The following is a 126997-nucleotide window of genomic DNA, read 5'->3' as shown; positions in this document are numbered from 1 at the left end:
AGTGGCTGATATTTTCATACCAAAGGACAGCAAAGGGAACAGAACGTCAAAACATCTATTTATAAAACTCCCAGTCAGCCCTCCTTATCACATATCACATTTGCAAAAAGGACACAGTGTCTTTATCAGTGGGAATAAGACTTTTGCAGCCTCAGTTTTTGCCTCATGTGATATCTGAAGGTGTTTCCGTTCTGATAAAGTATATTTAAAGCTGCATTAATCAATATTTTTATACTTACAATGGATTAAATGTGACAGGTGTTTCTCATGTAACAAACCTACAGATAATTATCGCCAACTGCATTTTCCCCTCAGCCCTGCAGAGCTTTTTTAGCATCTTTCAGCTCATTGTTTTGATTTATGTTCTGGTGCTGCGCTGTTTAGCTTCCATTTCTCATCAACATTTTTTTAAAATACAGCCATTTTCTGCACAAAAGCTCTCAACAGTACGCTTTACACCCAGAACCAAGCAGCAGACACAGTTTGCAACAAGCATTTAACATCCAAAAGGCCAGATATTTGCCTCAGGGGTTGGTGGAAAGTCAAACTGAACTGAAAGCGGAGCGAATATTAAACTTGTTCTGTCTCTTCTGGATGTGTGCATAGGCAAAGAGCTAATACCTCAACTTTACAAGGAAAAAATGTGTCAGTGTTGTGTTTACAGCTTGTTGTGTTGACCCCGAATAGCCCAAAAATATTTTGTTTTAAGTCACTCCTGATGAATCATATGTGGCAGATGATCCTGAGCCCACGCTTCAAACTATTACATGCAGGTACCTCTCTGGTGTCCTTTCTCAAGGTGCACCTCTGGCCTAGCATCAGAAAAAGCAAGAAAAGTCAATGCCAAGATGAGGTTGGGGTGGTTGGATGGGTCAGACATGGGACTCTCATCCAGGAAACCAGGGTTCAGATCCTGTGTGTGGAAAAAAGTCAACATAGACTTGTTTTTTACTCAAGTTATGTAATGTAATTTAAGTACATAACATACTCATTTGAATCCAAACCATGAACCTAACCAAGTGACTTCGGTGCCTAATCCTAACCGAACTGCAACCACATCACAACATTAACAGTCCAAAAAGTCATAATTTATTAAATATGTCATAGCAAGCCTTATTTTGAAAGTCTTACCAGATGTTGCATTTGTGCAAAACTGATGCTAGAGGGATACTTATAGTATCATAATTTGAAATTTAGGGGCCACTGACCAAACTGCCACGAATTGACAGTCAAAACATGTTGCAGTTTAAAGTATAATTTTCCAGTTTGAGACACTTTGAGCTGCGGCTGTTGTCATATTGTCATAAAGCTGCACCACTTTTAGCTCTAGCCGCTTGTCACTGTCCCCTAGCGTGCAGTTTCTCAAGCTATAACTGTAAATAACCCACAGGCCTGTGTGCTCATGTCTGCATTGCAAGGATAACACTGTATTTTCACAAGTCTGTGTGGCTTCCAGGGTGAAAAAAGTCCTCAAATCTCCACTCTCCAACACTCTGTTTACACTCTCCTACAAGTACTTGTTAACCTACTTACTTATAGTTTAGCCTTGTGGTTTAAATGCTGACCTTAAAACAGAGAATTATATCTTAGCTGTGAGCTGGCTGATACTCAAGGGTGATTTGTGTTAACAGTTTCCTGAACTGCTTTCCCATCCTGCAGACATCTCTGATTACAGCACAAATTGATTTATTCACTGCTAACAAAGGAGAAAGTAAAAGGGAGGCTTTCATCAACCTCCGCCTCAAATATGTTTTGCTTCATCCTGTGAGAACAAGTTAAATACCATCCTGGTTTGCTCACCTCAAATCATCTCCTATACGTGTAGGAGACTGTTTGCACAGAGGAATGTAACCAGGAGGGGAAAATGCAGGAAGAACAAACTATGGTGACCTTGTGTAACGCAACAGACGTCATAACCTCCAACAGAGTCACCGTTGGTGGGAATGAAGAATGAGGGATGGAGGTAAGGATGGAGGAAGGCAGGGAGGTAATTGAGGAATGGATGTGTGTCTCCTAGGTGGCCGTGTTGATGCTCTGGGAGGATGTGGGCACCGGTCAGACCACACACACATACACACAAACAGAGACACACACATGCACGCTCGTAGCAAGGCCACGGCGAGCTTCAGCCGCAGTTATTGTTATGCAGAGGCTTCACCATGGTGGGACCATAGGAATTAGAGTCTGGGTTTGTACGCTGGTAGGTATTTGATTTTCGGTTTCTATAATGGAGGGTAATAAATTGTGGGTGTTTGTCATGGTGGGACTGCAGGAATTTGGCTCCGGCTTCGATGTTCCTGTTGAACTACAGTTAGGACTTGAAGGATCTGGACGAAGGAGGAAAAACATGCTTTGCAGAGTAGATGGTTTCCCATCCATACTGCATATTTTAGATAATTAGGGAACCAAATCTACATCATTTTCTATGTTTGTTGTTCTTCCATGGTGATAGCTAAGAGCAGTTTTCAATGCATTTGGCTATTTAGACCGATGGTAGACTATAAAATGTAAGTGTGATGGGAAAAGCAGAGAATAAAGTAACTTGCTGGACAGTCACTTATGCACCAATAGTTGTTGCAGACATGTCGAGTCATACGTATTTGTAGATAACATTACATTTTCACGACTAAATGAGCATTAATCAAACTTAAACTTAGGAAAAACATTGTATTGACTACTGTGTGGGTGTGGTGTGACCAGATTTAATAACAGTGATGGCTACAGAGGAAACAACCCCACAACTGTCAGCACATTTCAATTCATGTTGCTGAATCACAATTGGTGCATAGAAATACAGTACACGGCATCATATTTTTTCAACTGGGCTCCTCCTACTTCGAAATAGTAAGGAAAGCAGGGGAAAAAAACACAAAAACCCCTGAGAAGAATGAAAGTTCTTGCGTTCATGAAGTATACTTTCATAATGGAAGTCCATTTCCACCAGTTAAAAAAAAGTAATGACATTTAAATTAAAATTCATGATTATGAGATAAAACCTTTGACTTTAATGATAATTATGACTTTTTGTCTCTTTATCTCATAACTTCAACTTTTCTCACAATTCCAACTTTTTTTCTCACAATTCCAACTTTTTGTTCTCACAATTCCGACTTTTTTTTCCTTACAATTCCGACTTTTTGTTCTCACAATTCCAACTTTTTTCCTCACAATTCCAACTTTTTTCCCCCATATTTCCAACTTTTTTTTCCTCACAATTCCAACTTTTTTTCTCACAATTCCAACTTTATTTTCCCACAGTTCAAACTTTTTTCCTCACAATTCCAACTTTTTTTCCTCACAATTCCAACTTTTTTCCTCACAATTCCAACTTTTTTTCCTCACAATTCCAACTTTTTTTCTCACAATTCCAACTTTTTTTTCCTCACAATTCCAACTTTTTTTTCCTCACAATTCCAACTTTTTATCTCACAATTACAACTTTTTTCCTCACAATTCTAACTTTTTATCTCAAAATTCTAATTTTTTTCCCTCACAATTCCAACTTTTTTCCCCCCACAATTCCAACTTTTTTCTCAGAATTCCAATTTTTTATCTCACAATTCCAACTTTTTTCCTCACAATTCCAACTTTTTATCTCATAATTCCAACTTTTTTCCCACAATTACAACTTTTTTCTCACAATTACAACTTTTTTTCCTCACAATTACAACTTTTTTCCTCACAATTACAACTTTTTTCCCACAATTCCAACTTTTTTCTCAGAATTCCAATTTTTTATCTCACAATTCCAACTTTTTTCCTCACAATTCCAACTTTTTTCCTCACAATTCCAACTTTTTTCCCACAATTCCAACTTTTTTCTCACAATTCCAACTTTTTATCTCACAATTCCAACTTTTTTCCTCACAATTCCAACTTTTTTTCTCACAATTCCAACTTTTTTCCTCGCAATTACAACTTTTTTCCCACAATTCCAATTTCTTTCTCAGAATTCCAAATTTTTATCTCACAATTCCAACTTTTTCCCTCACAATTCCAACTGTTTTCCCACAATTCCAACTGTTTTCCCACAATTCCAACTTTTTTGCTCACAATTCCAACTTTTTTCTCAGAATTCCAATTTTTTTCTCTCAATTCCAACTTTTTTTCCCACAATTCCAACTTTTTTCCTCACAATTCCAACTTTTTTTTCTCACAATTCCAACTTTATTTTCCCACAGTTCAAACTTTTTTCCTCACAATTCCAACTTTTTTTCTCACAATTCCAACTTTTTTTTCCTCACAATTCCAACTTTTTTTTCTCACAATTACAACTTTTTATCTCACAATTACAACTTTTTTCCTCACAATTCTAACTTTTTATCTCAAAATTCTAATTTTTTTCCCTCACAATTCCAACTTTTTTCCTCACAATTCCAACTTTTTTTCCCTCACAATTCCAACTTTTTTCCCACAATTCCAACTTTTTTTCTCACAATTCCAACTTTTTTTTCCTCACAATTCCAACTTTTTTTCTCACAATTACAACTTTTTATCTCACAATTCCAACTTTTTTCCTCACAATTCCAACTTTTTATCTCACAATTCCAACTTTTTTCCCACAATTCCAACTTTTTTTCTCACAATTACAACTTTTTTTCTTCACAATTACAACTTTTTTCCTCACAATTACAACTTTTTTCCCACAATTACAACTTTTTTCTCAGAATTCCAATTTTTTATCTCACAATTCCAACTTTTTTTCTCACAATTCCAACTTTTTTCCTCACAATTACAACTTTTTATCTCACAATTCCACCTTTTTTCCTCACAATTACAACTTTTTTCTCACAATTCCAACTTTTTTTCTCACAATTCCAATTTTTTTCTCACAATTCCAACTTTTTTCCTCACAATTCCAACTTTTTTCTCACAATTCCAACTTTTTTTCTCACAATTCCAATTTTTTTCTCAGAATTCCAAATTTTTATCTCACAATTCCAACTTTTTCCCTCACAATTCCAACTTTTTTCCCACAATTCCAACTTTTTTGCTCACAATTCTAACTTTTTTCTCAGAATTCCAATTTTTTCTCTCAATTCCAACTTTTTTTCTCACAATTCCAACTTTTTTTCTCACAATTCCAACTTTATTTTCCCACAGTTCAAACTTTTTTCCTCACAATTCCAACTTTTTTTCCTCACAATTCCAACTTTTTTTCCTCACAATTCCAACTTTTTTTCCCACAATTCAAACTTTTTTTCCCCACAATTCCAACTTTCCTTTCTCACAATTCCAACTTTTTTTTCTCACAATTCCAACTTTTTATCTCACAATTCCAACTTTTTTCCTCACAATTCTAACTTTTTAGCTCAAAAAAAGTTGGAATTGTGAGAAAAAAATTGGAATTATTAGATAAAAAGTTGGAATTGTGAGGAAAAAACTTGGAATTGTGAGAAAAAAAGTTGGAATTGTGAGGAAAAAAGTTGGAATTGTGAGATAAAAAGTTAGAATTGTGAGGAAAAAAGTTGGAATTGTGATAAAATGTTGGAATTGTGAGAAAAAAAGTTGGAATTATTAGATAAAACGTTGGAATTGTGAGATAAAATGTTAGAATTGTGAGGAAAAAAGTTGGAATTGTGAGATAAAACGTTGGAATAGTGAGAAAAAAGTTGGAATTAATAGATAAAACGTTGGAATTATGAGAAAAAAAGTTGGAATTGTGAGAAAAAAATTGGAATTATGAGGAAAAAAGTTGGAAGTGTGAGAAAAAAAGTTGGAATTGTGAGAAAAAAATTGGAATTATTAGATAAAAAGTTGGAATTGTGAGGAAAAAAGTTGGAATTGTGAGAAATAAAGTTGGAATTGTGAGGAAAAAAGTTGGAATTGTGAGATAAAAAGTTAGAATTGTGAGGAAAAAAGTTGGAATTGTGAGATAAAATGTTGGAATTGTGAGAAAAAAAGTTGGAATTATTAGATAAAACGTTGGAATTATGAGAAAAAAGTTGGAATTATTAGATAAAAAATTGGAATTCTGAGAAAAAAGTTGGAATTGTGGGGGAAAAAAAGTTGGAATTGTGAGATAAAAAATTGGAATTCTGAGAAAAAAGTTGTAATTGTGGGAAAAAAGTTGGAATTGTGAGGAAAAAAGTTGTAATTGTGAGGAAAAAAAGTTGTAATTGTGAGGAAAAAAGTTGGAATTGTGAGATAAAAAGTTGGAATTGTGAGGAAAAGAGTTGGAATTGTGAGATAAAATGTTGGAATTGTGAGAAAAAAATTGGAATTATTAGATAAAACGTTGGAATTATGAGAAAAAAGTTGGAATTGTGGGAAAAAAGTTGGAATTATGAGGAAAAAAGTTGGAATTATTAGATAAAACGTTGGAATTATGAGAAAAAAGTTGGAATTATTAGATAAAAAATTGGAATTCTGAGAAAAAGTTGGAATTGTGGGGGAAAAAAAGTTGGAATTGTGAGATAAAAAATTGGAATTCTGAGAAAAAAGTTGGAATTGTGGGAAAAAAGTTGGAATTGTGAGGAAAAAAGTTGTAATTGTGAGGAAAAAAAGTTGGAATTGTGAGGAAAAAAGTTGGAATTGTGAGATAAAAAGTTAGAATTGTGAGGAAAAAAGTTGGAATTGTGAGATAAAATGTTGGAATTGTGAGAAAAAAAGTTGGAATTATTAGATAAAACGTTGGAATTGTGAGATAAAAAGTTAGAATTGTGAGGAAAAAAGTTGGAATTGTGAGATAAAACGTTGGAATAGTGAGAAAAAAGTTGGAATTATTAGATAAAACGTTGGAATTATGAGAAAAAAAGTTGGAATTGTGAGAAAAAAATTGGAATTATGAGGAAAAAAGTTGGAAGTGTGAGAAAAAAAGTTGGAATTGTGAGAAAAAAATTGGAATTATTAGATAAAAAGTTGGAATTGTGAGGAAAAAAGTTGGAATTGTGAGAAAAAAAGTTGGAATTGTGAGGAAAAAAGTTGGAATTGTGAGATAAAATGTTGGAATTGTGAGAAAAAAAGTTGGAATTATTAGATAAAACATTGGAATTATGAGAAAAAAGTTGGAATTATTAGATAAAAAATTGGAATTCTGAGAAAAAAGTTGGAATTGTGGGGGAAAAAAAGTTGGAATTGTGAGATAAAAAATTGGAATTCTGAGAAAAAAGTTGTAATTGTGGGAAAAAAGTTGGAATTGTGAGGAAAAAAGTTGTAATTGTGAGGAAAAAAAGTTGTAATTATTAGATAAAACGTTGGAATTATGAGAAAAAAGTTGGAATTATTAGATAAAAAATTGGAATTCTGAGAAAAAAGTTGGAATTGTGGGGGAAAAAAAGTTGGAATTGTGAGATAAAAAATTGGAATTCTGAGAAAAAAGTTGTAATTGTGGGAAAAAAGTTGGAATTGTGAGGAAAAAAGTTGGAATTGTGAGGAAAAAAAGTTGGAATTGTGAGGAAAAAAAAGTTGGAATTGTGAGATAAAAAGTTAGAATTGTGAGGAAAAAAGTTGGAATTGTGAGATAAAATGTTGGAATTGTGAGAAAAAATTGGAATTATTAGATAAAACGTTGGAATTATGAGTAAAAAGTTGGAATTGTGGGAAAAAAGTTGGAATTATGAGGAAAAAAGTTGGAATTATTAGATAAAAAGTTGGAATTATGAGAAAAAAAGTTGGAATTGTGGGAAAAAAGTTGGAATTATGAGGAAAAAAGTTGGAATTGTGAAATAAAAAATTGGAATTCTGAGAAAAAAGTTGGAATTGTGGGAAAAAAGTTGGAATTGTGAGGAAAAAAGTTGGAATTGTGAGATAAAAAGTTAGAATTGTGAGGAAAAAAGTTGGAATTGTGAGATAAAATGTTGGAATTGTGAGAAAAAAGTTGGAATTATTAGATAAAACGTTGGAATTGTGAGATAAAATGTTGGAATTGTGAGAAAAAAAAGTTGGAATTATTAGATAAAAGTTGGAATTATGAGATAAAATGTTGGAATTGTGAGAAAAAAAAGTTGGAATTATTAGATAAAAGTTGGAATTATGAGAAAAAAGTTGGAATTATTAGATAAAAAATTGGAATTCTGAGAAAAAAGTTGGAATTGTGGGGGAAAAAAAGTTGGAATTGTGAGATAAAAAATTTGAATTCTGAGAAAAAAGTTGTAATTGTGGGAAAAAAGTTGGAATTGTGAGGAAAAAAGTTGTAATTGTGAGGAAAAAAAGTTGTAATTGTGAGAAAAAAAGTTGTAATTGTGGGAAAAAAGTTGGAATTGTGAGGAAAAAAGTTGGAATTGTGAGATAAAAAGTTAGAATTGTGAGGAAAAAAGTTGGAATTGTGAGATAAAATGTTGGAATTGTGAGAAAAAAGTTGGAATTATTAGATAAAACGTTGGAATTATGAGAAAAAAGTTGGAATTATTAGATAAAAAATTGGAATTCTGAGAAAAAAGTTGGAATTGTGGGGGAAAAAAAGTTGGAATTGTGAGATAAAAAATTGGAATTCTGAGAAAAAAGTTGGAATTGTGGGAAAAAAGTTGGAATTGTGAGGAAAAAAGTTGTAATTGTGAGGAAAAAAAGTTGGAATTGTGAGATAAAAAGTTAGAATTGTGAGGAAAAAAGTTGGAATTGTGAGATAAAATGTTGGAATTGTGAGAAAAAAAAGTTGGAATTATTAGATAAAAGTTGGAATTGTGAGATAAAATGTTGGAATTGTGAGAAAAAAAAGTTGGAATTATTAGATAAAAGTTGGAATTATGAGAAAAAAGTTGGAATTATTAGATAAAAAATTGGAATTCTGAGAAAAAAGTTGGAATTGTGGGGGAAAAAAAGTTGGAATTGTGAGATAAAAAATTGGAATTCTGAGAAAAAAGTTGTAATTGTGGGAAAAAAGTTGGAATTGTGAGGAAAAAAGTTGTAATTGTGAGGAAAAAAAGTTGTAATTGTGAGAAAAAAAGTTGGAATTGTGGGAAAAAAGTTGGAATTGTGAGATAAAAAGTTAGAATTGTGAGGAAAAAAGTTGGAATTGTGAGATAAAATGTTGGAATTGTGAGAAAAAAAGTTGGAATTATTAGATAAAACGTTGGAATTATGAGAAAAAAGTTGGAATTGTGGGAAAAAAGTTGGAATTATGAGGAAAAAAGTTGGAATTGTGAGAAAAAAGTTGGAATTGTGAGGAAAAAAGTTGGAATTGTGAGAAAAAAAGTTGGAATTGTGAGAAAAAATTGGAATTATTAGATAAAAAGTTGGAATTGTGAGGAAAAAAGTTGGAATTGTGAGAAAAAAGTTGGAATTATGAGGAAAAAAGTTGGAATTATGAGAAAAAAAGTTTAAATTATGAGGAAAAAGTTGGAAGTGTGAGAAAAAAAAAGTTGGAATTGGTTTCTCATAATTCCAACTTTTTATCATAGAAAGAAGTAGAGTGAGAGGACAGGTTTCAGGGCCTTTAAATTTGTCTGTGGAGGTTTAGGAGTATTTACAGTATGTTTGAGTGTCTGCGTGTATCATTAGTGAGTACTTTTAGGTTATTAAATATCACTTTGCTGAGAGTATGTCAGCATTGCAGACTTTGCTAAATTATGAATTCCTCAGAAATGTGACATGTTGATAGATTTCAGAGATAAGTGTTCTTTGTTTGCACAAAGGAAAGTTGGAAGTTGAGATTTAAAACACTTGATACAGATTATGTTTCAATTACTCGTCTCAATGAGGTCGACTTACCGGACAACACCAGACAAGCAGGAATGCACGCCCATTATTTACAGATCCTGGCCATGAAACCCCGAGTGAATTATACCTGTTAATCAGCTGCACTGAAAGGCGTTTGACGTCAGAGGTTGGACAAAGCTAACAGAACAAGAGGTGTGAAGAGTGTGTGCGTGAGTTTGTTTGTGTGGGGCAGGTGGGGCTGTCGAGGTTAAAGGTTAAGAGGGGTTGATGGGTGGGGCAGTGGTGGTTGTCCGGCGAAAGCTGCTCAGCAAACACAGCTTGCTGTCACAAACACACCAGATATATGAACAGCCACAAGTCTGTGAGAGACACAGAGGACGGATGAGTGTGTGAGGGCGGGAGAGGAAGGCAGGGAGGCAGATCGAGAGCTCACGAGAGGGAAAGAGCGAAGGAGGGAGGCCCTCGGTTTACTCACAGTGTTGTGATATGTTCGTCATGTTTTCACACCGGGGGGATTCTCAGACGGCTTGTTTCCATTTCACTGTCTGGCATTTAGCTACAACTAGGGTGACCAGATGTCCTGAAAAATTCATCACAGTCCCGACTTACTAGAATTTGTCCCAAATCTCGAATCCTGTCGCATTTATGGTGAAAACTTTTAATAAACCAGAGTTCTGATTAGTTATAACCTACTAAAACATTGCTGTAGCTCTCTGTTGGCTCCATCAGGGATTGAAGGGGTTACCTTTGAAAATTTTAAAGTCCATAACCTGTGGCTGTAGACTGATGGTAGATGTAGTTCTTTTAGCCTTGTACAGCCGTGTAAGGAGAGATCAGACGCGCATAGCAATGAAAGATGAGATAGGCACTGAACTGATTAAATGAATAAAAAAATAATAATTGTATGTAACAGATAATGATTTACACACTTGCACACAACACAGTTCATTGTTTTTATTTTCCTAACAAAAGTTCTGGATGGGACATGAAATGATATAATATGAGATGAGTCCAGATGAGAAGAGGTGAGTTTGAAACAAAATGAGCCATCCTGAGATGAGATGATCTTCAATGACGACCTGAGAAATTAGGAATGGCATGTATGAGATTATGATGATGACTTCATGAGATGTAATGAGATATACTTAAAGTGAATTAACACAAACTTTACTGAGGAGGTGAGATCGCAAGAGACCAAGATTTTACATTTAGGAGACACTTTTGTCCAAAGCAACTTACAGTAATTCATACATTGATGGCATACGAGGTGCTGACCAGCATGCCAAAGGACACTTCAACATGCAGACCAGGGGAATCGAACCAGCGACCTTTTGATAACAAGACGGTGGCTTTACTCCTGAGCCACAGCCACCCCAAGATGAGGTGAGGTGAGCGGAGATGAGATCAAAAAAGTTGTAATTGGGAGAAAAAAAGTTATAATTCCAAAAAGCAAGTTAACATGAACTTTACTGAGGAGGCAAGATGAGATCATGTCAGACCAAAGTATTACATTTAGGAGACGCTTTTGTCCAAAGTGACTTACAGCAATTCATACACTGCTGGCATACAAGGTGCCGACCAGCATCTTTCCCAAGTACACTTCAACATGCAGACCAGGGGAATCGAACCAGCGACCTTTTGATAACAAGACGGTGGCTCTACCCCTGAGCCACAGCCACTCCAAGATGAAATGAGGTGAGCAAAGATGAAATTAAAATGTAATGAAATCAGATAAAACTAGATGATATGTTTTGTTGATGAGATGAGATCAACTTTACTGATTTGTAGAAAAAACCTGAGATGAAACGAGACAACAAACTTTACAAACTAAATGACAAAAGTGACAACACGATTCTTACTGAGCAGTTACAATGAGATTTGTTTCGGATGAGACAATATAGGAAGAGGTAAGATTAGATTGAATTAATTTACGACATGAGATGAACTTTATAGGTGAGATGAAAAGAGACCAAACCAGATGAGAAAGACCAAACAGGCTCGGGTAAGACTTCAGCTAACTCCATCTCCGCGTTTCAGTCCTGTGACCGGTTCAATCCGACCCTCAAAGCACAAATCTGCCACCACATCAGAGGTTTTCTTTTTAGCTCTCAGTATAGACTCTTGCCTTTTTTGCCTTAATTTATCCTGGGAATATTTGCCAAGCACACATACTCTCTTTCATCAACACCCTGCTTCACACGTACAAAGTTACACACATCCATAGCTGGCAGCTGCCCAGTGCGACCACAGTCTTCTAGTGTTGGTCCACTGGGCAGCTCCACCAGAGCAATTTGGACGTTAAGAAATGTGCTCAAGGACATTTCTATGGTATTAGCTGAAGGAGAAGGAGAGCCGGTCACATTCACTTCCCTGATCCTCATTTTTCTTGGCAAATCAGACATCCAAAACATCAATCTTCTCACCAGACCACTTGTCTAAACATAAGGCCTGCACATATTGGAACTAGACGCTTTTTGTAATGAAAGACATTTGGAAGATACAATCCGGCATTCAATGAAAAGATCTTGGAAGTCTTTGGCCTCAGGTCAACAAACACTACCTGTCTGTCCGAAGCAGAGATTCTCAAAGTTTGATGACAAAATGCCAATTTAAGGATCCAGCATAGGATTGAGGGCACACAGGAAACGCCATGAACTTAGTCGGCTTTGTGATCGATCTCATGATCGCATTTAACTTTATTTTCCTTGAGCGCTGAATTTACCTGTTTTCAGATAAGGCTGATCCCTTTTTTGTCCCACAATTTGGTCCGTTTTTCATCTTTTCTCCTCAACCATACAGCATTTTTTTCTATGGTGGCTTGTTCATCTCACTTTCACATTAACCTGTCGAGTCATCCGCCAAAATCTCTAGCTTCGGCTAACAGCACTAGCACTGATTACAAAACGTAATTCCTGTGACGGTTGTGACGTACCTTTCAACAAGTTTTCATTTCTAACCCGACAGATGCTTGTAATGAGGGTTTCACCAACTGATGTGAAAAGCGCATCTGCGATCGCATCCGCCATCTTGGATTCCTAGGCGTACCAATATATGTCTTGGCCTAACCAATAGAAGTTGGGTCAGGAAGTCGTAGTATGCAGAGGATGATGGGAAAAGTTTTTTTTCTTTATTGGCCTTTTTAATGATAGGACAGCTTCAGAGATGACAGGAAACAGGGTGGTGACACGCAGTAAAGGGCCCCTGGTGGGGACTCGAACCCAGGGTTGCTGCAGCAAGGACAAAGCCTCTGTACATGGGACAGCTGCTCTACCAACTGAGCTAATCAGCAGCATGCAAGTTTAGACTTTTGACCTGATGATGGCGTTTAGTGAAACGTTAAGGCATCACCAAAGTTAACAGAGTTCATTCAGAGGGAAATCTATTGTTGAGGCCTTGCACTCAAAACCATAATGCCAGTCAAGTCAGTAGCTGTTGAGATTTTTTTTCAGTTTTGACCGAAGACTGAATGCTAGCAGCTAGCATGTCTAAATGAACTCATCTCCTCTTTGTGAAGTCAGTCCGTTCTGTTAAAAAAAGTTTGGCCCACTGTCTCACATGACTTATGTCTTACAGCAGAATCGCTATTATATAATGACCGAGTCAGGTGCCAGACAGCACGGATGGTCTTCCTCAGTGATTCATCTGTGGCTCAGTCTTCCTGGCAAACGGCTCGCGCGCTCACCTCACTCTGAGAGCCCTCTCGCTTCCAACGCGGCAACACGCTGCTCTGCTCAGACCAGTCTGAACTGCCTCTCGCTCGGACGCGGCCGCTCCGGCATCAAACGATATTTTTAATCAAGTGGTCAGAAGCTATTGCACAAACATTCTAAAGTAGCTTAGGTCAACAGTGTCCCAGAGCCTGTTCTGTTAGCTGGAATGCTCCTGTGCGCCGCGAACAGGCCTCTCTTTGTGCTTCAGTCCAGCAGCCTCACGCCACACCGCACCGCTCTGGAATCCTGTTTGTTTTCTTTCAAATTTCTCAACCTAGTTCGCTCCGATGTAGAAGCCTTAGTGTATCATGTGTGTGTGCGTGTGTGTGCATGCTGTTTGTGAAGGTGCGCGCTAAGTGTGCATCTGTGTTTGTACCCCATACGGCAGCAACAGTATGGCTCATTGAGCATGTGCTCATTTTAAGCCGGTGCCAAAGTTCACAAGCTTTAAAGTGGAACATACTGCAGGGTTAAAAATTATTAAGCTTTGAGCCTGTGTAAATCCAGCCAGCCCCCCAGTTTAGGTTGTTAATGTGAGGAGTAACAGATAGATGCCTATTGGACCAAACTCTGCTTTTGGTAGCCAACAGGCCTGGTTTTTTAATTCACTTTAATCCAATCAATGCTGGATTTCTTTAACAGCGTTTGCTCTGGTATTTTAATGTGTGTCTGATTGAAATACCAGGATTACTGAAGGCTTGTTCATGTTGAATTTCTTCTACATTGAGACAAAACGACGAGACAAAACCTTCAACTTGAATCTGTTGTTTTGCATTCTTGGACTCCCCCACATTCATTTCTAGTCAATCCACTTATCTAACCAGTAATCTGCAATTATCCACAATACAGAGGGCTTGTTAACGCCCTACGTGCTGACTGGACAAACACCTCAGGCCTTCCCTCTCATACTTCCAGTCCTCCTCCCCCTTTCTCCTCATTTCTACTGTTGGCTGACCAAACCAGAGGAATTCATTATCCCAGAAACCTTTTGCAGAACAGAGTGAGCCAAGCAGGGGAGGGCTATTCTTCTTTCCTGGACTTCCTGACAATGAAACCATGGCATACAGTCAGCTTATTATTATTGCCACTGATGACCACTGATCCTTTGCCATGTGAACTGTCACCCCGGCCACCTGGAAGCCTTGTTTTTTACCCTGAACAACCTGGTTCTGTCTGCAAAGAATGGATTTAATTTATGTTGGAAAGAGGACTTTTTCATAGGAATTTTGGCATGGTGAAAGGGACTAAATCATGTGAAAATATTCCAGTCATCTCAACAATTGAGTGGTCAGTTGAGTTCCAGTGAGACAAACATTATATCTTGAAATAAAAAAAGACAGTTTTACTAGTTTTCTATCCATACCTATTCATGCTTTGCAGGGTTGTGCAGTGCTGGAGCTTATCCCAGGAGGTGTCTGTGATAAGGCCGGCACAAAGTACTGTATAGCCCGGCAACCATTCACACTCACGTTCACACCTATGGGCAGTTCAGAGTTGCTAATTCACTTATTGGGACTGTGGGAGGAAACATGTGCAGACATGAGGCGAACTTCACACATAAGCCGGTCAAGCCTCAGTGAACAACAACCTCCGAGCTACTAGCCTATGTCCTGAAAATAGCCTCACCTGAAGACTAACCTGGTCGCTAATGGAAAGATAATGAGTGCAGCCAGACCTGTCTCATTACTGTGGAGATACATGACACTAGCCTACATATGACAAACTTCAAAACATATAAGCCTCATAAGGATGGAATATTACACAACCATTTGCCCTGGAGTTTGTACATTTCTGCAATCTGTTACTATTTGTGGTTGATTGTTTTTGGTATTTCTTCTCTCAGGAAACTCAGCAGCTGGTTCAGTTTAGTTGGTGAGGTTGTTCTCTTTGTGCAGCTTCTCCTGAAGTTTTACAACAGCCTACCTCTGATAAGCCAGCTTGAAGAGTGACAGGTAAAGGGGATGAGAAAAAAGAGGGCTGACATTCAGCAAAGGGTGACAATGTTGTGCTCATGATCTGGTTAGGTTAAGGAATAAAACCCACTTGGTTAGTGTTAGCAAAAGATCAAGTTTTGGGATACAATACCTGTTTTTGTTGCCACAAACACGACTGGAAATTGTTCTTACAAATGCTGAAAAGCAGCACCACCGCCCCCTTCATCTTGCGACAAGAAAGTGAGGTCATAAACTTGTAACCTGAACGTGATATGACACGTATTGTAGAGATATCGATGTGGTACGTGGACATGTACAAATGTGAACATATGAGTAAACTGCCAACATTTTATCCTGGCGACTTTGTCCTTTTGACTTATAAATGACATAATAGTTGTTATGCAGATGATAAACAACTTTATGCCTAAATACTGACTGTACTGTCTTGCTTTGCTGTTTTCTCTTATTGCATATCCAAACATTTCCTGCTGTTGAATGACTCCAAGGCAGACATGATATTCATACAACTTTGTTGTTATCTCACAATGTTTCTCGAAATATCCATCGGCTGCCTTTCCTTAAAACATTTCTCTTACTGATGCATTTGACTTTGCTTCAAACCCTTTTCTGCTCCATTTCCAGTAACCTGAGGAAATGCCATTTCTGGGCTGTCCCACTAAATGCCACATATAGGCGGCCCCTTCTAATACTGCAGGGGTAAGCTGCTCTGAAAAAGCCCCTCCAAAATACTCTGCAGGGCGGTGTGTCCTCAATGTCCTGCACCTGCATAAACACACCGAGCCAGAGGAGCTGCCTGCCGCCCTGCCAGGCACGCTAAACCACATGTCCAAAAGGCTGGAGAAAAACATACCTGGGAACAGTTACCGTGAGAAGCAGAGGTAAAGTAGAATACAGTTAACCACAAAAGGTTGCAGTCAGGAGGCACGGTGAGAAAGGTGCAACGTTCAGTTTATGCACGCTAAGTGAAAGTCAGAGTCAAAGTACACACAAAACACAGAACGTTAAACGTGTGATATAAAACAAAGAAATAGTCAAAAGTCACAAGGACAGAAAAAAGAGAAACCGGATGGGTGGAGGCGACAAAGAAAAGGAAAAAACATCACGACTGAAATCAGATTGGGTGAGAAAAAACAATTTGGAAACTTCAGGGATAATTAAGTGAAATAAGCGTATAAAGGGTATAACGTGTTGGGAGCAGAGAGAGTGAGAAACGGGCCTCCGAGACAGGCCGCGTATTGACACGCCGCGACAGAACACCTACCTGTCAGACGTGCCCCGTAAAGGCTCTCCGCAGTGGGACAAGGCTTCATATTCACACAGCATCACATGACACCTCGCAGTTACGTAACTGTCGCAACCTTCAATCATTGTATTGTAAGTGAAACCTCACAAGGGGCCCCCGGCCATACATGCTGCCCCGCTTTATAGCACAGGAGGCTCCATTTTAGGTGGCGGGGGCCTCCATATTTCATCCTGGAGGGATCTAAGCAGTAAAAATGTCCTCAGGTCAGCTTCTAAATCTTGTTTACTCAGTTTAACCAATGAAAATACTGAACATTTTTATACATTACGGTCATATGAGGTTATTGTGTGGTCACAGGTCACAGTTACAAAATGCATTACATGAATTGTAAAAAATGCAACTTTGTTCCCACTGATTCGACAGACACCAGAGTGATGGTTCCTTCCTGCGTCATCGCCTCCCCCTACTCCTCCTCTGCTGCTGTTGGATTTATATGCTGAGCAGGACTGGATACAGCTGGAAAAATAGCAGTGAACTCACAGTCGATGATGCATGAGACATATTTGTTGTAACATGTGGATGATAATACTTTTAACTGGATTAAGATCTGTAAAAATGACAAACTAATAATCCTTCAAGCAGACATTACAGTAAGCTGCCCTGCTGCATTTTGGCTCTTGATAAAAAACAGCTGTCACTGCTTCAAATAGAGACGTACTGAAGGGTAACGGAGTTTTAGTTGAACTCAGGTCATACGTTGACATGCTTATTTGAAAGCTGACAGTATGAAGTCAATTTGGAGAAACTTATAAGGAATAAGTCAACATTTTAGGAAATACACAAATTCACATAAATAGAGTGAGAGTTAGACGAGAAGATTGATACCTTTCTCATTATGAAGCAGGAGCCAGGAGACGGTTAGCTAAGCTTAGCATATACTGGTCTGGCCATAATGGGGGAATAATGGTGAGCTTAAAAAAAACAAAAAAAACATATTTGCTTATTTATTGTTGCTCAAAGGTGCAGTATTTAAAAGTTGGCGTCGAAGTCATACTCAAAACGAATGCGGGGCAGCGTATCCCCAGAATCTCCGTTAACTGCTGCCTACTGTAGCTACCGCTCGCTAGCTAGCCCAGTTAGCCATGCAGCTAGTGGTCATAACTGAGAAATTGTAGCACCAGGGGAGTGTTGGTGATTTATATGTTGGCGTATGGATAGCACAAGAGCTGTGAACTGAGATCTCCGGGGCTAGCTGGTTAGCACATTAACTTAAGATAGACGTCATAATGCCAAAAAAAATTATTTATTCAGTCTGTTAATAATTTTAGTACATTTTTTGACGTTTTCAACTAAAATTTGTACATATTGCACCTTTAAGTATTACTAGCATTACTAGCCAAGAGGTAGGCCTAGCTAGTGTGAGTGAAGGAGCCACTACCACCTGTGAAAAAGAGGACGATGTTGATAATTGCAAAAAAGTAAGAAAATCTGCCTCCTAGCAATCTAAGACTAAGTTTATTACACCGTATTTGTTTGATATGTAAAAACACGGTTGTGGTTGAGTTTCCTGGCTCGACACAGTGACTGTCTGACGTCTTGTCTTGCTAAGCTATGTTAAGGTAGCGTCTACTGCTTTTATATTTTCCATGAAGACGTGAGAGTAGTTTCCACTCAAACCTATTATTAGTTATGTAACTTTTTAAGGAAAGAAACTTTTTTGTGTTGAGGAACCAGTTGAGCTTGCTTTCACTGGCTGTTGTCCACATATTTTCCAAACGGACAGCATGGTTTACTCACCAGTCATTTATCATTACACTATTTTAAAACTTTTGCGTGTCGGCCCTGAATCACTGCTGGTGAGAGTGGAAAACATACATCTTCCTGTCCGTGCTGAGGTAGGATACACATGTGAAACTCTGGTTGTCTGCTGTCGGTTTGACAGCTACCTGCGTCATCACTTCCTCCTCACTTTGCTGAGGAATCCACCTTCCACTGTTGCAGCTGGGGAATATTCCATGTTGTTGTGAAGAGGATGCTGGGAGCATAATATTTTCCACTGTCAGTTCGGAGTGGGCAGGTATGCAGAAAGTAAAGAACACTCTGTCAACATATGGCACACTTGGATGCGGAGATATTGCAGTTTGTGCATTAAGTTGAACTTACTCTACTCATGTTTTAACCTGCATCTTATACAACAAATCTTTCCTTGCCCTGTCCGTTCTTTACCTGATTACTGAATGCATGCAAAATGCATCACTCCATCTCCCTTCGTTGTGTTCGCTTCAGAAAAAGCAGCAGCCGTTTAACTTGGGAACCACGGACAACATAATACTTTGAGAACTACTTTTAACAAAGGAGAGAGAAAACGGTGAGTAACAACAGGCCAGCTGTGACCTTCCAGCTAACAGAGTCGAGCACAGAAGGGTCAGATTGCCATCAGACAGACAGGCAAACAGACAGACAAACAGACACGGGGCGAGGGTGTAGGCTGCAGTCTGGCCTTGCAGCTCTCGCAGACAGATGGGGAGAGGCCTTTCGTTCCAGACACACAGACAGACAGGGAGGGGTCCTGTTAGCCACTCTGCAGAAAAACTGCATATCTGGAAACAATTAGAGCCGATGGGAACCCTGGCCCGGCTGTTCCTATAGCACCAGCACAGTTCTATCAAGAAGGAACAGTTTGCTCTCCTAATGAGTATTTCTTCACCGAAACCCACCAGTCACAGAAGCAGAGTTTATTATTCCGCCCAAATCTTCTGAAGCAGCAGCTAACCGTATTGTGTTTTAATCCTTTATTGAGTTAAGAACACATTTGTGTTTACACTGACAGCCTTGCAAAAAGGGAAAGTCCTTGAGGAGTAATATTTTCACAGCCGTTTATGAAAGGGAACACACCTGATCGCGCTAATCGTTAGCCTCTCGTTCATTTCGTTTAGTCATCTGAAAACGGCCTTCCCTTTTTGCAGCGTTCAGCACTAACGACTCCGTCAGAGGACCGATGTGTTGTTGACTTTGAATGTTCCTGCGTTGGTTTTTCGTCGTCGAGGCCAAAAGGTCCCACCAGGTTTTTCACGGCGGAGCCAAAACTCCAGCAGTGATGAAAGGGGACTCATTGCACACTTTCCTAATAAGAGCGTTTGTGGCTCGAACATTGTCCTTAAGGATCAATGTTTTTTTTCTTGGTGTTGATGTCGGTGCCAATATGGAAAGCCGAATCCGTGAGCTGGTTTTATGTTCAAACCGCATAGAAAGCACTTTGAAGTTCATGAATTTATGCCATTAATCAGACGATTGCTGGAGAGTTATACAGCGCTGTAACTATTTCACCACGTTAGGACAGTGGACACTGTACAGACACACTTAGAAACCTTTTATTTTATGGATCATCCATGAGTATTGTGACTATTGTGACAGATTAAAGTGTCCTGTTCCTCTGCTAGCATTATCATCAATATTGTCATGATTGGGACTTTTGGTGTGGCTGTTGTTGAGTGTTGTGTTTTCAGAGGTGCTCTGCAGAGGTTGGACGTGGCATCCCTGATGGGTCCTCTCACACACCTGCAGCGAATTCGATCATCAGCGCCAGCTCAAATACTCTCCTCTCTACTTGCTGCCAGATTATTTTGTCTCCCTGATGTGGTACATTGTCTCTCAGGCAGCACGGCTACCTGCGATTCTCGTCTCTTGTATCATTGTGTTTGCAATTACGCTAACTTTGTCTCTCCGCGACCTCTCCAGTGATCGACCAACCTTTAAGTTCCAGCTGCACTGCCATTCTGCCAGCCAGCCTCCAGCACCTCACTCACATGGGGTATCACCTGACTCTTCAGTTTCCCTCAGGTCTGCAGAGCTTTTCAGTGTCTTTCAACATATTCACTGCTGTCACTTGCACTGCTCTCATCAGTGTTATTTTCAACAATAGAGCCCTGATAAACCCACTGAGTCCGCCCCTGCACAAATCATTATCAATATCATTACAGTCATCGTTATAATTCTCGGTGCAGACGGCCCTTTCCTGCAAATTTTTGAGGCTTTTCCTCTCTGTAGAGAGCTTGTAGGTATGATATTATATAAATAATATAAGTAAATAAGCAGCTTGTAAATAATTGGTATGTGTGACTGAGGTATAGTAAATTGGAGTTTGTGTTCCTGGCAGGCAGCTGCTAAATAATCCGAAACTAGTCAACAAGCTCTGTAGCGGGAACACTCTGTATCTGACAGTAAACAAACAGGCTGTAAACGTAAACCACTAAGCTTTATATGAAACTGTGTGAGAGTACAGTTCTCCTGCTGACAGCCAGTAAATAACCATCCAGTAAAACTGACGGTAAACACACACACTTTCAAGACCAGCTTGACATCTCAGGCAACCTCAGTAAGAGCACATGAATTAAAATGAAAGCCTTTAAAAAGTCTAATGATAGAAAAACAGTGTGAGTTTATTTGATGTTGAGGAATGTTAAGGTGAAGTCTTGACCTGGATCGCTGCACATCACGGACTCAAACACCTGTCTTGGAAGCAGCAACCCACAAAGCAAAATGTCTGTTTTTTTCTCTCCTTGAAGTAACATTTACCTTGGCAGCGAATGAGACAAAGCAGCAGCGTGTGATTAAAGCCGATGTTTTTATTCAAGGCTTTTACAGGAAGCTAATTAGCTGAGGTATGCAGTCGTGTGCCAAGCTAATAGGGGGAAGCTGACATTCCTGCAGGGAAGCGGCGGCCTCAGAAAGCTACAGAATATGTATTTACATTCACGGCCCACGCTGTGTGAGACACAAGACGTTCGATTCAAACAGCTCACATCATAGATTTTTTTTTTTTTATTCAAACATTGAAAAAAGCTAGGATGTGGTCTTACTCAGTGAACCACAAGGTGAGTAAATCCAAGAACCCGGACAACCTTCGCAGGTCATTTGTCCTGTTGTAACAGTCACTTTGACGTTAAAAAAACAACACTGACTGATTGGTGCTTCAGAGCCTCACTGCTACACTGAAAAACATGGCTTGGGTGAAATGCACCTGATACCACAAAGCATGTCATAAGAGAGAAGCACATGCAGAAAATGTACCTTTTTGAAAAACAGTGGTTTGCATGTGTTTTCAGCGATGTGGCCTTTAAGGTTGCAGAAATTTGGATGACTTTTAGCTCCAGTTTCCTGTTGAGGTTTAATGCACTTATTGTAAGCCGCATTATACAATTGCACATGCTATGAATGTAATGTTATGTAATCTCCGTAAGCTTTTCAATTTGGCATATTCACACAGGCAAAATAACTGCAACATGACCAAAAAGACAGCATTTTAATTAAGCTGCTACACACTGGACCTAGTCAGTTTCTTTTCTTCCACTGGTTTATATCAATTTTAGCGTAGTTCCCCTTTAATTGCCAGCCCTATCTTTTTCATGGCATCTTGCAAGTTTAAGTATTAAGACAAAAAAATTCAAGCGTAAAGAAACAGCTTGCCCGCCCTTATAAAACTCGCTATTTAAAGCTCTGTATGTTGTTTGTTTAATTCATACACGAATAGAAATGTAAAAAGTCAATTTGTGGTTTTGTGGCGTCACATGCTGTAACTATTTCCAGTTGATCCAACTATAGCTCTGCTCTATTCAAGAGTCCCAGTGAGCTGTGACAGTGTGACAGTGAGCCAGCATGCATGACAACAGGACCCTGAAACCTGAAAACATCATTCATTTTGTTATTTACACCTGTGATTCTGCTACTGCGGCATGTCAAAATGTCTTCCACCATGTACAACCAAAACTTTTCACTTGTATTTGAGTATCGAATAAAAAAATAAACGGGATATAACGTGTTATTTAGTGAATTTTAGATGTATTTTTTAAATGTTGCCCTTAACAAAGGTAGCTGTTTCCCCATACTTCCAGTTTTTATGCTAAGCTAGGCTAATCACCTCCTTGCTCTTGCTCAGCCCAGCCACCAGAATAAAATGTTGGCAGAAATTAAGCCTCAACAAACTGACAAGCTTAGTCATTTTTAATGTGCTCCACTGAAATGCCTCCATCGAAGTTGTAGCTCTGTGTGTGGCAGGACCTGTGCTATATTTAGACACCATCACCTGCAGAGGGCAGAGCATCTTCAGGGTCACAGACACTTCATGACCCTCAGAGTTCACCCTTTGATTCAGCACAAGGCGTCTTTTAAATTGCGGTGGATTTCACTGGCGATCGCTTCAAAAGCTGGAGAGACTCATCTGACCATCACGGTTCAATATGACTTCCTGAGGAGGAAGCTCTCAGTGTGTCGGACACAACGTCTAAGATTAGAAACCTTCTCCGACCTCCGGCTGACAGGTCACCGAAACAGAACAGAGGCCATCCGGGACCCACATGGAGTTGTGTTTAAGTAAAGACCACCTGACTTCCACATCCATGTGTGTGGTACTGAATCTACAGCTGAGCTGAGTTTCTGCTGTTTGTTGAAAGAGTTACAGCCCAAATTCTCATCAGTGTGTCTAGTCTAAACACTTTCCAGGACACAGGTTTTAAAAAGGCGGTTTCCAGTCTCTTGCTCTGCCTCCCCGGCCCCTTGTTATATCTGTACAAATGTTCCCATACACTCCACCTGTGAGCTCCAGCCAGTCAGAAATGCTTTGTCCAAGGCACATGAAAGCAATATCTTCTCCCTTGTTAACACAGACTGGTAAATACATTCCCCCAGATGACCCTAACTAAATGATTTATGAGAAAAATCGACCAAAAAATGCGATCCACCTTCCAACAATGCCCCTCTGGCACGAAACGGTCAATATATTATCCCTCGGCCCATTACCCCGAGTAATCCTAAACCCAACTATTTGGTGCGGGCTGTGCCTGAAAAAGATTGGGTCTCATGCATGTTTCCAGTCTGAACATTTTCCACCACTCTGGGCTTTAAATAGACACACTTTCCATCTTGACAGTTCATCTGCCCACCAACCCCCATTGTTAAATCTCAACAAATCATCCCAGGCTCCGGATCCATTATTAGTTTCCAATGCCTGTCTCTTCATGGTCAGACTTAAAAAAAAAAAAAAGTTTCCATCAGTTTCCAGCTCTTTCATCTCTCAGTAACAGACCTGTCCATTCTCCATTGTTAAATGTCAACAGATTACCATCCCATCCCGTCCACTTAAACATTTCTCCGTGAGCGTTTCTGCAGACGGCCTCCAAAATGTAAAAGACAGCGGCGATTTACTTTCCCAGCACGTCTTTATTAGCCTGTTTGCCTCGCTGATGAAATGCATATTGCAGATGACAAAGTAATGTTGTGCACTTTTTTTTCTACTGGCAGCGTTGTTCCCTTGTTGCACATTCCTTATTTGTGTCTAAAATATGCGCTTTATTTTCCCACCGCGCTCGACTAAAATGCCTAAAATGTCAATAAATTACAGAAATAACAGCCTTTTCTCTCCTGTTTGCAGCCATGTTGTTTTTCACTTTTCCACCCTCTCTGCAGGCGGCCCCGGGAGTTCAAAGAGGCAGAAATATGCGGGCAGGAAAATCATTTTGAGATCTTGGTTTCATGTTCAGTTTACACAGTGGTATATGATGGTTGGTTTGAAGGCTGAAGCCAGGGAACATTCCTCAAATAGCCTGCCAGCTACCACTAATGGAATTTAGTTAAATGGACAGCTGAGTGCAGATAACACAACCAGAGCTTCAAAATATGGGACCCAGCTTGGGGAAGAGCCCTCATACAGTGCATATACATGTACATACAGTATACACATATACACGTAGCTTCCAGTTTAAAGTACAGCCTTTAAAATGACCCTAAATATGATTGAACCTATTTTTTTTATGATTATGGGGTTTCATTACAGGGAATGTGTTTAGCTAATAAAGTAAGTACACATGTGAAGTCCATTAAATACTGCATCCAATGAACCTCACACTTTATTTTCTTTCTTTTTTTTTTTTTTTACAAACTGGCATCAAATGGAAAGTACACAAATTAAAAACAGATGATTTTAGAAGCAGTTCATGTACTAAAAATGTGCTCTGTGAAATTAAAGTCTATATCTGGCCTGGCGTGGAACAAAATTGCACCCTCAGAGTACAGAGTGTTCGTTTTTTAAAATTTTGATGTTTATCTTCCTATTCAGCTTTGAAAACTGCTGGGAAGGTATGACTGCATGTCAGCCGCACTGAATACGAGCAGTGTGTGGGGAAACATGGAAAGAGCAAAAAAGATGTCCCGCAGGACACAGAGGCCTCCTCTGTGACGTCACCGTCGAGTATGACATCATCCACCGTGGTGTTATGGAACGGCACACACACGAGGTGTTGAGGAACACCGGGAATAATATCCACTTCCCGCGCCTGAAGGAGAGACTAAACGAGGACGGTGTCGTCACCCCCGAGCCTGATGTGGGCATATAAAAATGCAGCCTGGTCAGACACTGAGTCTGTCATCTCCACTGATCCTAAAGCTGGAAACTTCCCAGCTGACACAGTTATGTAGGCTTGTGATGTCACACAGTAGCTATGAGACAAGCAGTGAGCTATGCGGCTAAATGTAGCAGGAAGCGATGTGCGTAAAGTCAGACCAGTATAGACGGCGGGCCTTGACCTGGAATTACTACACGAGTCACATGACCTTAAATGAGTATGACTTCAGAGCTAAATGAGGAACATCACTGCATCAGCTCATTCTCCTGGTGAGGGAGGAGCTGCTGAGGACACATTTTCATTTGGAAAGATAAACTGTGAAACAATACATCAGCATGATGTTGTCATTGTTTAATAAACTGAAGTCAGCTGTCACTGATTCCACTGTTCACTGTTATATACAGTACGTCAACTCTTGGCACTGTTAATAGAATATAAGCATGACTAATGCCAGAGAGTTATTATTTGTGTAACAGTTTAATATTGTCCATATCTGTCACCTAGTTTGCCTAGCATCAAATGACAGACAAAGCTAGCTGAACATGGCATAGCATTCAGCTAAAGAAGCAGCTATTTCATTCTGCTGGAGAAATTGATGGACACGAAGGAATTTTTCATTTTGTGCTTGACGTGCCGTTGACCTGGAGAGACCTCAGTGGCCTTCACACTGGGTGTGTTTTAAGTTGGCAGGCTCAAGCCCGTCCGGTGTCACAGATAAGATGGAGATTGGGGAGATTCCAGACTACCTTGATAATAATCACCGATAATGAAACGAGATTGACTGAGAGTACCCCTGTTTGCCTCCTACCAGCTGGTTATAAGACCGTGTGTTATGTAACGTAATCCTGCCGACAAACTAACCACCTGATTAACAAATGGACACAGACAAAAAGAGGAAGATGCACGGAGAAACACGCCAAAACCCAACATATCTACGTCGTATGATGAACAAAAAAATGAAAGAACTCACTTCAGAGAGTAAGTTAATGCCTTTTTTTTTTGTTTTATCGGCATGTTGTTCATCCCTCCCTGTCAATCATTTGGGATAAAAACAAAAATCAGTGGTTAACCGACTCTCTGAAGTTTGGTCTTTCATTCCTTATTTCTTTTTAAGGTTCCTTGGGCAGAGGTAAAGAGAGTCGACTTACATTCATCAACTCTTACACAACTCAAAAAATGCTGATGTTGCTCCATATCTGCTGGACGTGCAAATGAGCAACTGTTAATTAACAAGTTCGCCTAATCTACTTAATAAGGTGTTAATATGCCATTGTTCTGTGTGCGGCTTGTTTCCAACACTCCCCAAAAATCTGAGATTTAAATGGAAATGGAGGCCATTTTATTTTGTACGCCAGCTGGCGGGACTTAACTTTGGATGGTTTAGTTGGAGTTTTTGAACAAATGTAGTCAGACTTTGCTATACACTACATCCAAAGCTGCACATGTTTTGGCTTTTACACTTTAAATCTGATTTAAAGTCAGACAGCTCGCGTCTCAGGTATGCTCAACAGCTCCGATGCCAAAAAGCACAAAGCTGAACAGACTCCCCCGACACTGTATCACCGCCGCTGTTCCATTACTGATTTGAACCCACAGCTCCTCTCTTAGACAAATAGCTCTTGTCTATACTTAGCCTCGACATATCTGGGCCTACCACACACAGAGCCATATGTTTCCTTTGGCCCCTGCAGTCGGCCCCGTCCACACATCCAGGTCTGCAGAACAGTGAGCACGTGGCCGGCTAGCCTACTGATACTCAGCACAGGAAATCCTGAGACTCAGCAAAACAACCAGCATCATAACAGCGTCTAGAATAATATCAGTTATGTAACTTGTAGTTACGATATTGCAGCGATAAGTCTTTAAAAGGCATTAAAATGAGTCAAATCGACCGTAGTCATGAAAATCAAAACCGGATTTCACTTTATTTTCGAAAACATTCCTCCCAGCGAGCCAAATTGCCCCCGGTGTAAGATTAATTGACTTCATAAACAGCCTGACAGAAGCCGCATTACTCCGCACGTAAGATAAAAATGCCAATGCCAAGTTTGAGTTGTTGTTTTGCAGCGTGGCCGGAGTGCGTTCCTCCATCAAGCTGTTTCCTTCAGATATCATGGGGTTGATGTTCGGGGGCCCTGAGGCAGTAATGACTGACAGCACACAAACACACACACACACGCACACACACTTTCTCTGGTCTGTTTTGACAGGCAGAATACTTCACACACACACAGCACACTTTCGCTCCCGGCTGTGTTTTTCCTCGCTCAGATGGTCTAACAGGAGTCCCTACTGTACTGAGCCAGCATAGAGAAAGAACATATCCATATATGGGAAAGAGCAGACGTCCTTATATGGGGAGGCTTCCTCTGTAGTAACAGCCCTGTCTGCTGGCTTCTCGCTCACATTCCTCCAGCTCCAGGTTTCTCTGGGAGTTTTTCATTTCCGATTCGCTGGCTGGAGAAGGAGCAGGGCCGCCTTTCATAAGAGTCTGGCCTGGTGTGTGATCCCCTTTTTCAGAAAAAAAAAAAAAAAAAAAATACACAAACCTCCGTCTAGCCCCTTTCCTGCAATCCTCCACTCTGGGGTTTGATGTAGTAAAATAAGCCTGGCCAGGGACGGGGCACACCTGGCCTTTTTAAGTTCGTCATAGACTAAACCTCATTAGGCAGGTGAGAAGCCAGAGAACATGTAGCCTTTGTTCCCGTAATATCCTTCATGGGCCGGGCCGCGCTCTCACTGAAGTCGACTCAGGGTTTTTAATCACGGTTTGTCCTGACTAAGACCCGGCGGAGTCAAAACCTCGCGCCTTTGTTTTCGACAGAATCCTCTAAAAAATGTCACGTTTTCGGGAAGTAAGTAAAAGCCTAATGCTCAGACCCACAAACATCCATTTCGGGAAGAGCCATTAGCTCAAAACATTAGTCTTTGTCCCCTTAATGCCTGACCTGCATACCTTGGCGGGGCAACACATTCAGCTCAGGTAACTCAGGAAACAGACCATCGGGATCATCTTGTCGTATCCAACAGCAGAAATAAATGACAGAAACAGACACAGCACTTATTCTTTGAACCATTTTCCAAGTAGGTTGAATATTAACTAGACTAGAAAGTCACATGGATGGAGTGGGTATCGAATGATGCTGGAGTTATTTGCAGACAAGTAGTCTGCAATATTGTGATCATGAAAGTTTGATAGGTCTGTCTTATGCAGGAAAGTAGCAACATCATTTCACCAGACTACAGAGCAGTTTGTTTTTTTCTTTCTTTTATGAGTTATCCAACCTGGATAAGTTGGAATCTGACCCACTGACAGGCATTAAGGGTCACCGTACAGAAATAGCCAATCCTCTTGCTGATGGTCTTGCTTGCTTATATAGGTCATACAGAGGCATCGGTATCAAAGTGAGACTGTTTCATAACCTGTGAAAATTCACGGCCGTACATTTACATCTTATACGTAAATACAAGCCTATAACATGCAGGACATTGTGGTTCAGGATGGTGTCATTGATGTAATAATAGCACAAGGTACAGTTATGCAATATTTCACAATAAGGCAAATAATTAGAGAAAAAATTCCTAAAGATTAATACAAATTTGTGCAGCAGAACTTTGCTTTTTCCTCCTTTCATTCCTCATTAATCATCTAACCATCCTTCAGATCCATCTTGTGACCCTTTGTTGAGAACTTGACCCATAAGTGAGGAAACCCTGTGTACACAAGAGTTACAACGAGCCCCTCGACGGCAGGAGCTGAATAGCAAGTGCTGATATGTATATACAGTATATTACCACAATTTTGGTGTACTTGGACTTTACTTTTACCATTTTCCACTACTTTATAAAGTACTTTGTACTTTTTACTTCATTTCTCACTTTAGTTACTAGTCACTTTGCAGATTACATGCTGCATCAGAGCCAAAGTAGTACATTTAAGGGAAAAAAAGTTATGTATTTTATTGGCAAAAAAAACCCCAAACAGATTCCTGATCATTTGAAAAATACTTACTCTCTTCAGAATAATTAGTCGGCCCATAGTATACAGTATATTTATACATGTGAAATATGTATTATTTACTTTTACTTATACTTTTGACACATTTATTCCTATAGTATTCTTAATATGTACTATTTGTGCTATTTGTATGGGTGACTTTCACTTTCACCAAAGTAATATTTTAATATTTCTTTACTTTTACTCAAACTTGGCTTTTAAGTTACTTTTACCAACACTTAATATAATTCCACTGAAGTAGGGTCTGTGTCTCGTGTACAGTCATCGCAAGACAACAATCTGCACATCATCATCAGGACTGGAGGAAGTATTTGTGATCAGACTGTTTCATTCATGCATAAGAGATCAAAATGTGTTCATAATGTGTTTTTTTTATGATTATAGCTGCAGTTCAGCCGCTGATGTCAGTGCACAAAAATGCCTGTGCACTGTCCCAGATGTAACCGCACGAGTACAGAAGACTGCAGCACTTGCCAAGTGTCTGCACCGGAAGGAGCACCTTGATAGATAACAACGGCTCAAGTTAATGAGTCAAACAAGTTTCCTTTTCCTAGCAGCTTGCTGTTAATTTACTAAAGTACAGGCTGTCTGTGCGCCTTTGAAGCAGAAGCTGCAGGAATGCTGTTGTGGGTTTAAAGTCCTAACCACCAGTCACACTTCAATCAGTTTATTTAATCACTGCACGCTGATGCATTTTTATAAGTTTCTACCTGTTATCTAACCGTTCCTCTTTCATGTGAAGCTCTTTGTTGTGCCTCCACTTGTGAACTCTGCGACTTTTTTTTCTCCCTTTCTTCTTTTTTTAAAATTAATATTTATAGGTACCGGCTGTCTGTTTGTGAAGTCAGTCTTCAGGAATTCCCAGTGTGGGGTCCCAGGCCTCTAACCAGACTTAACCTCCCATTCCAGATGAAAGCCGCTCTGAGAGAGACAGTGTTGTTTGGCCGAGCAGCAGAGCCTTGCCTTCAGACAGCAGGAATGTGGGATGTCTGGAGTGGGGGTCAGGAAGCGAGGAAAGAATGCCAAGTATGTCCATGTTTGTCCAGGGCTGGCTCTCCATTCAGCTCTCAGTGACGTGCTCCGAGTGCCAGCGAGTATAAAGGGAGCTCGACTCTGCAGTCAGAACTCAGATCAACTCCTCTACCGAAGCTAAACTCTAGCTTTCACCAAGAAAACGAACGAAAGGAAGGAAGGAAGGAAGGAAGGAAGAAAGACTGTGACCGGAGCAGCAGAGAAACGCTACGTGACGAACGAGACAAGAGATCAACTTGATCAGAAAAGGTTTCTCAAGCTCAAACTCTGAGACTTAAAGGAAGACTTTCTCAACGAGACTTAAGGAAAAACTAGAATCTATTTCTACGAGGAAGAAAAGATGTCTGCTGGAATGAAGAAAATGATTTTGCTGCCTTTCCTGTGCATCATGCTCTCATACATGGTAAGTCAGAAAAACATGCTCCCTCAGTCTTTAACTATATGGACAAAGCTTTGAGTCTAAGATATGACATAAGCTCTAACCTTAAGAGACGTTGTGTTCTCCACGTGCTGTACCATGCACTTTTGTGGAGATATTTAACCAAGCATGTGTCTGTGTGTGTCCTGTGCTCAGGCTGCGGGTCAGGAGTGCAGCAACCAGTGCTCGTGCCCCTCCACTCCCCCTCAGTGCCCCCCAGGAGTGAGCCTGGTGCTGGACGGCTGCGGCTGCTGCAGGGTGTGTGCCAAACAGATGGGGGAGCTCTGCACTGAGAAAGACCTCTGCGACCCACACAAAGGCCTCTACTGTGACTTCGGAGCCCCCATCAACAGACGCATAGGAGTGTGTACAGGTGAGCCACTGACAGTTGATGCTTTTTTCTTTACTGTGCACCATTACTGACTTAAACGCCCTGAACATACGAACTGGATCGTGACCTTTCCCTCGTTTCCTCCACAGCTCGAGATGGAGCCACCTGTGTGTTCGGAGGCATGGTGTACAAGAGCGGAGAGACCTTCCAGAGCAGCTGCAAGTACCAGTGTACCTGCCTGGATGGAGCTGTTGGCTGCGTCCCTCTCTGCTCAATGGATGTGCGTCTGCCCAGCCCCGACTGCCCCATGCCGAGACGGGTGAAGGTGCCAGGGAAGTGCTGCGAGGAGTGGGAGTGCGATTCTCCCTACAGACACAGCTTCATGGGCTCTGCTTTGGCCGGTAAGTTAACCCCCCTCATCTGTGTCACGATTTTAAGCACAAGAGACTGTAATTTCTTCATTTCTTCAGGATGGTTTCTAACCCAGTGTTTCCCTCTTGTGTTTACAGCCTACAGAGAGGAGGAGACCTATGGCCCAGATCCCTCCATGATGAGGGAGAACTGCCTGGTTCAGACTACTGAATGGAGTGCTTGCTCTAAGACTTGCGGCCTTGGGATTTCCACCAGGGTCACCAATGATAACCGCGAATGCCGCCTGGAGAAACAGACCCGGTTGTGTATGGTGCGACCATGCGAGTCACAGCTGGAGCAGAGCATCAGGGTGAGTTTTGGCTCTACTGCATTGCTTTCATGAACTCCACAAGCACAAAATCAGCCTTGAAACAAACAAAGAATGCTTATTAAAGTCGTCTGTATCTCTATTCTCTTCCTGCAGAAAGGAAAAAAGTGCATCCGTACTCCCCGACTCTCCAAGCCCATGAAATTTGAGATCTCCGGCTGCACCACCACCAAGTCCTACAGGCCAAAGTTCTGCGGCGTCTGCCTGGACGGCCGTTGCTGCACCCCCCACAGAACCACCACCCTGCCCATGGAGTTCAAATGCCCCGACGGACAGGTCATGAAGAAGCACATGATGTTCATCAAGTCCTGCGCCTGCCACCACAACTGCCCCGGGGAGAACGACATCTTCGAGTCCATGTATTACAAGAAGATGATGGGAGACATGGCGTGAGCCACTGAAGGACTTTCGCAGCTTATGACTTGAAAACAAACAGAACTCCATCTCATTTTGCAGCTCAGTATATATGTTTATGTTTTATTTCGTTAATTTCTCATTGTTAAAGTAGTCCAGACACTTGTCTAAGTGTCTGTGTGTGTTTTTACGGCTGGTGTACATCAGCCACATAGACTCAGACAGAGGGTTGCATAGCAGCTCCAAGAGATTCCTGCACTATAACTTCTATTTTTGACGAACCTACTGTCAGGTTTCCGCCCATTTCCCCCCCCTGAAATCCCTTTTACAGACCCGTCCATTTTACTGTACGCATTTCTATACTTATCTAAACCATGACCTCCTCTTTAATGAGGTGTCTAATGACTCCCCCCTCCCACCCTCCGAGCCCAGACCAGACCTGCAAACTCTAAGCAGCTGTAGATGGAGCACGCAGACCACAGCATGCCAGTGTTCCCCTGTCCAAACAGGTCTGAATGTGTCCTTGTGTGTGTGCGCGAGTGAGTGTGTGTGTGTGTGTGTGTGTGTCTGAATGTCGGCCTTGTCTACGCTGTTCGCTCTGCTCCCAGAGTAGTGGAAAGGTCAGAGTTTCCGCCCAGCATGTGGATGAGAAAGCAAGCAGCGTGCTGAGTTTAGGGTTAGATATGGAACACAGTGGGCTTTGCCACGGCACTGAGAAGAAAAAAAAAGAAAGTTGACTATTACTGATTCAGGTCAGAAGGAAGAAACCAAGTGTCTATAGGAACAAAGTGTCTATTTTGTACAAAAATAGAAGAAAAGACTGGAAGAATTGTAATTTCATTCCTTTTTTTATTGTTGATCTGTATATTGTGTATATATTTGTACAGTTTAAGTTAATTTAAAAGCCAAATTTGTTCTGTGCTTTGAAATGTATCCATAGTGTATTTTTTGTCGACAGTATTTTTTACTATTTTATTGAGAAGTGTGACAAAAATGTTACATGTTTCACTTTGTAGCTGGAAAATAAAATGTTATATTTTTTTATACAAACACGAGTTTCTCCAAGTTTCCTGTTTCTCTTGACCTCCGGTTACATTCAACACCTTGAGCAAAGCATATTTAACGAACACATGGACTCACGTGTTTGTTATCTGCATAACTAGATCATCATTTATTCATGTTCTGACGCCTCAGACAGTGCAGGTATTAATTAATTATGAACACAAATATCACTCTCAGCCAGAAATCAATCAATCGCTACGTCAGCTGAAGTGGATAAAATGAGGAAATGAGTCGATCGTGTAGTTGATCTGCAGTTGTGGATGTGAATATTGGCAGTGATACTTTACTTTTACTTCCCACGCAGCTTTATGTACTGTAACATCATTTAGTGTAATGGCTTCTTAAGTAAATGAAGATGTTTAAAAATGTATGAGTTAATATAACAACCATTATAAAGTACAGAACTGGTGGCTGTTTACCAAACGACTACAGCTCCCTATTGAATTATTAGCTCCGCTGAGAGATGATATTTCAAATACACATTATGCATTGTTGCAAAGCATTCTTACTTGTTTTTCTTTCGTTTTACTTCACATGAGATGGGAAAAGATAAGAACAAATGGTAATCGTCCTCCTGTGACTGTGTTGCCCTTTAAAAATCTCTCCTGCAGACAGCACTCACCTTTGGAAAGGGAAGGCTGAGGCAGTCTAATGTCGCCACCTGGTGCCCTTCTCCTCTTATCATGAATATTTTATAACATTTGCAGCTTGTTTTGACGTCCATATGCATAAATCTTAAAATGAGGAGATCTTCATCCATAGTTGGAATATCTGTAATATTGATATTAATATATTTCTAAATATAAAACATCTAATAAGTATTGTGACCACTGTTTTGCAGAATTGTCAAATAGTGAACAAGAATTAAAACCTGGATGTGATTTCTTCTTCTTCTTCTTTGTCAAAATGTCCTTTAACCATTTTTATGTATTTTATCTTTTCTGTTTATAGTTAACGTTTTAAAAAAAAGACACTTTAAAATAATAGTGACTTTTAGCAATGCTTACCTTTTCATGCAGAGAAAAACTTCATACATTTTTAAATCTTCTGCTGGTATCCAGGCGTTTTAAGTCTCTCTGTATTTGCATATATTGGTAATACATCTCCAGACACAGATCCTCTTAAGCAGATTCAGCTTCCAGCTGTGTCTACAGCTGCTGTATTGATTTAAGCTGCCAGAGAAAGCAGAACTTTTTTTGCATTTTCAGTTTCTTCTCTGCACATTTTCTTTTTTCATCTCCTTTCAAAACACCACATTGTATTATTCAAATCCACGCTGGCTCTTTCCTCTTAATAGTAGCAACTAAGGAATAAAGTAATACTGATGCCAGCGCTAAGGGTTAAAATGTTCTCGTCTTGGTATTGAGTACACTGTATAAACAGCTTGTGTGTCAGAGGGATGATTCATGTTCTCAGCTCCTTCGCCCACAAACGCAACCAAGTTGAGACTGCATCTACAGTACAGTGTGAATTAATGTCAGTTTACAGTGTGAAGCAGGGAAACTTATGGACTGTGAGAGTAGAGATACAGTGCATGAATGCATCACACAGCAGTGAATGAATCTTCACCGGTTTGGGTAAATCAGCTACTCATTTTCATCTAGTGAGATGCTATGTGATGAAAAGTGATGCGAAAATCATTTGTACCAGTTAAACATTATGTTTGTTAGTAGGCCGAGTTTATTGCATTAATTCTCTTATGCAAGTATTCAGTTCATTTTAGAGGCATCAAAAGGATTTACTAAAACAGAGATTTCCAGATAAACTCAATTCAATTTATTGATTTGGTGTAATTTTTTTTACATAAATTAAGTACAGTTGAAGATAACAATCCAGACATTAATCTGCTAAAAATGTTCAATTATTGCCTTGGCTTGACTGAATCTAGAATAAGTAAGCGCCTGTCTTCTTCTTCAGTATCGCAGAAAGAGCTTTTGTACATGTTTACATGCCGTAACTGCACAACCTCACCTTGACGGTGTGTGTGTGTACCTGCCTCGACCTTTCACGTAAATCAGTGTTAAAATAATTAGAAAAGCAGGCGAGATACATTTGCAGAAAGAGAGAGATGATTGTCAGAGAAAAATTTAGGAAAACAAAGCTGTCAGCCTTCACTGACAGAAAGACTTTTTCATTCAGAGCCTGTTTGTGTGTTCTGACTATCATATGCATGTGACTGAATGCACAGAGCTTTGTGCATTTTGTATGTTAGCTGCATCTACTGTATGCTATTCTATGTGAGGGACAGGATGTCACAAGGGAGGCTGCAGCAGTGTGGTGCAAAGGGGGCAATCCTCCGGAGAAAAGGTAGCAAAAGATTAAATCTTGTCACATATTCACACGCTCTATCTGTGGAAACCAGGCAGCTGGTAAAGCGGAGGAGTACGAGGAGGAAGAGGAGGTTGCCGTGTCAACTTTTTTACCGACGTCTCTCTCTCTCTCTTTCTCTCTCTCTCTCTCTCTCTCTCAGCCTCGCCGCAGCTCGTGGAGTTTCTGGGCAACGTTTTCCAGCTCTGACTCGATGGCTGCCAGGCTTTCAATCTCTGGCTCCTGCAGATATAATGAGATGACAGCATGATACTTACTGTAGAGTGCAAACAATCATTTGTACGCGCAAGCTTTTCATGCATAACAGCTCTAAAATATGCTGACACAATTTGCCCTCATGCGTTGCAAGGGCACATTACATCCAGAATCACCTACTTTAGCCTCGCTGATAGAAAACAAGCTACAGTTTTTTGGCCATCATGGCTATCACAGTGTGAACGGTCTCCTTTGAAAATGTTGCCAAGCAGCAGCTGCACCATTTTGTATCTTGATGGGATTTGGAGCAGTAGGAAGGAATCCTTTTTCATTATTTGACACAGTGAGACACAGAAAGATAACTCAGCTGGAGAGCTTAGCACTACAAGTAAAAGTTAGGCTTGCTGAGTAGAAAATGACATCATGCTTGAAGTCATTATTTAAAGGAACAGTTTAACATCTTGGGAAATACATCGTTTGCTTTCTTGTCATCTTGTATGTGTAGACTATGCTATATATGACGCCAGGGCCAGCAGCCGGTTAGCCTAGCAGCCAGTTAGCTTTGCCTAGTATAAAGACTTGAAACAGGGGTAAACAGCTAGCCTAGCTCTGTCTGAAATCCCCCTTTTAGCACAGCTAATTTGAAAATCTGTGACGTCATTACATTGTTAACTCTACGGGCCAGTGGGAGTGCATATTCAGCGGGCCACATAACCCGGAGGTAAACCTAGAGGCTATAAAATAGGTGCCATCTTTCTGTCCTGTATGTAGTTCTATAATAAATCTATGAAATAAACTTATTCCCCAAACTACTATATTATCCTCAGCTGCTCGACGATGGTACAACACTTGCTGGGAGATGAAAGGATTGACAGCACACCTCTGACTTCCTGCTGGCGCTCCCCTCTTCCTCCAACGCCCTCCTCTCCTCCGGTACCCTCTTAGCGATCATCTGCAGCTCCTTCTCCTCGGGACTCCTCTGCACGTCTCTTTTCTTCTCCCCCTCCTCTTCCTCTGACACTTCCTTCGAGTGATGTGGCACTTCCTGCTGGCTGTCGAGCTCCTGCGCCTCCTTTCCGACTGCTTTCCTCTTCAATGGCAGCGCCTTGCCCCTCTTGGTCCATCGCTTTAGGCCCTCCCTGCTCCCTCTCTTGGTCTCCCCTTCATCCTCCTCTTCCTCCGGTTTCTCCTCTTGTTTATGTGAGAAAAATGCAGATCTCTTGTCTTTCACCTCTTTGTCTTCTTCATCCAGCTTCTTCTCTTTCGGTTTGTTTCTGGGAGCATCTCTCGTTTCAACAGATCCAGACGCTGGGGATAAGAAAAATAAAGAATGAGACGCATTTTTCTTTTTTCTGTTTTGAAACCAAGACACCTCTACAAGACTATGGGCAGAGTACTCTCCACATCAGCAAGACCCCACTTCTTATAATGAAATATTTCGTGCCAGCTGGCAGCTTTGCCAGTGGTACTGCTAGCTGTGCTTTATGGGACTTAACAGCATGACTGGAGCAATGAGAGGACTTGGCTGAAGCTCCCTTTTGTAGAATCGGTATGCATATTTTATTATATTTGTAGGGGGAAAAAAAAATCTCTGTTAAAGATGTGGAGACGGAAAAAGCTCAATCTTGATTGCAGTCTTGATCTGAAGACGGAGAACATGGCGGATGAGTCCAGCTGTTCCCATGCGCCGCAGCTCATTTGAATTCTAGGACATGGGGACGTTTAATCATTTCTTTGGGCTTGCTGTCGATATGCCAGCCATGTTGGCCCCGCTCCCCTGTGGGGGGGCTGAATTTCATCATGTAGATGGAGGCACTTCCATCAATCACTCCAGTCCTGTGGTGGCAGGAGGTTGCATCTAAAAGGCGGTTGATTTTTTGCACTCTGCCTATCTAAAGATTGCATAAGCTTTAATTCTCAAATGAAATATACATATAGAGCTTTATATCTGAATACGCATGTTTTTTTCCCTTTTTGCATTTTTTATTGTAACTCAAATTAATTGAAAACAAAAGACAGGCATACGTAAAGAAAGTAAAATGTCTTACCTTTCTTTTTCTCCACATTTTCCTCTGAATTCCCTCTCTTCTTCTCCTCCTCCTCCTTCTCTTCCTCCCTCTTCTCAGCCTTGCTCCACTTATCCACAGACTCAGAGACGTGACTCCCAGGCCTCTCTTCGCTTTCCCTCTTCACCTCTTCAGCGATGTTATTGTCCTCCTGCGACTCTTCATCTCCTGGGTTCTCATCCTTTTCTTCCTCCCCGTCTACATTTCCTGGCGTCCTCTTCTGGGAAAGGATGGATCTTTCACCGGGGCCTCCTAAAGCCTCCAACATGGATCGATCTGACAGAAGGGAGGGGCAGGAATTTAATTTACTAGAAGACATTGATTTTCGCGTGATGTTAAGAGCGGGCGCTTACACAAAAGCAGGACAGTTTATTACCAGGGTCACTTTGTGTCAGATTATGATTATGCTTGATGGAGTGAGTAAGTATATGTCAGATTTTTACGTGACAACAATAAAATTGTGCATCACATGATGCTTAACTATGTCCAACTTCATAGGGACTTGTCAGGACCCATATTTTTCTAGTAGGTAAAGGTGGTACTGACATTAGATCTGAAATAATTGGACAGTTCTTCATCAAATTTATATTCTGATTTGAAAAAATAACAAATAATTGATTGTTCCAGCTGTTTTCTCTGCTTCGTATCAGAGGAGTATTTGGACAAATAAAGCGATTTGAAGACCTCAGCTTTGGCCCCTTTTTTTCTGACATTTTTAGACTGAACAATTAAAACAGAAAATATTCGATAGATAATCAATAATGGAAATACCCATACTAATAGAAGGTGAAGGCGACCGCCACTGGCCGCAGTTCAAGACTGTGTTTCAACATTTGTAAGTGTGACACCACCGGCTAATTTTAAGGAGACCTTGGGATAAATTCCAGCCATGTTTGTCTCAACAACATACAGATATTTTTGACAGGAAGTCGGGAAATCTCCAGCTGTGTTTGTGGCAACCAAAACAGGTATTTAAAGCCAAAACATGATGTTTTCCGAACCCTTACCGAGTGGATTTTGTGCCCAAACCTAACCCGACCACAAGCACAGTGCTGTTTTGCAGAAAGCTACATTGCCAACAACTCTTCTGGCCATTCAGGCCGGCAGTCAGAGAACATACACTGGGTCAAGGTTGGTGGATACGACTTATCTAATAGAATTTTTTGTCATCACTTTACTCGCTCTTGCGTTGCTACTCGCCCTCTGTGCGCTCTGCAGGGAGTCTGGCACTGACTCTTTAAAGGCCAGGTGAGGAACGACCACAGAGAGCATCAGCAGAGTTTAAAAATCACCTCAGCATATCTCCTCTGTTTGCTGACAACATGAAATGAGAAATAATGGAAGTGATACATCATTTTGACAGCTGGCGCATAAAAAATACGGCGATCAGATATTCCTCAAACTGGAACCGACTTAAAAGTTGTCGAACTGAGATAAGAGATAAGCAGCACAAATATGCAGAACTCACCAGGAACATCGGCTGCAGTGTGAGGAGTTTGTGTCGTCGGGTCGGGTGTACCAGCGTCTCGCTGCAGCTGAGCTCTTTCCTCACCACCTAAAGTAAAATGAGTATACACAGCTTTTTGTCTTTGCCATCTTTCTTTTGCCTTCATGTAAATGTCAAAATCTCATCGCTGTGTTTGTGTTTCTGGAACATCGCCGTTAATGTTGCTCCGGGACCGTCACTGAAACTGAACAATCGTGTTTTTAATGTCATAGCTTAGCAACCCGGGGGGAAATGACCAGAAAAATATGCAGATGGGAGAAGTTATCCTTTCAAACACATGTTTAATGTTGTGAAAGGGTCTATTTTAATCCAAACCAGGTACCTAACCCCTAACCCTAACCCAAACCAAACCAAAGTACCATTTGTCTCCTGAACCTAACAAAGTAGTTTTGTTGCCTAAACAGAAAAAAATAAGTGTTAACATAGTAAGTCAACATCATGAGCCCCTGTCTCCTGAGTGAGAATCTTCATCTCAGCCACAACAGCTTGCTCCAGATACAGTTCACATCGCTGTTTTGTAATTTAAAATGACAGACCTGCAGCAACAATAATTATGCCGTTCTAGGAACAACACCAACAACAACAGCGATATCAGATACAGCACATAAACGTTAAGAGGCACCCCGACAGACAACTGTGTTTGATCTGTGACTCACCTTGTACAGCAATCTCCTGCAGCTCCTTCAGAAAGTTGTGATGGCGAAGGATAGAAACAAGCCTGTCATCTGCGTAACACACACACACACACACACACACACACACACACACACACACACACATAAATATGCATGGGAAAACTGGTTAAATACCTCGCTCAAGACAAGAAAAGAAAAGAAAAGGCGATGGCATTAATGAGATCCTGCAGGAGGTAAAACACAGGTATATGTCTTTCCCCTTCACTTTTCCACAGGGCTCAGCAGTTTGTTTCAGTGGTTCGTCAGAGTTAATTGCCCCGAAATTTACTGCTTTCAAAGCAAGAGCACAATTAATCATTTGGCCCACGGAGACTCCCCCGGTGAATTACAGCAGCAGTGAGCACTGGACTTTCTGCTGACCCACAAATGGCACTGCATACTGTACGCAGCAAGCACAAAAAAAAAAAAAAGACAGCTGCTGTACAGAGCTCTCATATCAGTCTGTGATCTTTTCTCTATTCTTGCCTTCTCTCTTCATGACTTTGACTCCCCCTTGCTCTCCCCCCTCCTCCCCTCTGGTGGTGTTCAGTTTCTCTCTCGGTAACAAACACTCGGTGAGTAGTGCTCCCATTGATTTTTTTTTTTTAACAACGAGGACAGCATCAAGGTAATACACCGGCTATGTAACTGAATAGTCTTCCACCGGGTGATAGTGACCCGGCTGTATATAACCCATCAGGATTCTACCCAGCAGCCATTGCAGCAATCCATTAACCTCATGATGTTGGCATCAGAGAGCACGTATTTGTACCCTGAGAGAGGCAGCGTTTTCCCAGCGAGGGTTAGGTTTTAAGAGCATGATGATGATGAATATGGAGCAAAGCTGAGGCTGCAGAAAATAATTGCACTTTTAGAGTCCGTGTTACATTAAAAGGATCGCTTTATTGAATCTTTATATGCTTTGCCGGGTCTTTACTATACAAACGAAAAAAAAACATTACACTTAGATTAAACCTACGAGGGGTTATATAAGAAGGATTGAGGAGTCAAAACGTGGAGCACTTTCCTCCTGCAGGAAACTCAGAGTGTTTCAGCAGTTTAGTTAAGATGTTATTAAGGGAAATAAATCAGAGAGGATGACATCATTGAGTCAAATATTCGCATTTAACATTATTTGAATGTAAGAACTGGAGGTGAAAGAGCGGGGTACTATCCATACATTACCAATGTTGTGATTAAAGATGAGTTTTGTTTATCTTATCACTGTGATATCGTTTATTTTCTTTTATTGGTCTCAAAGCGATACAATTTCATACTTCATACTGAGTCACATGGCCAAAAAGGGCCGTCGCGTCAGAAGTGAATAAGTTAAAGTGAAAGTTTATTAAACTTAGTGATAAGTGTCATTAATAAATGGTACATTTATAGTTAATTAAACTTTAGTTTATAGCTATTTCATCATAAACAAACAATGAAATGCTTCATAAACCATTTATCAAGCTGTTGTAAAGGTTTATAAACATTAGCAGCAACTTTATAATAACCACCCAAATAATATTTATAGATGAAATACACAGTATTTTTTAACCATTTACAAGATATTACAAACCTTAGCTGTTTAATACATTTTCTATGAAGCATTTCATTGGGCGTTAACAGTGAGTTAGCTATTAAATAAAGTTTTATTAACTATAAATCTACATTTATTGATGATGGTTATTAAAAAAAGTGCTACCAAAAGACTAATGGAAGAATAAATTGAAAAGGTTAATCTTTCTCTGATGTTAGATGCACGGAGCCATTTTATGTGGGTTTATCTTTCGGTTGTTTAACGTTAAAACAAGTCCCCATCTACTTCAGTCATTTAGGAGATTGCTGCAGCACTAACGTTTTGTGGACTATGAAACTTCACCTGACTTTTCATCAGCTCAAGGGTGGGTACATAATGACTGAATTGTCATTTTTTTGTGAACTTATCCTTTAAGATGGAAGTGGCACCTGTAGTTTTTGTATTTGTATAAAGGCTCATTTAGGAAGGCATTAACAGTCAAACCCACAATGATGCTAACATGATCACGTTTGAAACATCTGGTGAGATTTATCGCTCAGCTGATCTCCCTCAGGTGAAGGTCTTACCTGTCTTCAGTGTGACCAAACACTCCTGACTGACAGGCACCGGCTGGGGCCTCGATAGCACATCTGCCAACGCCTCCACAATGCATTTCATCACCTGCAGAGGCAGAAAAGTTCACGAGATGACTCAAAAAACCTTCTCGTATTAACCAGATCATCACAAATGAGTTGATGAGTCAGTAATTCTACTGTCAACTCATATCCTACCGGGATCGGACTGAATTAAGGGTGAAAAACACTTCTCTGCCTGCATGGGAGTAAATCCACACAGCTTTATTTTCTCTTTGACTGCAGCTCTTGCACTTAATTTCAAAGACGAAAAAGAAAACCCTCAGATGAGAGATCAAAATCATCCCAACTCCCATTGTGCTTTCGATGTCAAGCCAATCCCACATGCCTGATGATTTTTAAAATCGTTTTTTCTTTTTCCCATCAGCCTGCCAGATCTCTCCGAACGCTCGGCCCCCGTCCCTCATCCACGTCTTTACAGTCTCATCTCTCCGAACCCTATTCTAGAAACTACCTCTATCTCTCTGCCTCCTCCCCCCCCTCTCTCTCTACCTCTACATCAAGATGTGAAATGGATCCAGCAACACCAAATCATGGAGGTCAGGGCTCTCCATTGCTCTCAGAATGGTATCTATTGATTTGAACAAGGTCACAGTGAGATTGTCCCCCAGTGGAGGAGGCACTTGAGTGAGTTAAACTGCCTTGTGTTAAGCATTCAGAGTCTGCCAAGTAGAAGGAGTGGAAGCACCGCTGCTGGGATTTATCATGTGAAACAGTGCACACAATCAGTTGTATTGAATACAAATGATACTGGAAACAATGAGGCGATCTTTACCTTTACGTCCTCATTCTCCAGCTGACTCGGAGTCAGTGGCAATGACAGAACTGCAAGAAAAAAGCAATGGGGAAAAAAAGAAAAACATGAATCATCACATCATTATCTGCTATTTCTCTGTTCCCTGAAGCTCTCGTGTTATTCTCACAGTCGCCGGCACAGTAACAAGGGACTAAATGTGCCAAAGGTGCAGGTGAATTCACTCCAACCTTCCCTGCAATTAAAGGACGTGTGAGTGAGTGAGTCGCTGTCCTTGGTGCTGAACCTCCGGCAGTCCCATCTCTTAATGCAGCTTCTCTCTCTCTCCCACACCAAAAACCCATCTCGTCAGGTATAACTTCCCTGTCATCCCCCCCTCTTACCGCAGCTGGACAGTATCGTCAGCACGAGCAGTCCTCTCCCGATCATTTCGTTGGAGACGAGGCGCATTGAGCTCTCCAGGAATAGACAAAAAAAATAGCGAAGCTTCTATCAGAAGGTTTTGGGTTCACCTCTCTGGAGACAGTCGGTGGGGTTACGGACGCATTCTGAACAAAACTTGGCCGCCTTTTCTGTATTTCTGGAGAGCTGGATCTCCCCGCAGCGTCGGTAACCCCGCAGCCTGCGCGCTCTCCGGTCTCTCCACAGACACCTCACCGCGACAGCACCCGCTTTTATAGGTCGGTGTGCGAGGGAGGAAGTGACATCATCCTGGGACTAATTATTACTATACCTGATCATACCTCCGTGGTTGTCAGGGCGTGCACTATATGTTTGGAGTAGGTGATGGGAGAGGATTTTATTGTTATTTCACTGTACTTATATACAAGTTCTGACCTGGCAACCACTTCTATTAAAGGTCTATTCTGCAGCAACCTTGCTGATAAAACTCAATCACATATGTGTGAATGGAAAGTGTCTTAATCAGATGTCTTTGTCTCCATTATGTTGTGAACAAAGCAGCATCCTCAGGCTGTATTTGCTGATCATGTCTCTCCTGCCTCCCTGGATGTGTTGCTAGGTGACAGCTTATTGAAAATGACTGCTGTCATGGCCGCCACTGTGCCTCCTCTGATCATGTGAACAGGTGGCCCTTTTTCTCATTGCATAAGCCATGACAATGCAGCGTTTACCCTTCTTATCAGTGACATTTTCATTTCACGTGTGACATCATATACAGTGTTTGGTAGTAGAAATGTCAGACGTATAGATAAGTTTAGATTAAAGGATAAGTTCACCCAAAAATGAAAATTCAGTGGTTGTCTGCTCACCCCGATGCCGATCCCTCCCATGACAGCTATTTAACTGATGATACATGAAGTGTTAACTTATCATATAGTCGTTTGATCATTAATAAATGGTGAGCAACACAAATTCATGATACATCCTTCATTAATTTGTGTATTACTTCACCATGTTTTGTAGCCTAAGAATGAGTTTTAAAGGATAAGTTCACCCAAAAATGAAAACATGAAATTGCAGCATTCTCCTGAACAACTGAAGTAGATGGGGACTTGTTTTGAAAAGTAAAATAAATAAATAAATAAATAAATAAATAAAACAGCCAAAATGGCTCCATACAGCTCGTCCAGCGTAATCCAAGTCTCCTCTCCCTGAGATGTCGAATTGAATTGTCATGCTAATGCTCCTATAGGATACATAATAAAATGCTTCAATTAATTGATAATTATATCATTAAATGCTGAAATAAATGGGTAAATAAATAATTGTCATTTTATGTTTTATTGTCACCACAAATAAATAAATCACTAATAAATGAGAAAAACTATTTATTTATATATATATTTACACATTTGTATATTTATTTATTCATTCTTATATTAATTTATTTACTGTATTTACTCACACATATATTATTTATGTATATTGTTTATATTAATTAATTAATTAATTAATTAATATATACTTACATTTAGTGTACAGTGTAGTGTACATATGTTTGCATCAGAAATGCCCTTTCTGGATTCCAAAAAACAATTATTTTTTTTATCATTGTTAATATAAATCAAGAAACAAAACAACTAAGTTAGCAATAATTACTGGATGACACTACATAACATTATTTTATGATTATGTATTATTTAAGCATGTGTTTTAGAAACGTATAGTAGAGAGTTACAGAATTGCCTTGAGTTTTTTGATTAAAAGCCCTTGAACTAGATTTTATGTTTATAGTTTCATTGCATGAAGGCATTTCTATTCATTAGGATTCATTACATATATAACTAACCCCATATGGAAAACCCTAAAAGTGTTTGCTTTCACAGAGATGTACATGGATCCCTGAAGGTCGTGTTCTCTTTTGTTACTGACACATCCACTTAAAAAAACAACAGACAAAAATGTTTTCCGAGTGTGTGGCTCGGACTGTTTGCTGTTTCAAATTTCCTCCTGCACCGTCCGCTGCACTCCCAAAGATCTCATTAGGCTTTCAGAGAGACAATAAAGGCCCATTTACGTCATCCATATTCGTCCCACATAAACCGGCCACTGCTTTGTTTAAACATGACGAGGGGCTTTTCTTTGAATGCAATAATAAGGTCGTTATGAAATCCAGCAGCTACGAGGACTGACGGAAATTCAGCCCACAGAGAAAAAGTAGAGAATGGGGACACAGGAAGTATATAGTTTAGTTCCTAAAGTACATACTGGGTGATGGCAAATAGAAAATCTTCTTTGTATACTCACATTTTTATCATTGAAAATGTTTCACTGAGTAAACACACTATAATGGACCTCTCCTTTTCAATATCCAATGGGTTTTGCATGCATCATGTGCTGAAAGACATGTTTACCTAGAAACAAGATTTTTAAACCATCTGCTCTGTACAGCTCAACCCTACCATGCCGAGTACATTCTGTGTTTGTTAGTAAGTAACCTGAGCTGTGCTTAATATAGCCTTCACCTGCCCTCGTAATCATGCTAATCAAACAGAGTCAACACTCGCTGTAGTGTTCTTCACCTGAGATGAATGCGTCGAGAGTAGATGATCATATGCCATATTCAGTGAGTTTAATCTGTGTGCAGACACACAACGATAGCCCCTCTGCTCCACATCCAGTAGCATGTACAACACTGAGTGTTTTTCTCCACCGTGGTGAGAACATCTTCCTGTGCATTAAAATGCCAGTACTGGAGGACAGAGGAGTGAAAGTGGGCCAGCAGCAGCCTGGAGATCTGAGGAGCAGACGTGTGACAAACTGTCTCTGGTTTGTAAAGTCACAGTGGAGTAATGTGTTGTTTATCTGGAGAATTGTTTTTTTTTTTCATCGTCATTGCAACACATGCTTTGTTAACGATGGTACGGCCCGACGCAGGTGCCAGGTTTTGATGCGTGGAATAAAAAGGTTGTATCAGTTTTGATCGTGTGTTTGTAAACTGTCCATGATGAGTCCGACAGTGTTATAGGAGCGCAATGCTAGACCAGTGGACTGCTTTTCAAAACCTACATTACCCACAATGCAACTTCACCACTGAGTGACATCACTGGAGGCAATTTATCAGATTACATGCAGCTTCCTCTGGAGCCACGAAAAACATCATACTACTTTTTTCATCGTACTCCCCAAGACCTGCAAACACACTTTAATGTGTAAAATTGCTGGAGTGACCCTTTAATATCAGAAAAGTTTTATTTTTATTCTATAAATATAAACAGGCAAATAAAACAAAAGATTGAACACACACTCACAGGTTGTGGAGGAAGTCTAATTAGTTTAATGTCTTATGTATGAATGTATAAATGTCACATGAACAATTCAAAAGTTGTTACTTGATGTTTCCCTAGTTACAAAATCTGCAGTTAAGTCAAAGCAGCAAGACTTTTCCTTAAAAAAAAAAAAAAAAAAACACCTACAGTGTATTATTTTAATTACAAGTGTGAGAGAAACGCAGAAGATCGTCCCCGCGGTTGGTGTGTGTGGTCAAAGCAGGTCAAACATCTTGGTGCTGGATGAACTAAAATTTTAAAGGCAAAACAGAAAACTTTCTGCTCACCACCTCCAACTGCCTAAAAATGAAATACCCAGGATGCAGGATCCTCTGTCACGTTAACTCTGGGGTTTCAGATCTTTTAAAAAACACAGTAATGTCCTCTGTGCTGCTATTCAGGGGCCACGGACATGCAAAGTTGCAAAGAGTGGCTCACGAACTCTCTTCTGCAGGTGATCCACTGTATCGTCTCAACAGTAACCAATGTAGCAGTGACAGGCTTGTAAAATAGTCCAGCAAAGTGAAAGCTACACAAGTCCGAGACATCCCAAACCCACGAGGAGAGAGAGCAGGAGGAAGACAGCTGCCTGTGACAGAGCATCAGACTGCAGTGCAGGCTGGCTGGACTTGGCTGCGATCGGTCGGGTGAAGATATATGGGTGTTCCTTCAGAGGAGACGCAGAGAGGTTGAGTATGAGTGTTTCAGCTCGTTAATTGCACAGAACCGAGGACCATTTCGCAAAGCATTATCTCGTTTTAACATGCATTTACAATCATCCAGACAGACACTGGTTTCTCCTCCGTCACAGCTGTGTTTAAATCAAAGTGCAGACTTGCAAATTAGGATGAATATTTAATCTACTTATTTAATTACTTTCCTTTGGGTCTTATTCATATTATTGTTGCATGGTAAAGCAGCTGCATACAGGGACGGTCTGGACAAGTATCTGTGTGCTCAAGCAAAACAAACCCAGAACCCAGAGGACAAACAGTAAGTACGGTACACTGTGGAAACGGTGAAGTAGGTCAATTCCAGCATTAAAATGTTGCTGTTGAACAACTGACATGAAAGTCTCAGAGGACTGAGCTTCCCCTTAATGGACCAACACTAAATCTGCTGGAAACGGCATTAGCATAATATTCATAAATAAAAATGGCTGTAAAATGTAAACTGGGACTGATTATCCGTCTTAAGAAAGTTTCTGAACGATTATTTTAATCCTGTGCACCTTCAAAGGTACCGAATTACCATAAAAGCCAACATCCTTTGAAAAATACAGCTTGTCCTTTTTCCCCTCAATATAACACAAGAACACAGGTCATTTGAATCTTTGCTTTAGCTGTCTCATTAAAAATGCACGAAAGCTTTCAGGTTAAAGACACGGTCACTCGGTCAGATGCGCGATAACATTGTCCTACCATAGGTGGACAGATGAGACTGATGGGGTCGGAGAAGCTGCTCACAATCATTTTCCCTCCTTCGGGCTGAAACTGCGAGCAGAAGACAGAGAGACAAAAAAATAAGTCTTCTATTTTGAAATATGTGGAAACCCCTGTAAGTCCCTGAAATAAGCATTAGGTAATATGTAATAAGGCTTTAATAAGATGCCTTTTAAGGTAAGTGTTAATTAAATTATATAAGTGTTAATAATTACACATTTATGATTAGATTAGAAATTTATAAGCACTAAAAGGAAACACTGCAATCATTTATAGCCTGCTTAAAAGGTTCAATCTGTAAGAACTGGCCACCTGTTGAATTTATCCTCCAATCAAATAGGGGGCAGCATTTCACCAGAGTAACTGCTAACTGCTGCTAAATCAGTTTCTTGTAGGTACACTTGACCTGCAGCTTTTCTCTCTATAATTATTTTTTCCTCCTTTTGTGAGCACAGATATTACTCCACACATTAAATCCTCCCAGGTGTGAGCGGGTTGATTGTTGACCTTTAACCTTCCTGTGTGTCATGAAATACAAGCAGTGCCACTCATTGTTCACCATGTTGTTCCACAGCCCCTTGGCCAGCTCCTCGTGCCCCTTTATGGTGAAGTGGAAGCAGTCGTGAGTGAAGAAGGTCATATCGATCTTCCCGTTCTGCTCATGGAGACAAAACATATACACATATAAGTGTAGACGGACTGATGGAGTGTGTTGTCAGTGAAGCTCTCATTTTCAGCCTCAAGTTAACAAAGCCAAATGCTACAGCTTTCACACTCGGGATGATTCAATGTTTTCTGTGTGATGTTTCTCACTGATTCATCTGGTGACACATATTGTCGTGGTCGATGGAGTGAGGATAGATTACCGGGAGGCGGGGAGGGTCAGCGTGTTTCAGGAAGGGCTGAAGAACGACGGCAAAGTCGTCCCTGAAGAAACGGTCGCTGAACAGCAGCTCCTCAAGTCTTTTCTGTGGATGAAAGTGACATGAAAATCTATTTATCTGCTTTCTCATTGATTTATAATAACAGCAATCGTGCAAATTACTTACAGAGAGTTGTTTACATGAAATCAACACGCACTGTTTTCGGTGCATGCACCAGTTTGTACATTATGGTGTTTGATTAGAGAGTGAGTTATAATTATTAAAAATGACGTTTCCCATTATTGAGAGGTGTATAAACTGCACCTGGAACTCCAGATTAACTTCTATCAGCTCCTGCAGTTCAGGAGACTTGGCTTCTGGCTCTATCAGGCACGAGCAGAAAGACCTAAATTAGAGTAATAAAAGAAAAAAAAAGGTAATTCAGATGCAAAATTAACAAAAATGTTATATGATGTTAGTAATTCCTGTGATGAAAACTAAAAATTGCAAGATTAGGAGCAAGGAAAGGACCAGGACCACATGTCGTGCACGTATACAGGAGATTATGCTTCTGCTGCAGGATTCGGCTACTTTAAAGCCTCTACACATGTTTAACTTGTGAAAAGAAAATGAGTTCAATGTTCGTTTGTTCTGTCATTTTTAAAGAGGGAGAAGGAAGGGGTGCTGTTACATGCCAGGCGTGGCAATGTGCCTGTTGAGTTTTTTCTCTCCCCCGTCCCCTGCTATCTCTTCAGGTGCCAGCTACATGATTGATTTCCACCTGTGCAGTCTGGTCATGCTGCCCATTGATTCTCTCAGATGTTGAGCTGTCCAATCAACATTCAGAATAGGGATGCTCCGATCAGGGTTTTTTGCCCCCGATACGAGTCCGAGTCCTTTGATTTTTGAGTATCTGCCGATACCGAGTCCCGATCCGATACTCTTATAATACATTTAAAAAATTAAAAAGATCGAAGAAAACTATCCGAGGTGTCCCTTATTTTTTATTATATTTTACCACCCCTCGATATCCCAAATTTACATATCTGACAGTTTGCAACTGCATCGTTCTCGTCACTCACTTTAAAATACTTCCACACAGCAGACATGGTGCGCCACAACTCGCCACTCCGCTTCAAAACAAACTGGCGTGCTGGTCTTCTGCGCATGCGCATGTCGTAAACGGTGGTAGTAAATACTCATTTTGTTTTTTTTATTTTGAATCACCAATAGCCCATATATCAACAATCTAATACAAATAATGACTAAATAAATATATATAAAACCGATCTCTGATCGGGTCGTAACGTCCGAGTCCCGATCGAGTCTTCAGTGGCGTGATCGGCCCCGATTTCCGAGTCACGTGATCGGATCGGTACAACCCTAATTCAGAACATTCACTCTTTGTTTTTTCACCCAGAGCCCATCAGTAGAGAGAATCCCATCATCTCCATATTTTTCCCTGTGGACAATGGCAGACCGTGGAGTCTCTCAGCAGTTCCCAGATGTTAGCTGCAAATACTAGCCCAGTACGGTAAATCGATAAATCACTCAATCATGTATTAGCTAGGAACTGCCAAACATTATACTTCTGTCTCTCTGTATTCTCAACGATCTGCCTTTGAAATTCAGTTGTAGAGACTCTCTCCACTCGAGGGCTCTGGTTATACCCTGCTCTTTTCTCTTTGACCCTTTGATGCTGCGCTGCATTGTCTGAGCAGACTTGTGAAGAATAATAGAAAAAGGTCTGCGGTGGGAGGTGGAGGACTATCGGTAAGTTGGGTTACCCTTTACACTTTTCTTTCTGGAAGCTTTTTTTTTTTTAGATAAGTCAGTGATTAGTGAGTTTTTCTATTGCCAGAGGTAGGAATTAGTCAGGTCTAGTTTGGTTATATTCATCTCTGTTTGTTTGGCACCAGCTTCTCTCATCCTCCCCCACATGTTGAGAACCTTTGTGATGATTCAAACTATTATGTTGAGCAGAAAATAAACCACCTTTGTTTTCACTTCTTCTTTGACTCATTCAGTTTCTTTGGTTATCATGTTATCGTGTCTTTCTTTGTATTTTCACAAAATGAGAGTAAAAAGGTGCCATTTTAAGGATCCTTGTCTCCTGCAAAAACTACACATACATGACGTCTACTACTTAAAGAGCAGCTCACCTTTGGAGCAGGCACCCCGGGGTGGGCTTCTGCACCTCCCTCAGAGTCTGCATGGGCAGGATCTGAGCGACATTTACGATCATACGAGGAACCTGGAGCACAACAAGGAGAAGACGCCCTCACTGTAGTGAATTCCAGCACTGTACTGAAACCTCACTCTTTCAGACATGTCTTGTGTTTTTTACCTCATTCATAAGCATTTCCAAGGAGACGGTGATATAGTGAATGAAGTTATCCACTGAAAAGAGAGCCTAGAGAGAACACGGAGAATCTGCAGAGATTAATAACAAGAATTTGACAATCTCAGATCCCATAAAAAGCTACTTTTTTTATTGATTTCAAGAAGAAACAGACGGACCTTATCTTTGCAGTAATCACAGATGTCATTCATGCCCATGAGAATGGTCAAAAGCTTCCAGTCCTCATCGAAGTTCAGACCCTGACAGAAGGACAGCAGAGGGGTCATCAGAGAGTACATTTGGTCCATAAAAGACAGATTCAGGGACAGCAGGATATCTCAGATTCGAGCTGTTGAGCTTTGATAAACCAGCTCCATCATGTTTTAGAGGAAACAGAGCACCACTGTACCTCATAACCTCTCATAGTGTCAATCAGGTGTCTCGTCTGGCCGGGGAGGTTGCTAGAAAGAAGGAATAACAAGGATCTTTACAAATGGCTAAAGATATAAGTTACAGCTAAAGTTGCTTAACAACCCAAATAATGTCCACGTCACCCTAATGAGTCCTTACTAGGTGTTGTGTCCAGTCACAGCCAGGTTGAAGCCCGTGTCACTGATATGAGCCTGCATCCCATGAACTGTCTTGCCCGGAGCAGCACCAATCAGGTTGGGGTTGAAAAGCTTGATGATGTCTGGAGAGTATTTAGAAACGAAACGTGTAAAGACGACATACTGAGTCTGCAGTTTGTATGGCACATTATACAAAACAATAATGTTCTATACCACCAGTGATTTAAACATCTTACTTGCCAAAGTAATGGCATCCTGAAATGAGCCGTAGCCTCCGATACTGCAAGATAAAGACATGTCAAAGAAAGTGGTGATTATTAGTATTATTAAATCATAGGTTTGCCCTATTGTTGAAAAATGTTACGGACGGACGATGATTAATCATATTATGTGCCGTCTACATGCAGGACCTCTGCAGCAGGGTTAATATCTGCACAAGAGCTCCATTACAGGTGTCACACATGATTTCTGTCACCTCCACGACACATGACGATACTCGATGGGAATCCCGAGGACAGTGGTGGCGTTGGCGCCTATGCCCGTCTGAAAAAGAAGAGACACAGCGACTGAGAAACACGTGGAGATGATTTAGTCATTTAAATTGTACACAGTGCATTTAACATTGACAATGGATACCTGACATTCAACCATTCACACCTCTGCTCCTTTGAGCATTGTCAAGGTCATTCTATGGAAACGTCCTTTACAGAAAAATTATTAATTTTCAGATTTTATAATAAAACAACAGGTTATTTGAACAATTACTGCTTCTTGGGCCATCAATTTGGCATTATTTGTTTTTTAATCAGTTATTTAACATTCAAAGCAGCACAGAACTACCTGTCCCCACAGTCATGTATAGAAAGTGTTGAGTTCAAAACCATGTTTTTCTACCATAAAATGCAAAAATGTATACCTATCTATCAATTATATTATAGACATGACATAAAAAAAATAAAATTCCAATAAAATATATAATGAAAGTGATCCCTGGAGTCACATCACTGGTGTTACCGTGTGACAAAGGTCTATTATTTTGAAATAAAAATCACACTGATGACATCACTTTACTTCCTTTCACCCATTTCCTGAAGTTCATGGTTAAGTGCACTGTCTCTTTTCAGTTATAAGACATTTCCACATTTATCTCAAGATTTCATATCAAGCTTTTAATTTTAGTCACTGCATTTTTCATGAATATTGTCACTGGTGTTACCTTCGTTATGGGTACCAGACAGTCCAAAAGATCATAAAGCCTTCATTTATTTGTATTTATAGAGTAATAATGTGGTCTTAGTATAAATGTTATAAAAGGAAGTCAATTCTCAGACATTTTGCTCTTCCAAAAGTGGACGTTTCCAATTTGGCTTCAGTTCTGTCACTGCAACATTTAGCCATCATGACTGCAACAGCATACTAATAGTCCAACAGTAGTATCTTTGCCATAATCTGTATAACCACTGAGGCCTGAAGAAAAAACAACAAATAACACCTACCGTCAATGAATCCCCCAAGGCAGCGATGACTTTGATATCTGCCACCTTCACAAATTCAACTGGACCAGAGGGTGGAAGGAAAGACGGAGAAGAAATGAATGATTGATACTCAGCGTCAGGGAGCAGTGAACTACATGGAATAAAACTAGTAGTTTAAACACATTTTGCAGTAACTTGCTGCTAGAAGTGATTCAAGTAGTTTTTTTTTTGGTGTTACCTACTGAATCTCAAACAGTCTGGGCTTTTGAAGGTAATGAATGATTTTTTTTTATTTTACAGTTGCTTCTCTACTGTAACTCAAATCTGTCATTCCTTGCACTTTTCACTACGAATAGGGCGGCACTTAATCTGTTTTTGTTTATGTATGACCTGTGAAGAACTGGACACTTCCTACAATAATGTTTTTAAATAATATTGTTTGATGGCATATGGCTTTTTTGTATTTTGTTATAATTTTGGGTCAAGTTGAGCTTTTATTTTGAAAATCCATTTACAGACACTTCAGATTTTTACTCAACATTGTACTTAATCACAAATGTAGGATGTTTACTTCAGTATTTCATTTCATTGTCAGTTTGTTAATTTTCTTTTCACATATTAGTTTGAACTACATTATCGAAGCAGCTTGAGTCAACCAATCTTTGCTCTGCAGTCGTTCAATTTCTTCCAGTGTGAAGTGAGTGCTGCTTTCAAGTTGCCTCTCCAACACTGGGTAACAGATTGATTTAAGGAGGGTGGTGGGGGGCAATGATATAGACAGACCTGAGGACGGGACAGACGGAGAAGGACTCATGTCCGGACACTGAAACAACGGATGTTTGAAGCTCACCGGTCGAGTTTTCTCTGGAAACTCCTGAGAAAGAAACAAGAGAGAGGCCTCACTGTTCAGTCTAAACCTTTTTTAATCACCTAGTTTCAGGCAATATTCAAATATGTGTATATATATACAGCCTTGAGATGAAACCTTTCTTCTTCTTTATTTTAAATTTCTTCTTCATCTCTCTTTTCACTTGTTGCCTTTGAGCAACTGCATCATCTTTTCTTTAGTCTGACACAGCTCTGCTTGTTGTGCACATACTCAGGATGCCTGCTGGTCCATGTGGTCCGGTCAGGTGTGCCCCCCATGGTAACCTGCCTCTTATGTTTAAAAGTAGGTTATCCATTGTCACATGCTCATATTGTTTTTGTTGCTTTTATTTTGTTCAAATGTGTCTTTTTTTCAAATTAAATCTGTCAGTCGAGGCCTTCTGGTCAGTTACTGATTGAACAAAAATGTTAAAAATCCGCACGCAAAATAATGTTCAGCCACTACAATTAGATTTTCGACCTCATGCTGTATCCAATTCAGTGATAAAATCAGGTGTAACATTACCTTCTGGAGGGCCTCCTTGCTGTAGTGTCGTATCCCCTCCTCATACTCCGACCACCAGTCGTTGCCTTAAAGAGAAGATTTATTTCCAAAACGTCCATTGGAAACTTTTCAAAAAGGCCCAACAAGCCCCTTTTTAGCACGATTAAACAACTACTTTTCCTTTAACAAAGTCATTTACAGCATAAAAATACTCATAAGTAACTTTTAAAAAAGGTCTTTTCAGGCTTTACTTTACTTTCAAATGCTCTTCTATATAAACACTGTTTTGTTACCAGATTAAATGCAGCACATTCAGGTCTAAAAGAAGGCCCAGTTTCAGAGGCTGCTGTAACAATAAATATCGGCACGCAGCCTCACGTGTGCTCTGCCCTCCTGCTTGTTCCAGCACTTACCTTTGACAGAGTGGGACGTGAGCACACATGTTGCCACGGCGATCCAAAGCCACTCCATAGTAGTGCGTATGCGCCAGTCAATGGGTCACCCCCAGGGCTGTACAATGCGATGCTGAGCTTTACAGAGCTGTCACTTTGTCTCGCCCACCCTCTAAAGCTGAGTGACAACCTGCAGGTCCACTGAGAGCCGGTCTGAATCAATGTCAGCAGTGCAACACCTCGTAACAATTACATTTTAACATTTAGGCAATAAAGACAACATTCAGAATTAAATATCCATATATCATTTATTCATTTCTTTATAAACTTGTATTTGCGATGGTAAAAATGCAGTCTTCTCAACTGTCTCGACCAGTGTTTCATTTTTAGACAAATTGTGAGTTGTGTGGGCACCGATGTGTGAATGTTTCTGTGAGACAGTCTGGAACATTTTCTTATCTTCCCTTATGAATAACATTTTCACTGCCCTTTCCGACTTCCTACACTTCATGCAGATGTATTGGCAGATAAGCTCTCAATAATTCTAACAACAAGCACATATTGTGGGACTGAACAAATGGACCGCGTGTGACAAAATCTGAAATTTCAAATTTTTTTTTTACTTCTTTATAATAAAAACTGTCTGGCTTCTTTTCTTAGGTTAGAGGTCCATCTGAGCTGGAAAGTGTAGGCAGAGCACAAAGCTCCATCTTGGACTTTTGGTGAGGGGGTGGAAATTCTCACAACAGCTGAAGTTGTGTTACCAAACAAACACACACGCACACACACACACAAAAACTAATCCACTTCCTCTACTGTAGAAACCATCCAGAGTTTGAGGCGCTGCTATATTTAAGGCTGCTCCAGTTTCTGCCTTGGCTAACACAAGGCTTAATAAACAAAAAGAAAAAAAACAGGCATGTGGGCTGAGAAGAACTATTGAGCTACCTTCCAAAAAACCAGAATAAAATCAGAGCCAATGTACAGTAACACCTCCAAAAACTCTTCTCACTTTCTTTCACTGGACTCAGTTTTTGTGACATTTGTTCTGTGCACTCTGCTTTCACTGCGCTTGGAGAGTGAAAGACGTGTCTGGATGAATTATCAAACAGGACCTGCATCAAGGGTTTCTGTGACAGCTTGGATTTCACAGACTTCAGCAGCTTCTCACTCCTCATCTGTGTCTGCCATGGTGAAAATGTAACAGAGAGAAAGAACCTGTGCACTTAAAATTAAATATCTACCCAGTCCAGCCTTGCTATCACAGGCTTTCTTCCTCTTATACTAATGGCATAACATGGCTTGAGAACATTTTAGCACTGTCACTAAATGCTGAATGAACAAAAGCGTTCTTTCCCGGTGAAGTGCAGGTATGCACACCTGACATGTCCACTAAAACAAATACCTAACGAATGCAAAATTGCAATGCAAAAATTGATGCAACATTTGTTCACTCATTCAATACCTGAAAATAAGGTGCCTAAAAAATAAAGTCTGGAGGATGATGAGAGAAAACATGCAGAAACATGACTTTCTTGAAGAACTCGACTGGGGCTAGCATATTAAATTATTCTACTTCAAACTTTCCTGCCTAATTTTTTTTTCTAAATACTGCTCAAAGTTAGGACTGAAGCAGTTCAACTGTCATTTTCTCAGAAAAGGGGAAAGTGAAAAGAAACTAATGCACATAAAGATTCCAACTATATTGATTAGTCAAGTCCAAAATGCCTTTGATGTGGCAACCACAAGGCAATTTCCACTGTGAGGACACTGGTGCTTCTGGCAGTATCCTGAGTCACAGACTAGCAAGTCCCAATCTGTGTTATCCTCTCTGTTCTACAGCACTGTCCATAAACACCCCCACTGCCTTCTTCAGCACAGGACCAGCATATTTTGAATGGAGAAAGGGAGTTGTGAGACTGCACTGTTAGCGTGTGGAGGGGAGCAGGCAGAGTGGGAGAGGTGCTCAGACTAGCTGGTATTCAGCTAGCGAGCAGCGGCTGCTCCATGGGGCGGGCTGGCAGAGCCTCACGTCTGTCTGTTACTGCCCTCGCTCCGTCTGGCTTCCTCTCACTGCTGCTGCTGCTGCTCCTCCTCCTCCTCCTCTTCCTCCTGGGCCGGGCCCTGGGCTTGTGTTTCTTCCTGTTCCTGGGGCTCGGCCTGGGCTTCAGACTGTTCCTGAGGTGGTCTAGGAGGGGGCGCTGGGGCGGGGGCGGGTGGGCGAGGGGGAACTATGATTTGGTGTTGGCGCTGTCTGTAGGCGATGACTGTGCCCAACAGCAGGGCGATGACTGTCATGAGGTAGAGGTCCCACTCCGGGCCTAGAAGCTGGTCCAGGTCCACCTGAGAAATCAGCTCCTTCAACTGGCAGGAGCCAAATGAGGAGAAGACAGAGGACAAAGACGCAAATGATTAATTCCAGTTCTCTCTAATGAAGCTTTTAACTTGAATTACAATTCTGAGTTTCTTTTTCAAAGCCAAATTGTCACAGCTCCAGCTGGAGAATACAAGAGGCAGTACTCACGTTAAGATCCTGCAGGTACTGCAGAGTGTAAATCAGGCCCAGCTTGCACAGAGCCAGGAAAACTGGGACCTGGGCGTCGGGACTGGCTTCAGCAGCCATGTCGTAGAAACGTTTGGCTAAATGAATGTCCTGCAGAACCACAGGAGACAGTTCTGAATCACACACCGGTCTGTGCATCTTCAAATTTGAGACCAATAAATAAATCGTCTACATTCACAAGTACATCTTTGTGCCCACCTGTTTGATGCCCAGGCCTTTCTCGTGCATGTAACCCAGGTTAAACATGGCCTGGGCGCTGTGCTGCTGCTCTGACGCCAGTCTGTAGTGGATAACCGCTGTCTCATAGTCCACATCTGTCCCGTAACCATAGAAGTGGTAGTCCCCGAGTTTTATCCTCGCCACTGTGTAGCCTTGAAATTACAGTCACATACGTCAACTCGGCAGCCAAATTCAACTAGCTCCCTTTATGTAAGAAGAAGAAATGCTGCAAATACTGTAACTCTAGTACAGACATTAAATAGAAAAGGGACTCACCTTGTGCTGCAGCTCTTGTCCAGTGGAGCAGAGCACGAGGGTAGGTCTCGTTCTCACTGAAGATTTTTGCTCCTTCTGCTTGTTTCAATCAATAAAAGACAAAAACATTCAAACACCAGGATCTTCTTTTTTCCCTATCACAATTCACAAAATTAATCATGTTATTGTTTACCAAGAAACTAATACCAAGCCAGCTTATATATTTAAGTATATAAGAGTGAGTACTACATAAAATATACATTGTTAGGTCACCAAGTGGTCACAAAGCAGAATAAGGAAACTAGACACAAACACAGGCAATTGTCTTCCTCTGGGTTAGACAATTCAATACTTGTGATGAAAAGACTGAACTTTAACTGTTTCACTGCTTGAATGATGTGCTTTCCATTTAAACACTTCTTTTTCTTACTTTGGTCCAGCACGAAGGCCACGTTGCTCTGGGCCACCTCGTAGCCCTGCTCAGCCAACAGCAGATACTGAACCAGGGCAGCGTCCGTCTCACCCTCCTTAAAGCTGCCGTAGGCTGTCATGAGACGCTCTGACCAGCGCCCGCGCTCACACACGTTCTTGAAAAGCTGCAACGAATGTACAGGCATGCAGTGTGACACTTTGCAACTTGTGATACAATACAAGAGTGTAAAGAAAGACTAGAATTAAAGACTGTTTATCTCAAGTGAGGCGCTACATAAGCAGCATAAGAGCTTCAATGAATGAGGATGTCTCACCTCCACAGCAGTGTGGCACGAGCGCATCACACCAGTACCAGTCGCATGCATCTGGGCCAAGTTGTAGAAGGCCAGGATGTGGCCTGCCTGGGAGGCCAGGTTAAAGAATTTCAGTGCCTGTTTGTAGTCACGCTTCACACCGATGCCATCTGTGGAACGAAAGCAAGAAGCAAGAGAGAAACTGTGAACCCACTGAAAGAGAAAATAATTATTACAGTCAAGAGAAATAAAAATGATTTAGGAGATTGTGTGAGATTGAGGGATAGTAAAAGAAAAGGGATATTCAAATCTTCTGATGAGTAACAAGATTTACCAGGAGAGACAAAATAAGGACAAAAGAAATATCTGTGACAGGAGGCCATGGTGATGCTGTGTACCACAAGCACACTATGCACAGGTGTACATACAGACTGTAATACACTCACTGTAATACATGGTGCCCAGCTGGAGCTGTCCGTCCACCCAGCCCTGCTCTGCCGCCTTCTGGAAGTATTTCAGTGCCAGCTCATAGTTCTGAAGACACAAACACGACTTTCAAATGGCTGCTCTGATTTCAGACAGACAATCTGGTGATTTACATTTCTCCTTATTTCATATTAGACATGATCTCAAAAAACCTGCAATGTGTAAAGATTTCTTACCACTGGGACACCTCTTCCATATAGGTAGGCCATACCCAGGCCGCTCTGTCCCACAGGATTACCCTGGATGAAAAAAAGAACAAAGTAAATAAAAAGGACAGTTAATCAGAACTGAATGAAACACTTCACAGAAGAGGTAAAAGTCTGCACAATAACAGAATCTTGTTCGTCTCCGGGGGTGAAAGGAGTGTTACGTTCTCTCAAATAATAACTGTAATGATAAATGCGGATGAGATAGAGATAAAGATGTTTGTCTACAGCTTTATTCTTACCAAGTCAGAGGCCTTCTTAAAGTACTGCAGGGCAGTCTCGTTGTTCTGAGGGAGAAACTCGCTGCCCTCTGAGTACATCTGAAGGACACAGGAGTCACATCACTTAGTTAGTAATCAAGAACTTGACGAGGTGCCTCTGCAACAGCGACGCCAAATCACTGGCTTTATTTATCTTGGACTCAATTTAGACCATCTCTGCTCTCTAGCATGCTGACTGCTTTTTCCAAGTTCTCACACAGTGTGGGCTACATAGTTATAATGTTTACAAACACAGAAGTGAAATACATGGGCAACAAATAAAACTGAATCTGAATATACTGAAGTACTTGTTTTTATAGGCAACAGACAATGTTCGTTAATAAAACTCATTTCAAATTAATCAGTTCCACCACCTTTCCCCACGAAGGGCATCTCTCTCACCTTGCCGAGGAAAGCCATAGCGTGTGTGTTCCCTGCGTTTGCAGCCTGGGTGAAGTAGTCGTACGCCCTCTGATGGATGACGAACATGAGAAATGCATTAACCAGTGCAAGACAGTCACAAGAACACAATAATTTAATGACATTTTGAACATAAAAAATAATCTCACCTGATGATTCTGTTCTACTCCACGTCCTCCATGCAGGTGTAACTGACCCAATCCCACCTATCAGGAGAAACAGAAGGGCCAAGTTAACTTTAATGACACACAATTACTATTAGAAATATTCATTCACATAATTAGAGCTACAACAATTAGACAATTAATTGATTAGTAGTTGGAAAGAAAATTAAGTGGCAATGATTTTGATAATCAATGAATATTTTCTGTCATTTTTCATGAAAAAGTGTCCAACTTTTGCTGGTGCCAACTTTTTAAATGCACGGGTTTGCTGCTTTTCTTTGTCATTTATCAGAGTAAATGAAGAGTCTTTTGGTTTTGGACTATTGGTTGGACGGAAACAAACAAACTGAAGATGTAATGCAGTCATGTTTTTTTTCTATTGAACAATGGACACTGATTGATGATGACACTAATTTACCTGAGCTTGTACGTCTCCCTTCTCAGCTAGAAACTGGTAGTACTGGATCAAGTCCTCCTCCAACATCCCACTGGTAGATCCCGGGTTCTCCACCTCATCCAACAGCCTGATCCTCTGCACTGCTGAACCACCCGTCAGGGACACATCACTCGCCACTGGAGGTGGTGATGGAGAGTAGAGAGAAGAAGAATTTTCATCAGGTTATTTGCCCAAGAAGAAGATAAAACCTGAATATAATATCAAAATATTGCAGTCAGTGCTCACCCTGGTTTGCCACAAGCCTGTAGTGCGTTAGTGCTGACTCACAGCTCTGAGGAACACCCACACCTCCCCAGTATCTGTAGCCCTAATAAAACAGTAAGGAGAAATGTAAATTTTTATACTTAAGGAGTGATGTCACTGTGTCTCTGCTTCACTGACACACAAACTCACCAGAATCATATGAGCTACCGAGTTTCCACCCAATGCACCAAAGGTGTAGTAGACCAAAGCCTGAAAAACAGAGAATAGAGGTAATATATATGAACAATTGACAAAGACTGCATAACATTATTGTCATAGAAAGTTACAGAGTCCAAAAAAGTACCTTAGCCTGACTTGAGTTCACTCCAAGGCCAGCTGCGTACAGAAAGCCAAGAGCCTACAGAGAGGCAAACAAAGCAGTGTTACAAAACTAATCCTCTAAGCATACATTCTCAGTATATTTGAATAAGATGTCAGGTCAAAATGGTACAACACTTTTCTCAACTGAAACATAAGCATTTTGGATGATAACTTTACCATCTGAGCTTTAGGTGAGCCCTCCATTGCAAGCTTCTCAAACATTTCTTTGGCCTTGGTGACATTCTGGTTTATGTAGTCTCCAAACAGCATGGCGTACGCCACCTTCTCCATGGCCTTCTGGTGGCCTTTCTCTGCTACTTTCATCAGCTTCTCATATAATCTGAGAGGGGTTTTTGGATAAGCAGAGGCGGTGCGGGTGAGGTCAGATTGACACAGGCATAATAAAAATGATGTGTACATAACAAACAGTGAGAAGACACCTAAAGCAAATAAGGATGTGCTGAGAAAAGTCTCGTGTAAATAAGGTGCCTATAATAGATATCAGCATAGCGAAACAAAATTTACAATTAGATCAAATAATTTGGTCTGTAACCATTTTGACCATATAATAAGATGACTACACATAAACAGAAGGCTTGGTCTGCTCTGAATACATCTAAATCTGCAGTGTTTTACAACAATAACAACATATGTGTGTCTCAGCTTGTGTGAGGTTGCTGTTCTTCCAGCAGCCCTGATGGTGGAAAATAATATTAAGTTATCTACCATCATCAGTGTGTTTGGATTCATTGGTTGAATTAAGGCCAATTATCAAGTTTGGGAGAGAAATGTTTGTTTTGCATTATTTATTTTCATGAGGGAAAAAAAATTGTCACGACATCCTTTGTTATCAGCAAACCCAACTCATGTTAGAACAATACCAATATCATCAGGACAGAAGATTCAAAACCCAGCAGAATAAATCAGACAGAAGAAACTCACTCTTTCTTCTGAGTCTTCCTGGTGGTGGCGTTGAGCATACGCAGAACAGTCTGATACTGCTCCTCTGCCTCCTCCGCCTGAAGTCTCTGCTGTGCCTGCTCCTCCGCTAAGGCAAAGAGAGGAGAAGCCAAAAAGGGCAGGCAGATGAAAAAAAAAAAAAAGATTCATAACACTTTGGCAGCAGAGGGGGGGAATAGTAATTTTAGAAATGAAACCATGATGTCTTTTCAGGCAAGTTTCCATTATCAGTTTCAGTAGCTGTCAAGCCTTTCAAAAGAAAATACGTGTACTATGAAACAATTCATCTTTACATATTTGGCTTTATGTGGGGAAATGAGCCAACCACATGATGAAAATGCTCATCCAATCATTTAAGCAAATAAACTTCCATTTGAGGCTGATGAATGGCTGCATTTTGGCTTCAACATAAAATACTCAGGGTAGTTCAAAGTTAGTCACATTCACTTTGTGGAAATTTTTACTTTATGAAAGTCAAGCTATTTACTTACTCTCACAGAAACCCCACTTTTTGTCGTGGTCGTAGTCGTAGGTTGTGGCGCACCACAGCCGTCCATCCCCGCGTCCATCAGTGGTACAGTCCGAGTACTCCTTCCCCTGGAAGAGGAACGGGAAGATGCACGGCTCTCCATGGGCTGTACCTCCATTCACCACAGGAACTGTATTAAAAAAAACAAATGAGGTATGATATTAGATAACAGATACAACAAAAATAAATAAAACTAACTGATGATAATATCTAGAAAAGAAGTTACCATGCGTGTTCTCTTTTCCTTTATGAAACAACAGTTACCGGTTTACAACTTCATATTCAACATATAAAGTCTGTTAATTTTGATAAAATTCAGCAAATTTCCATCTTCAATCAATCTCAATATTATACAAGTGATGGCTGCAGGAAAATTACTAACAATCCCCGAGTAAAATGATGTAACTGTCTGCAATAGCAGCCACAGGTGCAAAGCCCCGTTAATTTCTCATGGGGTTAAACCATTTATACAACCTGCCGCTACCCTGAAACCACACGAGTCTTTGCTCAGAGTCAGCAAAACTGAAAACAGGTTACCACACTCGTACTCAATATAGCTTACAAAACAAGATAGTCTTTAAAAAAGATGTGATTTAAGAAAAGAGGAAACTGTGAGGACATTAAGAAGTTAGACTAGCACTGCTACAGGGCAGCGAAAGAGCTAACCAAAAATGTTGATGTAAGAGCTGATGTATTGTTAGATGTCCTACTACTTAACACACTGATGAGGATATTGAGGTTTTGAGTTCACAACAGCCAGCTGTTATATCTGAAACTGACTCAAACTCTAATCTCACTTCATTACAACCAGATGCCAGGTGGCTCAACAACACTTCTTTACTCAGCTACCGTATGTGAAGCCTTGCAAAATAATAAGCTGTTATAATCATGATATATTAGTGGATATCCAGATGAAGCTGCTTATTTTCAAATGCTATGAAAACCTTGAATCCTCACTGCTGAGGTGGCTGGAGCCACATTTTCCGTTGTAAAGTCTCTTCCAGTATTCCATCCATTTCTAGCTTTAATTGGACCGGCAAAAGAAACTCTTCTCAAAATTCAGTCTGCTACCAGCAACAGACAGTATGCCAGCTCATGATCCCTGTCTCACACAGACGTTTGGAGACACATGCTTAAGCCAAGAAAACAAACCGAAAAAAGCGGAGCCTGTGTTTGATAGTTTAAACAGAGAAAACTCAATTCACAACATTCAATACAATCAGCTCAGCAAAAAGAAATGCTTAAGGATTTCAACTACGTAACTGGACTGAGTGCATGCTCAGAGTGAACTGACCAACCAGTTAGCCTGTGTTTTTTGTTTTCCTTGCAGTCCTTACCCTCTTTAGGTTTCTCCTCAACTGGAGGAGGCTGCTCAGGCAGGTCCTCCTTCTCCTCTCCTTCCAGTCCATCCCGAGGTGTCTGTTTCTCTTCTTCTGGTGGGGAGACTTCTTGACCAGAGGTCACAGAAGCACCAGCCGCAATTTCTGACGCCAGACGGACATCCTCCTCTTCAGAGTCTGGGTCGTGGTAAGACTGCAGAGAAAAACAAGAAGTTGTGGTCAAGTAATAGATGAAACAGGGAATCACATTGCAAATCACAATAGGTTGAATACAGCTAAGGCAAAAGCAAAGGATGGCTATCTTACAGAGCATTTGAAATATAGACTATTTGGAAACTTAGTGTTTCTATCTCCCAAAAGTCTTGCAACACTGTTATCTGCTCATTTAAAAATGTCTTATTTATTGCATTCGAAAAAATACAATGGAATAGAAACTTTTCAACCAATCTATCCATAATCATTAATTATACTTTTACCAACTTAAATTGATACATTTCTGTAGGACTGTCTTCATTAGAGCTGCAACTAGCAATTATTTTCATTATCAATTAATCTGCCAAATACTTTTACACTTAAATCGATTAATCATTTAGTTTATAATGTCAAAAAACTGTGAAAAATGCTTATCACAACTTCTCAGAGCTCAAAGTGTCATCTTCAATTGCCTCTTTTGTCCAAAACCCTACACTTATCATCATAAATGACAAATAAACTCAGCATATGCTTATATTTCAACTGAAACCAGCAAATGCTTGTTATTTTTGCTTGAAATAATTCATCAAAATTCATCTAAACCACCACATATCACGTACACAAATAAACCCTGAAGTAACACACAAATTAAGCAGGGATAGGTGTCATATTAAACTAATTTGATCACCGTGTAGCAGATAACACCCCAAGCAATGATACTTACAAAAGCCTGATGGCCTGGTCTATTTTCTACTATGTTTGCATGACAATCATCCTGATATGGTACCTTGAAGAGCAATATGCAAACGCTCACGACGTACCTTTAGCTCTGGCCCATCATTCCCGTGTTGCTCTTCATCTGGAAAGCATTAATATGGCAGAAGTAAATACAGGAACTTGAGATAGCCAAACCTGTTTGCTAAATATAAACAGCTGCTTGCAACAGTTTGAGAATCGTACAGCCCCTTTCTGTCCGCGCAGGTATTAACCAGTCATACAACACAAACAGACATACTTACCAGCTGTTATTCCTTTGATGAAGACTATCAGCAGTAGGGTCAAAAAATAAAAGCTTCTTGCCGTCTTTAAATACCGTTTATAGCCCATTGTTGACAAGCTAACTATGTGCTAGCTGTAGCTGCTGCTATTTCTATCACCAAACATTCAGTTACAGTCACACTACGATACGTAGCATAAATAAACTCACGCACACGCTCACTAAAACGGAACCGTATTCTCTCTGTTTGATATCCTGGTTAATTTTCGCTGCTGTAGCTGTCAAACAAGCTTAAAAATCCCAATTTAAAGCTACGCTAGCAGAGAAGTAGCGGCTAGGTGGCTGAACTGACGTTGAACGCTAGCTAGCTAAGCTAGTCGTACCTAGCCACACGAAAGAGCAACCAAACAGCGCTGTAGTTGCGAGAGACCAAACTCCTCGGTCTACAAATCGGTTGCCGAGTACCTCTCGGCACGACAAAACATCCGAGTTTATCGGCAAGACGCAAAATATTTAGCCTTTGGTGTATATTAACCAAGACACTACTTAGCTACCCATGTTAAGCCCCTACTACTGACAGACACTTCCTATTCTCGCAATTCGACCAATCACAGCGCGCCTAGTTTGACAGTAGCCAATAAGCGGAGGCCAAGGACGTGTCAGCCAATCAGGTGCGTACACAATTATGCTTCTCGTTGATGGGTTTGTCCACGACACCAAAACACGCTGTGGAGATACTCATCATGTGGGGAAGGTAGAGGGGGTTGCTTTGGACACGTTGGGTGCACCATAATCATAATAAATCAGACATTTTATTTAAAAAAAAGATCAATCAGAATGATAAAAGCTGGTATAAAATACAAGGACATTTGTTTTGCCAGGATACCCAATAAATTATGCAATGAATGCTGTACTCCACTCCTGCACCACTGTTGATCCATGACACCAAAACATGTGGTTACTATTCAAGCACAGTAACCGCAGTGGGATCCCTGAGGTATGTGGGCTCTTCAAGGAAAGAAAGAGCTTGCTGTTATACCCTCAGGCGCTGGATACATTTGAAGTTGGTGAACCTGTCGTGACAAATCTAAAGACGTAAATTTGACATTTTTATGTTTTTACAACTTGTTTTATGTCTCTGTGAGGTCTGTTGGGGTTGTCGCTTTCGCTTTTGTTTGACGTTAAATCACCAAAGCAAGTTGTTAGTGTTAGACTAGTGCATTCAGGAAAGAATGTAGGGAGAGTTCGTACAATTGTAAACAACAGCTTTACTGAAGGTACGCTGTAGTCTGGGGCAAGAAACTGTAATCAGAAGAGAAATATCTGCACTGATAATAAACAAACTGACCTTAAAGGACAACACAATTCCATACTGTTTTACTTTGTTTATATGTGGCGGACCCTGCCACTTTTCTAGCGTCAAATAGTGTTGTGGGGACATTATTTACATTATAGAACAGCTTTTTTATTCACTTATGGAAAAAACAAATATTTTTGAGTTTGTTTTATTACCACATATTAAAATTCTGTGTATTTCTTCTCTAAAACTACATACTGCCCCTTTAATCGCCCATTCCTAATTTACTGGGGATTTATAACTGAATAAGTCATTAGTAAGTGTACCTAACTGGGATTGGCAGGCTGAGAACAATCAATTTGTCTGGTGTATATCCTCCTCCTCCTCCTCCAGCATAACGTATGTAACATGAACTGCAGACTTCATGACTTGAAAATAAAAGTTTTAAATTTGTAGACTAAAATAGCAAAGAGAAGTACAATCACTCTTGCATGTGATTGCAGTCAGGGTTGACGAAGCAGACTACAGTAGACTATGCTCTGTTACGTTTGGTGTCTGTCTCTGATCCATGTTAAACCACTTCACTCTGTCTAAGACCCTGTAAGCCCCACTAAAGCCATTAGCACTCTGACCATTTGACTCAGTGGGCTCATTAACTCTCACAGGAAATTATTTGAATGAAACAGCACCTGGTGAGGGCCGTCAGCTACTTGATGAAGAAAGGGAAGTCACTGGAGGGAAGTCTGCACATTCAACAGTGATATGAAATGCAAATACACACAATGGCAGACAATTGAGAGACTGAACTACAAACAGAGCCAAATTAAACACAGACACACACAAAATTCGTACCGTAAGCACTCATACTCAAGATGTGGTAATCAATAACTGTATGTTTATTTACAGGGTGTTTTAGTGGTCATTTCAGAGGCAGTAATAAGACATCATTATTTGGAAAAAAGAATATTCACATTAAACAACATAATACAAGGCAGGGAGTGACTCAGCTCCCCAAAATTGTTAAAACAGTGACACATTATTTGTTGTCAGCACTCCACAGCTTTCCACAAGAGAAACATCTGCCATGTTTGACTCTTGTGATGCGGATATGATCCTCCACAGGCTGTCGAAACCGAGGCACCACACAGAATCAGATTAGATGAAAGCCAAGAGACGTACAGCTATGTGCCAAGAGGATAAAATGGACATTTTCTATTCCTGGATTAATACAAGTTGTCGTATTACTTTTGCCAGTGTACAACTCATCTCCAGATTGTGAGTACTGAGCCAAAAATCAAAACAAGCAAAGCCAAACGTATTAGTGTCCAGATCATTTCTGTAACCCAACATGTGAGTGTTTCATTTAAGAAGGCCATTTATACAGTCAGCAGATTAAGTTATTTAAAATCAGTCCAATAATATCTTTTAAAATGTTCAAATCTTTGGTACAAAACTTGTAAGGCAACAGACTCGATGAATTCCAGGCAAGCTTACACAGAGGCCACCCTATATATGAACATATAAAACTGTTAGGATGTCTTTGTTCTCATCTGTACACTGGTGAGCAGCAGTTATTGTAGATGGACTCACACATTAACACACTCAAACATCAACGGTTTATAGAGTCAGAATGTACAGCAGTATTAACGTACAATAAAAAGAGTGATGTCGTCATTGTGTGTCCTCGTTAGCCATCAGTGACGACACCATGTGAACATTTTGGGGTCTTTGTTGATGTGTGCTCCTCCTTCACACACAATATACCCCCATCTAGCTTTGAACTGTTCATTCCCTCCTTGTTACACTGAAGTGCTTTGATATACACCGCCTGGCACCAGCTTTAGCTTTGATTACAGCCCACATTCGCCGCGGCATCGTTTCACGCAATGTCACAACATTTATTTCCATCCAGAGTTGCATTAATTTTTCGCCAAGATCTTGTATTGATCACGAGAGAGTCGGACCACTGCATCTTCTCCAGCACATCCCAAAGATTCTCAATGGGGTAAAGGTCTGGACTTTGTGGTGGCCAATCCACGTGTGAAAATTATGTTTCATGCTCTCTGAACCCACTCTTTCACAATTTGAGCCCGATGAATCGCGGCATTGTCATCTCGAAATATGGCCGTGCCATCAGGGAAGAAAAATCCGTTGATGGAAAAACCTGGTCAGTCAGTGTATTCAGGTAGTCAGCTGACCTGACCAACTGAAGCAACCCCAGAAAATAGCCTTCAAATCTTTTTTATGTTATGTTATGATTCATGATTTAATAAGAATTTGAATATTTCATTGCCCCAAACTATATTATTCCAGCATATTTACTCCAGACACAACAAAGTGATTAGTGGCAATAAATCACAGTATACAACTGTAATACTTACAGTGTCGCATAATATTAGGAATCACAATATTGTGGCTCAAGTGCTCTGACAAAATTGGAGAAATACATTTCCACCAGAGTACAACAGTTATCCGTCATGACTCTAGAGATGACAAGGTTTAATAAAAAAACAAGTGGTTTTCTTTAACCTGCACAACGACCTTGCAGGCAGTTAGTCACAGTCCGGGGTGCTGAGCGGTGGTGCCCGACACTCATGTGTTTTGTATTAATTCTAATAGCCAGGATAACTTATATCTCATACTTTAGCAACGATTTACAATAATTTGAGAATGCTTTGCACAACAGCAGAACACCAACATACTATAGGTCACTTCAACTCGTGCAACCATCTGTGTTCAGAAATGCCTTCGCTACAAGTTGAACAGTCCAAGTAGGTCCAAAACCAGCAGAAACCACAGAGAACCAGGGGGCGTCTCTTCTCAGTGGGACACGGTGGAGAAGCCTGGAGCAGTCCAGCATGCAGCCGGTTTATCTCTGCACAGCTTTAATGACCCATTCTGCTGAAGGATTCAGCTGGATGAGGTCTTTCATGTACGTTTCCCCGTCTAGACATCTCTCCTCTGAGGGACGACAGATACAGAGGAGATGGAGGAAAAGCATTACGATGTAGGCACTATAACTATGAGTCATCACTTTTTAGCCCGCTAGTTGGGTAATCAGCAGAGAGTACAAAGTCATAAACACTGTAATTAATCATGTTTTAGTGTGAGCAGGACTTACTTATGTTTCCTCCAATCTCATAGAGACACAGCTCTTCTCGCTTTACTGTCACTGAACTGAGAGGACAAAGAAAGAAAGCAAGAGAGAGAAAGAAATTAAGACAAAAATGACTGTAAGGATGGCTCTTATATAGCCAAGAATAACACTGTATCTGTGCTGTATGTATAAGATGTACCTGTCCTGGCTGAGGAAGCGTGTTAACACATCAGCAGCCTGCAACTCTTCAGTAAGCTGGACAGCCATGGACACTTTACTGAACTGTGGCGCTTGGACTCGAATAAATCCCTGCGAACTCTCCTGGTTGTAAACACAGAGACAAGCAGAGAGTGAGAAAAACACGCAGTCAATCACACGGCCATATACACTTTTTTCAGAAGAATCGGGGACTTCAGACGACAAGAATGTGGAGTTGGATAAATTCCTGCTCTTCTGTTTAATAAACTCCAAACACTGTCGGGTCTCACAGCACTTAGCTGAGCATGCAGGGTCAAGTGTTGCTGTGGTTACTCATTCACCACGATACTGTCAAGAGGACAGTCCATTACTGCTGAGCTCTGCAAGCTCAGCTGTCTTTCAGAAGTTTAACAGACTTTGATTGATCATTTATTTAGTGCCTTGGAGCAAACTACTCAGGCACATGATTAGTGTTGCTGTGACCTAGAAAATGCTAAATCCTAATTGGTGATCATCAGATTCATGTGAGCCAAGTCAGTGTGAATCCAGTGTCAAGAGAACTCAGAGATCTCCTCAAGAATTTCAGCTAATTTAAGTGAAATGTTCATGTTTCTTGTTGCTAAATGTTCAGTTGTGCTCATTAGACACAATAAATGCAGATAATTGAATTTACCGTATGTATTGAATGGAGCAATTCATTGCAGCGATGTGATAAGGACACATATCTTATCACTAGCTTACACTGTTGCACCATTTGGAAAATATACCCACAGAGAAGCAACATTCCTAAACATCCCCACTAGATGCCGCTATTTCTCATTAGACTACACATGTACACAATCTGTACATTATGACCACCATGAGATGATTGATTGGTATCAAATTGTGGCTATTTAGGTTTTTATTGCGTCTTACTGCTTAAGTTCAGCCAGAAATGATCCATCTCGCACCAACATACAAGGTATGAAAATGTTGCTGTATGATAACCATCTCAGAAAATATCACAGTTTAACAGTATACAGTATAAAACAATCATTTACGGAAACAAAAGGATTTTTTGGTTGAACAAACACTATAATTTATAATTTTTTTAATAATCTCATGTGCTGACAGACATGAAACACAATAAACTTGAAATATTATTTCATTTAATAACAGTAATATGTTAGAATTCAATACCATATATACAGCAAATGGACAGGATATGATAGTTGTAAACTTTTATACCACGGTATACCTTGAAAACGGTATAGTGCTGCAACCCTGGTTTGAAATCTTGCAAGGTTTAATGGAAGAAGAAGGAGCAGCACAGTGAGCTGTCAGATACAGGAGGTCACATATGTCCAATTTCTAAAGAAGGAAACCAGCTCCTTGCACTGTGCCTTGCTGCTCACAGACTCATGCCATTCAGGTGTTTCCAAATCAGCTACGACTGAACTCTTTGAGATTACCACTTTAAATAATCAAAAACCTGCAGTGAAATAAAGGAACCATAAAATGAAAACTCCTACCTCTGCGACAGCTTTATCAGACGGTTTGTCTGTGGTAATCTTCTTCAGCAGCTTCCTCATAGCTCTCTCTTTATTTAGTTTCCGCTGACTCTCCATGTTTTGTTGCCTGACCTGGGTCACGATGAACTTGGGGATCTGGAGACGAGAGGCACACAGAGAATGGGAGATTTGATACCCTCATTACACAGCGTATCATCCACCATCCTAAAAGGAAAAATCCATCTGGATGCTTGTGTGAGTGACTGTGTTCTCCATTGATTTCAATAATAAAAGTGTTGACATTGACACAAATTTGACCCTTTTTTTTTTTTTTACCCTTACCGTCCACAGAAGATTCTGGTATCTAATCAGCAGCCGGACGATGTTGGCCGTGCTGGTCGCCATCGAAAACTCCTGTTGTTCTGTGATCTTGGAGCGGAACCCCTTGAACATGAAGACGTTGGGTGCCATGATAACGGACACATTGTTGAGGGTCATTTTATTGTTGGCCTGATGGTCAATAACACGCTGGAAAAACTCCACCAAGGCCTGGGGAAGCCAAACAGAAATCAAGTTCATGATAAGCTGCAGTGAAACTTCTTTTCAAGTAGTTCCAGGGGAAAAGTTCCTGCGGTGAAAAATTCAGTCTGAGTGTGGATCTACCTTCAAAGTATCCCGATTGGCCTCAGGTAACAAAAGGACCAGCAGGTTCAAAGCCTGCAGCTGTTGCTTCTTTGTGGGGAGCTCTGTGAACACAAACACACAGACACACACACACAGAAATGCTTGGTGCAAGGTTTTTCAGGTTATTTGTCTCATAATGTGGCAGTAAAGCTCTTGTGAGTAAGCAGAAAACGTAATGAACAGGTGGTATACGCACTGTTGACAGCAATGAACGCGTTGAGGTACTCCACAGTCAGTAATGGATGGGGTAACTCCCTGATGAACAGCTTCAAAAGGCTAGCGGCATCGTGCTGCTTCAACTGTTGCCATGGAAACATCCCGTCATAGAAAGAGGACTCGAGCTCCTGGCACAGAGACTGGATTTGGGACAAACACAACAGATTCACACACAGGGAAAAGCTCATCAGCTTCAAGAAGAAGTCTGACTAATGCTAACAGCCAGGACAACAGGCTGGTGGTTGAATAATGTTGGTAATCGAGCTTTACAATTACTAATTTAACATTTTACAACATGTCTGTAATGGTGGCAGTCAAGTACTTCAACCAACCTTGACTCTAGTGGCCGCTCCAGGGATCCGTAGCAGCCCCTCCGTGTCTAATCCCTCGTCCTCAATGTGACTAATGAGCTAGAAATAAGTGAGAGAGATCAAGGTTAGGTGAAACATCACAAGTAGAAGGTGTAAAAACTATGATTTAAGGTGGACATAATGATCACAGTGCAGTGAATCTAAAGTATAAAGTCATCTAACAAGATGACTGTAATGTTGAATTGTCCACGTCTCACCCTCTGCAGTAGGAATGGCACTTTGGTCCCAGGAGCCCGCCTGTGGTCCTGATCCAATAAAGTGGTGAGGGGAACACCAAACAGACCACTTTCTGCACACACACACAAACACAAATATTTAGTAAAACAGAAATATCCTCATAAAGTACACTAACTGTACATATTTACCTGGAAAAAATGTAACTGTGTGTGTCAGTGTTTGCTCTTATTGGTTATTTTTTTACTTTGTCTGTCTTTGTTTGAGTTTCTGTGCTTGTGTCTACCTTTAGTCTTGACTTTGACAGCTTTGTGAGGCTTCAGGTCGATACCAGCAGTGTCGAACAGAGCAGTCGACTCGACCAGCACCAGTCTACGCACCTGACAGACCATTAAAAACAGACAAAAGGTTTATAAGACAATCAACTAACTCATCCATTATAGGACCATTATGTTTAACCAAGGTGGATCATAAAATAAACATGACATGTACAAACAAAGATGTTGAAGCATCCACAGATCATTCTGTCATCAACACGCTACCTTTTTCATATCCAGAGGCGACAGATCTCCTATCCTTGTCTGACCCGTTTTATCTCGGAGCAGCTTGAAGTTCTAGAGAGGAAAATAAAGAGAGACATTGACTCTGTTTACATGAACACAAGTATTTCACTATTATGTCAAATATTCTGAATTTGACAAGGGTTTTGTTAACAGCATATTCTGTTTGTCACAGCCCAGCTAGTCAACGGTTTGCAAGGCTGGGGAAGAGATGCACGGCAAAGGAAAACTCAACATTTCTGGTCGGAAGGAGAAACACACCTACTTTTAAACGTTATGAAAGACCTGGATATAAACAGGATGCGTGTAAATATTATAATGCAGACCTTTTAAAAAAGGTGGGTGAAGGAATGAAAGAGGAAGGCTGTTTGTGTGGTCGAACATGTCCGCCACACATGGAAAACATTATTTTGTGCAAAAACAGGAAATGACACAAGTGGCTATAGCCATTTGAAATTTCGATGTGATCAACAACGAAAAACAAAGTATGCACGGCTGCATGTTAACAGGAATATTACTGGAATTATTTATTTAGCCATTAGTAGTAATTGTTTTTTTTTGGAATAAGGACAAAAAAACATAATATTTTGTGGATGTAATCATAATAAATTCACCGTTAACACTATGCAAAATAATTCCTGACTGCATTTACTTCTACACTGCATGCTGAATGTGTTATGTGTATTACTAAAGTGCATGAGAGGACATACAGTGGAGATAATAATAATGTTATACCAACTCCGACCACCAGAGAGCACTACAGACCAGCACTCAAACTGCTCACACCCACTAACTCTGCCTCCTGCTGATATGCAGCACAACCTGTCACTCATACTGTATGCTGTTTAACTATAACTCACTATACTATATTCTAATGTATATTGTTGGATTTTGCATTTCATGCTACACTCTATATGCATTAATTTACAAGGCTAAATTGTTGACAAAACAACAACAACTAACTCAATAAAAACACAAGCTGTAGTCGTGCATATCCAACATAGAGCACATTATAAAACTTTGTGGCCATAAAGGAAATACGTCACTCATGATTAATCTGATTATATAACATTCAAGGTGCAACCAAGAAGGACATTTTGTCACAGCTGAAAATACACAGTGAGCTTCTATATAGTAAAGTTCTTAAAGTTAGTAAAGTTTCTCAGATCTCTGTTTGTGCTATCCTTTGCCATCATCGATCCAGAACAGCTACCAAGTTATCACAACAAGCTCTAATATAACCCCGTGCTAAATAATGCTGACAGCAAGAGAGCAGCTCAAAGTGGCGTTGCTTATGTTTGCATAGCAATGCATTAAATCAGTGCACGCCAGTTGAGTCATTACACCAGTGGTGCCACCGCTCGTTTGTGACTCACCGGTAGTTTGTCGTCAGGTGAGCTCGGGCCGGTGTTGACTTTTAACCTCTGATGATTATCCCTGTAATTCAGCGCCTGTTCTGAAAACGCCACTTCAACGTTCAGCTCTGTCTCGGTTTCTGTTGAGAGACACACACACGTAAAAAAAAAGAAATAGAAGATACGACCGCACAAGTAGTGAAAAACAGATGTGTTTATGTCGGTAAAGTACAGTTGTATAGACACACAGGCAGACAATTAAATGTGTATGTGTGTCGTTAATGCCTCAGTGTTTAATTCACTGCAGCAGAAAGAGGAAGGAAGAGAAGCCTGCTATCTTTTATGTACCTATAAATAATCTAGTGGCTGCATGAACTCATATTTATAGGCTTTACCTCACTGATCTACAATAAATAAAAGCTGTATTATTTCCAGGATGTGAGTGTGAGTTGCTATGCAGAAGTCTGTTTGGGCCTCAGTTTATCATTCTCCATGCTGACTCATATACGTGTGTGTGTGTGTCTGCAGCAGCATGATGCACATACCGGCTGAAGTGGTATCTTTTTGTCCATTCTCACTTCCCTCTTGTGGTTTACTCGGCTCCTCATCCTACAACACAACGCAGACACATAACTGTAGAGGGCACAATGTTTAACAAGTCACAGATTTACACAGAGCGCCCCCTCCCTTTTACATTTTTCACGTTACATATTATCTGGTCTGTTAATTAGTGGACAAACCGTGTGTTGTAAGTGAAAAAAGTGCAAGACCCTTGGCTCAAAGTTTATTCTGCTGACTGGGGTACTTCGGAGTAGCAGTAGTGAACGTATTTCAACCCAAACCAATACATATATTTTCAAAATGTTGAATAGTAAGTCTGGTAGATTGCAGAAACAAACAGATTAGTGATTGGTTACTGATGGTTGGAAGCAACGACAAAAGTAACGTTGGCAAAGCTATGACCATGTCCATGTGGTTAAAAAAGAGGACATGTTTGATTTATGTGTTCTGGTGGGACGTTCAATTCATACTATCAGAGACGGAGGAGATAGAAAATCATATCACCTATGGAACGTGATTTATGTTCTTTGTTATCACTGCTTACTGTGACAGAAGTCGGTTCACACTTCTCCGAAAAACATATTGATAACCTTTAAAGGAAATCATACTGCCTGTCTTGCAGAGAACTAGATGAGTAGATCTAAGTATAAGGCTACTTAGCATAAAGACTAAGCTCAGCTGGGTGAAGCAGCTAGGCTAGGCTGTGAGTCTCTGCGCAAAGACTGCTCCAGTGACAACCAGCAGTGGTTGCCTTGTCGAGGCATGTAAGGTGACAACAAGCCAAGGAATAGACCTGCACATATCACAGCTTACATTTCATTTTCATTTCCGAAGTAGACAAACACGATATAACATGTTATGTTGAAGCTTTAGAGGTGCTGGTAGGTGGATTTTGTTCCTATTGGACAGAGCCAGGATAGCTGTTTTCCCTTGTTTCCAGTCTTTATGCTAAGCTAAGCTAAGAGGCCGGTCGCTCTAGCTCAGATCAACATGTCTGATATAACAGATTTCATTGACTCTAGCCAGTATCACAGTTTACAGTGAAAGAAGCAAAGCAGCTGAACACCTGTACATCTAACTTCTCTGGTGTTTCAGTTTACACTCTTAGATTAGAGCCAGTTTCACAACAGGAACTTTCCCCAAGGACTAGGAACCTTGAGAGGAACTGACCAGAGTCTAAATTAAGGTCCAGGGACATTGTCTTGCCCCTCGTAAAGTCCCTGCCCGAGGGAAAGTACTTTCCATAAGTATAGGAACTTTGGGTGTGGGGATTGCAGCACTCAACATTTCTGATTGGTTGAGTACTTGCAGGACTATTTTCACAATCTGCAGCCGCAAACCATTTTATTGTGTTCACTGTGCTGTGACACATCAAGATAGAGTTATAGAAGGAAGCATACGACAGATCCATGTCAAAGTCAATAGAACATGGTGGAAACACAAACAACAACAGGCTGCAGGGCCCTTCTACTTCCTTGAAAAGTGGTTCCTGCAACTAAAAATGTGGGTACTTTGGGTGTAAATGGGGCAACAGTCTTTTAATGCTGATAGAATATAATTAGTTTGCATTTATTTGAGCGTGTGCATCTCCAAACCTTTTCAGGAGGTCTGAATATATCCCTGACATCAGGAACATGTTGCCGGTTTCTTCGCCGTAACAGCGTCTGCTGTAGGGTTGTCACACGCCGTTCAACAGCTGCCGCCTGACTTCTGGTCAGTGTGGACAGGAACACCGCGTTGTCTTCTTCCTGTAAATATATCAATCAATCGATCAGACTCAAACATGAGTTTATCCATCTCTCTATCTAATGCCTTCTTCAGTCACTCTGTCGTCTTTTTTGTCAAACACATTACTTCTCATGAAGCAGATTCCAAAGCATTGCATAAGTAAACAGTACTGTGTATGTTCACTGGAAGATGCGAACTGCAAATATGAAAGGGATAAACAAACAATGACTCAAACTAGACTCAGATATAACTATTTAAATAAGGAACAGACTACTGCCACCTGATCCAGGTCAGCTGCCAGTGAATCATCAAACAGCCGTGCTAGCCCCGCCTCCGTAAGCCACGCCTCCTCCTGTTCGCCTTCTGAAAGAGAAATAAGCAGGAAAAAATTTTAAAAAGGGAAGATAAAGGATTTTTATGACTTTTATGATTCACTGCTATCACCATTTTGTGACGCAAAATGAGGGAGACTGGTACGGACAAAGATTAGAGAAAAATGAGGATGGAAGCCTCTCTTCATCCAAGAAGACACTCGTAAGTCAGGTGCAGGAAAGGGAAAGGTGTAACCATATACAGCGCCGGACACGTACCCTACAGGAAGTGTGCGTTTGCTCCACAGAACAATAGTTTTTAAAAACAAGCTAAATAAAACTTAAGAGGTATACACATAGGAATTGCTTTCCTCTTATGTAAGGAGACGCAGAGCTGGTCTGCACAATGGACAGCTAGCATTAACCTTTAATATCATTCTCCCAGCATCATTCTACTTCAAAACATTTGGCACTACAATACTTTCCAATTTAGGTTATCTACATACAGAAACTCTAGATTGTATACCTGTCCTTTCCATTTCTTTCTTTTTTCTTTTTATTAATTTCTATTCCAATTGAATGTAAAACTCATTTGAACTTTAATATTTTCTGGAATACAGTAACAACCACAACAAGATGAAAAACAACCACGACAAGATGAAAAAACAACCACAAAGAGACACTACATGACTACAAAGATATCTCAAACGACCACAAAGAGACAGAAACAACAACAAAGATATGCTAAATGACTACAAAGAGATGTCACATGACAACAAAGAGTTGCCAAACGACCACAAAGAGACATAACAACCACAAAGCGATGTTACATGACTACAATGAGCTGTCAAGTGACATGTATGTGGCCATTATCTCATAATCCATCCGTGTCTGGAACACACACTAGCCTGTGATCAAACTATAAGTAGACTGCTCTGACTCGAGACTGGAAACACACAATGTGAAACGACTGTCTGTGTACACAAGCAGATGTACGAAAAGGAGAAATTTATGTCTCTTTCAGGTCTATCCATGGATACAGTGTATCCTACCCTCAGGAATTTTCTGCTGCTCCTCCTCTGGCACTTCCCCTTCTCCTCCACCTTCTCCCCGGCCCGCTCCTCCTCCTGAGCTAGTGATATTCTCCACCTCCTTCCAATAGTCGTCCATCTCTAGCTCGTCCAGAGAGTCCTGTTAAGATACGCAAACATTTGTACAGATGAGGATTTCATTACTGAGTTTCGAGTTCCCGTTCGTGTTTCATATCTCGTTTCTCACCTGAGCAGTGGTTTTCGTTGATCGAGTTACAAGGAAAAATCCCTCCTACATATCAGATATGATGCAAAGAGATAACAACTAACAGCCCACGACTCACGGCCAGTCTGAACAAGCCTCACAGGTGGTTGTGAACCAGCTGTGCAGCTTCTCTCAGACACACACACACACACCGAACACACACATATTTTACATAAAACTCCCCACATTTAAACAGAGCTCGGAGCTTGTTCTTCTTGTTTACTCTAGTCTTCCAAAAAAGGCATTTAACTTGAATTAATGTTAAGTTTATTACAGAGTCTCCAGGCTGGTTTGAGCCAACGCTCATTCTCAGGAAAAACACCAGAGAGACTGACGATGCTTCCACACTGAGAGCTACATATTACTTCAAACATGAGACAACGATTGTATACCTGCCAACAAAACCCCCTGTTAAATTTTAACAGTTGCAATTTAGACATTTATAGCAGACATTCTCATTATGAGTTAGTACAACTTTAGAAAAGATTGCTGCCTGTGAATCACCTTCTTTAGTTCATTTTTTTTTTTTATAGTTTATGTTAACCGGCTCCATTTGCTGCTGTTTATGTCTTACTGGGACGTCTTCATCCATTAATTATCTGTCTGCGTAATGCATGCACTCTGTGTTAACAAGTCTGACCTGACCCTATTACTTCTTGGCCAGTGATTTAACAAGGTGCTGCCTCCACGGAGCAAACTATTTTGCATGCCAATATGGAGGCCCACAGTTGAACTAGTTAAATGTAAAAGGTCATATTGGACATTTTTATGTAGACAAATCCTTTTTGAGCTTGTAGAAAGGTGCAGAATAAATGCAATGGTACGTGGTGAGATGGAATATCACATTTAGTGGCTGATGTCCCAAGTTTGATAGCGCCTCTATAAATGTATCTCATCATTCACAGCCTACCTGAGAGCTGCAGCGCTGATATGTGGGCCGCGGCCTGGGCCTGGAATTGGGACTGTGTCTGGGGCTGGAGCCTGGCTTGGGGCTGGAGGAAGGCCTTGGGTTGGGTAATGACGATGGGTCAGTGCCGGTGGTTTTTGTATTACTTGTGTTAGCTGAAGGCACGTGTCTGTCTCCATGATGTGTGGTCTGGTTCTGCTGAACGGTGTAGTGGCCTGTTCTGCGGCTACAAGAGAGACAGACACAGACAGGTAAGCAGACAGATACAAAGTCTGGTGATTAGGGTGAACAAACCTTTGTGAAGACATGTCAAGATCTGTCTGACATGCCCTGACAAAACTATTAACTTATTTTAAGACTTTATGCTGTCAATCTTGGAGTGAAACTTGCTCCCAGCCGTATTGGTTTCACTTACAGCCATGGACTTTGTGCCGTGTTCACCAGTGACGTTACGATGGATGCCTCAACACAGCACCTATAATAAAAATATTCCTGCATTATAAATGTCCCGCTGTCTGCGAACTGACTGCTCCGTAAAGGCAGGATTTGTCTTAACTGTGATTTAGCTTCATCTCATGGTTAAGGCTGCTATGCCTTTAATGGAGTGACTCGAGAGGGACAGCCGCCACAGGAGGCGGACAGTGAGTCAGATAGACAGAAGTCGGCCAGCGGCTCTAACTAAAGACGAGCCAGCAGTGTGTTGAATTCCCAGCCAGTCAACTAATGAGAACGTCAGCTGGGACTAAGAATAGCAGCACTCACACAGCGAGCTCAACACAGTCAGCTCATCTCAGCAGACAGTATAGTATAGTATGTTGTTCAGCCCAGCCTAGCTAAATGTGAACCCTCAGTTGTAGTTATAGTATGAATGACCTCATTCAGGTTATCTCACTGTAATCATAGCAATTGTATCTGGTCATAATAGTTATTACACACGTAGACACTCGAAGAAGTGAAGTAGCTGCTCATACAGCAATCAGAACCCAAAGTCACAGTTATCTGTTGTTTACTGCAGAAATACTGAGAAAAAAAAGCCCTGCTGCCATTTAAAACACAGGAATGGAGGCTTCGCTCAACCCAAACTGAACGACAGCTCATTTAACATACATGTGCCGTGTTTTAAAGGGTAACTCCACCAATTTTACACATTACAGTGTGTTTACAGGTCTTGGTGAGCACTACTGCATATGTGAGAAGAAGTATAAGAAGTAGTATGAAGTCTTTTGTGGCTCCAGACAAAGCTGCATGTCATTTGATAAAATGCCTCGCATGATGTCACCCAGCACGCAAGGAATATTAAAGGCGAGATCTCTGCTTATCAATTTTGATAATTTGTTTTTATACTGTCCATAAAGAGCCAAACAGCCAAGGAATGATATCACTGGAGGCAATATATCAGATTACATCGTCCTGTAGAGCTCCAAATGTTTCATACTTGTTTTTTTACCCTTTAAGACACAGACTAGCACTAAGCATCTACTAAATACAGATTAATCCATGTTTTCTGCTGCTTTAGAAGGTTTCTACATCACACCCGCATGTTTTCAATTAGGATGATCTAAGAAAAACACCCAATGCTTATGTTGCATTCACAGGCGTAACTCTGTTAAATGTTACGACTGTGTAATTACAGACGAGGCTTCATGAATGGCTTGGAGCTGTATCTAAAGTGTCACATGTCATAGCTTTAATGGCCTTAAACATTATCATCACACATCATTGATTCTGTACGGTGTCCAAAAACAAGCGCACAAAACACAAACACATGGCCACAGTGCTTCAAAACGAGGCCATACTCCTGCTCATGAATAGATTTAAATGATTCAAACATAAGGTATGTGTGGGCTTTGCAAATGTTTGACTGAATGTCCCCTTTGTTTTGCGACAGGAAGTCACATTATCTCACGCAGCACATTCTCTCTCTGGTTCACTACAGAGTAATCAGGGAGTGAGCAGCTGTCTACAGCTCGTCTTCGGCTTCTACACACCATGATGATCAAGCTTGAAGGTTGTTGTCATTCACCCATCTACTTTGTGATCATCCAGCTTGTCTCATCTACCCAAACACACTGAGAGAAGAGATACAGAGCTGTGTATTTTGTCAGTGGGGATGTTAAAAAGTTGAGCCCTACCACAGGACCGACTGAAACTGGATGTGTCAGCTGTTACTGTGAGTCTCTGCAAGTTGGGGAGGGTGAGTGGAGGGGTATTTAGTTGGTTTCAATCTGCAACTTCACCCTAGATGAAATCCTACACACTGGACCTTAAGGTGAATGTTACAATACCACAGAGTAAAAATACTTCTCACCGGAGAGTCGGACTAAACAGCCAGTCAACGGTCTATATTAATTAATTTGGGATTATCAGCGGAGTATTACTCTGAGGGTTCATGCTGAGGCGAGGCCACATACCACAGCAGACTTCCTGTCGCACACACACACAGTGTACATATTAATAAAGCGATAAAAACACTGGTAAATATAGACACACACACACTTTGATCTGATTTGAACAAAGAACATCAGGTATTTTACCAGCAGCTGACCTCCTCCTCTGCTTCCTTCCTCTAATCCCTTTATTCCTCCTCCCTCCTCCTCTTCATCTATTTCCTCTCCTCCTACACTTTGGCCTGGACTTGTGTCCTCTTCCTGTCTAGTGGTACTTTGTATTTCAACCCTGTTTTCTTCTCTGTGTCCTTAATCTCCTGGTGGTGCCATCTCCTCTCCCCCCAGTAGGCTTTATTCTGCACACTGTGTGATAACACAAACAGGACCATATTGTCCGTCTCTTTGTGTCTTCATAAAAACAAACTTAGCAGGTCGTTCCCCTGTAGTACGCTCATTGCCTCACTAAAGCCTCACCAATTGAAATGTTTTCATTCATGAGGAATGACAAAAATGTGCTCCTCTGAAGTAGTGGAGAAGACGCGTTTACCTTGGAAGCAGATTTAAACCTGGCAGACAAGCACATGAGCTCCCAGGATAAGTTAATTATTTACCTCCATCCAGAGCTTCAGTATGAACAACGGTTAGACTAAACCATAAATCTAAGATTAGCAAACACACAAACATTATCAGAAATATTAGTGTTGGTAGTTCCAACTTACTGACGGCACTAAACAATGGTTTATTCATTCAGCTACAATGTATTTACATATGCATACCAGCTGACGTCCAAAGTATTACCACTCTATTTACATTGATGATTTGTGTGTTATTTTTAGCCATGCTAGCGTGGGTGAGGGGCGACCTTTGGTCCAGACTAAATATCACAACAAAAATGACTTAACAATTAATGCCTGCAAATGAAACGGATTCATGAAATTTGGTGCACAAACATGTTTTCATGTGGAGCGATCAACAGGTCAAAGTCTAAATTTGTCCAAAACTTTGGTTTATGATGAAACAGCTGTGTGTATGTTGTGATTAGTGATAATTAGCAGATGTTAGCATACTAACATGCTAAAATAATAAACATTATAGGCTACCTGCTAAATATCAGCATGACAGCGTAGCCACTGGGGGAATGATGACATGTTAGCATTAGCATATAGCTCAAAGAACAGCATTTTGCAGTATGCAAGCCAGAACGCTCCTCTGGCTATTCTGACCCCCAATCCTCCGCGGAGCAGACGAAACGCATCAAAACTCAGGGTGTGTCAAACAAATATAAATAAAGCCAAGAGAGCACAAACATTTGACAGCTCACTGACAGATACTGACGGAATGACAGACGCCGCAATGGCAGATGACAGCGCATTCAAGTGTAAGTACCTTTTCTTTGTATTACTGTAAAATTTGGCGCCAAGGCTGTGATGGATATAGAAGCAACAGGATCAAAGTTCAAGGCACACTATCGTGACAAAGTAGTATGTCCCAATTATGCATACTGCATGGTACATAATGTAATGTAAGGGCAGCTGCAGGTATTTGTATTTGTGTTATACCAAAAGTCTGGACCAACACCAAAGTTCAAAAGCCAACTAGAAGCAGGTGTAGTTATGACTGGACACAGAAGACTGTGACGTAGTGTTAGGCACCTACTCCAGCTATCTGATTGGTTAAGACACTCATGCCTCGTTTTTCCACTCAACTATTATCCTGTCGTTTGAGAATACAAATTTACAACCGTGTTAAAAATTAAGCTGTCGACCATTAGTGGATGTCTCAACCTCAAAAGCAAGACAGTCACGCTTCCTGTGACTGAATCGCTGATAATACCGAGATGTGATATTGATAATCTTTTGTGTGGCTATCCAGCTTCATAAGCTGTGAGAGTGCAGAGAAGGACACCCACAATAACGTAAACAAATTATTCAAAGCTTTAAAAACAACAGCACACATGACTTTGCTTTCTTTTCACACTCGTGGAGGTCAGGCGGGCTGCCCTTGTGAGTAAAACAAACACATTCTCGCACAGGCTCACAATGACCTTTAAAGGAAAACAGTGGTGCAGCTGTGTGAGCTATTGTTCTACTCTTTGCACCTTTATCCACACACACCTTTTATCACCTGCTTGGAGCTGCCGACAAACACGGAGTGTGTGCGGTCGTGTGCGTGTGCACGTGTGGAGGAGGAACCAGCTTGAAAAAAAAGTCGTACACTCCGAGGTGCAAACAGGAATAGAGGGAGACCATATCAGCCCGCAAAGAGCAAGTTCAGCACTGATGAGCTGAGTATGAGTCAAGATCTGAGGAAGTGAACCCTGTCAGCATGACGCCAGAGTGTTTCTTGAGTTCCAACTAAACAACAGCAGCATGATACTGCGGGATTTATATCAAAAGAGCGGATTTCGACAGTTTACGTTTTTTTAAAAAGGGACAGTTCACCCCAAAATCAAAGATACATATTACATATACTGTACATTTAGATGAGCTGTAACGTTAGCTAGCCTCTCGTCCACGAGTAGACGTCCTCCTTCTGCACGGTGATACAAAAATAAAACGGTTCCGACATGAAACCGCCCACAACAAGGTCTGAATAATCTTGAGTATCAGGGTCGTGATCTCTGGAAGGAGACATCGCTGTTGAGTGCCATCCAGTTCCATTATACTGGAGAGAAGGCGGACATCTCTACAGCTGAAGTCTCCAAAACTTGGAGAATCACACCAATACAGTCTAGATATATATTTAGCACTATAGGTCTTGGTGAACTGTCCCTTTAAGTGTAATAGAAATGAAGTATTTGAATATTTCTATCTTATGTCGTTGAGGGAAATAATATACTTTAAACACCACCACATTAATGTGACAGCTGAAGTCACTTTGCTAACTCAGCTGTCTTATCTTATTAAACACAGTATATAAAGCCGCTAACATGAGTCTCCTCTCAACCAGCTTCAACGTCAAACTGCTTCAAGTACTGTGCGCTAATGCACTAAGAATGCTCTCATCATCTTCTTCTTCTCTTGGCTGCTCCCAGTTTATCAACTTCATCATCAGTGTTTCCATTTCGCTGTCTAATGGAGCATGGAAATCTAATTGTATGATCTGCATATTTGATTTGGCACAGGGCACATGGCAGCCGCACCCATTAGTAATAGTAATTATTAACAACAATATACTATAATAAACTTTATATAGTCACTTAATGCACAATAGCATAGCACTCTGGAGGAAACCATTCTGCGTGTTCAGATCATTTAAAGGTATATTCTGTTGTTTTTAAAAGAGTTAGATGAGAAGACCGATACCACTCTCATGTCTGTGTGGTAAACATGAAGCTACAGCCAGTGGCAAGTTAGCTTAGCTTAGCATAAAGACTGAAAACAGGGGAATAACAGCTAGCCTGGTTTGGTTTAAGTTCAAGTTGTATCTTCTTTGACTTAATCTGCCTAAAAAACAAAATGTGAAAATGACAAGTCACGGCTTTAGCTTCATATTTACTGTACAGACATTCAGTGAGAGACACCGATCTTCTCATGTCACTCTCAGCAAGAAAGCAAATAATCTTGAGAAGTATCTGAGTTCTTCTTCCACCAGTGGAGACGCATGTGGTGGAAGTTCAGACATATTTTTATGAGTTCAGCTTCAAAAACTGAACAAAAGACTGCTGAGGATGTTTTGCAGCCAGCACAAGAATGGGAAATGTGTGTGTGTCTGTGTGTGGTTTTCCCATTCACATCAACAGGTGCCAGCTGCCCTCTGTGGAAAACAGAGGCCGTCTCTGTTCCCCCTTCTCTCTCAGTCACTGGTCTCAGCTATGACACACTGGGTGAATAAATCATCTGAGGAATCTACCCAACACGCTCTGTTCCTTTAATTTGTCGTTTTCAATCTTTCTGTCTCCATTACCGTCTGTTTCTCTTGATTATGTCCTTTTTCCGAGCATGTGGGGGTTACTCAGCAGTTTATTTATGGTCTTCCTGCTCATCCTGAAATGTGCCAAGCTGAATCTGAGTGACACCCAGACACCACGGAGCACTGAGGCAGCCCGATCACGTATGACTTCTTGTAACCTCTCACAGCTTGTCTTCCCTTCCTGCAGATGTCATTTCCCGTGCAGCATTGTATTTCTGCTGCGGGGTCAGGCTGTCCGTTGCATCACACAGTGAATTAATTTAAACCATGTGTGTCCCACTGCCTGCTTTTTCAACGAGTCACACTTCACAAATGCTTGGGAGGAAGCTCTGGTTCCTATACGACGACAGACAACACAACAAAAACACGAACTGAACTTCTCCTTTCCTTTCCACTTAGAAAACATCCATGTGCGAGACACCCAGAGGACACGTAACCTAAGGCTCCTTAGGTCGGATGTCCACTGCTGGTCGAGGGCCAGGGAGCTTTCTGTCTGTCTGTCCGTCTGTGTCTCTCATTTCCTGACTCGGGGGAAACAATGACCACAAAACTAAGCCTTCACGTCAACCTAGACAGGACACACACACTCACACACACACTGCTGCGGGAGGTGAGACAAAGGCAAGCTGTAACGTGATGCTGCTTTTTCTAGCGAGCTGGACAAGCCATCTGGAACACACACACGCACACATACATGTACTGAAGTCACACACAGCGAGGCAGCTGGACTGGGAGTTGTTTACTTGCAGCACACCAGCAGTTGTTTGCGTCCAGTTCGTTGTTTGGATCAGCAAACAGCCAGCGCTGAGTGGACGAATGAACAAGTGAGCTCTGTATATAAATAAAAGACTGTTAAGTGAACACTTGCTTCCATGTGGGGTTAGTTCCCATTCACTGTTTCCTCTCTAATGGCTCTGCAAAATGAGTCTTTTCTTACAGAGAAGTGTTATCATGCCATGAAAGGAGATGTGAAGGAGACTGTGATTGTTGCAGGCAAGGAGGAGACTAAAAAGAAAAGAAGGAAAACAGGGATGAACTAATAAATGGATGGACGAACATTGCTTCTTCACAAGAAAAACAAACATTTGCTGGTTTGAGCTTCTCTAGTGCAGTGACTGTTGTTGTTAGCTGTGGCAAATGTATATCTTTGAGGTTTAGATGGTTGGTTGGACAAACAAAACAAGACGTTGGGTGTAAGAACTTGTAGATGAGCATTATTTACAACAATACATTGGTTCTCAACCTAGGGGTCAGGATCCCCACGAGGGATAAAAGTTAATTTCCAGGGTTCACCAGATGTTTGTGGAGTGAAAGTGTGCATCCAGATGAGTTATGAATGGTGCGAGCGGGGGTCATGAACACCAGCCTGATATTTATGGGAGGTTGTGACCCGAAAAGGTTGAACACCTCTGGATTAAAGGATTAACTGCAAAAACGATGACAGGTTAACTCATAATGACCTAGATTATTTTACTGTATCAAGTGACATCAGATCAGTGAACATCTAACTTCCTTTAAACCTTCCTTCAAAACGTTTTAGCTTCGCAGCTACAGTGAAGAAGACTTTAAAAAGGGGGGCAAATAGCGTCTTTTCAAATCAATTTGGGATCTCTGTAGAAACGGATTACGCAGGACGAGCTGTATGGAGCAATGTTATGTTTTTTATGTTGCTGTTTTTAAGACAGACAGTTGCGAGCTACTTCCGTTGTTTCTGGGGATGCTACAATGTTTTTTGGCTGTGACGCTCCAGAAATATTTTGTAGTTTGCGAAACTTCACCCTACTTTCAATCAGCATGGGGATTAGATAATGACTGAATTTTCATTTTTGGGTGAACTTGACCTTTAAATGACTGATTTATTATCAAAACAGCTGCTGGTATATTTTCTTTTTAACTTTTTAAGATTAATTTTAACTATAGTCCAACAGAAACTAATTGTTTTTTTGTTTTTACTGCAATCACTGACCTGGAAGCAACAGTTTCTATATGGCACAATTCTTGGAGAAAAAAAAAAAAAAGGTTATCTTGAGACCAACGGTGCTGTTGAGGACTCAGATAGGCAACCTTGCAAAATCTGGGCTAGTATAACAAAGTCAAGGTCAACCTGCTGATTAGGGAATGTGCTCAAGGGACAAAAAGTATAACCCAAGGCTGAGGGCGGAGTTAGTCAGTCCCATCATGGAAATAATAATTTAAAAAAAAGCAATTAAGCAGGTCTGTGAAGTGACTGCATCCTGCTGCTCACACACCGCAGGGGGTCCATTCAACTATCCTGCACACTGAGTCCACACAGCAGCTCAAAACATGAGGAAAATAACAACATCAGTGACCTTTGCTCCCTCTCTCTCCCTCTCATTCACACACCTTTAGCCTCACACACACTCATGTGTCCCACCTGGGCGCGGGGGCCTCTGGGCCCAGGGCTGCGGGACACGCGGGGGCACGCCGGCCAGGGTTCGGCAACAGTTCCGCGTTGCTGTGGTAACCCGTTAAAACCACTCCCTGGGACTGCTGCTGCTGCTGCCGACTCATGTTTCCCCTCCTGCTCCTCTGCTGTCCGCTTCACCCACCGCTCACCTCCACCTCCTGCCTGACAGGGAGTCTATCAATCAGCCTGTGTATCGATCTGTCTATCTTTCCATCGCTGGACTCCTGTGCTGCCGACTCATTCTGACAGTGAACTCTCCTCCTCCTCCTCTTCCTCTTCTCCCTCCTCCTCTTCTTCCTTTCTCCACAACTTGTGTGTGTGTTAGAGGAGCTGCTGAGCTGAGCTGAGCGGACAGGGGGCTGGATCACAGACACAACACAGCGCAGGGATTGGCTGAAACCACAGCCCAGGGGCAAAGTTTCACATGTGGTGGCGCCTCCCTCTGGTCCGAGAGAGTACTGACTGACTTCCTGGTGCAATGTTTCAGTAACAGGCTATTAAAAAAAAAAATGAATGATCAACAAACCTCTTTATCAAGTGCATGCCCACCTCATGAGCTGCTGCATGCACTAGAGTCTGTGCTGTATTTAGACTGAGACATAAAGTTAAAATGTTGACATTAAAAATTATTTAAGGGTCTTTATACTTATTTAAGTTAATAAAATAGAAATCATAGCCCTATTACAGGACAGTCGTCATACATGTACAGCCAAAACAACCAAGGACATTATTAAAGGTGTCATATTATGCTCATTTCAGTCCCATACTTTTTATTTAGGGTGTCTACTATTCAAAAACACATTTAAAAGTTTCCTCACTCAGCCCTCAGACTTTACATTGTGATGACGTCACAGATTTTTCACTTCTCTCAGCTTAAGTTTAACAAATATAAAACCTCCATAGAAGAGTGATAATCAACCTCGTCTGCAGTTCTTGTTGAACGGTTTAATGGACGTCTCTTTCATAATGGCGGTCTGTGGGGAAGATGCTTTTTTGGGCCGCAGAGGAATTATGCGCTGCAATACCTCAAGTGGCCACCAGCCCGATTGGTCAGTTTTCACAGGTCTGAGCAGGCACCGCCCACCGTGCGTCCGCATCAGCTCTGCCGGTGTTTTCCGTGAATCGATGAAGGGAAACCTGGATACAGCGTCAGAGGTGGAGCCGCCTTCAGTCCTATGAAAGCTGCTTGGTAGTTAACTATCGATGGACATTTCGTGCAGGATATTGTGACACACTGATGTTGAGACGTTGTTGACTTTTGACCACCAAAATCTAGTGAGTCATAGTGGATGTTTTCGCTAAATTTGAAGAGATTCCCTACGGCGCTCTTGAGACATTGTGATCATGAGAATGGAATGACATGAGGTCATCATGACTCTGACCTCTGACCACCGTATCTAATCAGTTCATCCCCGAGTGGATGCTTGTGCCGAATTTGAAGATGAGATACTGCGTTCTCACAAAACAGACGGACAGTCAGTCTCTCTTTCTACAACATGGGACTTTTAAGGTCAAACAAAGTACTATCCCCAATTGTCCAAAGTCAATCCAAGTGATCATGCATTTCACTAACTGAAGGCCAGGCTGAAGGCACAAAGCCCCCAAAACAAGCAAGAAGTGGGGGCGGCTTCAGCGCAGGCCTCGACAGGGATGACACCGAGCACTGAGATCTACGGGTCAAAGACTCACTAACTGCAATCACACAGTGCGTGATACATTTACATACACTTCAAACTTTGCGTTGTGTCAGCTTCTGGCTTTCAAAGTAAAATTAGTAATACTACAATATGAAACATTGTTACTGCATGAGCAGTAAAATGTTCTTCATCATCCAAGATACTCTCTCAGTGCTCAAGGTCTTATGGTAATAGATGATCCAGGCTTGTTAAAACTCTGGTCTTTCGTCATATTTTATGAGTTTCTCATATATCTTACAGGTGAAGTATTGCAAAATATGTGGGAATTAGAGCTGTAAGGTACATGTGGGGGTGTACAAATACACAAAAACCTGAAAACCCTCACCTCAAAATGTTGTCGAGATGCTTTAATATACTGTACTTACACGCACTTCTTATTTTGACACCAAAGTTTTGCATAGTGTTCAGCACACACACACACACAGCAAAATAGGCCTACATGTGTGAGGGAGACCAGTCAACAAACACACAAATACACACACACTTAAATTATGAGTGGAGTGAGACAGGAAGCACACAGCTGCTGTCTCACTCTCTTACTCCTCACGGAGTATTTTTATAAATTAAAGAGCAGGTTGCTGTTGTGGAGGAAGAGTGTTCAAGTACGCCCTCTGGTGTTTGTTCAGTCGCCCTTCAATCAAAATGCTAAATGATCTCTAAGCTCTTGGCCCACTGACCCAGACTGAAACTGCTTCACATTTTGCTCTCAGATGTCTGTTTTAGCCGCCAAATCTCCCACACGGAGAAATAAAGACTGAAGTGAACTGCAAACACGTTTTATTATTGCTTTGTTGACGTATCATCGTGTATTTCTCACTGATACTCAAAAAATCAATTACCGTTTGCAAGACAGTAACCTATTTATCTACTAAATGAAACAGCAGCCAAGACAAGACTTCTTACAAGTGAAATCTTTTTATTATTTTTATTATCACCACCTCAACAGTGCTCAAAACACATGCAAATACCTGTGTACTGTACCAAAAACGCAGCCACTTGAGTCATTCAAGGTGAAATTAAACTCTGCGAAGCAAATCTTCAAACAGAAACAATAATAATAAATAATAAATAATCGAATAATTTTAAAGAACTGTACAAGATTATTCCCTTCATAACATACAAAAGGTTGAACTAGAGAGAAGTTGAGCTCTTTTCTCTGCAAGACACAAAGATTTTATGAATGAGATCGGTCTTTCTGAAAAGCTCAAACATATGAAATCACAGTGTTTACCAGGATCGGTTAGTGAGCAGGATTTCTTACCTTTTTACTCATCTTCACTTGTCCCTCAAGTCTCTGAACATCTTGGAGCACATGTCTTTCTCTTTGTCCAAGGTGTCTTTGTATGATCTGAAAAACAAAAACCACTGATACACATGAAGGTCTTCGGAGTGATTTCTGGCCGAGGGTTTCTCTGCCGTTTTAAACTAAAACACCAAATATGTTATATACAAGACAAAGACAAAAATTTGTGAAAATATAAGCTTACAATTTTATGTAACCTTGAAACTACTTTAACAATTCTTTCACAGTAGTCTGGTTAGCATTGTGCTGGCATCTGTCCATAACATAGCATTGATACAGATTTGTTTTTCGCTGAAATAGGTTGTTGTTCAAATTCAGCGAGCGAGAAAGCAAACAAGCTAAAAGAAACACACATCCACTTCCTGATTATCCTCTATTCTCTGCCATGAACGTGCCACAACATGCGATATTCAACAGAAACTAGTGGAAAATGGGAGCAGTACAGGTAGGAAATAAGTGATGCAGTAAGAAATAACTAGTGTTACCATGCCATATAATTTATTAGTCACAGAGGAGCCTACATGCTGACACTGCAACACACTGGGACAAACTAAATATTATTAATTAAAAGAAAGGAATCATTTAATGTATTACAACCGCGATTTTTACAAGAGGGAGCAAATGCCTCAGAATTAGTTGTAGACAGCGTTTCAAAAAGTTTACAATGTTCTCCAAACTCTATAATCCACCAAACTCTTTTTTAATAGAGGGTCTGGGGCTGATTTGAATGTGTTAACAAAGGTTCGTCTTACATTGCCACTTTCCTCAGTAGGTTGTTGATGTCAGTGTCAAAGGGCTTCCTCGCTTGAGCCATTATGAGGCAATCCTGGGCGCTCTCGTACTCACACAGCTCCAGATACGCCTGGCAGAGATGACATCAGACGTCAGAATAATGGACTAATTGTTATCTTAGTTAAAGCCACCAGTGGCATCAGTGGCTCACACGGTGTCTACCTGGCATCCACTGAATTCATGGCAACAGCATTGTCAGCGATGTATCAATGTGTCAGATATGTTTTCATTCTTAATAAAATGCCCCATAATTTGAACATCTGGTTTTACCTGTGCCATCGTTGTTCCTATTTTTTATTTTTTAAAGAAACAGAACATTTCATATCACAGATAAAGAAAATCTCCAAGGACTGTTATCTGATGGTTTGGAAAATAAAACCCCGTCTGACCTGTCCGCAGCGAAAAAGAGCCTTTGTGTTGGTCGAGTCTATCTCCAAGGCTTTGTTGCCGTATTTCAGGGCTTTGTGTGGGCGGTCCAGACGGAGCTCGGCGAGAGAAAGGTTCAGGAAGAGAGGGAGCAGCGCTGTCCTGATCCTCTCCTTCTCTGCATCTCTCTTTGTCTCCCTGGTCTCCAGCAGCATCACTGCCTGTTTGCCAAGCCAATATAAAATATTTTACCCTTGTAACATTTGTACATTTTAAGTATTAACAAATATACTGAAAAATACAGGCAATAAGTACCTAAAAAGAGGTCGTGGTTTCAGTCCTTACCTGTTTGTAGCGGTCTTTGGCGTTGTCATAATGGCTCCGGTTGAAGCAACGGTTGCCAAAGCTGCGTACTGTGTTGACAACCTCAAGAAGCGTGGACAGAGGAACTGTGTTCTGCTCCTCCTGGAGACAGAGGAGTAAAAAGTAACAGTAATAGTTGCCAGGTTTAAGGAAAGGGATATGATTCAAGGTGCATAATCATAAAATCATAGGCCGTGCAAAACAAAAAAGATTCCTCTGTTTTCCATAACTGCATGATTTCAAAAGCATGCACACTGTAGGTAGATGAATATATAATTAAATCAACTGTATGTCGAATTACATTAGCATGCACTTGATGTCAAGTGGAAGAATAATGTGTTTCTGCCTCAGTACAACTACAGGGCACCTACCAGACTCAGCTCGACAAAGTCGTCCACTTGTCCCGAGTCGAGGAAGTCGAGGATGTGAACCTCGTACAGAACCACGGCAGCAGGGGGAATGAACGGAGGAGAGCCCATGTCCCCGTATGCATACTGGGGCTGGATGAGGAAAAGCGAGAACTCTCCTTTCCGCATGGTTAACAGACCAAGCTCTAGTCCGGCCAGCGTCACATCTGTTTGACGATCATTTCAAAACCTGATATTTTCACCTGGTGGCCACAAACATTATAGGTTCACAGGTAAATCAATGCCGATTACTGACCTCTGCCTAACTTCATCATCCGGGGGTACTTGAGGTTTGTGGTAGTTTCGAAAGGATCAGCAGAATACTCCAGAAAACCAGAGTAATGGACTTGAGGAAGAAACAGAAAAAAGCAGAGGTTATGGTCGAACACAATCATATGGCAAATAACTGCAGGAGTTTTTAGAAAAGAAACTGCTCTTGTACTCAGTACAGAAGCATTTCGAGGTACAGGTGGGCCCTCTCCAGGTTGGACCACCTTCTTCAGGATGCCTCCATCTCCCAACACATCATCCATCTGCTGTTGGAGATGGTCAAACGGACTCTGAAAATGACAAGGAAGGCTTTGAAATGACTCCGCATTGTCTTCACAATCGATTCAATCTGTGTGAAGCAGGTTTTCTGTAGGAATGTGGTTATTAGAGTGAGTTAGGTTAATCAACATTTTGCCAACAGGTTAAGGGCAAGTATATAGTAAAACGACAGTATGAGGTCCAGTTAGGGCTGCGCAATTAATCGCTAAATAATCCAAAATGCAATATCCAAATTGCAAGAACTGCATTATGTTTTTGTGTTTTAATGACATTTTGTAGCGCTACAATGCTCTGGCCTACAAAACTTCTTCTCCAGATGCAATAAAACATGTTTGTTCATCCATAATAATCATGAATTATATCGCAATCGCAGTGTCTGTCAAAATAATCGCAATATCACTGTTTTACCATATAGTGCAGCCCTACGTGCAGTGTTGGTTTCAAGATCTGGAAACATCAGAAATGATTCAAATTTAAGATGATTTGATGACTTTTAAAGCCTGAAATTTAGGACATTTAAAGATTTTAATCTTTGAATCCGAGATTAAATCTGCAGCGATGCAATCTAAATGAGAACAGCGTTACACAGGGGACATTTGAGCTTTCTTATTACAGATTTTTGCTTTTGTTTGTATCACATTTGTTTTTGCTTTCCAATTTTTACTCAGTGCTCCTGTAGCAGCTGTATGTGACCTTCATATCCACCATTTACAGCATGTCAGCTAACACTATGACCACAACAAGTCAAGTTTATAGTTATTGGACTGAATTCACTGGGTTATAAATGTTTTATGTGTTGAGAATAAATACTGACTTCATCATTCAATCCTTAACTTCATCCTCACATGTGTAAATAATTAATGCTGCCACATTTCCTACTGACAATAAGGCTCATTACTCAGTTTCAGAAAGCATTGATGCTCATTTAAGTGAACAATAATGACTTCAACTGAACTCAAAATAATGTGAATTTTAAACAGTTGTCGCTCCCACTCAGCCAAAGTGCTTTAAATGCGACATAAACACCATCACCTAGCTAGCTGATTAGCATTTAGCCTGTTAGCTAGCGTTAGCCGCGTTAGCTGTAAACTTACCGGAGTCCTCAGCCGCACCTCGGAGTTTATCAAACTCCGGATACTGTGGATTAACCCGTTTCCGGACATTTAGTCGGCGGGTGGTTGCTGCTAATGAACACTAGTTTTGTTTTGACCTAGCTGAGCAGCTAGCAGGTCGCTTAATTGGGAGTAAAAGTTAGCGTGTAGCTTTGTTTTGGCGCTCAGGTGAGGAGGGTCATGTGACCTTGATGTGGACTATGGGCAGCACAGAGGTCCAAAAAAGTGTCCAGGTAACCTACTGCTGCTGCTGCTGTTATAATCATCATTATCAAGATTCAGGAGACCCCTCAATGTTATTATGTCCTTTGTCATATAATACACAAACCAACCATTTAAAATTAAGCAGAAAATGCTTTAAAACAATACATGTAATTCCTGTGTGGTCCCCAAACTCTCTGATTTTCATGTATTTGCACCTTTATTCCTGTTTACAATAATTTACGTAATGTGTTAAATTGGATTATTGGGTGCACCAGTGCAACCAGTGTAAAAAGTCAGTCTGCAGCCCTGCTTTGGGAAACACTGATCAGCATTTTTCACTATTTTCTGACATTTTATAAACCAAACAACTCATCAATTAATCGACAAAGAACATAATCATTAGTTACATCCCTATATGAGTGATATCTAAATTGTTGCCTTGATCTATTGTACGTTGTCACTCTCTTTTATTTGATTAACATGAGACAAAAGTGTGACATAAAAGAATACGACGAGAAAAACATGAGAAAGAGAAAAAACATGTGGATGTCAAGAGAAAATAGTATATTATATTATTGTCACTGGCTTTGGGTCGCACACAGACACAAACACACTGAAGATCATGTTGCTCAAAGTATTTAATGTAAACCTAGTTTGAACTAATATGTACAACCAGCATTGATATCATTATGCACCACCACATGCACAGAAATAATGTGATTTTCTTTATCAGACTACTGCACTGCACACTCTGCTACATGACACATAAATACTCTAATGTAATTATTTATAACGAACGCTACAGCTGTCATCGCTTCGTTTAGCTTCAGCTCACACTGTGGAGTTTGTAAAGAAACAATACAAAAAATATTCAAACTGTACAGAAACTTAGAAAAACACTGATGATAAATAGACAAAGTCGGACCATTTGTACAAGGAGGGATCTGACTATCAGCTAAATCCACAAAGTTACAGTACATTTTTCGATAGTTGCTCATACCGATGTCAGTATGAACCTAGCAGTACGATGTTTGAAAAGTGAACCCGTTGGCATGCATCCGGACCTGAGATTAACCAGTAAGCCAGTAAAAAGCTTTCCTCGGTAAGTTCATTAGAAGTTCTGTAGTTCAGCTGGATAGACAAAGTTGCTTCTGAAGAGTTTATAGGCCAGGAGCTGTCCTCCAAATATCATCATCACCAGGCCTGAACCTGCAGAGAGACGGATCAAATAAACAAGAGACAGAGATGTATTAAATTAAGGGTTTGGAGGGCCAGCAGCTGTCCTTAAAAAGCCTGAAGGGATGAAGGGAGCGAGTTATAGTCAATCTGGGGACAGGCGAAGGTAATATCGTGGCCAGACGGGGAGAAAGTAGAAACCTTACCCAGAGCAATCCACCAGTGCTCAGCTGAAGGGAAGTCTGACATCACTGCAGAAACATGAAAACTGTGTGTAAAAATGAAAAACTACCTGCACAGAAAACATACTGCACATATTTATTATTACACGAGTTAAATATGTAGAAAAAAAGATTCAAGTTCAGGCTAAATTATGATAAAACATAGACACACAAACGCACAGCGCCTGCACATCTTTGGACTACAGCCGCGGTTACGTAACAATCCCTCCAATCCTATCAGCTGTTCCGCCGTATTGATCCACTTTCTGTCTGAGTGTGTTTACCTGCCACAGTCATGGCGACGTGCAGCAGCGTGACAGTTATGGCGTAATCCCAAACCCACTCCTCCACGATCCAGGCGAACACCAGCCCGCCCACAAGATAGGTCAGTTCTGTGGAAATCACACCAACTGGAGGGACGGAGACAGAAAAACAACACCATGTAACACTTTTTGTAGTCATTTACGTGCATTAATCACTTTTTTATTGGCCGTATGTGAGCGAATTGTAACGTGGGATGAAAAATGAGACCTTCCCCGTCTCTCTCAGTTGCCTATAAAAGCCTGTGGACGATTTGTTTAAGTTGTTTAATGCTGCTGGACTGTCGAGTGCCTCTTGTTATGGGACAATTGAGTTTATTATTATCAGTTAAATGTAAATAAATCAAACTCCTTTAATACACTTAACCACTGGTGTATAAAGTGTTTGTCCTCAACTGGACCATGTCGTATTCCCATACAAGGACATGTTTTCCTTTGATTGTAGCAGGTTTATGTTATGCATCTTTTCTACTTGCCTCAGCACGGCAGACTGTTCTGAGTAGACAGCATAATCATTCCCATTCTTTTTGTGAGGGTGAACCTGTATGCATATGTTTTAAAGAATAAAATCTTTCAAGGCAGTCGCTGCTGAAGTTTCATTACTCAGTGCCTCTCTCCACTCCGCTAACAGAGAGCAACAGCGGCTAACGTTAGTATAGAAATGGAGGCTGCTAACACAAACTAATGACCGGTTTCAGTCGCACAGTCGACTCTGTAACAGCTCAGGCTGGCTGCCTAACCACTTCTAAATATCTAGTTTTTTATAAATAAAGGCTTTTTGAAATGCAAATCCAGTTTTCTGTGCTTTCATTGTTTTGGTATTACTGGTTTTGGTGTGGTGTATTTATATTGTTTTGATTTAATGTTTTTAACTCCATTTTTTAATTATTATTATTAATTATTTTTAATTCTACTTGTACAAGCACTTGGTAACCTTGTTAAGAAAGGTGCAATATAAATAAATATTATTATTATTATTATAGTTGTTTTGTTATTATTGTTGGGTTTTATTGTTATTGTTGTTTCTATTGTTATTATTGTTCTCATATTATTGTTGATATTATTACTGTTATTGTAGTTGTTGTTATTGTTGTTAAGATGTATTATTATTGTTCTTATATTGTTATTATTAATGTTATTGTTGTTGTCTTATGTTATTGTTATTATTATTAAGTTATTGTTATTGTTGTTTTGTTATTGTTCTTATATTATCGTTATTACTACTGTTATTTTAGTTGTTGTTATTGTTGTTATTGTTATTCTTACATTATTGTTGTTATTATTATTATTGTTGTTATAAATCAATACATGTGTAAATGGAAAAGTAGCATTGTTACAATGTATAAATACTGCATTAAAAACCATATCTAAGTAAAATAAATTACTGAATAGATAAATAAACTTGAATTGTCAAATGTATTAGTACTCATGATGAGGCAGAGTGGCCGTCACGAGTAATATGTGATAATCCATATTATATAATTGGATCACTGGTAGTGATGGATTAACGTGTAAGCAGCTTCCTCGTGTTGTTGCCGGTGGAAGTGAAGCTACTATCACTTTAGTTTTATCCATAACGACGAGTCATATTTCATAAGCTCCTTTACAATTTACATTTTTACATTTGCAAAGTATCAAGTAAGTAAAACTGTCAAATCACCGAAGATAAAACTCGACCCAACACTCCCTCTGTGCTCCTAACTCCCAGCATGGACCGCTATCTGCATGGCTAACTGAGCTAACTAGCAAACAGTGGCTCCAGTTTTCAGCAGTTAGCGATTATTCTGGTTATATGCTGTTTCTTACATACAGCTCCTTTAAATACTTAAGTAAACAACACGTACTTGAGTAAATGTACTTGGTTGCAGCCCACCACTGCTACTCACCCAGGTATTTGGGGTTCTGCCATGACGGTTGTGTTGTGTAGTCGAATGGAGCCAACAAGCTGTTGATCTCATGAACCCTGGAAACACCAGAAGATGATAAGAAACTGGTTCATGTGACTTCATTCTGTGTTATTGCAGAGTGTGTGGCAGTATTTGTGTGTGTGTACCTGAGCAGCCCGATGCAGAGACTGACCGCGATGTAGTAGAGAGAGTAAAAGCACACCATGCACATCAACAGATTCTGCAGGACGACCTGAGAAGACGGAAACAGAAACCAGCATGTTTACACACAGTGGCTTGTCATATTTCCTTAAGCTGAAATTACAACCTTCAGCAAGGTGAAACACCAAATCAATTACATATGTGAGAGCCGTCAATCAATGACTGGATGAAATTCTACGCCTGTGAGCTTTTCAAACGTTTTCCATTGATCATCTGCAGATGTTTCCTTCATGTAAACAAGGTAAAAACACAGAAAACAAGACTATAAACGCAGAGAGAGACATAAACCGTTTCACCAGTGATTTTAATGTGAGCAGAAAACTCTACATGTGGAGATATTTACTGGCAGCATGTCATCATTATTTGATGCCTTGTGTGTCTCCCAAAGCTAACAGAAAACTCCAGCTCCTCTCCTCCATTTCCTTCTTTCCTTCATGACCCAGAAACAGTCATGACAGCAGATGACAGCAGCAGACGGCCGTCGCTCGCCTGCTAAAGTCTCCTTTCATAGATGATTAACTGCGGCCTTTAGAAGAAAACGGGTTACACGACACACACGGGGAGAGATGAAAGACTCCTCTCACGGCTGACATTTCCGCTTGTCAAACACAGGTGTAACTAACCACATTAATAATCTGCTGCGTTCCAGTGAGGTGTGCCAGGGCCCTGCATGTTCGCTCACTGGTTTACTCGCTCGCATACCTTAATGGAACGGAGCCATCCTTAATCTTATTAGTTACACCTGTGCTTTCGCTGCTGTTATGAGTCAAACCTCTGCTGCGAAACAAGACCAGTAACGACTTTCACTGCGCTGTCTGTTCAAAGGAACATGGATCTGATGCATTGGAGTGATATAGTTACATGTTTACTTGATAACAGCTGCAACTCAGAAATATTTACATTTAAAGATTCATCTACAACCCTGATTCCAGAAAAGTTGGGACGCTGGTTTTTATCAATTTGCACGATGCAGGCATCAAACTTAATGAGTGTATATTTACAAAAGTTGACCAGTTTAAATATTAAATGTCTTGCAAATCATTGCTGTTTTAATTTACACAGGGTTCCAACTTTTTGGGAATTGGGGCTGTATTTTTATTTTAAATGCAAACTCCCCCCCCAACCTAGCGTTTCCAAGTTGCATTATTGCTGGCGCTGCTGTATCAAAGATGACCCTTCGTTTTCCTCTGAGCAGCAACTACCAACAACGCAGGAAAAAACTGAGTTTATTCATTGATATCATCCATAATAGAGACATGAAAGCAGATAGAAATGGTGTCAGGCTGCCAGTCGGCCTTCATTTTCCCAGAGATTTCGTGCCCTCAGAAACAAGGCTTATACTAAACCAATCCAAATGCCAATGGTGTCACGATTCTGTAGCTATTACATTGTGCATTCAACATTTGCTTCATAATGATACGCTAAAGCATAAAACTCGTCTATTGCCAGTTTAATAACTATAATAATAAGATATTCAGTTTCTAGTATTTGTAATCAGAGAAAGTTTATAGTGTCAGTGTGGCTCCATGGCAATGTTGCTCTGTCTGTTGATCCGTCCACCATATCTTGACAACTATTGTATAGATTGCCATAAAATGTTGTACATTCAAGGCCAGCAGAGGTTAAATCCTGCTCATACTTGGGTTTCTGACCAAACACATGTAAAACTAAAGACATTCCCATCAGTTTCAAATGTACTTTGTATACAGTGCTAATTAGCAGATGGCCGCATGCTAACAAGCTAAAATAATGCCTATCTTTATTTTGAACATTCTTTTTGGTGCATTTAATGACATTAATTCATTCATCATTGAGCCATTTATTTAGTTCCCTATTTATTTCTAATTTTGGCAGTTTCAGTCCTCCATACTTTCACCCCAGATTACTTCCACATTGACAATAAAACAGGGGAAAAAATCAGCATTTTTAAAAGTTTTAAAAGCTTTATCTGAAGGCTGTGAATATAAATTAGGCATTTTTAAAACGAAATTAAATGGAGGGCTGCATTTCATTTTACTGCAGCACGCCAGGACCACATGTAATCTGCTCTCGCCCTGTTCAGACGTGTGTGTGTGTCTGAAAGCAGGAGAGTGGCTGAGCTTATGCTAATACCCTCAGAGACAGCTAAACACCTTTATTGTTTGTCACCATCTGACTAGACTGCACTTTAAAAAATATACAAAAACTGCTCTAGAAACCAGCTCTGAGACTTTAAATTCAACAATCAGGCCTGGTGAGATTTGGTTGATTACTCCAAAGCACACTTAGAAAGGGTGAAAAACCAGTCTAACTGTGACATTAGGGGATAACGCAGTTAAATGCTGATTAAGACTGTACTGAGGGTGTCATGACTCAAATGAGAGCAAATTAATTGGAATAAACTCTCTGTTGTAAAATCATTATAAAACTGCAGGTAGCGGATAAAGTAATGCTACAGCAGTGAGAAGTAATCAGCTCGTATTAAACCTGAAAGAATAAAGATGGAATAAAAACATTTGATTAAAACTACTGATTAGCTCTCTCAGACATTGTGATAAACACCTGGCTGTGCAACGAGTCTCTGCCACCTACAGACAATCTTTTAACCCTCTGTTCTAGCACACATTCCCACACACGGCGTCCTTACCCAGGTATCACTGGGTGTAGTCTTGAGGGGGAAGGGTCCATGGCGTTTTATGAGTGTGAATCCACAACAACGACAGCAGTAGTCCAACAACATGAATGGCTGCTGGTCTAAATGAGAGAATCTTGCTGCTACATGTGTGTTTCTGTGTGTGTGAGAGCATGTCGGACGATAGAGGAGGAGGAGGAGGGAGGCTGGGATTAGAAGAAATGGGATTACTACTAAGAAGAAGTCTGAGTAAATCCCGAAAAGGGATAAAGGTGAGCATACTCTAGCATAGGTGTGCACACATACACATAAAGCAAGAGGAGGAAAGTGGTTTACAGACTAAATACTTCAGGATGTACTGGAGACCCAGATTTATATTTAGTTTTACTTATCTTCAGGTCGTTTTCTCTTCTTTTTCTCTCTGTTTTTGTCTCTTCTTGCTTTACCTCCTTTTCCCTCTTTCATGACTTTGTTGCTTCTTGTCTCTCCATCCTCGTTCTTCCTTTGTCCTTCAGTGTGTCCAGGTTGTTTTCCTTCTTCCTGCCCATTCAGCACTTCTCCTCTTCCTTCCTTCCTTCCTGCAGTTATTACATTGAAAGCAGATATTACATGAAATTACATGCTACAGAATATCATCCACTAATTATATTTTGAGAATTCATTCACTTTTCTACGGAAGCCCTGAAGGGCCATGCATTCATACATTTTATTTCCTCCGTTTTCCCGTGATAAAGGCTTCCGTACTTTTCAATCCAAAATGCCACATTTGCTTATTGTCTTTTGTCTTATTTGATTGTGAACAACATGTCTTTGGGTTTTGGACAAAGAAAGATAATTTGAACATGTTAAAGACAAAATTTAGACCTTCAGATAAATGCTGAAGTTGTAACTGGGTGAATGTTGCTTGTATACGTTTTCTAGACGCATATTTTGATCTGGGATTCATCCTGGAAGCCCAGCTTTTGAGAAATCTTCGACAAAACACCAAAATAGACAACTACAATCTTGCCTGGCAGTTTTTGACATGAACACTAGGTGGTAGCAAAGCCTCACTCGTGCAGAGAGAACTCATCCACCAAACAATGAAGAACCAAGGAAACAACTGATAAGAGCCACATGCACAGAACTGGTGGCAGCAGATAAGGAGCCTCCAGGTGCTTCATTTATATGTATAGACCTCCAATAGTAGAGCCATAAATAACTGAGACTGAGAATTTGTGAGACTGAATGAAAAACAAATCAGAGAGGGAGCATGTGCTCGTCCATCACCTGCCCATGAAAAGGCAGAGGTGAGTGACGACGGTTCAGCGTCCCCGTCTCCCTCCAGAAATAGCTGAAGAAACTCAACTCTTCAGCGTCACCGCCTGCGTACGTCTCTCCGTGAGTGTGGTGAAGCACATGCACGTGCGCCTTTGTGTGAGTGCTGGGCTGACTTGGCTGCCACGGTAACCTGCATCATTGTAACCATAGTGATGGAAAGCAGAGTGGGGAGTGGGGGGAGCACATGTAGAGCAAGGTAGGCGTCATAGCTATTCATCCCCCTCTGTGTGTGTGTGTGTGTGTGTGTGTGTGTATAAAGCTCACTCATACCATCTCAAAATCTTTTTATGTCTCCACTTGTTGCTTGTACGAGTGGATTTTATTTGGATGTTCAAGTCTTTTGATTATCCTGCAGTGTTCATTTTTTTAGCATCACTGTATCGTTCCTCAGACTCACAGTCACACATGGGCGTCTACATGCAAAATCTGAAATTACCGCGGGCAGCTGATTAGCTTAGCTTAAAGACTGGAAACAGGGTGATACAGCCAGCCTGGAACTCTCCAAAAGTGGTGAAATCTTGGTTAGGTTTAGGCACCAAAAACAGATACTTGGTTATTATGTTTATGTTTATGCTATTTCATATTTGTTGACCTGTATAAAAAAAATAACTATAAAAACAACAATTTGACGACCAGTACAAAAAAACGAAATGTAAAACGACAGTTCAGCACTTTGCTCCAGGAAGTTACTGGTCCCTGCCAAGAAATACACAGGCCGTAAAAGATGGAGCTTTTCTAACGTGAGAACAGAGCCGGGCTAGCTGTTTCCCCCTGTTTCTAGTCTTTGTGCTACGCTAAGCTAATCAGCTTCGGTCTTCAGTGTCGGTCTTCCCATCTGACTCTCGGCAAGAAAGCAAAAACAGCAATTGTGAAATTGGTCAGCGAACTATTTAAAAAACAAAAAACATCACCGAGGTGACTTTAAATCCTTGTTTCAGCCCAGCACAGCTGAAGCTCAGCAGTGAGTGAAATAACAAGAAGAGTGAATCGTTTGAAGCTTAAAAGCATTTTAGATGGATTTCAAGGCACTTATGAATTATTAAGCCGAGGCTATACCTCAAATGACAAATAGCAGGCATTTCTATTCAAGGAGTGCAGCGATGATGAACCAATGAAACAGCTGCAGTACATTTAGGTATGAGTATAAAGAATGATACCAGGTCCTGATATGAGGATGAAACATTGGACCGAGAGTGCTTCTGCTTCTAGAGGGAGTCTTTATACCACACGAGTGAGTTTAAACGATCCGTGTTGCATCCACAGAAGCAGAGTAATTAACAAGCTGGTTCTCTGCTCGGATCCTGATCATGATTTGAAAATCGATCCAACACGCATATTCATGCTCCTATTCCACCAACATGGATTTTCATTTTTATTTTGGCGGGGTTTAAACACATTTCTGACTGGTTATCCTCCAGCGATGTGAGGGATAGGTCTGGCTATGTGAGATAACTGATTGGATATCTCTGACACACCCAGCAAGCAAGAGAAGCATTAGCCCAAAGCCTGTTGCACACTGTTTCAAGGAAACATGTCGTTCAAGTACAAACCATGAGGGCGTAAGTGTGTGTGGAAGGAGAGGATGGGGAAGGCAGCATTGACATCAAGGGAGAACCGGTTGTCCTTTCTTTATTTTTCTGATAAAAACAAATACCTAGAACAGAAGAAAAGCCTGCAGGTAATCAATGCGATCCGCCATCTTGCTGCTGCCGATGACGCATATCCCTTGATTACAATGGATCCATTCAACACTGGTGGAAAAACGTGGGCTGGTTTCGCCAGACAGCACCAAGGTTTTGAAGAATCCTGAAGGAAGCAGTTCACCAGAGCTAATTTGGTGGAAAGTGTTTGAGAGAGAGACGAAGGGGAGATACTCATGAGAACACAGAGGCTTAGTGACCCACATGGCAAGATGGTGTGATGTCGGAGCAGAGAGGCTGCGATCATCATTCAGTATGCGTGACTGGGGTAAAGGGTTTGATTCCACAGGAACACTGCGATACATCATAATTCATTTAAGATACACAGAAATAGGCAACAACAGCAGCAACTAGGAGGAAAGAAAGCAAAACAAGTGTTTTTCCTGTGGCTGGTGTCCTGTTGAGTTTCCCTGGTCCTGCTGTCGTGTTTGCCTGTTCCTCGTGTTGCCTTTATCCTGAATACAACGTACTGTCACGCCAACGCTGGAGCAAAATAACCCAAATCCAGAAGAAGGCAGGCAGGAAGATCAACGGATGAAAACCCAAACCATGACAAGACGCACAAAATGGGATCTGAAGACATCACCTTGAGTTCCTGGGATGCTGTGGATGTTGAATTTATGAAATAAATGATTAATAAAAAGAAAACGATCACTATAGCTGTCGCCCGAAATAACATGTCTGCATGCCTGCCTCATGAAGGCCAATTAGCCAGTCACTGAGCCTGAAATAACCCTCACATGTCTCCCTTCCTCCTCCACTGGCAATTACACTTTGATCCAGTGAGATATTCTCATTTCAAATTATAAAAAATGCTCAGATTTTCTGCTCTCCTGGTAAAATGGTAAATGGTCTGCACTTCTATAGCGCTTTTCCAGTCATCACCCATTCACACTGATGCCGGAGGCTGCCATGCAAGGCGCCAACTGCTCATCAGGAGCAATTTGGGGTTCAGTATCTTGCTCAACATTGCTCGACATGTAGCCGGGATTTGAACCAGTGACCTTCCGATCACTAGACGACCCGCTATACCTCCTGAGCTACAGCCTCCTCCTGTCCCCCACCTCGACTAATATTCTCTCCTCCTCCTTTTCTCTAACTCCTCTCAATTAGCTCTCCTTTAATAGTTTCGCTGCACAGCTCCACAGCTGCTTACAATAAAGTATAACACAAAAAGTCAAGGCATGTTTTTGTAAATCCCATAATCCCAAGCGGGCTTGTAAACAAGAGGTGTAACAGTCAACAATGTAAGGCTTTGTTTATGCTCTCCCTTCTTTGCTCCCACTCTCTCCACACCTCTCCCTCCTGTTCTCCTTCTCTCTGTTTCCATTTCCATCTCTTATGGAATGTAAATACAGCCACTGACCGACCCACTGCGTCAGGGATACGACTTCCACATGGATCTCAGCGAGCTGTCCATTTGAATTTCAGGCATGGGGTTTGAGGGTTTCTTTTTTTTTATTTTTTATAATCAAACAGGCTCCAGATGTCTCCACGAGAGCAAAAGTAAAACACAGTGAAGTGGTGAGGCTTGAGGCGGCCCGGAGGGGTATTTTTTTAGTGCGTGTGGTGCTATAATGAGAGCGAAGGTCGGGTTTAAGGTCGAGGATGACCAGAGGAGCTGCAGAATGCCCTAATGATGGTGCACACATGTGCCACTATGCCCTCAGAGCCCAACTTCTCAGCCAAAAAAATAATGGCCTGTCTCTCTCTCTCTCTCTCTCTCTCTCTCTCTCACACACACACACTTCAGGCTTCTTGTTCAAAAATATCTTGTGTGTTTACACTGAATGCATTTCAGCATGTAAATACAGGAAATGGCATGCGTGGCAACATCTGCAACGTTTTTTTTTTTTTTGCTCCCCTTACTGAACCAAAACATGGCGCTCTGATAACAACAAACATCTGGCCAGTTGTTGCATATCTTACATGAACAACACAAGCAGTCAGTCATGCCAGACTTACATCTGAGCACTTATTCCCACACTGCATTTTCTCGCCGCAGGAATGTTGTATTTCCTGTGCTAATACTTTATTCACAATCCTGCTGCTTGTTGCATTTCAACACAACAAGCTGATCCCTCCTTGAAGCTGAGCATCACCGAGGGGCTTCTCCTCCTCCACCCTCAGTCGTCCCCCCTAATCGTCTGCGCCCTGCACATGCAAGAAAAGCATGGCACGGCGCCTCCAAACACACGCGCAAGACGCATCCACCTCCCAGTGCTTCACCCCCATCTCTTACTCTCTCTCTCTCTCTCTCTCTCTCACGCACGCACACGCACACTCCTCAGTGAAAGCCTCTCACATTCCCACAAGCGTAGAAGCGCTTTGGAGGAATTGGATGGAGCTGCCTCGTCTCTCTCCGGCTCAGAGGAATAAAAACACGCTTTTACAGTGCTCGCCGCTTCTTCTTACCACGCAGTGACTTGCTGCTGAGATTTCTTCAGAAGAGTTGTGTCTTTTTTTCTCCATTTTTTGACGTGATATCAAGTTTTTTTGGTTTTTTATTTTTCTGGACGCGAGAATCGAGAGAGCGCGAGTTTTACGCGGAGGGACATCACATCAGCGGCTTTTGTTGTCTTTCCCCGACGAGACAAGGAGTATTTTTTTTGCGCTGGGGAACTACAAGCGGAGCTTTTACGAGTTTTAAAAAAGGAGGAATGTGTTCAAGGATTTTCCTTCAGTCGTAATTAGGAGCGCGTTTCGCTGCCCTCATTGTCCGGCGCGCATATTGTCTCCATATGGCGTAAAAACGTGCTCCGCGCGTAACAAAGTCATCCAACGAGAGACTTTTGAAGCCAGCTGACCCAACTCAAACTGTGATAATGACCTTGTACCGTCTCCGTTAAGATCCTCGGCTGTGCTGCTGTTTGGAGCTGAACTCTCCCTCCTGTCATCTGAATTTTCTCCGGCATGGCATCTCAGTGGAAGTAGCCTTCAAAGTGGAAGATGGCTTTTTACTTCCCCCCAGGTTACAGCCTAATCCCCCTCCATGCCTAATGGCACAGTGACGGTGAAAACTCTTGCTTTTTGCGAAGGTAAGCTGTGTTTGACCTCTCCAACTTCCCAAACACTCGTTTTGAGTCAATCCAAGTCGACAGCTCTACAGTCTATCTTTTTATTTACATCCATATTTAATGAGGTTTCCTTCAATATTTGATGAACGGGGAAGTTTGAACATGATGGCTACATCTTGCCATCTTTCGAGTGTAATTGCTGCTGTTTACTGGACAGGACTGTGATATCATCTGAGATAGTGTCAGTGTCTCTTTTCTTGATTGATCGGAGAAGGAACGCCATGATCGTTTCATTGTGCCAGGGTTGAGAGATGACCGCTGCCTGCTGTATCTGTATTATGACTAACCTCGTAGCAGCCTAACAAGGAAGGATGTCAACATGTATGCCTTCAGAGACAGGTCAAAGGTCATCAATGAACGGTCAATGCTCATTTCCAGTGAAAACCCTTCAAACTTTATTTAAAGATCCCCTCAAGACGTATGTTAAACTACTCACTATACATTAAATTTATTAAAATGACATCAACTCCTTCTCTCGCATTGAAAGTCCAGACACTGAGGGGCACAATACACTACGTCTCTCACTTTATTGTACACTCGGTGCATGTGTAACTCGTATTTTCAAGCGTTGCGAATATTCAAGCGAGCCTGCTCCTGCATGCACGTCTTAAAGGGGCATTAAGCAGTTTTGGAGAAGAAATTCAAACCCAGAATTTTAATATTTACAATATCAATAAGGTACTAAAACAAACCTTTTTCCCTAAATGAATAAACAAGCTGTTCTCAGAGGAAAATAAGGTCCCCAGAACAATGTTTGAAGCTAGAAAGGTGGCAGGGTCCGCCACATGTAAACAAAGTAAAACAGTATAAAATTGTGTTTTATTTGTTTATTTAGGCCTAAAAAGTCAACAAAGGTCTTTCTCTTCTGATTAAAGTGTATTCCCTAAAACGACATAGTGCACCTTTAAACTCAGATTCAAGGTAAAACCAGCCTCCCTGTGTCAAACTGCTCATTCATCATTCTGCACACTGAAGGTCAAACATCTGAGCGAAGGAAAAATGAGCAAAATACATTTTACAGTTCACAAAAGCCGCTGTGTATCTGGTTTCATTGTCTTCAGCGTGATTCCAGTAACGTTGGTGAATCATTCAGGAGTACGTCTCACCTCGAGAGCCGTTTGAATAAGCAGGGTAACTCGCTGAGCCTAATGGCTCGTAGCAGAGGGCTTCCAAACACATTACCCCAGAAATGTGGCTTAATTTGAGAATCATCAAGAAGTCAGGCGACGTATCGGCTAATCCTCCTTCACACATATCCACTAACTGGATAATCCTGTTTAAATACCCCTGGGTCAGCAGTTCCTTCACTTTGTCGCTCCAAAGACTCCCACAGAGGGACGTGTGAGCCCACAAACCACCACCTGATAACAAGAGGTCATCCTGCAAGACTACGTGTGAGGAGAGTATGGTGTATCTGATATTCAAGACATAATCCCTGTTTCCGCTGAGAATGTGTTCAAGGTCAAATGACATGAGAACTGTTAGTTTATGGAAAGTGGAATTAAATGATCTCTTAAAGGTACAGTACGTTGAATTCATACTCAAAATAAATAGGGGGCAGCATATCAGTAGGCTGACTGTAGCTGCCGTTAGCTAGTTAGCTCAGTTAGCTATGCAGCTATCAGTCCAGACTGGGAGTCTGAAGATTTCAGAAAACCAGGGGAGCGCTGGTCTTTAGACTGCTAGCATAGGAGCTTTGGACCGGGACGGACAGGGGCTAGCTGGTTAGCATGCTAACTTCTGCAACACAATACAAACACGTCATAACGTCACAACTTAATAGCGTTATTCTTCACATTCTGTTTATAATTTAGCTACTTTTTAAACTGTGTTCAACTCAAATTCGTATATATTGCACCTTTAAGTGCCAAGACACACCAAACCGACATTAAAAAACTAGGGCTGACACTGGCCGACCGTCAGCCTGGTGTGTCAAGGTCCTAATAACCTAAACACAGGCCCAACAAAGGTCCCAGGACCCCAGTTTTCGGTGCCACTGCGGCAGTCGTGGACAGCTCGTGCCTCAGGACAAGTGTGGGTGACGATCAGAGAGAGTCATTTTGCGGGAATGAACAGGGGGTTCGCTCCAGTACACACACACACATGCCTGGCATGAGCATCTGGTGATTCAATTCAAGGCTTAATGCAATTGAGCCGAGCTGGATTGATCACAGGAGGCAATGACACTGATGCAGTGTGAAGGATGTGAGATGCGAGGAAAAAAAAAAACTGCATGTATCATCAAAATAATGAGGAAGAAAAAAACAAACAAGACGGTGAAGAGTGTGCAGGATTTGACACTCGAGTGTTTGCATCAGAAAATATGCTGCCGAAAGGTCAGCGAGAAAACACAAAGTGACATATTCTCCAGACAGATGACTCATCATTGACCGCGAGTCTGTAGGAGTGAAGCGATGCACTAACACGAGCGTGCTATCTGTTTATGCCTTGCTCATTCTTGTTCCTCCTTTTCCTTTTCCCTGTGGTCTTTTCCTCCCTCCGGTCTTCTCCTATGAAAGCCAATTTCCTTTGGACTTTGCGATCAAAAAAACTAAATGGCAAGAAGGATGAAGACTTCAGTCAGGGCATGCTCATGTAAAGATCTGATTACTCAGGAGCCAGCCAGACTAAAATCGTACAGGTATATTTAATTTCAGTCGATTCTGTGACTCACGTCTCATCATTGTCACTGCAGGAAACAAGATGTTGAACATTGTAAACCCACTCAACAGGAGAAAATGTGATCACTTTTTTAACAAGCCATTTTCTCATGCTATATCAAGCTCCTGCACAGCCCAAGGCCAAGTGCACAGCTGTTATTTGCCTTATTAGATCTTCTTCTCAGGACTGTGTGTGTGCGTGTGTGTGTAGTCACTGAGCTTAAATGACATTTTCCTTACTTTCCTCACGCTTGGTACTTGTTAGGGTGTCATACGGTGACCTCATATAACTCCCAGCACAGTTTTCACTCGCTAATGGGCACCTTTGTGTCACATCAGATTATTACTATGATTACCAGTTTCTAATTTGTTAAACGTGTTCAAGCGTGTTCCTAACCACACTTTTAGCACAGTGTTGTCACAACATTAGATAGAAAATTGAACCTACAGAAAGGCAAAGCTGCAACATAAAGACATTTAAAGTGTTATCTTATCCGTGGTTTGCAGAAAAACGTACAGTGCCAGCATTTATTCTGGCGATGGGTTGTCCTATCTGCCAAAGTGTGAAGCTGGAGCAAAATTACACCCAAAATGTGTTGATACGACGGCCTTTTCTAACTATCACTAGTCAAAAGCATGGATCCCTACCATCTACCCTATATGACGTAAACGCAACATAATCAACCAGAATAACTAAAAACACCTGTGTGTCCGTGCTGATTAGATTCAGCTTAACGACTTTCAGCTCAACGAATGCAGCTTGCAGATGTGCTGGTCAGAAGTTTGTAGTTAGGGGTACTGAAATATCAGATTTAACTACAAAAAGCCACAAATCTTCATCTCAAACATCTGCACAGAGTAACACACAAAGCACAGAACGTGCTGTAGTGTGCGGAGAGCGTGATGGAAGTGTTTTTATCTGTGTTTGGTGTTCTCTGGTGGAGATTTGCATTTGAGAACAACATGAATTCAAGGACAGTTTTCTTTCAAATAACCTTTTTATTTCATTTTATCATACAAACCGAACTACAAAAACATGTTTCTGAAATAACAAGCAGAATCGAAATGCCTCCAGTAAGAATCCTGGGTTCAATCCAAGATGGCGGCTCTTCCTTAAACATTTCCAGCTGCGGCGCTGGTCAGGGTTCACGTGCTTATCGCTCTACTGGTTACTCTTGACTGGTTGGTCAGAGTGCCTGGACCTCGGGGGCATGAAAAGCAACACAATCAGCTGTCAGGGATCACTGACTGAGGTTGCCTTGTGTGATCAAGCAGCTGTGGGGCGCCTCTCTGCAGCTGACTCTGACCTCTGACCTTGAAGGAAAAGCAAACAGAGAAATCCATTTCAGGGATCGAGAAAAGTAAATTAGTGATACTGTGACAGAATAAAGCAGACCTGCACCTGCTGTAAGGCACATCGTGTGTTTAAATCCATGTGTCACATCTCATCTCGCTGTTATATCTTCTCTGAGAAGCAGAAACATCATGTTTTTTCACGTTGCAGCCCATTATAACGACAATACCTGCTTTACATGTCTACTGAAGTTAGAAGTTATTTTTGTCAAAGCTGCGGGGCTTTAAGGACAGCTGACAATCAAGACTCCGCTGCCAAAAAGCATCACATTAGAGAGCTTTATTGTCTGTAAAACTAAAAAAGCAGTCGCTGACCTTGTAAAAAGAGTCGTGTGTACTTCTTCCATTATAGGTTGATGTGTTGTGGGTTTTAGAAGGCACGTGCTAAGAGGATTTCCTAAAACTACCTCTGCTTGTAACTGCATTTTCCTCCCAGCACCCATCTGGTAAAGTGATTATCTGCAGATTAATGTAATAATAAGTGTACACAGTTTGTAGTTAATGGGCTGAAACATGCAAAAAAAAAAAAAAAAGGATAAACTTTAACACACATTAAAATATGTCCTTAGTTAACCCACTATCCATCCTATATTATACTATATATACTATATACAGGATTATACTATATTGGATTGTATTAAACTACACTATACTGCACTGTAATATATAATGCTATACCATGTAACATCCTACCTGTACTATATTATATCGACTTAACCATACTACCATACTAATACTGCTATATTATACCATATTATACTATGTTGCACTTTATTACTGCCCTACAGTTTATTACACATTATACTATAATGTAAACCATTACAGTCTGTTCTCAGGTGAGCACAGAAGATATCGTCTGACCCGTCGCAGAGTCTTCATGCCGTGTGAGAGCTCTTGCCGTCTGGCAGGCGATACAGAACCCCCCTGTGCAAAATTAACCTTTATAGAAACTCATTTGTTCAAGATTTTTAAATAATGCTGCTTGAGGCTGCGTGGACTGTGCAGCAGCTCACGGTCTTCTTTAATCACGGGTTGTGTAATATGTGTGATTTGTGTTGGTGCTGCTCTGTTTCTATGTTTTTTGGCTCTATCATATGGTTGATGAAGGTTCTCAGTCATCCAGGTCAGCTGTATCGAAGGCAACTGGACGTGTTTCAGTTTCTTGAAGACGTCTCACATCTCATCCAAGAGGCTTCTTCAGTTCTAACAGCTCTAGTTCTCATGTCATACCACATTTTATTCTATACTCTCGCTATACTTTACTATATTGTTTATACTTTCTAGAACCTGACTGATAAATCAGTTGTCTGATATTATCGGTTGACATTGGCCTACCACAGATATATCTGTATCAGCAGCTGTCTCACTGAGTAAGTCAGGTGTTTTGAGGTTTAACTTTACAACAAGAAAACAAAAGTCAAATGTTACGCTGAATTCATTCTTATCTATTGAAATCAATGAACGAGCTCTTTTCCACAGTCATGTGGATGCACTTTGAAATACAGCACTTAAATCTGACCTGGCATTTAACGACAATCCCTCTATTATAATCCCCCTATTTCAAGTAAAAAGCAGCATTGAAATCAGGGCATTCAAAAAGATCACATATTGTTCACTGTGTCTTTGCCCTTGACTCACGCAGGTATAATTTCCCTCGGCCTTCGCAAGAGAGAAGAAAGTAAAATACCTTCTGATATTCAAACGCCCTGAGAAGCCTGAAATAGCACTTACTGGAGTTGTTTTGAGGGTAGTCCGCCAAAGCAGTGGTTATCTGACTCTCAGCTCCATGATATTATGGCAGATGACCTTAGCGGAGCAGCAGGGGGGCTTTGTCTGTCTCTCCATGTATATCCACACCAGGAGCAAAAGAAAGAGCCAGTGATAGAGAATTTGTTTTGACACTTAGAGCAATTTGGCCTCAGTTAACCTCACCAGAGCAGTTTATGACAAAACACACTTGAGCCACGGTAACTGTAATGGGAGACATAATAGATATAAATGTTTCTCTCCTTACCGCGCTCCATTTTTATCTCCCCTGCCCATTCCTCTCTCATTACATCTTTTCCTTCTCCCTCTATTTGTGTCCGTATGAGATGCATTCCTCTATGACGTGTTAGCCTACAGTTCACTGAAGTGAGTCACTTGAGACAAACTTTTTTCAGCGTCCTTCCAGAGTAAAAAAAAACAAAAAAACACCTCCTCTCTTCTCTCTCTCCATGTCTTCCCCCCCTCTGGCTGTCTTCTTCGCATCCCGATTCCTCCTATCTTTACTCTCCCCCCACACACCTGACGTCTCCTTGTTTTGTTTTTCCTCTCCCACCTTGTTCTGTTCTGTCCTCTTTCCTCTCCCTCGTTTTTTTTTCTCTCTCTCTCATGTGCAGAATTCAGAGAGAATTTTAGAGCTTCACCACGATATCGCATAAACAACTTGTAATTAGCACCCTCGATGCAATGCTAACGTGTAAACGTTGAGGGTGCAAAATATTCGTTTTTTTCTCTTTTGCAAGCACCTTTCATGCCAAATTCTCTGTTGCTCTCACCCCCTCTGTTCATCCTGGTGTCTCCCTTTCACCATCTCGTCTTCTCATTTCATCCCACTTGCCAATTCCCTCTCGCCTCTCTCCATTCCCTCCCAATTCTACTCCGGCATCCTTCGCCTCAATCACACCTCTTTGAAAACCGATAGAAGCAGAGTGAAATCCTTCCAAACTGTGACATACAAGTATGTGTATGTATATATATATATATATATATATATATATATATACATATATATATATATATATATATATATATATATATATATATATATATATATATGTATATGTGGACAGAAATAAAAATATAAATCATATGTATTCATGGGAAAGGCCCTTTTGTGAACAGGATGCAGCGTTAATGATATTACCTGTCATTCCTGTGCACACAGCTGGTGGTTGCTATAGAAACGTGTCACCTAGCAGCAGAACATGTAGTTGCTATAGGGACAATAAGTCACGTGACATCTCCTATAGGTACCTGTCGCTATTATGCTACAAAAAGACATCACCTCGAGGATGCAACACACGGGGGGATGCCCGCTGGGAAACGCATGACGTTTTTTAAAGTGGGAACTCATCTAAGAAGTGCGTCTCTAAATGTTTAAGTGTCTCCATTAACAGATGAATGTGCTCCCTGCAGGGTGAGGTATCATAAATTGTTGTAATCGTTTTCTGACTGTGAGCGTGCACAGATAAACAGCGGAAATCATTTATAAGGTGATCACAAGGAGGCTTATTCATCATTCATTAAAGACTAATTAGGAAAGTGCTTATTACGGCAGTGAAGCGGAAAATGGAGCAGCGGATTTCGCATTATTCATAAGTTTTATCTCACAGGAGGCGGAAAACATAACGCGCTGGATGAGTTCTTCCTGGGTGTTGCTGGATTTGAACACGTCATCGAACGCGGTCACAGCACAGGTCCGACACGCTCCCCCCCAGCAGAGAGCCTCGCTGTGTCGGAGCCTGAGTGGTTTCTCATTAGGGCTGCTGCTGTGTCGGTAACGGCAGCACTTCGTTCTCTCTGCCCCACTTGTTTCCTGCTTCCGCTTTGTTAAAACTACAGGCGCACTTGGCTTGTTTTCCGCCTCTGTCCTGTCATCACTGGCAGAAACAGCACTCTGCCTTCCTTTATTGTCTTTGTCTCCTTTTTTACAGTTGTTTTCAAACTCTTTGTACAGGCTTTCAGTTTCCGGTCATGACTCAGTGTTGCACCCAGGTATCCCTCTCCCTCCTCACCCCACTTCCTCCTCCTGTTCTCGTATTCCTGTTGTCATCTTTTCTCTTATTTTTCGTCTCCTTCCACTGCACTCCCATGGATCCCTTTCTCATCTTTGAGTAAACCGAGGGAATCTCTCCCCCTGCTCATGAAACACTGTGTGGGTTTCCTGTTTGACGCACACCAAGGAGTGAAAGGAGAGAATCAAGTAGAGAGAGCGAGAGTGAGAGGGAGCGCAGAAAAACCCGAGAGAAGAGGCTGGTAGTGTTTGTCCTTGTGTGATTCACCATCTGTGGTAAAGCACTCTCCTACGGCAGTATTACCAATAGGATGATTGACATAAAAAATACATTAAGATGTGAGAAGGCGAAAAAGAGGGTAGGAGGGAAGAACGTCTGGTCTTGTTTGTGATTCACCCTTACTTTAAATACTAAAAGCTGTGTCTGCTTCTGATGCTTAAATCAGACTTTATTGCTATGAGATATGTAGAAGAAAAGAGAGAGGGGAAGCGTGAAAGAGGGAAGTAACCAAATAAAAGAAAATTAAAATTAGAGACAGATTAAAAATAGATCTTAGAGGACAGTGGGAGGAGAAACATAAACAGAGCGAGAGGAGATAAGATGAGAAAGAAAGCTGGGGTGGAGGAAAGGAAGAACGGGGAAGGGAAAAATTATTCAGGGTCACAACCAGAATGCATTAGACGGTAGACTGAGGGTGAGAATAGGAGAGCGGCAGAGATTTACAGATAGCGTGTTCTTGGATGAAGGAATAGAGAGAGAGAGAGATATGGAAGCGAGGAGGGAGAGAGAAATTAAAACACAGACAGACGAAGGTCATGAGCGTGTTCTTGTTCCCACGCTAAATCCATTTATCCTAATAAATATACATACAGGTACACACACACACGCACAGACGGCGCAGAACATTAGTAGCCAAATAGTTATGCTGTTTTATTATGGTATTGAAAAAGAAACAGTACCCCACCAACTCAGTCCAGCCCAATCTCACACCAAAGCGTGTAATAATTCACTCAAGGTCAGCGTGCGAGTGTCATGGTTCACCTCGCCTCGGCGTATGAAGGGGCGGTAGCAAAAAGGGCGATAATGAAGAGACCAAAGGACGAACGTATTAGAAAGAGCAAGAAAGTCCATAATGAAAAGAGCCTGGGATCGGCTGGGTGGCTCATTCAGAGGACCTTCATCCTAGGTTTGAGTCCCATGTTAGTAAATAGTGACTGTTTTAAAGCAGACATATTAACCTTTTTAACTTGAGAGATCTTTGACATGCACAAGAACCTGTATATACTGGGAAAGGAAAACAATTTGAAAGTGTAATAGGTCTCCTTTAAAACCAGACGGTGTGTTTGTTATACCAAACTTGATCTCTGACGAAGAATGTGTTGTTTTCACAGTTCAGCAGGGCCAAGCGCGATAGTGAAACAGGGGACTGCTGGGTTTATTACATGGCTTGGCTTGTTACCCTCTTGCACAATCACATCTCAATCTCATTCTAACAAAACAAAACACAACACAGCACAGTTACTTTCTAAAATAACCATTTAGATCACAATCACACATTCCACTGAAAAAAAACTTGTTACTGACAGCTTCATACCCTTTTTTCCCTTTAAAAACTACCGTCATTAACATATTATTAATCTTACGGCTGGTGATTACTAACTCTTTAAATGCTCCGAGGCAGCTTTCTATGGTCAGCTGAAGGCTGAAACGAGCTATATATTGTACTGTACTTGTGGGAGGTTGCCTGAGTATGTTAATTGTGAGGGGGAGCAAGAAAATGATGCAAGTTATCTTAAACGTTTGAAGGTGGTGCTCAAGCCACGATTCAAACAATGTTATCACTTTCCACTGCTGCTTCACGGCTGTTTGCTGATGATTCTGCTGATGGCGCCTGACCCACAACTGATCACTGTGGTTTCATCGTTCTAGAGTAACAAGAAACACATTCGGTCTTTAGCAATACAGCTACTTCTGAAGAGCAATAATAGAAATGTCCATTCAAATTCTCTACCGTGGTAATTTAACTTCAAATATAGTCACTTTAATCCTCTTAGTACTGAACGGTACAATGCTAATGTTAATGTGCCCCCAGATTAACAGGCATTTAAACCCAAATGAAGGCTCCCAGAATAGGCCTGTTTGTTTTAAACCCACTTCCTTTTAATAACTATTAATAGACATCTGAGCAGCTGGTGAGCACAGAGACCATGATTCATTTGAATAATATGTCAGACTTGCAGCCCTATTTACAGTTTTAGAACTGCAACAACAACGTAAATAACAACAAAATATAAATAAATGACTGATTTGAATTGAAATGAATAAAAATGATCAGATATTACAAGAAACCTGAGCGATGCACATTTCTCTCTCTGTTCGCTTTCTATTTCTGCTCGTCTTATCTTGTTTCCTGAGTTTCTCTCTCGTACGCAGAGGAAGAATGCTGCAAACAAACATCCTGCAGGGGTGTATGGCTACGTACAGCATGCAAACACATGCACACGCATTCGCATCCCTGCCCGTGCTGGCCTCAAGTCTGGCCTCCAAAGACAACATCCCCAGTAAACAGAGGAGACTTGTAGTGGGTGTGCACATTTTTGTGCGCCGACATCTGTATCACAGCTAAACTGCAGAGAGCTTTTCTTAAGCTTTAAAAGACGCTCAAAGTCTGACACACTTTCCTTGTGAAAGTGTGTATTCAAAAGTCACTGCTGTCCTTTAGTTGAGACGCTTGTGTAAAATAAAATAAAAAGAGCTGGAGCTGGTTCAATCTGCTGGATCTGTGGGTGACGCTGCACTCTGAATATCAAGTGTCTTACAACTCCTTTACTCAATGCATTTGGGAGATTTGAGAAGTGCATCCCTGACCTGTTCTTAAATTTGAATGTTGTTAATGTTTTTCGTCTATGTGCATTCTGTGCATCTTTTTGATTGCGTGTAAGAGAGACCAAACAAACTGGCAGGGAACAGCTCCACATCGGTGGTTGTTTAGTAGTCTGGCAGCACGAACACATTCACAACAGATGCTGGACATGCAGCGCATGTTAACTCATTGCTAACGTACTTCTTCGTGTGTATCTGCAGGTTCAGTATGACTGCAGCAGCAGGTGTGCTAACAGGCTTGGCCAAGCTTAAACGCCAAGACTCAGCCCGCTCTCAGCACCGGACCCTATCAGCGGCAGGCCTAGGAAACGCCGCCCCAGAGAGTGCCCCCAGGTGATTATCTTAGTCGATTCCTGTGACCTAGGCAAGACCTGTAACTGTAAATGAGCTGTTTTACTTTGGGCAACAGGAAACTGATAGCAGTTTAATTTGTATGTGATTAATGAGCATTAATGTTACAAAAAGCTAGAAATGACTGTTAACAAACAACTTTAAGTGTGCCATGGCAAAATATATGTCTCCATAAACCATCAATCGTCTTTTCATTCAGAAAGCGGAAACGACGCACTGATGTTGTGGTTGTGCGAGGAAGGCTTCGCCTCTACTCTGCCTCCGGGTTTTTCCTCTTCCTTGGATTAGTCATCCTGGCCGTAGGGATCGGCATGGCGACACTGGGTTACTGGCCGCACAGTGAAAGCACGCCCCCGGCCAAATCGCAGACGAGAGGTGGACCAAAGACACCAACTGCTGGAGGAGCTCAAACATCTGCCACGGGCGAAGGAAATAAAACCAAGATGGCCGCAACAGACGGGGATGTGGCTAACTCCAGCACTAATCATAATGTGCAAGGTGAGAGTCATTTCCCTGAATACTTAAGACACTTAGGCTGCGTTCCAGACAACTCAGAGCTCGAAAATATGTCTCACCTCCTACTGGAAACAGTATGCGATGTTACTCAGAAGTCAGAATTGCTATTTGTAAACTCAAATCCATCTACCCCCACTTCATGAGGGAGCAGTTGTCTGACATCACACAAGAATGACGGCACCCACGGGGAGGATGTAGGGTGTATTTGTAGACAGAAGCAATAAACTGCTGCACTTGATCATTATTTTTCGTCAGTTTGTTATCTAAGTTGTGCTCTAATCTACTGGAAGAAAGGCCAAACGCGAAGCCATAAGATGCCACCCCAGACGAGCTCAACTGCTGCCAGCAACACGGCTATATTAGCTGTGATTATTAACCAGGGAGTTGAGCCTGCCAAACTTTCTAAGCTCCTGGATGATTTGAAAAAGTTGCCTAAACCTAGTACATGCAAGGAGGCTGCACTGCTCTGGGTTCAATTGTGTGACATCATTTTGTCAAGGTCAGCCAAGTTGTTTGGTAACGTTTGGCGTTGTGCACCTGGGACGCTTGAGGGTTTTAGGAAATTCTGACCTTCGGCTTCGACTGGAACGCAGCATTTACTGCGTGGTGTATAAACTCATACTTCTAATATTAAATGACCCTCCTTGTGTCCTACATGTAGATACACCCTCCAAGCAGACTGGGGGCGCTCTTGCGCGGTTCCTGGAACAGCATCGTCACTCTGAGAGGATGAAGATGTTCGGGCCTTTCACCATGGGCATTGGGATTTTCATCTTCATCTGTGCTAATGCCATTCTTCATGAAAACAGAGACAGAGAAACTAAGGTAGGGCTGAAATCAATCGCTGAAGAAATGAAATACCAGCGTTTCCAGTGTATTTTGAGGGTCTACATGCTAGTCAACGAGCTGCATCAGGAAAAAAAAACATACAGTCATACTGCCTTTCAAGGCATGATTTATGCAGAAATTGGTTTTAGAAAAGGTTGCGAGGAATATTTCAATTCTAAAACACACGACCTAACTCAATAGAATATGTAGTTGATATTCCTTCTCAACCCTGTATTCTCATTTCTGCTCTTCCTCCACTCTCTAAAAAATATGGGGCCTGCGCACTGCAGTCATCCATATTCATCATCTCTACACAACTAACATGCAAATCATATTTCTGCCAACCTCCTTCCCCCCATATCGCTCCAATTTCCCTCTGATCACATTTCCCCTGCTCTTATGTCCTCTTCTTCCTCTCCTTGATTTGATTACCCCACCCCCACCTCCCACCCCCTCCACCCTTCAGGTAATCTGTGTGACAAATATGTATTCCAAGGTCACAAACATCCAAAATAAACGCACAAATTTGCATCAATAGAATAATATGTTATAATGCGTATTAGACCTATTCTCAGGCAGTCCAAAGTACTACTGCTACTACTACTAATGATACATTTCTCCTCTGCACTAGATAATCCATATGAGAGACATGTACTCGACAGTCATCGACATCCATCGCCTCAGGCAGAAAGAGCATAAACAGCACCAACACCGCAACAGCACCTATTCACGAGACGTTGGAGATCTTCGGGCCTTCGGAGCTGATAACTCAGCACGGTTGGCCAGCAATTCGCTCCTCGCGTTCTCCTCTCGAGCAGGAGGAGGGTCAGCAGAAGAGGAGGAGGTGCTGTTAGGGGATGAGGAGTTTCACAGACAAAGGGAGCAGGCTAAGTTGGATTGTAGTTTTGCGGGGCTGCTGGCTCCGCTCTACAAGGATCGCACCTTCTACGGCCCGGGACTCGGGTTGGCTGGCTCAGATTCGATGCGTCGCCAATGGTCGGTGGATGGAGATGTGGAGAGGGGAGGACACCATGCGCGCTCTATAGTCTCCTCCTCTATCTCCGCATTCACTCTCCCGGTCATAAAGCTCAACAACTGTGTTATTGATGAACCGGAGATGGAGGCGATTACTGAGGAGGAGAGAGGAGGCGAGAGAAGAGACGGAGAGAGGTCACAGCCTCTCAGCTCCATGGAGTCTCTGGTGGTTCCTGTAGCATCCGTTGCCAAGGCCTCCAAACCGCCGGGCTTACACCGGAGCAACTCCGCCTCCTCCTCCTCCCGCTGCTCCTCTATCTCCTCTGCCTCCCTCTCCCCCGCTCCCTCCTCTACCTCAGGCTGCTGGCTCTCCCCGGGAGCAGCGAGGACCGACTTTGGCTCCAACTCCTCTCTGCACATGCTGAGCAGCCACTCCAAATCTCTGGACCTGGAGCGCGGGCCGAGCATGCTCAGCGTGCGCCCGGAGCAGCGAAAACACCCCAGCTGGCCCCGCCTCGACCGTAGCAACAGCAGCCGCAGTAGCAGCGGCAACCGGGGCAGCACTAAAGGCTACACGCGGCTGGAGGACAGAGAAGAGCAAGGGGAGCGGCTGTTAGATGTGTCACAATCGGTGACAATGAGGCGCGACTACAGTAAGCGGGAGAAGCTGCTAATGATATCGAGGTCACATAATAATCTGAGCTTTGAGCATGACGAGTTAAGCAGCAACACACTGAAGAGGGGCAGCTCTGAGACTCGATTCTGAAGACCCTGAACTACAGGCTGATAACAGTTCTGTCCTGCTCTGTAAATTGCTCTCCTGACAGTATGAGTGAACAGCGTTTCTGTGTCAGGGGGACACTAATGAGTTCAGGAGGTTCACCCCAGAGAGAGAGAGGGAACTCAAACCTGGTTCTGAAGACACTTTGTTGAGCAGCACGCTGGAGAGTAGTTAGGAATGGACCATAGTACACAGTAAAAGGCTGAGGCCTCACGTCAGCACGATGCTAAACGCCTGCTGTACCAGGTCCAGTGGTGCTGTCCTGTCGCTGAGCCTGACCTGTGACCTCTGTGGAGAGGAAGTTCCCGACAGGGATCAATAAAAATAAATCCCATTGCATCATCCATCTCCTTTATACAAAGATAGATCTAATAAAGATTTAACAGGATCTCGTCACTGAGACGCTTTAGGATCGTTACTGTTTCATCAAACTGCTTTTGTAAAGTGTTGCAAGGTTTCATTCAAGGACACACTGGAAGAGCTTTGGGCAAGGTTCTTCCTCAGTGCGTAGCAGTGACACAAAGGCAAATCTGTTATAACAGACAGTCAGTTTAGACACAACCTGAGGATTTAGCAAGACTAGAAGAAGACAATAATAGTAAAATGAATGATCTTTGCTTTGAAAACAAAATTATAAAATGCTTAATAGGTTTGTGTACAGAGACTGAGGCTGATAATCATCATTTTTTAGCTCATCTACTGTGCTGGTCTTGAAAATCCGATTCAAAAGCTAAACACAGAATCAGCTTGAAACTTACAGCCTGATGTAAACCTATACAAGAAGACATAACAGCGTACTGCAGCAACAAGGCTTTAAAGTCCAAAAGGTTTAGATATCAGTGGTAAAGTATTTGTTTTAAAGGTTGTTTATGTATGTTTGTGTATCTGTCTGATCCTCAGGCTGTAGCAGAAGTAGAGATCCACACAAAGAGCAAATTCCAACAAAAGCAGTTACTGTAATGTCAATATGCTACAGCACAGATGTGAGTTGAAATCAAAATGCCAGGCGGCAAAATACAATAAGTCCATGTTGCCCTGCAGTCACAATATTGCTGCCCTTTCCCAAGAGGTGTTATGTTTATCTGCTACTGAAATCTAGAGGAAACAATCTTTCGCCACCAAATTTAAAGTCTATTTCCTACTGGAAAAGATTTTAATTGAATTCACTCAGGAAATGCAGTCAATTATTCATATGCTGATCATTTTTGTACACCTATTCACAAACCTAGAGCAGGCCCTAACTATGTATGACCAGAGTTATGATAAATTAGTTCTGTAACAATGATTATTTTCTCATAAGCAAGCTTATGAGAAATGTATGCTGACATTTAGCAGAGGTTAAAGAAATGTCTCAAAACAGCTCAATAGTCCAAAGTTATTCAATTCATAAAGAAATTAGTCATACCCGAGGCATTTCTTGGACTTAAACTATTGATTTGTCGGCATGGTCGATTCTAAGTCAATTAACGTTACGATATTGAAATAGTATGTAAGAGAAAGTGATGTACTAGCTTGGGCCAAAAGTAAATCACCATGTACACATTGATCTTGTGTTATATGTATAAATCCAGGGATCTGTCGTGTTAAAGTCCAACTGAAATTAAACAGCATTTTATCGTCTGCTACAGCACACGTGCAAATCCGCTCTGTGAATCACGTATACTGTTTGCTGTTGTGGTTCTTACTTTTCAGCACCAAATTTCTGATATCTCCCCAGTACCCTATGTCTTCGTTTTAATAATTGAAATAAAAACACTATTAACAATACATCTGAACAACATGTTGATGTTAGTTTTGACTAAAAAAAAAAGGGATGACCGAATGAGATTTCAGTTGGACTTTAAAATGTGAGTCATGCTGTTTCTGCTATAGTCCCCATTCGATGATACACCTTGTGCCCCTTTTTAATATTTATTTATTTATTTTTATTTTTGACAATATTCACCATTTGAGGATGATTGCAGGTTTGAAATCAGGAATTAAGCTACAGAGCAACTCAGTAATAATGTCTCAGCATATTTTGTTATCAACGCGTTGAGGAGGTGTGTTGTCGCTGGACACGTGAAGACATCGTTCTCGTCTGTCGTCGGAGTATGAGCTGATATGATGCCTCCATGTTGCTCACTATCTCTGTTTCAGGTTCTGTTTGGTTTGTCAGCTACCTTAACGACACTTTAACACATTTATTAATGTAGTTGAAACTTCTTCTGTGCTATTTTAACGCGCCACCCGTGAACAATAGGACATCGACACCACCTGTGAGTGTTGAAAAAGACAGAGCCGTTTCTAGGAATGCAGTAATCTCGCCAGAGAGCTTCATTAACTGATTCCCAGCAGTTTTTGCGTCAATGTCCAATTTTAGCCTCTCTCAAAATAAAAAGTATTTTCACTGAAGGATGTTTGGTCTTAATGAGTGTCTCTAACCAATGCTGATTCCTACGCATGCATTCACGTATAGCAGCTCTTCTAGTTACTCAGGGGTCAGTGGGAGGTAACAGCCTCTCTTGGGTACATGAACACACACACACACACACACACACACACACACACACACACACACACACACAACACACCGTCTGACCCCACACCCCAACACAACTTCCCAAATACATCACCAATTCCTATCTCTCTCTGTCTTCCTCCTCCTCCTCCTCCCTTCATCTTCTGCATACAGAATAAGCAAAGGTCTGTATGAGTCATCATCAATTATCATATGCTCTGCAGCTCTCTGAGAACAAAACACACACACTTACACAGAAACAAACATGCACACATGCAAGGACCAAAGATTTTACTTGTGCATGAGAGCATACATACATATTCCTTCCCAAATGCAAATAGTCACCAAAGCATAAATAAACACACACAGGCCGAACGCTTACAGTGCAATTCAAAAGCAGAAGGCTGATGACGCTGTCTCATCTTCTGTGTTACCGAGGGCACAGATCATAATCCTAACCCTTTCTGAAGGCAAGAAACACATTTGGCCAGCAGAGATGGATGATGTCGCATCCAGTTAACGTTAAACTGAAATTGCCTCGTCCTGTTGAGACGTGCCTTCACTCTCTTTGTCGTACCAGTTGAGGATTTTAATGTGAATATGAAAGTAAGGGGTGAAGTCTTTTTGAAAAATAGTTTTGCCCGCAGCTGTCGACTCAGTACTGTCGTTTTAATGGCATAATGTTGGAGCATCTTGTTGTCGGGATTCATTAGGATCCAATCCTGACCTTGTGTCTCTTCTGCAGTCCATTCACTTTCACAAAAAACTAATTTAGACAATCATAACTCTCAAAAAGGTCTTGTTTCACAGAAAGTGACATCAAAGTCAAATTAGCAAGAGCACAAAGGCTCTCGGAGAACACATTACTCACAGAACTTGCTGTAACTACATTTTTGTTGCTAAGCACATCTCCCGTTAAGGTAGACGGCTGAGTAATTAAAGCAACTGAATCAAATGTTTTACTCCCTGCACAGAAGTAAATCCAGCAAATCTAAATGCAAGTGCCTTTTCTCAGTAATCCTTGATGCTTCGACTTCGGGACAGTGTGACCAAGCAGAGCAGGGCACATAGTTTTGCAATATTCTGTACATTTGATTCGAGGAACCTGACGACTAGCTGTAGACTTACTGTGCATGTAACCAAGTGTTCTTTGTCTCACTATCTTCATATCAAAGTCTTACACCCTTAAGTCTTAAATCTTGCATCCACAAATAGATACATGACCTCATGCCTCTTGCCATGCCACTCTCTTCCAAAACAAATGTACGTGCTAGCCAGATCAGGATCTTTAGGACAGGAGGCAGTGGTGCTCATTCTGCTTTTCTTCACAGCGGCCGCCAGAATCAACCCAAAATATAAGTTCTTTGTAGCTGCATTAATGAAACTATACATGATATGACGACCCGTACAGTAGTTGTTGAGGCATTTCACTCAAAAGCACAAATGTCAACCTTAAAGTGGCACAAGAGGGACAGTCTAGTCACCATTTATGTCATCAGCAGAAAAGAATTAGCTTGTTGCTAAATACCAAAGACGGGGTGTGGAGGTCGGAAAGCATCAGACACAGCCTAACACATTGGTTTTAGTGTTTTCATGGGTTTTAATGGCAGTACGACTACAATGACAGAGGCCTTATCCTTAAACCTGCAAAAGACTACTGGCTATTCAAACTGTAATTAGGTCATGAATGCTCTTACATTTGCTGTTCTAGACACCTGCTTTCGAGTCGCTTTATCTAAGAAACCATGTGTGGAGAGAGCTCTTTTCACATTTCCCAGAGCGGCAGCAGCAGTTTGGAATAAACAGAATACAAGCTGGGTTTGTACGCTGAGCGGTGAGAGCCACCAAGGCTGCAGAGATAAATAAAAGAGTACCAGCTATACAGACGCTCAGTCTGCATAACAGTCTTTGAAAGAAACCCGTCACTCTGGACTCTGGACAGAAAATATCCAAACCACTGTTATGTGTTGAGATTATTTCAACCTGCACAGTGAAGGAAGACTGGTATAAACATATTAATGTGGCTCACACACAGATGAAAATTACCATCTCTAAATCCCTCTAGATCACATATTTATACCGCATCAATAGAAAGGAATGACTTTGAAGACCTGAGGCACAGGTGAGCTCGCCCTTGTGAGGACTGATTTTTCATTCATTCATTCGGCTCTTTCTTCTCCCGCAGCAATAACAGGGTTTCATTTTGTGGGTTTGTGTATTTTTCTTTTTCTTTTTTGTCGTGCGTGTGTGCTTGTAGATTGTGAGAACATAATATGTGCATGTGTGTGTTTCGCCCTTGTGTTTTTTTGCCAGTAACAACAGCAGAGATGTGGGCAGTTTACTGACATAATCAGCTAATAAACAGACTAATTACTCGGACACATCTGGAGGGTAAACTGAATGGTTTGCAGATTAGCTGAGGAGAATGGCTGCCAGGAGGGCGAGCTGCATTAGCACAGCTGCCACGGATAATAACAACGCGTCGTGGTTTGGGATGAGCGGTGCTGAATTAGTAATGGAAGTGAGTCATCCAGTCAGTCACATATTGGTTTCTAGAGCGGTGAGCGCTTTATTATTTACTTTTCCTGATAAGGAAAAAAACCAGCAAATTATTATTTTATCAAACCAGATTTCTTATTACTTTTTCGAAAATGTTCAATCAGCGTATCGATGTTGAGGAGGAAGCGTGTAATGTTTCCGTACTGCTACAGACAAGAGTCTCAATGTCAAAGGTCATTTATTTCCCAGAACGTGGCTGAGGGCATCCTCACTCCACTGCCACATTGTCATTATGTCATATTAACCCCTCTCCCTCATCCCTTTATACTCAATCCTGTGTAATTAAGTGGAAAACTGAGTCCCCCTGCAGTGTGTGTCACTGACAGCGCCTTGTGGCGATAGTTCCAGTGTGCGACTGTGTGTTCATGTGCCTTTCTGTGTGTTTGTGCACTTGCCATGAGGCAGCAGTGGGGGTGCCAGCCTAGTTGCCATAGCAGCCCGAGATGTGCT

General features: G+C 41.2%; 7 protein-coding genes across 8 annotated transcripts; 2 read left to right on the top strand and 5 right to left on the bottom strand.

The window, feature by feature from the left end:
- Positions 1-30047: 30047 nt before the first annotated feature.
- Positions 30048-32843, top strand: ccn2a (cellular communication network factor 2a). The gene is made up of 5 exons (XM_073493535.1): positions 30048-30354; positions 30526-30742; positions 30850-31101; positions 31210-31421; positions 31536-32843. Exons 1-5 carry the CDS (start codon positions 30292-30294, stop codon positions 31830-31832), a joined length of 1041 nt encoding a protein of 346 aa, XP_073349636.1. The 5' UTR covers positions 30048-30291; the 3' UTR covers positions 31833-32843.
- A 2478-nt stretch (positions 32844-35321) lies between these two features.
- Positions 35322-42971, bottom strand: LOC141017624 (uncharacterized). The gene is made up of 8 exons (XM_073492333.1): positions 42926-42971; positions 42564-42613; positions 41723-41816; positions 39608-39676; positions 38913-38999; positions 37427-37720; positions 36259-36686; positions 35322-35405 (listed from the first exon to the last, which is right to left on the bottom strand). Exons 1-8 carry the CDS (start codon positions 42969-42971, stop codon positions 35322-35324), a joined length of 1152 nt encoding a protein of 383 aa, XP_073348434.1.
- A 12045-nt stretch (positions 42972-55016) lies between these two features.
- sel1l (SEL1L adaptor subunit of SYVN1 ubiquitin ligase) lies at positions 55017-65657 on the bottom strand. 2 transcript variants are annotated; one of them, XM_073492670.1, is made up of 21 exons: positions 65087-65657; positions 64889-64926; positions 63873-64068; positions 62498-62665; positions 61989-62094; positions 61224-61386; positions 61030-61083; positions 60876-60935; positions 60708-60789; positions 60444-60598; positions 60011-60067; positions 59844-59912; positions 59424-59501; positions 59152-59214; positions 58936-59023; positions 58511-58659; positions 58195-58360; positions 57786-57860; positions 57489-57661; positions 57252-57380; positions 55017-57091 (listed from the first exon to the last, which is right to left on the bottom strand). In XM_073492670.1, exons 1-21 carry the CDS (start codon positions 65172-65174, stop codon positions 56798-56800), a joined length of 2451 nt encoding a protein of 816 aa, XP_073348771.1. In that variant the 5' UTR covers positions 65175-65657; the 3' UTR covers positions 55017-56797. The 2 variants fall into 2 exon arrangements, with proteins under 2 accessions (XP_073348771.1, XP_073348769.1); XM_073492668.1 differs by having other exon boundaries at positions 57786-57863; positions 65087-65261.
- A 1579-nt stretch (positions 65658-67236) lies between these two features.
- arhgap18 (Rho GTPase activating protein 18) lies at positions 67237-88264 on the bottom strand. The gene is made up of 18 exons (XM_073492769.1): positions 88004-88264; positions 79313-79535; positions 78159-78297; positions 77076-77158; positions 76663-76815; positions 75052-75115; positions 74528-74646; positions 73134-73205; positions 72878-72971; positions 72615-72706; positions 72379-72456; positions 72027-72186; positions 71810-71892; positions 71489-71695; positions 71168-71302; positions 69658-69779; positions 69483-69538; positions 67237-69322 (listed from the first exon to the last, which is right to left on the bottom strand). The coding sequence occupies exons 1-18, from the start codon at positions 88138-88140 to the stop codon at positions 69231-69233; spliced, it is 2109 nt and encodes a 702-aa protein (XP_073348870.1). The 5' UTR covers positions 88141-88264; the 3' UTR covers positions 67237-69230.
- A 2365-nt stretch (positions 88265-90629) lies between these two features.
- Positions 90630-94809, bottom strand: LOC141018309 (inactive peptidyl-prolyl cis-trans isomerase FKBP6-like). The gene is made up of 9 exons (XM_073493244.1): positions 94608-94809; positions 93407-93524; positions 93221-93310; positions 92929-93131; positions 92540-92659; positions 92218-92415; positions 91789-91898; positions 90995-91081; positions 90630-90889 (listed from the first exon to the last, which is right to left on the bottom strand). Exons 1-8 carry the CDS (start codon positions 94674-94676, stop codon positions 91009-91011), a joined length of 981 nt encoding a protein of 326 aa, XP_073349345.1. The 5' UTR covers positions 94677-94809; the 3' UTR covers positions 90630-90889; positions 90995-91008.
- A 791-nt stretch (positions 94810-95600) lies between these two features.
- tmem244 (transmembrane protein 244) lies at positions 95601-101597 on the bottom strand. Its single transcript, XM_073493174.1, has 6 exons — positions 101281-101597; positions 98600-98685; positions 98433-98509; positions 96511-96636; positions 96212-96256; positions 95601-96038 (listed from the first exon to the last, which is right to left on the bottom strand). The coding sequence occupies exons 1-6, from the start codon at positions 101371-101373 to the stop codon at positions 95941-95943; spliced, it is 525 nt and encodes a 174-aa protein (XP_073349275.1). The 5' UTR covers positions 101374-101597; the 3' UTR covers positions 95601-95940.
- A 5476-nt stretch (positions 101598-107073) lies between these two features.
- On the top strand, positions 107074-121522 carry tmem200a (transmembrane protein 200A). The gene is made up of 5 exons (XM_073493252.1): positions 107074-107323; positions 118239-118370; positions 118588-118892; positions 119566-119729; positions 120364-121522. Exons 2-5 carry the CDS (start codon positions 118246-118248, stop codon positions 121471-121473), a joined length of 1704 nt encoding a protein of 567 aa, XP_073349353.1. The 5' UTR covers positions 107074-107323; positions 118239-118245; the 3' UTR covers positions 121474-121522.
- Positions 121523-126997: the final 5475 nt, after the last annotated feature.

The sequence above is a fragment of the Pagrus major genome, chromosome 22 (genome assembly GCF_040436345.1).
Source record: "Pagrus major chromosome 22, Pma_NU_1.0".
Taxonomy (NCBI): Eukaryota; Metazoa; Chordata; class Actinopteri; order Spariformes; family Sparidae; genus Pagrus; species Pagrus major.
Note: the sequence above shows the minus strand (reverse complement) of the source record. Positions and strands in the feature narration are given on the sequence as shown.

Coding starts and splice junctions, on each gene's coding strand:
- ccn2a (XM_073493535.1), top strand. CDS start 30,292: ATGTCTGCTGGAATGAAGAAAATGATTTTGCTGCCTTTCCTGTGCATC. Junction 30,355..30,525: donor GCATCATGCTCTCATACATG/GTAAGTCAGAAA, acceptor TCCTGTGCTCAG/GCTGCGGGTCAGGAGTGCAG. Junction 30,743..30,849: donor ACGCATAGGAGTGTGTACAG/GTGAGCCACTGA, acceptor TTTCCTCCACAG/CTCGAGATGGAGCCACCTGT.
- LOC141017624 (XM_073492333.1), bottom strand. CDS start 42,971: ATGATCGGGAGAGGACTGCTCGTGCTGACGATACTGTCCAGCTGCG. Junction 39,677..41,722: donor TTTGGTCACACTGAAGACAG/GTAAGACCTTCA, acceptor TGTGTTACGCAG/ATGACAGGCTTGTTTCTATC. Junction 36,687..37,426: donor AAATGTGGAGAAAAAGAAAG/GTAAGACATTTT, acceptor TCTTATCCCCAG/CGTCTGGATCTGTTGAAACG.
- sel1l (XM_073492668.1), bottom strand. CDS start 65,174: ATGGGCTATAAACGGTATTTAAAGACGGCAAGAAGCTTTTATTTTTTG. Junction 59,215..59,423: donor TTAAGAAGGCCTCTGACTTG/GTAAGAATAAAG, acceptor TTTTTCATCCAG/GGTAATCCTGTGGGACAGAG. Junction 57,092..57,251: donor AGTACCTGCAGGATCTTAAC/GTGAGTACTGCC, acceptor GGCTCCTGCCAG/TTGAAGGAGCTGATTTCTCA.
- arhgap18 (XM_073492769.1), bottom strand. CDS start 88,140: ATGAGTCGGCAGCAGCAGCAGCAGTCCCAGGGAGTGGTTTTAACGGGT. Junction 72,457..72,614: donor TGCCATTCCTACTGCAGAGG/GTGAGACGTGGA, acceptor ACTTATTTCTAG/CTCATTAGTCACATTGAGGA. Junction 71,696..71,809: donor CCAATCGGGATACTTTGAAG/GTAGATCCACAC, acceptor TGGCTTCCCCAG/GCCTTGGTGGAGTTTTTCCA.
- LOC141018309 (XM_073493244.1), bottom strand. CDS start 94,676: ATGTCCGGAAACGGGTTAATCCACAGTATCCGGAGTTTGATAAACTCC. Junction 93,311..93,406: donor TCGAAATGCTTCTGTACTGA/GTACAAGAGCAG, acceptor TTCTTCCTCAAG/TCCATTACTCTGGTTTTCTG. Junction 92,660..92,928: donor ACTTTGTCGAGCTGAGTCTG/GTAGGTGCCCTG, acceptor CTCTGTCTCCAG/GAGGAGCAGAACACAGTTCC.
- tmem244 (XM_073493174.1), bottom strand. CDS start 101,373: ATGTTGTTGGACTACTGCTGTCGTTGTTGTGGATTCACACTCATAAAA. Junction 96,637..98,432: donor GCAGAACCCCAAATACCTGG/GTGAGTAGCAGT, acceptor CCGTCCCTCCAG/TTGGTGTGATTTCCACAGAA. Junction 96,257..96,510: donor CGTCGCCATGACTGTGGCAG/GTAAACACACTC, acceptor ATGTTTCTGCAG/TGATGTCAGACTTCCCTTCA.
- tmem200a (XM_073493252.1), top strand. CDS start 118,246: ATGACTGCAGCAGCAGGTGTGCTAACAGGCTTGGCCAAGCTTAAACGC. Junction 118,371..118,587: donor GCCCCAGAGAGTGCCCCCAG/GTGATTATCTTA, acceptor CTTTTCATTCAG/AAAGCGGAAACGACGCACTG. Junction 119,730..120,363: donor ACAGAGACAGAGAAACTAAG/GTAGGGCTGAAA, acceptor CCTCTGCACTAG/ATAATCCATATGAGAGACAT.